Here is a 121,896-nt window from a genome sequence, read left to right as displayed (position 1 = left end):
CTGCTCATTGAGTGCTTTAAAGGTAAATCCTCCCCACAAAAATGTAATCAGCGAACAGCCTCTTTGAAATATTTAGATACCTGCCACTCTGAAGAAGATGGCGTCTGTGAACTCCACTGCACAGAATCTGCACTGAGGGGTAAGTAAAGCGTTGGGGGCATTTACTGGAGGTAACACCTAGGCTGGGGAGGGTAGGGGTTTTTATAATTAATTTGGTTCTCCTTTAACCACTTAGAAATCCTTCTCCTCCTCTAACCCATTCTGCCCCTTCCCTCAGGAATTTACTTTGGCTGTTGGCTAATGGGCATGCTCAGTTCTTCTCAGCTCAGATTACTAAACACACCTCCAGTCTAACAGCCAATAAAGAGATAGCATTGCTGGTTCCCATAGAAACTCTAGCTGTCTGATCCTACTTTTTTTCTCCTAACCACCACTCCTAAGCTCAGTTTAACCATTACAGTGCTCAACCCCAGCAGAACTTTTTATCAAAGTATGTTGTGCCTGTGTAAACCTGCATTCTGCATTGCATGAACTTTACAGCATACATGTCCTCTTTGCAGATGTCAATGTTACTGATGATGTGTCAGAAAGGAAAATGGCCGCCGGGTGAAAGCTGCTATTTGTTTTAGGAAAATGTGATGGCGCTGGCAAATGGAGGGGGTATATGCAGTACAAATTATGTGGCTTGGGTGGGGAAAATATGCCCAACTTGCTCCATATACATGGTATGAAAATATAGGCTTTACATGTCCTTTAATAAAACTTTATATAGGTGTATACTTCCCCTTTAACGGAGAGTTGGAAACAGACTTTCCTTATGTTTTCCTACTGAAAGTCAAGGTGCCCATAGATGGAACAATTATCTTTCCTGAGACGTTTGTTTTCAATATGGACATTTAGAGCTGAATCATCAGATATACAGTTAGAACCAATAGAATTCAACTTGTATTTGAGTAACAGTGATCAATGTTCATCAAACTTTTTTCAACCTGGCCAACCAAGTCTTCTGCCAAGATTGGCTTGTCTCCCGCCGTACACGAACCAGTGCATCCATAGCCAGCTTTATATAGAGATTACAGCATTCTCCAGCTGCACAGTATCACAGGAAACCAAAGAAACAGAGGCTTCTTTAACTGAATGTAGAATAATTTATTCAGTAATTGCAATATTATTCGTGTTTGTTGCAGAAAGAAGACATTATAACAATGGTGCCAATCAATCACGCTATACGTCACAGCACTTATCGGTAAAAATACTTGTATATAAAAAAAAAACAATGGCAAAATAAATCAAGTACAACATTGATAATGAATGCATGGTGAAGTCTTAACCTTCCAAGAAGGTCTGGTTTGTGTAGAAGAGACCATCATTTCTGCTTATAGAGGTAAATGGTGAAACCTGTTTTTGGTTCACTTCTGACCTATTTAAGAATTCTACTGCCGTTCTGTAAACCCCAACAATCCAATGTGATCATATGGTGAGTGACACCCGACTGCAAGGTGTATCCCTGTGATCTGTGCTAACACAATTCTAAAATAAATGCTGTACAGGGTCCAACACTCAGAATCCTGAGGATGGCACTTGTATTCCAATCACTCAAAGCTACAGCAGCCCAGATACCTAGACTCAAGGTGGCCATGCACCCGCAGATAAAAGCTGCTAACTCAGCCCTCCCAACTGTCTGAAAATCGGACAATGAGGCAGTTTAAAAAAATCCTGTTGGCTATTTAATGCAGTCCTCTTCCAACTGACTTCATAGGCCCCATTATGATCAGATAATTGCCCCAGGGCCTAAAGGACTGACTTGGCCTTGTATATTTTTGGCCAGATTGTGTAAAGATTAGCTTTCTTGGCAACCCCACCAAATAGTGTATGACCACCTTAACTTACCAAGAAGTGCTTTAGAAAACTGGCCTGCACTCCCATAGAGAAAAGCAGGCAAGTACAGTGCTCCATTGCACCTGGGGGCTTAGAATCTGAGGGTGATCTAGCCCTGAAAATAGTGGCAAGGAAATTAGGTCCTGGGAACAGCACTAATGCTAAAACAGTGTTGGTATCCCTTTAATATAAATGACCTGAATTTGCAGCTAAACAAACAACCCCCACACACTATGTTCTTTAGAGTAGAATATGCACACACGTAGCAACTGTTATATGTTTATAAAATGGTGAAAAAGCACGTCGTTAAACATGGCAACCCCAAGGGAGTTACGTTTAATCCCCAATAAGTCTTGAAATCCAGGCTGTAAATAGAAAACAGTTTCCCATAATGCAGTAAATAAAGGTGTATGTAAAAAAACAAGGGAATACAGAATCCTCGGCTGGAGATTCGGCCAAAGATCGAACTAAAACAGAACAAAAATGTGCATAAACTTTTGCTTTCATTTATCCAGTGCTGCCTTACTGCAAACTGGTACATGTAAAGGATCGATTACCCACAATACCATTCCAGATAATGGGAGCACTGTGCCTCAAGGCTACTAAAAAAATTTCAAGAAAAAAACAAAAAAAAGATTGTTTTTGCCATCAACATTGATTTTTGTCCACTTAATCAGCATCACACTAATTGCACAAATTATTAAGAGAGAAAAGGCAAAGCAAAGTTCATTAAGGGCAAGGGGTTGCTGCATCATGGAGCTTCCCCGGCTTCAAGATAATAGATCCTTTAACTGTGTGTATTATTAAATGGCAATTTTGAGCGCATCCTGATTTCCAAAGTATACACTATAGAAGTGTGCATGCATGTATGAGGGATATCCAAATTCTGATAATATATGCTGCAAATGCTTTACAAAGTGAAAGATGATGGCCCAAATTCACAGCTATGATGCTCAGTTCCTTCCATACATTACAGTTCACATGTTGGGTTATAATGCCATTCTTCTTGAATTGCCTGGAGAGGGTTCAGATTGCCATGGTGCACTGCAAAAACTGCACAACATAGAAGATTAATAGATTTTAAGCTACATGAACTTAATGATATCTGTGCATGGTAGCCTCACACAGACAGACATTACAATGCAACATTTTCGGGGTAAGAAGTATTTTGCACAGCAAGAGTTTCTCGTGGACACTTTAGGTTCAGGAATAAATAACTTCCTAAGATGGTGGCAAAGAAGAGCAGTCTCTCTGGTGGTTGTGTGATCATAGAGGGAGGGTACTGCAACTTTACATGGGGAGCTGCCTTGCTGGAAGTTAGGTTCACTGTGGGGGTAGAACAATCTTAAAATTGTAAAATCAAACTTTTTTAAAAAAAATATTTGTTCGCATACATTGAAAAAAACACAAAAAACACCATGACAAATTAAACTTTAAAATCGCAAAGTCTTCATTAAGAAATAACCAGGAGAGGAGAAATTGAGTGCTGCGCGATAGACCGTCGCATTATCGCCTTTTCTGAAGAGGAGCTAACGCGGAGTTTCGTTAAGTTATTTCTTAATTAAGGCTTTGCGTTTTTGAAGTTTAATTTGTCTTGGTGGGTTTTTTTTTTCAATGTATACTAAAAAAAATTTATAATATTTTGCTGTTACTGGTCCTTTAATGTGCCTAATCTATTAGAAGCATAATACTTAAAGGACAAGGAAAGCATGATATATACACACCACCTTCTCTGGAATGACATTTCAGTTGCGTTAATCGTGCGTCAGTGCTGCATAGTTTAAATGTGGAATACCCAAGAGGCTAATAGCAGGGAACCAAAGAATGCGCAGAAATCACAGAGTGACATTTCAGGTCTGCATCAAGGGTAATAGTATTAATAAACGCACACTAACAGTGCATCTGTCATATTGATGAAGAGGGACAAAAAAATATGGCAGTGAATAGTACAGTGTGGCGGAATTCAGAAACATCAAGTAAGTGAAGGCAGCACTATTGAGGGAAACTAGTGACGAGTTCAGCAATGGGGTATGTATCATATGTCTTTTAATGCTGTTGAACTAAGCTCATGCAAAACTGCTCCGGCTACTTCTTTTGTATGCCAGGAAGCAGATACACTAAGTGTAAATCTACCCACTCTCTACTACAGAAAGCCTAGATACAGGCAGAGCAGCGCGAGACCAGCTGGTTGCCCAAATAAATACTGCAACGGTTTACATTGAGGACAAGTGTAACAAATATCACTGTTTTTGTCTTCTTGCCCCTGTTTCTGTATACACTAAATACCTACAAAATAATGACTGAATCAAAAGATACTTACATCATCATATATAAAATTAACAAATCCTTGCTGCATGCCATCTCTCCTCCTAAACAAATCTGCAAAATGAATAACAAACATTTTAATATTCAATATAGAAAAGATGCTGCGTAAGAAAACGTGACAAAAACTCACAATGCCACCTATTAAGCAAAACAGAAGGAACGGTTTTGTTTACCATGGAGAATAAAGCTGGCCACACACACATGTGTTTTGAAGCTCACCCAATAACAAAATTCTTAATATTACCTTAAAAGCTAAAATACTGTATTTTTATTTCTTCCGACCTTCAGCCTGGAATTGTAACTGCTATTTGATTGCTAGGGTCACTCGCCTTAGCAAGCAGCCATATGTTTGAAAAGTAAATTAGGGAGGCTCTGAATAATTATGATAAAATGATAATAAAAAAAATCACTGTAGCCCAGTGTCTTCATTGACAATCACAGACCATGGAAGCCAATTTTTCATTGCATGCTGAAATATGTGGTTATACGAGGGAAAGTAATGAAATAAAAAAATGAAGAATAAAACACTGCTTAAGAGTCTGTTGATTTAAGCCATTTTAAATGTCCCAAACGACTTGATTAAAAAGTTAAATAAAATATGCTGTATTTGAATCACGTGAGATACATTTAGGGGGTTATTTATTTAGGTCGCGTTTGTGAGGCTTGTGTGTTTTTTTCTACCTCGAATGAACTCACAACTCAAATGTTTGCTTATTTATGAAAAAACCTGAATGTAAAAAACTCAACTGAATGCAATCAGGGGGATAAACTCGAATACTCTAATTGATCAAGTTATCAGCGAGAAAAACCTTGAATAGCTCAAAATTGATCGAGTTTTCAAGAGTAAACCATTGAAAAAAAAATAAAACAAAATCATGAAGGCAAAACACGTCTTCAAATGGTTCAAGACTTCAACATTACCTTGATTTGAGGTTTTACTGAAACTATCCTCAAAAAATTATATTGTTTTGGGCAAACACAACTGGACCATTAATACATAACCCATAAAAGTTAAAAATTCCTAATTTAACCAAAATGCCCCAAAATGGCATACTACATTGATGCACTAAGGAAAAAGCATACCTGTTAATGCACGAAGCTTCACACAGCAAGCAACGTAGTCATCAAAATAAATTCGGCCACTTTTGCTGTAACGTTTTACAATGGAGTTCAGTGTTTGAGGAGATAACCTGTAACCTGCAATGGAAAGGTTAAAAAGGAGATATTTGGTCTGTTTTTTTTTTTAACACTTCCAGGAAAAAAAAAATAAGCTTAAACCTAAAGATTTGTTTAGAATTTCTAGACTGCTGGGTTTATATTTTGCCAAACAAGCTTAAACTTAAAGTTTTGTTTAGCATTTCTATACTGCTAGGTTTATGTTTTGCCATTACAAAGTCTTAGCAAGCATCTCTGCAAAAAAACCAAAACAGCACCAAATCGCTTTTAAAACTAGCCATACATGAAATTTACTCCAATTCTGGTATGTGCATTGTGGCCGGATGATCCCAACCAATATCTATGATATCTATGTACCTTGGATACTGGTTGGAGTATAATCCCTTGTGCAATATCCACCCAATATATTAATTTGGAATTGGCAATAACTTTAAAAAGATACTAAAACCAGACATTATCTTTTATGCTATTTATAATTCTGCCATTACTTGCATTACCATTCTGATTCCCTATGTTTCTCTATGAGGGGGCTGTCATATGTGTGCAACAGTTGTCCGTTAGCATAAGAAACTGACAAGTTAATAAGGAGCAGTCAGGTTTAGGACCTTCAAGTAACATTTACTTACAAAAGCAGCCCTATCAGCAAAAAAATTACCTATAGGTGACATTTAAAGTATATTAATATTTTGAAGAGTAGTTTTTTTAGTGTCAGTATCACTTAAATGCAAAGAATATTACGCTGTTATAGAGGTTGCTACCTGTTTATGAACGTGTGTCCACCAACATGCTTACCCATTGCGAAGATGGCTTGGTTTAACTCATGTGGCTCCACTGTTCCACTTCTGTCCTGATCAAACGTACAAAAATTTTGCTTCCAGGCACTCAAGACCCCCCACAGTTCTTTGAACTCATTGAATCCCATCTTGCCAGTATGATCCCTCTGGTTCAGGCTGGTTAAAGAATATCTTCTATTTTTTTTTTTAAAAGCACATTGTCTAATCTTTATGTTGTAAAATCGCTTTTACAATCACATATTAAGGCAGTAAAATAACAAAAGACCATTGTCTGAGCCACTTTCCTATGGGCACGCCTAAGGAAATCTCTTTTACATCTATTACTTTAAATTTGTTTCTCTGTAGTCTGTCATTTGCCGGCTCAGTCTAGCTCAGCCTCAGCAATGCTACATTATATCAAATCACAACCCATCAGTCTATTTGTATGCTCAAGGAAATTGAGGAAAATACAAAGCGGGCAAAAAAGAGTGTATAGCATCTCTTTATCAATGTATTTTTCACTTTCGATTCCCCAGGTTGAAAAGTAAAAACAAATCACTTGGACCATTGGTTGTGCCCATTATGCTATACAGACAGTTAGGAAGACATGAAGGCAGTACAACTAAATAAAAATCCTCAGGCAATGGAACACAGAAAAAGTTTTGTTGCTGTGCTTAACTTCCAGTGCAGGCTACAAAAAATCTGAAAAAAAAAAACAAAAAAAAAAAAACCTTTCTATTGGTGTCAGTGTGAATTGTCATCAACAAAACTTACAGACTGAATAAACACTGAAACATGCACAAATCAATATCCCGCAGTTGGGCAATTCAAATGTACATCCCACAGACACCAATGAAAGGTATTATCTGAAATTTTGTCAGACACAACCTTAGGCAACAACATATTTGTGTCAGTACAGACAACAGAAAAGTAAATTAGTATCATTAGATGGGATGGCTGACTAAAGGGTAGATCTACACCAGATTCATTGGGTCAGACCATGCTGGGGATGTAAGGAGGATTATTTTGCTAATTAACCAGTATTCAAAGGAACACAAAAGCACAGTAGAACAGGCACCAAGCCTCATAAAGGATACATCTAACATGGCAATCATAATTCGGCATGTCTCCAAACTAAAAGCTAGAGTAGGGGGAAAAATATATATATATTATTATTATTCATTATTTACATACCAACATACGCTAACTTTTTAGAGATTATAGATCATTCACATCAAAACATAACTAGCAAGACATATATTGCTCTTTGTTTTAGTATCACTACCAATGATCTCTATCCATCTGCTCTTGCACTAAAATTCCCAGCACCAATGGCAGCAAGAGGTAGAGCATACTAGAAAAATGGAAGAAATAACTCACATTATCCACAATAAGAGGAATAGATACTGGGAAGTCTGGGGACCATGGGTTAGGTATTTAAACAAACCGAGCTAAAAGGGATGTTATTTAGAATAGAAATATAGGGAGATTCCTCAGTAGTAAGGAAAGGAACGCACCGGGGAGGGGGCAAGGGAGGTAGCCGAAATAATAAAGGTAATTAACCGGTCTAAGTAACCCTAAAAAGCCCGAGACATGGCCTGTGGGTGAGGCAGTGAAGGTTAGAGGTACCCAGTTGTGAGATAGCCAGGGTCCCATATACCCCTATATACTCTTATATACTTTTACTTTACTCTTTTATACTTTTTTTTCTTCTCTCTTTTTATCTGTTTATTTGTTTATGTTTGTGGTACTGTAATGCATTTGGAAAAAAAATCTGTTAAAATAAACAATTAAAAAAAAAAAAAAAAAAAATTCCCAGCACTCCCAAATTAAGGCAGTTATAGTTCAGTAACAGCTGGAGAAACACAGTTTGTAGCCACTGATCTTAGAAAGAAGTAACACTCTCAAGGGTCAACTTCCAATTATATAATAACAGATGTACACGCAGGTTTATAAGAAGAGATTTGGCTGTGTTAATTTGGCACCTCTGAAGAAAATAGCCGCTGGCGGGAACTCGCGGCTAGAATGGGAGCCGCCGACATCACCATGCTGCACACACACTCACACGACAAGCTAAAATGGGCGCCAGACGGATATTGTGGGAGTTCCTATCCCCAAACTACCGCGGGCATTAACAACCCCAGCACCGCTCCCTCCCGTCTCTATCCTTCCACTGTCTGAACCTTTATCAGCGTCGAGAGGAAAGGGAGCCCATTAGCCTGGTAAGGAGTAGAGAGAGATAAGGAGGGGGGGGGAAGGAAACTACCCACCCCAGTAGAGGAACCCCGGGACTGATGAATTACCGCATTAGGGGTTAACTATATAGGTTCAGGGTGACTCTGTCCCAAATCTAGCCCCGGGTGTCAGTGATATTCGCTGACCGGTGATTTCCTCTGTTGGGTCTCACTGGAGACTGGTAGGTCCATCCTCCTGTGGACAGGACACTTGAACAACTGAAGTAAAAGAGCAAGTGCTAGGGGTAAAGCTGGAGTCCAGGCACGCCCTCTTTTCATCTGTCAATCAAGTGTCCTGCCTCCTGAAGAATGGAGCTTTACACCATCGGTCTCCTGTGTCCCCCGGAGACGTCAGAGAAAAGAACAATTCTATGAGATGGCTGCCATGCAAGCAGCTGAAATAGAAAAACTCTGGCACTCGAGGCAAGTGAAATGCAGGGTTTCCCCATGCTTTTTACTTCTTGTGCAGACGTGCAACGTTTCGGGGTGACCCCCCCATCCCGAAATGTTGCACATCTGCACAAGGTATAAAAAGCAAGGGGAAACCCTGCATTTCACTTGCCTCGAGTGCCAGCGTTTTTCTATTTCAACTATATATTGGGGTTGCCGTACTCTCTACGCTGTGCACCAGGCATTCTCTGTGAAGATACCGGAGTGTGCTCTGCTTCACCTTGTTCCTGCCATGCAAGCAGTACAATAGAATAAGCTTTCATCTTGACTTTGAAAGATATACTGCACAGAGAAGTGTGCAATATATATAGCTAGTTCTCATTATAGAACTAGTGTGTGTCCAGGAAAGGATTAAAAATTACTGTGCGAGACTAAAATATAGAGTACTAAAGCTTTTTATCCTTGGTCCTACATCTTTGGCTTTTTTTTTTTTTTTTTTTATAAATACACAATGTTTGAAATACTATAAACATCACTAATTCATCAGACTATTGGATCCTTTCTCCACCCCCAAGCCTGGCGTGATAAAAGATCAGATGCATTGCTTCCTATAGGAAAATGTCAGTTTCACTTCAACATGTGCATTTATTTTGAAAGAATTATATGATAGAGTTGCAGGTATCTATTATTTAACTTCCCCAAAGTAAAAGTTGTATCGTTAATAAGGTTCATAGGGAACGCAGGCATTTTTTTCAAACTTACGAGTATAGTTGCCATTGATTCCAGCCTGTGTTAAGCATCTCTGTAGTTCTTCTGCATCTATTTCACCATCCTACAGAAGAACAGCTGATTAAATAAACAAACACTCAAGAGTAGATACTGAACAAGCACAGAAGGATCATTACTCATCTTATTAATTTCTATATAGTACTTTTTAACACAATCACTGCATTTCAGGGGTTCAAAAGTAATTAGACAAATTAAAAAAACTGAAAAGAAAAATGTTCATTTCCAATACTTGGTTGAAAATCCTTTGTTGGCAATGACAGCCTGAAGTCTTGAACTCATAGACATCACCAGATTTTGGGTTTCCTCCTTTTTAATGCTCTGCCACGCCTTTACTGCAGCGGCTTTCAGTTGCTGTTTGTTTGTGGGCCTTTTTGTCTGAGGTTAAGTCTTCAACAAGTGAAATGCATGATCAATTGGGTTCAGAGCAGGTGACTAACTAGGCCATTCAAGAATATTGCTCTTCTTTGCTTTAATAAACTCCTGGGTTGCTTTGGTTGTATGTTTTGGGTCATTTCCCATCTGTATTATGAAACGCCTTCCAATCAATTTGGCTGAATTTAGCTGGATTTGAGCAGACAGTGTCTCTGAACACCTCCGAATTCATTCGGCTGCTTCTGTCCTGTGTCACATCATGGATAAACACTAGTGTCCCAGTGCCACTGGCAGCCATGCATGCCCAAGCCATCACACTGCCTCTATAGATATGTGGTATGCTTTGGATCATGAGCTGTTCCACGCCTTCTCCATACTTTTTTATTGCCATCATTCTGGTAGAAGTTGATCTTGGTTTCATCTGTCCAAAGAATGTTTTTCCAGAACTGTACTGGCTTTTAAATATGTTTTTTAGCAAAGTCCAATCTAGCCTTTCTATTCTTGATGCTTATGAGTGGCTTGCACCTTGCAGTGCACCCTCTGTATTTACTTTCATGCAGTCTTCTCTTTATGGTAGACTTGGATATCAATATGCCTACCTCCTGGAGAGTGTTTTTCACTTGTTTGGCTGTTGTGAAGGGGTTTCTCTTCACCATGGAAATGATTCTGGGATCATCCACCACTATTGTCTTCTGTGGACATCCAGGTCTTTTTGTGTTGCCGAGTTCATCATGCTTTCTTTCCCCCGGATGTACCAAACTGTAGATTTTGCCACTCCGGATATTGCAGCAATTTCTCGGATTGGATTTTTTTCTGTTTTTGCAGTTTAAGGATGGCTTGTTTTACCTGCATGGAGAGCTTCTTTGACATCAAAACCTTCCACATACAAGCACCCCCCCGACTCAAATCAACTCCAGGACTTTTATCTGCTTCATTGATAGATATAACAAAGGAATTGCCCACACCTGCCCATGAAATAGACTTTGAGTCAATTGTGCAATTGAGCCCCTAAAATGAAGTGATTGTGTCAAAAAAAAAAAAGCCTTAGTTCCATGTATGTGTGTGTGTATATATATATATATATATATATATATATATATATATATATATATATATATATATATATATATATATATATATATATATATATATATATATATATATATATATATATATATAAACTGCATCAGAGTTGTTTTATTTAAAATTCATTGTGGTAATGTTAAGAACCAAAATCAGGAAAAAAAAGTTGTCTGCCCAAATATTTATGGACCTAACTGTAATTTGGTTCCCTCTGTGTTAGTCAGAGGAAGTACTAAAAAAAAAAGGGGGGGGGGGTTTAAACTTCCTGGTTCAGAAAACTGTATTTTGTGTAATAAACACAATTTCCTTTGGTTTAAGACTATCAGCAAGTTTTCAGACTGAACAGCTTGTAGATAAACAACATAAGTTTGCCACTATATACAATAATAATATGAATGTTGGCATCCTTTGTTACTAGTAGCTAGGTACAGTATTAAGAATGAGTAGTGTGTCTACCATGCTAACACTTTGGTACAAAGTTGGTGTGATTAGATTAGTCTTATCACCATTCTGCATGTCGTGTCAAACCATAAAGCTGTCCACTATGCCCCCTAGGTGTGTAGGAACTGATGAAAAACTAAATTACACATGGAAAATAATTCTATTGACTAAAAGATAATTCACCAGTGATAATGTGGATTGCCAGCACTGTGTTAGGCATCTAGCTATTACCTGCGGTCATTATTGTCTTCATTATAGGACACTGGAATCAGACACGGGGATAAAGGACAGACCTGTTCAGTGATGTGAAACTGCATAAAGATTCCAACTCCAGTTACAGGGACAAATAACATGGAGTCAGATTTAAACAGATCAGCTGGGATTCTCATTGGAGCATTATTCTGAAATTTAATGCAGCCAGGAAGAGCTGGGAAACATTTTACTGAGCAATATTACTTTAAGAATACCACTCTGAAATTGCTGGACTACAGCTCCTGCCTTAACTTTGATAATATATTAAAGTATGCTTGGTCTTGTAGTCCAGCAACAAAAAAGTAAAGTGTGGTTGAGCAGTGTAGTACAGTAGGGTTTCGTGTTTCTTTAAAAGAGAAGGAACCCCTTTTGCAAAAAACCGTGTACCCCCAACCCCAGGTAGACCCACCTCCCTCCATGCTAACTACCCCCCCCCCAGGGAAATGCCCCATATTCCATACTTACCCCTTGGCGCAGATTCTTCCAGTGGGGTTCCACGCATCCATCTTCCGCGTCCTCGGTAAGCTGACTGCGAGATTGGTATTTCTGTACATGCAAAGTTGGAGCAGTTTGCCGGTTTAAGACAACTGTGCATGCGCAATATTACACGGAAATTGCCAATCTCCCAGTCAGCTTACCGAGGACGCGGAAGGTAGATGTGTGGAACTCCGCTGGAAGAATCTGCGCAGAGGGGTAAGTATGGGGCATTTCCCTGGGGGGGGGGGGGGTATTTAGCCTGGGGGGATGAGGGAGGGGGTCTACCTGGGGTGGGGGGTACGGGGTTTTTTGCAAAAGGGTTTCCTTCTGCTTTAAAGCAAAGCTGTGCAAACATTCCTGAATGAACTTTACTCACTTTAACAAGTGCTATTAAGCTTTAACCTGACACTGCAAATTAAAGGAAGACTAACATACAGCTTAATACATGTATATGAAAGAGTGCAGGAATAAGGCCTTGACATAGCTTTACATCCAATGTGCATGGTTTAGATGCATATGTGGCATTTATACCCACTGACATTAAACAGGCAGCAACAACTATATTATGATTATTTAAAGATCTAAATAATTGCAAAAATCCCAGGTATGGGATCCATTATATGGAAACCCGTTATTCAGAAAGCTCCGAATTATGGAAAGGCTCTCTCACATAGACTACATACAATTTTTTTTCCCCTTTTTCTCTGTAATAATAAAACAGTACCTTGTAATTGAGCCAAACTAAGATGTTGGCAGAACAACCAGCCTATTGGGTTTATTTAATGTTTACATGATTTTCTAGTAGCCATAAGGTATCAAGATCCAAATTACGGAAAGATCTGGTATCCGGAAAACCCCAGGTCCTGAGCATTCTGGATAACAGGTCCCATACCTGCATATTGAGTTGTTAAACATAAAGCTTAGGGAATGCTGCATTGAGTGTTGCCAATGGAACACAGAATATAAGGTACCTGTCCAGACACAGCTCGGAAATACCCCCACATGGGATCACCTTCAGGATACTGGGGCTGCCCAAAGTATGCACCTTGCAGGTTCGGTGGCGCCATGGTCTGTCCCATCATCTGCATGTGAGGATTCATGTTGCCAAACTGAAAAATGTAAAAGAGGCTTGTAAGCAACAATATTTGTATTCCAGAGGCGTAATTCAAGAAAACCTTGACAGTGTACAGCCTCATCCAGTTCATCGTACATTCATTCTGCATCGGTTTACTGGTTGAGTGACTGCCTTTAAAGATAACTAGTAGCAGATGGCTGGTTTAGTGACAGTGGCTCAATCATGTGACTAAAAGATATTAACAGCATAGGTAGCAATAAAGGTAAAGGCCATAAAAACAGAAAGAGAGCAAAGAGGAGTAATTGTGTTTAAATGAGAATTAAAATCAAGTTTTAATCAAGGATACCCTGCATATGTCCCCAGCCATAGCAAGGAAACCCCTCTGGATGGTCCTGCTTTCCATACTAATCTTGAAAATGCAGAGTTGTGCAGAGAGTTGGAAACCACCATACCAGGCCAATTGTCCTTTGGTACCCTGGTCTATGATGGTGATGGAGTAGCCAGGTAGCAGATGACTGAAAGACAAGCAGGCAGTCATGGCACCTGCTAACCCTGCTGTGCAACTTTGCATTTTAAGGAGCAAGGCCATTCTGGGGGATATTTTTCTCTGTGGCGGATGGGAGTGAGTCCAGTGCAAGGGATCCTTTATTATTAACTTTTCACTTTAGTTCTAACTGGTGATGTGAACAATATTGAATTAAAGGGCTAGAGCAATGTCATATGTGTCCCTACCACCCAGATACCTGAAAGCAAGCTAGAACACCCCCTTGCATGAGTGCCTATCATACCAGTAGATTTCCAGTTAGGGATATTACAGAGCTAATAAGGAGAGATTAAAATGTTCTCAGCTCTTTTACAGACTTTATTCATCATTCATCAGTCCCTATGCTAGCAGATCTTACAATCTAAAATCCCTAGAACATTCACACAAACTAGGGTAAATAGAAAAAAAAAGTGTTGAAGCAACTCCATAATTTGGGGAATCACACTAAGAACATAACTGCCATAAACAGGATAGAGGTTGCAAAGTGGAAGTCTCTTCCACTATGTAACCATAACGCAGGATTAGCCTGCGTGTCTCTAAAAGAAGAACCATGCCAGGGTATCCTCTAAACATAAGCACCACTTCCTCTTAAGCTCAACTTCACCTTTCCATCGGATCTAAGAAGAAACTATCCGGCATCAAAGGCTCCCTGATGGATACTTACTGGCCAAGAGCAGGTGTAAATGGGAGAGCCAAGAGTTGGTATAGGTGGAAGTTTCAGGAACTTGCACAAATGAAAAAAGCAATTAGTGGGTAAGTATCCACAGGTAATACACAGGTGGTAGAGCAAGGAAGAGAATGCAAAATAAAGATTAAACTAGTCTGAACCTGAGCTTCGTGAATTCATACAGGCTTCTATATCACTAAGGAAAGGTTCAGTGTGTAAATAAAGGGGAAGTAATAGTGCAGCAACATTGAAGACATCATGAAAATGATTAGTTTGTCCCTGCAAGCACACGTATCTGGTCGGAGCCCAGTCCCATCACCAGGCACCTTAGCAAGATGTCACACTCATTTATGATTGGCCAACTTTAAAAATGTCTAAAAAGCACCAAAGGAACAATACATGTAAAATCCTCATGGTAGTTGAATTGCAGTTATTCTGCTTCTCCGCGTGACTTCATAAATCACAGACAAGAAGGACTTAAGGCCAATAAGGAAGCAAATCTACTGTCTTTTAATATTTGGAATTAAACACAACCCTTAGTAAGTGGGTGCCCAATCATAATGATTGTGGCAGAGACTCTGCAGCACCTTGATAAGCTTATTTCCTACCCCTAGTGCTGGGCCCCAATAGGACAGACAGATCCAGACAAAGGCTTTTGGTCAGGGTTCCCTCTCACTATATGTATGTATGTATGTATGTATGTATGTATGCATGTATGTATGCATGTAAGTAACCATTAGACCAAGTGCCTCCCTGCTAGAGAGCCCAGGATACACAGGGCAGCGAACACATAAAGTGGTCTCTTCACTACTTTCTTCGCATGAGGTACTCTAGAAACCTGCGATCAGTATAAATAGTATCTAGCCTACGGCACTCTAGTCTTTGTTCGACTACAACTCCCAGAAGCCCGCGCCAGGCCGAAGGTTTGTACGAAACCCAACAGCAGCCTATGGAAACTGCTACACATTAGAAATGTGGAATATAGTGCATAGTTTGCACAGAGTACAGGGAACTGAAGTCCTAGATTTGCAGCCTTTTGGGAGTTCTACCCCCACCCCAGGAGCCAGGTGGCCTCTTCGCCAGCTACTAGGGCAATAAGCACGCCCAACTCCGTGCCATACTCACGCCTCCATATCCAGGGTACGCCATAGTTGTAGGAAAGTGACAGCGCTTACGGTTCTTCCCCTACAAATGCCTCGTTCAGTGAAAGCGCGTTAACAAATCTCTGGAAGTGTAAGGGGCCAATCAGCGCCGCGCTGACCCTAACTACCCGCTACCTATTGGTCTTCAGACAACTGACTCCAGAAAAACCCGCCCTTTTTTAACGTCATAGAAACTCTGACATTTTTCCGCGACCGCACCCCGCCGAAAGAATGACTTTTACGTGTTTCCCCCTTTACCCCATACGCTTATCTCATTGGCCATCGTTCTAAGCGTCGACTATAGGATTCCGCCTACCCTTGAGTGACGTGTCTGCCTTGTTGCTAAGTGACGGCGGCTTAAGTTTCAACTGCTTTTAAATGGTGTTAACTGGACTTTTTGACAAGTGGAACTGCATTTTTTGCCTCTTCCTTCAATCAATGACACTTGTGAAAATGAATAGGGATTCATAGACAGTTGCATGTTTATATAAGTGGAGTGGAGTAACATGGTCTCCACAGAAAATGAATTGAAGGACCATTTGAACCTTAAGAACAATCCCAGCTGGGTTCTCTTGTACCTCAAGCAGGCTCGGACTGAGAATTAAAATAGGCCATGGCATTTCAGCTACACAGAGACCCAATAAGCCCACACAGAGGCCCAAACAGTCCCCTCCAGCCCACTAAATACTGACTTTCTATGGCACCTTATAGCAGGCCCCCCTGGCATTTGCCAGAACCAACAGATTGTCAGCCTGGGCCTGACCTCAAGTGCTGTCCACATGGGGTGTAAATGCATGGGTGCTGCGCCAATAGGGTTGCCACCTTTTCTGGAAAAAATACCGGCCTTCCTATATACTTGCCTTTTTTTCCTATGAATAACATTTGCATCAAGCTTAAATTTTACCGGCCAGGCCGGAACCAGACAGTATGGTTTTTGCATCCAGACAGAACTCTGCATCCTGTCCCTGATGTCACCTGCCCCCTGTCTGTTTTTTTCTTCTTATGAATGGTGGTAAACTAAAATTAGTTAGAATTAGAATTAGTTTGGAGTTAAAAGAACATCAAGTTCGTGAATATACTGTAGCAGTTTTGTACACTTTGGAATTAAACTGCCATTCCAGAATGCCATACATATCTGGAGTACAACTTACACTTGAGTTTTTAACATTTTAGTGATGTTAATAATGTCAGATTCAGAAGGACTGAGTTAAATATTGCTCCAACTTTTCGACAAAAGAAAAACTATGGGAAGCAGACTCAAGACTTTTCAGTGCCGGGCCTAAAGTTGTGTGTGCCCAAGCAAGCCCCTTCCTGATGGCCGAAACATGCCCCTCCAAGGGCGCTCATCTCCTTAGCACTTGCAAAAAAGTCATTCAGCCCTTTTTTGAATGTATGTAGAATATCTGCCAGTTCAACAACTTTAAACTAAAATCACTGTGGGGTGACAAGTTTTAGCTAGTCCTGTTCTGCCTCATCTTTTCCTCCAAAAATCGGTAACTTTACTGTTATCTTTGTATCCATCTTACTTTTTAATAACAATACTTTTTTTATGTACAAGAAAATACTTCAGCAGCACTCCGATTATGGTGAAAAAATTGTTGCTTTATTCGTGCCTCAAGCTAAGCGAGGTTTCAAGCTTTTCCAGCCCTTTACCTTTTACTTTTTTTATCATCTTTACTGGCTGGGCTGGTAAAGTACCAAGACAACCCAAAATGCTAGTCAGGTGGCACTTTTAGTAGCCATAGAGCACTGTATGTATCTTCTGAATTTCACGAATGCTACTAGTGACAGCAGTACAAATTAAATGTGTTATAAATTGTCAGCAAAACTACTTTCTGAAAATATATGTTTTTCTGGGATCAATAAACTGTTGGGGGCTTTTACTACACATAAAACTTAAGTTTATGCAGTAGCTTAATTGTTAGCCATAAAAATATATTTCAAGTTGAATTTAGGGGTCTCCACATGCCAAACAGTTTGGTAATCCTGTTCACATTGGGCCTTACACTGTTAAGGAGAACTCTAGTATTTATAAAGTTTTATCTTTTTCTCTAAGGACCTTTGGGGTATATTGTAAAGTGCAAGCTTTGAGGCAGAATGTCATAAAAAAATTGGCAAAGTTTTGAGGGTTTGTATTTTGGAGCAGAGAAGCATAATTACCCATTTTGAATTTGTCAGAATGTGTACTCTCAAAAAATATATAATTTTCTGGGGTAAACTTACTGTTAGTAGCATTTTTTCCACTTGAAATCTAAAGTTTGCAAATCAGTTGCATTTTTCACATTTGATAAAATACATTGCTGATATGTTTCTATATATTATGCAATATAAGTAATTGTTTTTATTTTTAGCTATTTAAAGTCATATGGCTTGCAAGCACAAATCCACGCGCTACCCCAATTACACTGGAATTTTGAAGGAAACATTGCATTAAGGGTTAAAGTAAGTGAACTGTGTGCCTGTGTCCTATTGTCTCCAGCAGTGCACCCTTTAACACCTTTGAGTTATTGTCTGCTGTAGAATATCTGCTCTAAATGAAAGGTGTCAATTATGTCAGTCATAAAAGCAGTGAGTAACTGCCCCAGCAGTTTGTTTGTCCCACAAGGATTGTATTATTGCTACCACCACCAGTCCCATAAATAGTTAGTGGCTTCAGTGGTACAGTTTGTCTGTTCCACAAGCTGTATGCCTTAGCCTATGTCACTCCAGCTATATCCGTGGCCTTTGTATTTGCCCCATACAAGGGATATACAGTTATATAAATTAGTTACATTTCATGAAATGCGCTTACTAACTGTAATGATGGGGTTTATTACTGGAGAAATAGAACAGCTAAATATTGTGATATGGAGGACGTGACGTTACATAACATCCCTTCACTTCTTCCCACTTGCTTCAACCACTACAAAAAGACCTATGGTAGTTCCTGGGCTTTTCCTACCTAAACCCTGCAAAAATATTGATGGTCAAATGCCTTTGTGTAATAGGCTATACCCCTTAGATAAGTATCCCAACACAGCACAAAGCTCCAGAGCTGCTGTTTGCATAAATCCTAATTGCCTAGAGAATGAGTGAAACAGTATGCTAGTGTTATCTAACTGAGATAAGATAAGCCTAGTATGCTAACAAAAAATTGATTTATTTTAAAGTTTAACAATCAGTGGGGTACAGCAAAAAGGGTGCCCTCTAACCTTTTATGTGCTGGCCATTTTCCCAAGCGCTGGATCATTTTCCCAAGCGCTGGAATGGTTATGTAGAATCTAAGGCACTGGTGCTGTATGACTTGAATGCTATAGAGATTGCCAAAGCTACAGATTCTGAGTTCTATGGCATGCAAAGTTCATGCCATGTCACTGCTGTGCAAATTTGAATATTAAGCAGCCTTATACATGTGGACACTGTAGCTATTCTGGGAAGTTGTTTGCTCTGGTAATTAATATCTCTTTGGGTGGGCAGCAAAACAACTTGTGGCATTCAGCACTTGTGAGAGAAAATAGCCTGACACACGTGTGCACTATGATTGCAGGTAAGTGCAATTCAAATGACTGGGGAGCATTTTCAGTTGCCCCCCAGGCTACCTCTTATTTACCCATGTCAAGCTCTGACATGGTAATTGAGGGTAAGTTGCTGAAAACGCTTATAGGGACTATTCTCCAATCCAAACCTGATATAACAGCTGCACCCTCAAGTGCACCGGTGGGTAGAGGCGCTTGCCATTAAAATGAATGGGGGAGGGGTTGTGACAGTTTAGAGTGTAATGCCTGGGTGACAAATTACTTGGCCCATGTGCCAGCACCTTTGGTAATGCCATTTGTAAATCAGTAGTGTATTAATGCATATAAGTGTAAGTGGTGGGTTGGCCTTTGATCACTTTCCTAACATTCTCAAATGTGTATCAAACATAGCCAAACAGAATTTCTTTGGGAGTTCTAAAACCAGCTTATTCTGCACTTGCACAACCTACTCTGCAGCCCCTCAAAGTGGAATTTATTTCAGTGCAGCTGCTACACGGCTGTCACCCTTATCACTTATCCACCTCATTACTCTGGCTTAATGCCAGGCATACTGCAGCTATCTCCCAGCATTCTGCCATAGTGAATTATGACCGTCAGTATCTTTAGATATTATTCTTTATGAGCTATAGGATTATAAACCCCTTGAAACTGTATTTGCGTCAAATCCTCTCTTCTTTCTATAAATTTGATGACATAGTTATTCCATTACTACAGTGCTAAGCAGAGTGACTGCTCTGGGGTCCATCAGAAAATAAGTTATATGTAGGAATAGTATGGGAAAGCTCAAAAACTCATCACACATACATTTCATTATTGTGCAGGCAGTGCAGTAACAAATGTAATAGCAGTGATGATGTCAGTATGGGGTGAAGTCAAGACAACACCCAAGGCAAGGAGCAATCAACCCCCACCCTACATGTATACATAATACATGCAGTGATGAGCAGGGCAGGGGAGTGTGACAAAATGTTCCACTGTAAAGTACCTCCATTTCCCTCACCCATAGTGTAACCCTAACTACAGATGCAATAGAATGCTCCAGTGTGTATATCCTTACTAGTGATGAGTGAAATTTTTCACCATGAAAAGTTTTGCCACAAAAATGATGCCCATAGACTCTAATGGGTGAAAAATAATTGTTACACATCAAAAATTCCTTACCAGACAGCTTGCTATTATCGTACCAAACAAATTTATGTTACGCTGTAAAAATTGTCCATTGGAGGATCTTCTTATATATAAGGCCCATGACAGCGTTGCAACCATTGCCATTTGTTGCCAGTAACCTACATTTCAACAACTAATCAGCAACCTGCAGCTTTCTGCCTGCTACAGTCAGAAATCCTATGCCTAGTGCCCAATGCCCAATGCTAGGAGATGGAACTCAGAAGCAGCTGTTGAGCCACAGGTTGCAAATTCCTGATCTGAGCTCACAAGTGCAGTTTTGTTCAATTCTGCAGCAATGTTTTGTTGCCATGAGCTCTGAGCTGAGACAGATCAATATCCATTTAATATCAAAACAGAGAAAGAATGTAAAGAACAGCTACAGCAAGTCACCTCTATTGAAGTGCAAACTAGACTGTGACCTTATTTAAAGTAGAAGGAAATCCAGTGGGTGCAAAAACCCTCCCCCCCTCCCCTGTGTTGCTTCCACTCCCTCCTCCCCCCTGGCCTACCTGTCCCGCTGGGCAAATTACTTACCCTTCTGCGCAGGTCCAGTCTACGGAGTTCACAGGCGCCATCTTCTTCCAAGCGATCTTCTTCCTGCTTTGACCGGCGCATGCACAGTAGGAGCATTTCGCCGGTACGGATCTACTGCGCATGCGCCAAAAGTCAATCGGAAAACTTTGTGACTTTTGGCGCATGCGCAGTAGATCCGTACCGGCGAAATGCTCCTACTGCGCATGCACCAAAACGCCGGTCAAAGCAGGAAGAAGATCGCGTGGAAGAAGATGGCATCTGTGAACTCCGTGGACTGGATCTGCGCAGAAGGGTAAGTAACAAGTTAGGGGCATTTGCCCAGCGGGACAAGTAGGCCAGGGGGGAGGAGGGAGGGGAAGCAACACAGGGGAGGGGGGAGGGTTTTTGCGCCCACTGGGTTTCCTTCTCCTTTAAGGTAACTACTTGCTTTGGACCCTATCAGCTGAAACTAATGAATAAGCCCAGTTGCATGTATGTAGAGCAGGCTTGTGAACAATGCTTCATAGGCTTCTGTTTAGTGCCTGGGTCAGAGCTTGTTGACTGTACCAGTGCCAGACTACCTAGGAGTAGGGAAGGTAGAAGTGCCCCAACAACACAAAAATGAATGTGTCTGTTGTAGAGAGTAGCAGCAAAAGTTTTGGGGCAATTCAGCCTTCTGTAAAAAAAAAAAGTGCAAATGTCCCTGTGTTGTTAAAAATGGCAGATTATAGATGCAAGAAGGGTCCAGCACAAAGATGTAAAAATACAGTATAGTATAATAGCATATCTATTGATTGCATAAACATAGCACAGAAATAAAAGATATGTATTTGAGTTTAGTAGTAGGACCTGTGAAAGAGCAACTATTTTGATGTAGGGGGGAGGTTGCCTTTCACTGGAAATAACAATCCATAGAGAAGCACAGCACATTGTTTATAACAAGGTGGCATTTGTGTGCCCACAGCCTGCTCAGAACCAACATTTCTATACAAGAACCAGAGAGTACAAGTTTTGGTCACTTTTTCCACATTCATGGGCATGTGTAATTCCTCACAGTCAGGTTACTGGTTCTGCTTCTTTCCTGTCCATCCCTGCCATGCTTTGTCAATGGTTTACTGTGACTATCACAGACTGAGTCACAAATCTGTCAAAATTTCCCAGTCTGCATTGCTTACACTGCTACACTCTGCACCTGTGTTTAAGAGACACTGAATGATGAATCAAATACAACACAATTGTTTTATTATGGTTAAGTAATATAAGGACAGTTTTGAGTAGGCATGCACTGAATCCCACAAAGATGGTCATTTCTAGGGACAGACATTAAAGGAGAAGGAAAGGCTAAAATAAAGTAAGCTTTATCAAAAAGGTTTATATGAATGCACCAGTAAACCCTCAAAGTAATGCTGCTCTGAGTCTTCTGTCAAAAGAAACACAGCATTTCTTTCCTTCTATTGTGTACACATGGGCTTCTGTATCAGACTTCCTGTTTTTAGCATAAACCTCAAGGGCTATGGCTTGAGCATGCTCAGTTTGCTCCTCTCTTCCCCTCCCTTTCCCCCCTCCCTCCTCCACTCCCTGCTGTAATCTGAGCCCAGAGCTAGGATTGACCAGGGAAAGACTAAGGCATGAAGTGATGTCACACCAAGCTAATATGGTAGCTGCTATCCTAAACAAACAGAGAGAGCTTCTAGAGCTGTTTACTCAGGTATGGTAAAGCATTTGACAGAATAAATATAGTCTTATAGCATTATTGTGGCTAATCTATTGCCAACAAACTGCTTCAGTAGCTTTCCTTCTCCTTTAAGGACGCTTGGCAGTTGTGGTTTATTATTAGAGTACCCTTTTGCAGCTAATAATAAACATTATATTGTAGGCTTTTTGAGAGCAAGGGAGGCACAATGGGAGAGATGTATGTAAGGCCCCTATTAAGATTCCTTGATGATATGTTGCAGCATGCTGGAAGTTGTAGACAATCCATTTCATGGGGTCCCATAGTTACATAGTTAAATCGGGTTGAAAAAAGACAAAGTCCATCAAGTTCAACCCCTCCAAATGAAAACCCAGCATCCACATACACCCCTCCATATTTTCACATAAACTATATATACCCATACCAATACTAACTATAGAGTTTAGCATCACAATAGCCTTTGATATTCTGTCCAAAAAATCATCCAAGCCATCCTTAAAGGCATTAACTGAATCAGCCATCATAACATCATCCGGCAGTGCATTCCACAACCTCACTGTCCTGACTGTGAAGAACCCCCTACATTGCTTCAAATGAAAGTTCTTTTCTTCTAGTCTGAAGGGGTGGCCTTTGGTAGGGTGATACTCTTTATGGGTAAATAGGTCCCCTGCTATTTGTCTATAATGTCCTCTAATGTACTTGTAAAGTGTAATCATGTCCCCTCGCAAGCGCCTTTTTTCCAGAGAAAACAACCCCAACCATGACAGTATACCCTCATAATTTAAGTCTTCCACACCTCTAACCAGTTTAGTTGCACATCTCTGCACTCTCTCCAGCTCATTTATATCCCTCTTAAGGACTGGAGTCCAAAACTGCACTGCATACTCCAGATAAGGCCTTACCAGGGACCTATAAAGAGGCATAATTATGTTTTCATCCCTTGAGTTAATGCCCTTTTTTATGCAAGACAGAACTTTATTTGCTTTAGTAGCCACAGAATGACACTGCTCAGAATTAGACAACTTGTTATCTACAAAAACCCCTAGATCCTTCTCATTTAAGGAAACTCCCAACACACTGCCATTTAGTGTATAACTTGCATTTATATTATTTTTGTGCATAACCTTGCATTTATCAACATTGAACCTCATTTTCCAGTTTGCTGCCCAGTTTCCCAACTTAGACAAATCACTCTACAAAGTTGCAGCATCCTGCATGGAACCTATAGTTCTGCACAATTTAGTATCATCTGCAAAAATAGAAAACGTACTTTCAACGCCCACCTCCAGGTCATTAATAAACAAGTTGAAAAGCAAGGGACCTAGTACAGAGCCCTGTGGTACTCCACTAACAACACTTATTATATTTAATAAATTATTAATTTGTACCTTATCTAACTCTGCTAAAGTTTACTTCAATACATCAGTCTTATTTTTTCAACAATATGTTGCACATATCTCACTGTATTGTTCAAATGGCTCCAGTGACAGGAAAACACTGCTGCGTCAGCCAGTAAGCAATGTGCAGCATTCAGTTGTCAGAAAAATTGTATATGACAGGGAGGAGAAGGATGAAGTGCAGAGTTGGTTGAAAGATAGGCCAGTGACCTGCCACTGGGCAATTGGTAAGACTGAACCTAATAGTAAACCCGTTGGCCCTGTGGGTTTGGGGTCGCATCACTATTCTTTGTGTTAAAAGAAAATATAAACCTCTAATAGCAGTGTTTGTTCCCCAAATATTGCTGGACTACAATTTCCTGCATCCTCCAGCATGAATGAAGTTAGTATATTACTCTTGTATCTGTAATTATGCTTACTCTAAAAAAGCTAGGTGGGCTTCATTTCTGCTGGGCCTTGACCCCTCCAGGGTACTCCCACAGCCTATTCCTGCCACCAGTCCCAGAGCACCAATGGAGGGGATGGCCTAAGCGTGTGTGGTGGGAGAGTTGGGACAATATTTGGCAGCAGGGGCCCTGGGTTGGGTCCCACAGAACTCCAGTCTGACACTGCCATCTGGAATTCTTTTGATTGGGAGCAAAAATAATTGGCTTGGGTCATAATATTGCTCTAAACTTTCATGATTCATAAATCTGCATGTTCTGTTAAAGGAGCAAAATAATGGGCCTTTGGAATCTACATACCAGAGATAACACTGCTGAGCAAACTTCCTGTTTTATTGCACATAATCACATGATCTGCTTTTAGCCTTTTTTGGTTCACAAGGAAATTGTAATGGAACATTTCCTTTACTTGTAAAGTGTTGAATGGCAAAAAACTTGAAAAACCTGTCATAACTACAAGCATATAAATTCAAAACTTGCACAATGTAAGTGGAACACACACACAATATGATCAGAGGCAAGCATGCCTAACATCATTCACTATAAGTAATGCCAAGTGTTGGCTGAAGTGGTGTAAAGGTCATCACCACTGGATTCTTGAGAAGTGGAAATTTTCCGCTGGAGTGATAAATGGTGCATCATCGTGTGCAGTCTGACAGAGATGACAGACATTAAAGGAGAAGGTTTGGCAAATGCCAGGAGAACACTACATGCCAGAATGACTAATGTTGATGGTAAAGTTTTGTGGAAGAGGAATAATACTTAGGTTTTTTTTCCATGGTTTGGGCTAGGGCTTCTGGTGCCATTGAAAGCAAATATTAAGACTACAGCATTTGTTACTATTTGTTTCTAAACTTTGTGACATCAAATTGTTGCCCAATAATGCCCTTATACATAATCATACAAAACTGGCAGGGGAGTTTCTGCCATGAGAGAGGTGAAAACCTTAGGCAGCAGTGACCCACAAGTTACTGGTAGCTCCTGGTAACTTTAAGATCAGAATTTCTGGTTATTAAACCGGAAACTCGGCTCTTCTAGTGCAGAGAGTGCAATTGCACTCTCTATGTTAGCTATGCACCCCTCCGGCAATGCAGAGGTAAGCATGTGGTCGAGGAGGGGTGGCATCACAAAAGCTGACCCAGGCTTCTTTGGGGCAAGAATCTCCCCTCAGTTTTGGTTCACCAAGATGGAAGCGAAAGCACTTGGCTGGTGTGTACAAGCTTTAGGCCTAAGAAACTATGGTTGTCACCTTTCCAATGGACTCCTACTGGCCTACAGAGTAGCTGATTGACGGCATTGTGGTGGGACAGGGAATGGGTGCATTGGTAATTCATGGGGCTGGAAATGGGCAGGTCTGTTATGACATTGGGTTGGGGAATGGGAGGGTCAGTGGGAGAGGAGGTGGAGGGCTTTAAAGGCAGGGTCTGGTGGCAAAACAGTTTAGGGAAATGGAGGAGCCTGCAAACAATTGTAAATTTACTGACAACTATCTTACCAGTAAATTTGTTATACCTGCCATGGCTCTAGCTTGTAGTTTAGCAGCCAGATGGCAACCCTAGTTTGCACAGTGACTGTGACCTAGGCCTGATCCCCAACATCAGTACCCAAACATACTAACACTCTTGTCTTAATGGAAGCAAATCACACCAACAGTGTTCCAGCATCTAGTGGAAAGCCAGAAGAGTATTGGCTGTTATAGCAACAAAGGGGGGGGGACAGCTTATATATATATATATTAATGCTCTTTTTTTTGGAATGACATGCATTTTTTTTTATAGTTAAGTGCCACCTAGTGAGAGTAAATAAGTATAACAGCAAAACAACTTCTCATTTTCATTTGGACTTACAGCTCCGATGGACACAGAATGGCTATGGATGTTATGTTGAGTCATGAACAAAATCGGGATACAGCTGCCATCAAGGGATTTCTCCATATGAAAGAAAAAACATTTTACATTTCAAAATATTTAAAAAGTTAGCTGGCTATTAAAGGAAAATTAAAGAAGTGCTAAAGCTAAAGATGTAGAATACTATAGCAAAACATTCTGCAAACCTCACACAAGTTGAAGTGAAAAGAAGGGAAGTTACTTCATTTTATCATAAATGCCCCAAGTTGTCAGAAAGTGACAGGAGCTGGTGGCCACTAACCTAACACGGCTGGCATCTGGATTGCAATATGTTGATGTATAATGTTTAATAACCACATTAAGTGGCAGGAAATTATATATATCAAGGACATTATGGTATCCTAGCCAGTGTGGCATGCTTCATAAACAGTGAACCTCAACCAGTGATTCCATGTTGCTCACCAGCCCCTTTGCAGGACCAGATTTGCCCTGAGGGCGCCCGGAGGCCGGCGTCCTCCAACGCCCTCTCCCTCTCGAAAGATCCTGTCGGCTTCATGCTGGAGCACTAGCTATTCGGTGCTAGTGCTCCGGCTAGAGAATTGCTTATGTGGCTGGACAGCATGCCGCCCCTTAATTGACGCTGCCCTAGGCCCGGGCCTATGCAAATCCGGGCCTGCCCCTTTAATGTTGCCTCAATTTCTCTGTTTGTCCTGTTTAGCTAACCAGGGCCACCATTAGGGGGGAACAGGGGGTACTGTAGTACAAGACCCAGGCCTAAAGGGGGGCCCCGCTTTGTTGCACTTTTCGCAATAGACAGGCCCCCTGAACTTCTGAAGTCTCGAATAGCTGAAGTCCTGAAGAGCCCAAGCTGCAAAAAAACCTTGAAGTTGAAGTCTTGAAGACACTTAAAGACCCAAAGCCACGTAAGGAGCCAAAGTTGAAGTCGTGAAGCCGCAAAAAAGACCTGAAGCCACGAAAGGATTCAAAGTTGAAGTCCTAAAGCCATGAAAGGAACCAAAGCTAAAGACCTGAAGCCATGAGTTTAGTTCCAATGTGTTTTTTTAAATTTTATTAAACCCCTGGCCACCAATGTATTATTTTTATTAGGGATGCACTGAATCCACTATTTTGAATTCGGCCGAACCCCCGAATCCTTCGCGAAAGATTTGGCCGAATACCGAACTGAATCCGAATTCTAATTTGCATATGCAAATTAGGTGTGGGAAGGGGAAAACATTTTTTACTTCCTTGTTTTTGTTCCTTGTTTGGAAAAAGTCACGCGATTTTCCTCCCTGCCCCTAATTTGCATATTCAGATTCTGTTCGAATCTGAATCCTGCTGTTCGAATCCGAATCCTGCCGAATCCCGAACCGAATCCTTGATTCGTGCATCCATAATTTTAATACTCTATAGGCCCCTGCCACCAATGTTTTTTTAAAAACTTTTAAGGGGGGGCCCTGCCGCCATTGTTTTTTTTAGAAATTTTATGAGGGGCTCTGGGACCAATGTTTTTTTTAACTTATAGGGGTGCCCTGGTCACCAATTATTTTTTTTAACTTGTAGGGGGGGCCCTAGCACCAATATTTTTCTTTAAATATCTTAATAATAACAATAATAACAATTTAAACTTTCAGCTCAGATGATAAACAGAAATATGTCCCTATATAGGGTTCTGTGGGTAGGAGGCTAGTAACCTGTTAATTAGGTGGCTCCTGGGTGGCGCATGACTTGATTTGTCGTTGGTCTTGTAGATGATCTCTGAGGTACTGGGACGATTCCACAACCATCGGTTGTTCCGTCGGTAGTGCTGTATCATACCATGTTGTGCATCTAAATGTGTGTATTGTGAGGTGTGTGATTTGTTGTGGTAGGGATTCTATGTATGTCGTCCATGTCTTAAAAAAGTTTTCGGTATCCTTTCTAATTGTGCCTTCCAGCCAGTCCATATGAAAGAGGTAATGTAATTTTTGTTTTACTACCACCATGGTGGGAGGATCTTTGTTTAGCCATTGTTGTAGTATTGTTTTCCAAGCAGCTGCTGCCAATCTTCCAATCAGATTCTTGTCTGTCTTTGGTAATTGTGCTAAGGTTGTGTCATCGCTAAACATTGCCCACTCTAATTGTGCCTGAACAGGTTTTCCGGTCATCTGAGCACCATAGACTTCCTTCCAGAAGTTTTGTAAGGAGGGGCATGACCATAGGTTATGTATTAAATCTGCTTTTCGAGAGTGACATCTAAGGCAACTATCAGAGGGCAGATTTTCCATTTTGTATCTCCTAATTGGAGTTAAGTAAGAATTATGCAGTATTTGCAGAGCCATTTCCTGATACCTACTGACTGGAAGTAGCCTCATAACTTTTGAGTGTTGCTTTAAGATTTCAGACGTCTTAGAGTTTGGGATGTCTATGGTCCATGCAAAGCCTGGTCTTTGTCCATTATCTATGTCAATTGATGTTCTAATTGTTTGATATAATTGTGAGGTTGTTTGTTTTTCATGTTTTTTTCCAGATTTGGTTAAATGGGTTTATCATTATCAGGTTTTTTTTTTATAGCACTTGTTACAAAGCGGAGAAGTTGTAGAGATGTAGAAATATATGTTGTGTCGTGAATTTGTCCGTCAGTTTTTCCCGGGAATAAACGGTGTAGTTGGTATCCATAATGTCATGTAAATTTTGTAATCCATTTTCTCCCCAATGTGAGAGAATAGGATTACGTATGTCTATTGGAAAGTTTCCGTTATCTATCTATGACAAGTATGGGGAAATGGTTGGCGATACTTTTTGTTTCTTTCTGACTACGTGCCATGCTTTATATGTGTCTAGAAATATGGGGTTGTTACGTAATGATTTTGTGGATTTTGTGGATTGGTGAGTGTAGTATATATAGTTAAGGGAGTGATTTTGTGTTGTGTAGTGATCTAGAGATATTGTTGTATAAAGATTTCTATTAAGGATCCAGTCTCCAGCATATCGAAGAAGCACTGCCTCATTATATTCTTTGATGTTAGGGAGGTTGGTTCCGCCTAAATGTTTGGGTTGTTGTAATTCAAAGAGACTGATCCTTGGGCGTTTTTTATTCCAAATGAACATTCAAAATGCTTGGTTTAATTTCTTTAGATCTGTTGCCTTTATGTAATATGGATAATAATAATTTGGGGAAAAAGATCATCTTAATAAAATGTATTTTACCGAGAAATGTTAGGTTAGTGTGTTTCCATTGATGTACCTCCTGTTGGATATTATCTATTATTTTCTGTATATTTAATGTATATGTATCTTTATGGTGTGATGGTAATCTAATTCATAGGTATTTAATGCTGTGTGTTGTTTTTTTAAAAGGGAAGCCAGTCTGTAGGGTCTGAATGATGTAATTGCAGTGCCTCGGTTTTGTCCAAATTAATCTGGAATCCTGCAATTTTACCAAATCTTAATATTAGCTGTAAGATTATAGGTATTTCTGTTTTAGGTTGGCTAAGGAACAATGCTTTTCTTTTAACTTATAAGTAGGGTTGCCACCTTTATTAAAAAAATTTACAGGCCAGTGGGGGGTGGGTACCAAAAGGGGGCGGTCCGTGATGCTAAAAGGGGTGGGGCTACGTGACTTGCCGCAAAAGGGGCTGAGCAACACCGCACAGCGCTGGAAAAAAGGTTAGTGCTTTGCAATCTTTGCGAATTGGGGGCAGGCCAGGGGCTTTTTTTTAAAGGGTATTACAAATTACCAGCAAATGCATTGCCGGTAAATTTGTAATACCGGCCCCGGCCTTGGCAGGTGTTTTACCGGCTAGGCCGGTAAAATACCGGCCGGGTGGCAACTCTACTTATAAGGGGGCCCTGAACATGAATGGCTTTTTATAACTTGTGTGCAGGGGGTTTACCATTTTTAGAGCTGATGTCTGTTTGGCTTTTTTACTGTGGTGTGGGGAAGCATGTGTAGCAAAAGTCCTATTCATTGCACTCCGAACATTTTGGAAATAGAAAGAGGGACAAAAAGAGTTGCCATGCATTTTTGTGGCAACACCCCCTAATTACCATGTTCATTTTACAAAATTTGGCAGGTTATGAAAGTTTGAACATATTACTGGTTTTTTTTTCAGTTATTACAGTTTTGCTAATGAAGGTGAATGGCCCTTTAAGCTGTGAGTCTCCCAAGAGACATTTTTATCTTAATTGTTACAATTACTTATTTGCTCATCTCAAAATTGTTGCAAAAGTAGCTTTGTACACCTGGTGGCTGTTGTGGGCTTTCTGGCCAAAATCCAATTAAGTTAGAAACTTTGTATCTTTTTCTGGCTGTTCAGTGCAGGAGATGAAAGAGAAAGTAGGGACATTTCAGTAACAAGCAGGGACATTTCAGTAACAAGCAGGGACGGGTTGAGATAGCAAAAGCAGGACTATCCCTCACAAAAAACGGGACAGTTGGGAGTTTGAACAAGGGGGCATAAATATTCTGTAGCCCTGCAGATTCGATTCCTGATTATGAAAGGAAAGTGAGAAAAGAAACAATGCTGAAGTTGGCTCCCATTGCATGGGGCGTGCCCTGTTAGTAACCTGTTATTACTGTGTATCACTCCCTACCCTCCAGTCAATTGCAGCTTTCCTTGTGCGACTGCAGGAACCAGCTGGATAAACAGGGGTTGGACTTCCCCTACAGAGCTAATATTCCCTTTCTAGATGTCAGAGAAACGAAACCGAAAGCGCAAAGCAGGGGAAATATAAATAGCAGGAGGCGGACACAGTCGCACAGACAGAATATCCTGCACTGTCGCTGTAGCAAACACTGGAATAATATCAGGCACTGAACATTTAGCGACTGTGGTTAATCCGGAGTGAAAATGCCCCAGAACAACAATGAAGACGCACGGAACATTGAGCTGATTGAGTGTGTGAGGGCTCGGCTGGTCAGGTACATCCAGGTGGTGCCGGTGTTGGACCATATCACCTCGCTGGGCAGGGACATTAGGGATCAGATCGTGACCAAAGCGCGACATTTCGGGGACCAGGAAGCGACCAGGCTGCTGTTAGATTTCATAGTAAAGGGCCCAAGGGAATCTGGCTGGTTTGAGGAATTTGTCCGGGCTCTGAAAGACTCGCATTGTACCCAGGCTGCAGCGTACCTCTCCGAGGAACGTCCGACCCCCTCTCTGGAAGCTGCATGCGACTACTACGAACAGCTGCTTATCGTCCTCTTCCCAGAGCTGGTCACTAAAATCAGTCCTAAAGAAACGGCCGATGTTTGTCGTGAAAAAGGCATCTGCAACGATGAAGATGTGACTGTGGTGAGTTTGCTTCTACTGATGCTTAGGGCTGTCAGTCTGTCTATCTGTAGCCAGTGTCGGACACCAGGGGCCCAGCCAAAAACCGTAGACCAGGGGCCCACTCTCACTGCTATTATTCTTCCTCTCCTCACTCAACCTCTATTCTCCTAGTCTCTTTTCTTTACATACTATAATCTATTATTCCATCTATTTAGCCTTTGTTTTCATTGAAATAGGGAATGACCATGAAATAGGCCAAAAGTTTAGCAGCATGAGGGTCCACTGACACCTGGGCCCACCGGGACTTTTCCTGGTATCCCTGTGGGCCAGTCCGACACTGTCTGTAGCTATAATCTGCCAGTCCACATCTGTCTAGGATCTCATCTGATTGATCTGACCTTTACTATCCCTCTCTCTCTCTCTCTCTCTCTCTTCTGTCTGTCTGTCTGTCTATATGTATGTCTGTCTATCTGTTTGTCTGCTGCAGCTCAGTTGTGCTGAAAGAATAGGGTGCACACTTAACTTGCATGCTACAGTTGCTCTAATTTTAGATAATTTTAATGCACTGGCCACAATTGCATAAGGTGCATCTTCCCATTGGTGACTGGAACTAGGGGTAGGCACAACAATAGGGGGCAGTGTGTAGGTACCTCTTCTGCCTTCTTCTAGTTCGTAATTACTTCCTTCTGCTGGTCTAACCTCCCCTCTGCTGCTTCCCTCACTATCACTGCCTCCCCAATGCTAGGGTGCACACACGGGGATTTGCCTAGGGCACCCGGACGGCTTGGGCCGATCCTGGCAACAATGCAGGAATTCTAGGAACAAAATGCTGCATTATGGGAACAAACTTTGCTCACTGCATTATGCTCGTAAAGGACCCCTACCTACCTATTTCCATGTTTCCTCTGCAGTTGTCAGTAGAACAACTGAGCTCAATTTGGAACAGGAAGGACTGAACAGTGCAGAACCCAACTGCACAGAAATACAAGGGACACTTTTTGACATACCTTGAGTACCTGAATTCTCACCACTGAACGTGGGGAAATTGGTATGATCGCAACTGCACTAACAGTTGCAAATAACCCCTTTAGCCATTGCTATGTAAGCTGCCATATTGGTTGGGTTGCAAAGGAAAATGAAGTAGCTCACACTTTCAAAATAGTTCCCCATGAACAACAACCATTATATGAGCCATGGGTGCAGGGCCGCCATAAGAAATCACGGTGCCCCGTACAACGGAATTTTCAGGCATGCAAAAAGTTCCTTGGGGTGCAAAATATGGACTGTGATTGGCTATTGGCAGCCCCTATGTGGACTAGCAGCCTGCAGGTGGCTCTGTTTGGCAGAATATATGTTTCTTATGCAACTAAACTTACCTTGAAGGCCACTGGGAGCAACATCCAAGGGGTTTGTGAGCAATATGTTGCTCGGGATCACTGTGCTAGAGCAATAAGGAGCCCAAGAGCAAACCCCTCATCTAACAAGCATTTGCTCCCTGGAGAACGCTGCACTCTGATTCATGTGATGGATTAATAATGTGGCGTGTGGAGCAGAGCGCAGCATCAGGAGGCTCAGACAAGCCCTGTCCTAACCCCCTACCAAATGTCTGAAAGATGCACAAGTTTGTTGGGTGGGAGGGAGGATGTCTGGGTGCCAACACCTGCCTTACCCTAATGGATAGAGTGCTCCCTAATACAGACAGCACTATATTCAAGGAGCTTACTGCAGGTCCCAGTGCTCCAGAATGATACAACCCTGATGTTGCTGGACTACAACTCCCAGCATGCCTTAACCTTGAAAATATGTTAAAGTATGCTGGAATTTTTTTTTTAGTCTAGAAACAGAAAGTGTAGTTGAGCAGTGCAGTGCAGCAGTGGTTTGTGTCCCTTTAAGTTGTTTGCATTCCTTCTCAAGCTGTTTTTGAATGAGAGATATATATAAGACCTAGCAGTTTGGAATTACAACTCAGCAAAAGCCAGACAGAGCACAGCAAAGTATGATGGGTGCTGTTATCAGAGTCCATGTGCAGAACTATATTATATAAATGTGATGGCCAAACTTTGTGCCTGCAGTTGTTGCAAGACTGCAACTCACAGCATCCTTCACCACTCTTCAGGTACCAAAGAATTGTAGATTCCACCACAGCTGGAGGGACCGTGGTAGCATTTACCCAATATTAAATGAGACGTATAAGATAAATGAAAAAACCCTAATTTTGTAGGCAATTATAAGTAATATATGGTGTTGCTTTTAAAAATTAATATTATCTAAAGATTGCCACTTTAGTGGAGCTCCCCATAGATGTTCTCTAGTCCCTGTGTTTCAAATGAAAGGTGGGTGTGTCCTAACGGTCCCTGCCAGAAGCACAGTAGGAGGGGGACAGCCAATCAAAGCCCTGCAGTCACACAAGCACAGACAGGTTTCAGTTCCCTATCAGGTCCTGCTAGCTGCTGATTGGTTCCTGTCCTACAGTGCAGTGAGCTGAGAGCCGCCGGCTCCCCTGCACAGCCTGGGAATTCAGGGAGCAGGAAGTAGATGGGAAGGGAGGGATTATTAGGGTTTTTGCAGAAATATTTAATAATACATAATTTGATAATCACTACTTTTTTTAAGCTATCTACCGTATATCTAAATGGGTATAATGCACTGGTACATTCTTATTTTTTTACACAAAATGTCTCCTTTAAATGGATACTGTCATGGGAAAACATTTTTTTTTTTCAAAACGCATCAGTTAATAGTGCTGCTCCAGCAGAATTCTGTATTGAATTCCATTTCTCAAAAGAACTGATTTTTTAATATTTAATTTTAAAATCTGACATTGGCCTAGATATATTGTCAGTTTTCCAGGAGCCCCTCGTCATGTGACCTGTGCTCTGATAAATATTTACTGCTGTACTGCAAATTTGAGTGATATCACCCCCCCCCCCAAGCAGCGTAGCATTAGAAAAATGGGAAGGTAACCAGATATCAACTCCCTAACACAAGTAGGGATGCACCGAATTTGGGATTCAGCCAGGATTTGGTCTTTTTCAACAGGATTTGGATTCGGCTGAATCCTTGTGCATGGCTGAACTGGATCCGAATTCTAATTTCCATATGCAAATATGTGGATTCGGTGCATCCCTAAGAACAAGATAACAACTCCCTGGTAGATCTAAGGGTAAGGTCACACTGGGCGTTTTGGGGAGATTTGGTCGCCTGGCGACTAATCGCCTCGTCTTTGCGGCGACCAGTCTCCCCAAACGCCTTCCCTCACTCTGCGCCGGCTAAAATTAAAAATTGCTGGCGCTAATCACACGCGCCGATTATTTTTCTGAAGTGGCCTGAAGTTTCGGGCGACTTCGTAAAATGAATGCGTTTGGAACGATTGGTCGCCGCAAAGACGAGGTGATTAGTCGCCAGGCGACCAAATCTCCCCAAAATGCCCAAGAACAGCACTCATTAGTAAGGCTAGTGACACACGCTAAGATTCGAGGAGAGTTGCCTCCTGAGAAAACTTCAGGCGACTTAGGAAAACGAAGAGCTCTGAGTGCCATCCTGCCAGCGATTTCGATTCTAGCCAGCAGGAAGGCTTTTTGGGGAAATAAGTCGCCCGAAGAAGAGGCGATTTGTTGCCAGGCAACTAAATTTCCCCGATACTTATCGTGTCACTAGCCTAAATCTCCCCGAATCTTAGCCAGTGTCACTAGCCTAAATCTCCCCTAATCTTAGCGTGTGTCACTAGCCTAAATCTCCCCAAATCTTAGCGTGTGTCACTAGCCTTAAAAATCCAGGTCCCACTGCGACATCTTCAGTTACATTGAGTAGGAAAATCAACCTGTCAGAAAGCAGTTCCATAGTGCAGCACTAGCTCTTTCTGAAAGCACATGACCAGGCAAAATGACCTGAGATGGCTGCCTAAACTAAAAAAAAATACACTTTTTGGTTTAGGAATGAAATTTTACATGGTAGAGTGAATTATTTGCAGTGTAAACAGTGTAATTTAGAAATAAAAACTACACTATAAAAAATATGACAGAATCTCTTTAAAAAAAAATAATAAATAGAAAAATGTGTAAAAATGTTGTTAACATTTTGAAATTTCTGCAGATCAATCTTGTGACTGATCAGCAGGGAGATCGACAAGGAAGCAGAGAACTCCTAAACAGAATCATCAGAAAACAGGGCTGGTTTTCGAAGTTTTTGGATGTATTGCATAACATGGGTCAGAATGGGCTTGCTAATTACTTAACAGGAGCCAACACTGACGAAAATGCAGGTGAGTGATAAATGGGGGGACAAATTAGTTTGTTCTAACTTAGCAGTTTACCAACAATTGATCAGGGGACCTGCATTGCACTGCCAGTTCAATTCTTGGCCTGGTTGATGTTACACCTTGTCCAGTCAATATCTGAATGATACTGGTCTGATCTGGTCTGGTACTATCCCTTATGAACTGTAAATACAAGACAGTGCCCTAGTGACAATTCTGCTGATTTCCACCATGTCAATCATCTCATTACAATCTAACGCAGGGAGATTACTGTGCAGTGTTGGTTATCACTTTTACACTGTAATCAAACATCAAAAGGGCTGCTGTAGTGCTGTTTAAATGGTCCATTCTTGAAACATTGTTTTTAATCCCTGTAACTAGTATTACTGTGATAATGAACAATGAGCAGGGTATACACATTGCAAGATTTAAGGGGACCAGTCATGCCCAATTCATTGAATGATAATTTAGCATTCATTCTGCAACTGGCCTTTGGAGAAGGGAAAATATTTATTTTGCAGTGCTTTGTAGTTTGTAAAAAATGTTCTAATCATTCGGCTTTCCTAACTATGCCCTGTAAAACTAACATATATATTTGGGCATGACTGGTCCCCTTAAACCATTTAACTGCTATCATCAGCTCCAAAAATAGATCTTCTGCTTATACAGTAATTTGAATCTAAATGTTGATATTTTCTAGTGCTTTAGTTTCATAATTACTGTTTCTTCTGTATTAGCTTTTTTAAATAAGATAATGAGCTCTGTATAAATTACCCACTCTCTTTACTCCTTGACTGTTCTCTTACATATAAGAAGTCCCTTATGCAGGGTGATTATTTGCATACTCTAATCTAGTAATCTAATAATCTATTTAACTCGTTAAAGCAAAACATGGAGGAGTTTTCCCTGTTTAGATCAAGAAATAAAAGAAACTAATCAATTTTTGTGATTAACAAAATAAAAAAAATGTTCAACACAAGCCCTATTCTTTGAGGTATAGACCCAGTTAAAAATATAATAATACAGCTTCTGTACTTAAGAATATTTCTATTTGTTTTATTACAGAGAGCAGTGGTAACAGGATGACAGCAGACGGAGCTGATGATTCCTCCGTTGCTTTTGAAGTTGTTGTGAGAAACCACGAGCCTGGAAACCATGATGTGAAATGTGAAAACAATTTAGCCGAGACCTCATTTGGTGGAAGCTCTGCTGTGTCAGGTAAGGGCAGCAGATCTTGTTCATTCAGATATCAAATGGTTATCTGTAATTCATTTAATAATCATACAAATCACTCCTACCTTGCTTCACCTTCTGATAAATATGCCTCAGTGTATATAAATTCTTGCAGCCAAACTCAAATTGAAGATCACAATGTGCTCCAGTAGATGGCGACATCTGCACAATTGGACTCCCGAACAGTGCAGAAATTTGTCTTGAGTCTCATCTTGTAGGGTGCACAAATTATTCTGTATCTTAGTCATCATTAATGAGAATGTAAATTCGGAGGCACAAGATAGCTTATTGTCTCACTGACTCATGCTTTGACAGCACCACGGTGAACAAAATAATTGTCTTGAAAAAAAAAAAAAATACAGTATACAAGGAATTATGTATCCCCCTATTGTAAAATATAACAAAATTGAAGTCAAAGGGAAGTGAACTTATATATAAATCTTAATACAAATTAATACAAGACACATAAGTCTGTAGCAACTTTACATTGGTAGTACTTTGGGTGCCCTTGTGGAAATATCTAAAATTTGTTGATATAATATCACGCTTTGACTATATACTAGTATGGTGCTGGTGTACAGTCAGTCATCTACAGCATTTAGGAAAACCCCCACCACTTACCTCCTCTCTAGTTCCTGCAGAAGCCATTTGTACAACGGCTGCCTATAGAGGGACCAACATTTTCAATATGCTGCCAATCCTGACAGTAGAAGTAGTAGGGGAAAGTAAACTGGAGCAGAAAAAATTGAAACTGTAAAAGTGCCACCCTGGTACAAATTTTTATGAAACAAACGTTTATGAAATTGGAGTACACATTTATTAATCAGACACATCTGCTTAGATGTTCCCATTGGTTTATTCAAATCCAGGGCTGAAGCAGTAAGTACTAGATGGGCCAGCATGGTGTTGCAGTGGTTAGCATTGAAGTGTTTGGGGCCCTAGGTTTCAGGCAGGGCATTTTTTGCATGTTCTTATAGAATATGACCTTAGACCTTATACTGTAAGCTCCAAGGGGGCAGGGACTGATGTCTCTGTAAAGTGCTGCAGAATATTACATTACATAAATAAAGGATAATAACACTGGATGATTTGTAAAAAATGAATCCAGGCCAATCACTCTTGCCAAAGCCAAATGCCAAATGGCTTGATAGTTACAACATTTCACTTGTTCCATTGCGAACATTGCGGTTAGGATTGTGTTCCTGCACATGTTACTGCTTGGCTAAGCACAGACATGATTTATACTTTCATGTACAAATTCTTCATGCTCATGGAGCTCTACTCTTCACTTACAGATTTGGACACAAGCGCTTCCGAGTTAAATTTCAGCACAGAAATTGAAAGCAACGAATCAGGTACGAAATCATTTTCCATGTCTGGCAGTTGGAATTTTGCCTTCTGTACATCATTAAATGTTTTATTAATGCTTCACTGGAAAATCTCCGCATGCACTAGTTGTATTAACATTGTATGCTTATAATATTCAGTTTGTTTAGTAAAGGGGAACTAAACCTCTTCTGAACACGCCTGCAATTTATAACTTTTTTTTTCAGCAGCAGTTTCATAATTGTAGCTACTACTACTTTCACACTGATAATATCATACTTTCTTCCCAGCAGTATTGAGCAGCTATGTTGGCTGGCCAGCCAGGGGGTTAAGTTACTGACCCAATCACAGTGTTAAATGTAAAACTAGCAGTCATGCCAATCCAAGGCTGCTCCCCTTTTAAATGGACACTGAACCTTACTGTATTGCACTGCTCATCCACACTTGTTGCTGGACTACAAATTCCAACACGCATATAATCAAGGTTAAGGCATGCTGGGAGCTGTAATCCAACAACATCAGGGTTGTAGTCTTTTCCCCAGCTCTCTAAAGCCTGCATCTGTAAAATAATCCTCTAATGAGAATCAGTGTAAGTGTAAATCTAGTTCCATGTTATTTGTTCCTGCAACTGGAGTTTAGATTCTAGCTGGCGGGAGGCAGTACGGGGAGATTAGTCGACCCAGAAGAAGAGGAGATTTGTCGCTGGGCGATCTCCCCGAATCTGAGCATGTGTCTCTGTCCTAATGGTTGGGTTTAGTGTCCCTCCAAAGAAATGTTCATTAGGTATATGCAGGTAAATAGCAAGACAGACCTTCAGTATTCTGCCTACCTGTGCTGATAGCAATTAACTTTAACCCACACTAAGCAGCTGAACATGCTGATCTTTGTATATGATATTATAATATGGCTGCTTATTCAGCTTTGAGGTTGAGCCTAAAAATAAAAGCCCATTTCCTCTGATTCATGGGTTTGTGCCTAGCTTTCTGCTTGTGCAATCTGTCTGGAAGTTTGTTGCTTTTGGAGAAAGATTTTGATGACATTTTCAAAACTTCTAGGAGCTGAGAGTTTGTCTTCAGAATAAATGTACATTCAAATGAATGCATCAACAGTGAAATATATATAACGTTTCCAAAATGAGCAAAGCCTCATAAAGTGTTGAAATAGCCACAAGTTATTTTCATTTTCAGTGCACTGTTAAATAGTCGTTATTCCCTTCGATTTTCCGGTTAAATCTTGCTTAGGGAATACTTATATTGGAGTTTTATGTCTATACAGGCAGCATTTAAGGTGTTTTCCTTCCAGTGCTAGGTTTGGAACATTCCACAGTTTTCTTCCTTTGCTTCCAATGATGTTAAAGTCAAGTCCAAAGTGACATGTCCCAACAAATGGGGTTTAGGCTGGGCCAAAAACAGGCATGGATTCTTAAAGGGAACCTGTTGGGTAAAAATGTTATCCCCAACAAAAGGTGCGGGCTAATAGACCCCGCATTCCGGATGGGGATAACAGTAGTTTTGTTTTTTAAAAAAATGCCCGCCAGCGCTACGCTACCCACACCGGGAGGGAGCTCCTGGTGCAAGCAGCCATGTTATGTTACTCGCATGCGCATAACGTGCATGTGACGTCACGCACATGTGCATCATTTTCAATTTGTGGCAAATTTTCATTATTCGCATGCGAGTGACCAGACATGGCTGCTCGCACCTGGAGCTCCCTCCCGGTGCGGGTAGCGTAGCACTGGTGGGGGGCATTTTTTTTTTAAAAAGCAACACTGCCCCCCCGCTCTCTAGGACCAATGGCTCCAGGACCAGTGGTAATGCAGTAGGGCCGTGTCTGCTCTGTCTACCTTGCTCTTTCTTCTTTATACATGAGATTGTCAGGGAAGGCAAAAAACACATTTTTATGTTTTCCCCTTCTGCACAGCTGGAATAACTGTCTCCCAAGATTTGTGCAGCCAATGCTAGAGTTATATGTCCACTGCCAGAGCTGTAATTCTGCCTGTTTTAAGTGTTGCTAGGCAACAACTGTGCCTCAGTAGCTTGAATATCATTTAAAGGAGATTTAAACCCTCCATAAAAATCTTACTCTCCCCTCTTCGGCTTGCCTAACTTGCTAGTTCAAACTTAAAAGCAGTTCCATATGTCAGTCATCTTTCTGTATGGAGAATACTACTGCATATTACTATAATCAGAAGGGCAGATTTTAGGACTGCTTCAGTGTTCAGTCCCTCCAGCAACAGTTTGGTGCAGCAAACAGGATTTTGGTGGCACTGTGTTAGCATTGCTGTTCTGGAGTCTTTGGTTCAATTCCAGCCAGGGAACTTTCTGCAAGGAGTTTGTATGTTTTCCAGGTGCTCAATTCCAAAAACATGCACACATGTAAACTGACATCTGAAAAAAGTGTCCATAGTGTGCGTGAATGTGATAGTGACCCTAGATTGTAAGCTCCACTGGGTCAGGGAGCGAGGGGAATGATGTAAAATCTCTTGAAAGGACTATGGAATTTGTTGGCGTTATATAAATAAAGCATGATAATAAATGGCATAAAATGTTCTAGATGAAAATATACACTTGTACAATTCAAGGTGCAGGGAGGCAATGCTGCCTTGTATGATAGTAATGAATCACTAAGGCCAAAGAAGCCATGTGTGCTCAGTGCTGGATAATGTCAGTGCACAGTGGAGGCTGACAGCTTTTGTGTAGGTACAAGGCATTTGTCATTCAATGAGCTCTGATCCTTCTGACCCTGTCAGTATTAGGCAAGGTCATATCTCCTCACTGAAGATCGATCATCAGGATCACCAGACATTGCAAGGGCACACAAGCTTCCTGAGCATAGGGCAAAACAATATATTTTAATATTTTTTGGTGCTGTTTGTATTAACAATTTTTGTTGATAAAAACTTTTTCTTTTTAATTTGGTAGAAATACAGTATGTATTTGTGTATTCTTACGATTAAAGCAGAAGAGCCATTGTCAATTATTTACAAATGCTTTTTATGTTATTGGGGGACATACAACTTCCTCAGCAATATTGTTGAACACAGATGTAGCTGGAATAAAATTCCCTGCATTTGCCCCCATTTTATCAAGGTTAAATAAGAATGGCAGTGATAGTTCAGAAATAGTTGTAAACCCCACTATAATGGTGGCCCACAGTGCTCCTTAGTTTTCTATAGAAGTTGACGAAAAACATAATTCGACTGATCAAAAACTTCACTTCATAAATGCAAATGAATTGACCAATAAGAATGTTGATTCCCAGCACTGTCTGGCTTCTTGCTCTTATCTTACATATAGAGATTCTTATTTTGTTTTTGGCTTCATTATATTACACTGGAATCAGGCATAGGGGTCAAGGACAGCCTTGTTCAGTGCTGGGAAACTGTGCTTAAAGCTTCCATTATACACTAACTCCAAATGCAGGAACAAAGAACATGAAGCCAGATTTACACTGATCAGCTGTAATTCTCCTTGGAGGTTTTTTTGCATTTTAATGCAGTCGCTGGCTGTGGAGATTTGTGGAAACGTTTCGGAAAAGTTTTATTGTGCAATATTGCTTTAATAATACAACCCTGATGTTGCTGGACTACAGCTCCCAGCATACCTTAACCTTCATTATATGTTACATTATTCTGGGATTTGTAGTCCAGCGGCAACTAAGTAAAGTTTGGTTGAGCAGTGAAGCAGGGTTTGCTACCCATTTAAGGCAACAAAGCTTGAAAAATACCTTTTCTAACTCGTATTCTCCAAGTAGAAGTCTGACGAATGTGGCACAAGTATGGATGATTCTCACTTGAGATGCCTACTTTGAAAAGCTTTAAACAAAACTCAGCTATAAACAAACTCAGATTTGGGGAAGGTTTATAGTAACTTAAAATTGGACGATAACCTTTGAGAGCTTGGAAATTAACAACAATAACCCGTATCGCAGTTTGTTCCTAATATGGAGCTGTTCAAACTAACAATATAATAATCACTTATATAGCAGATGAACAAGAAGATACATCTACCAGCAGAGCATCCCCAGTACCTGAAATAACATTGAGAAATTACCAAATGGAAGTAGCAAAGCCAGCCTTGTTGGGAAAGAATATTATCATATGCCTTCCTACTGGCAGTGGGAAAACTCGAGTGGCGGTATACATTACCCGGGAACATCTACGTAAGCGAAGGGAAAACGGCCAGCTCTCAAAGGCAATCGTACTCGTCAACAAGGTAACTGTAAAAACTATAACACCTGATAACAGACTCAACTAAAAGTGTTTCTAATGCTTCAAGTGCCAATCATTTTATATAAGTAGCACTAGGTTCCATATGGCATAGAAAAAAGCAAGAAAATAGAGTTTACTGTGGACAGAAACTGTCAGATGGGAACTACTTTGCTCTTCATTCCCGTGTAAAAGATTTTGAGAGGAATATTTATCAAAGGGTATAAATACAGGTATGGGGTCCATTATCTGGAAACCCATTATCCAGAAAGCCCCGAATTATGGTAAGGCCATCTCCCATAGACTCCATTATAATAAAATAATCCAAATTTTTAAAAATTATTTCTTTTTCTCTGTAATAATAAAACAGTACCTTGTACTTGATCCATACTAAGATATAATTAATCCTTATTAAGCTTTCCATGGCAGTGTTGCTTTCACCTCTTATTGCTGGACTACAGTTCCTAATGTTCTCCAGCAGCAGGATGGACGCAGTAGCTGTACAGCAACCACAGGGATGAAGGCTTAAAGGGGAAGTACACTACCATTAGTTTACAGTAAAGTATAAAACATATGAAAGCCACTCTATCTTATACCAGGAAACTAGTTTGTGGCGTGCCTTTATAGTTACAGCTCAACCTGCTTTATATTTACAGCTCAACCTGTGGTTAGATATGCTTTGCTTTTATTGCCATAAAACCCAATATGGGTAATATATGTTTCTTATCTTATAGGTGCCTTTAGTGGAGCAGCATTACCGCAGAGAGTTTTATCCTTTCCTAAAGGATCGTTATCAAGTCACTAAAATAAGTGGGGATTCCCAGCTGAAGATCTCATTCAGTAAAGTAGTTCAACAAAATGATGTTGTTATATGTACAGCTCAGATACTGGAGAATTCTCTCATCCAAGCATCTGAGGATGAAGAGGAGGGGGTCCAACTATCTGGTACGACAAACTATTTTAAATTCATTGTGTGATAACTGCTTTTTATACTGATACTATGCTGGCAGTTCTAATTTATAAAGCTTTTTTGTTGTTTTCCATGCAGATTTCTCCCTCATTATAATTGATGAATGTCATCACACCCAGAAGGATGCTGTGTACAATAATATCATGATCCGTTACATCAAACAAAAAAGGCTAAATAACAGGAACAAAAAGACACAAAAGGCAGAGGTTCCACTGCCTCAAATACTTGGACTTACAGCTTCGCCAGGTGTAGGAGGGGCCAAAAACAGAAAAAAGGCAGAAGAACATATTCTGAGGGTACTAGGTTTTGTGTAATATGACTTTCCATAAAGCTTTTCTATTGCACTGAACAGCTTTCCAAAGTAGGCGACTAAAAATGAATTACAAATCTAATCTCCTGAAAGTCCTACTTACCAGTCAATCATTTTGATTTTATCAACTAATCCAACTTCCAAAAACAGCATAAGGCTGTTTAGGTGAACAAAAACCTTTCACCAGTTAGTAAATTATGTAACAATGGGTACTACCTTCAATTGCATGTAGTTTAATTGGTGCAATATAAAGCACGTAAGAGTACAATACCCAAATGTTGTTTTGTTCTTACTGCATGATTGAAGAAGGTGTTTGGTAGAAGTGCCTACAATCCTGGAGGTGGGCACCTGAACATTTAAAAGCTTTGGTGGGTCCAACCTTCAAACAGTAACCAGACCAACTGTAGAGAATTAACCAGATAAATGATAAACAAGGAGCAGAGCACCAACTGTACCATAAACTCTTCTTTCCCTGATGTACTTTAAGTTAATGTGAATATCATTGACATTACCTGATGTAAAATGAAAGTCTCTATGTCTATAAAGGTTTTCATTAATCCAGGTCATGGTATATCTAGTAGAAGTAAATCTAGAGCAACTGACTTACTGAGTAATCATTTCACTACTCATCCGAGCAGCTTATTCTATAACAGCTTGCTATGTTTGCACCAGTTCTAATAAACTCAGGCATCCAATTAGCATGTAGTGTTTTATGGATGCCTGTTTGAAAGCAAACATATGATTGGTTGATGTAGGGTTACTAGAAAGAAGCAGACTTTACAACCTTTATTATTACCTATTAATAAAGACTACAGGGAAGCAGGTTCATCCTACAACTATCAACATGGCACTTTTTATGACAGGGTGCGCATTAATTCTCATTGGAGAATCTTATATGTATAGATATTCGCTTTGGAGAGCAGTGGGTGCAGTGGGATTGTTTTTTTTTTTTTTGGAGGTTTATATCCCATTTACTGATTACACCCAAAAGACAGCTGGTGTCCAATAACACAATTATTTTTGCTACATCAGATATGTGCAAACTTGGATGCATACAATATCATGACTGTGCAAGAAAATGCAGATCAGCTGAGAAAGCAAGTGAAAGATCCATACAAGGAGGTCAAGATTTCAGATGAAAAGAAGAAGGTACAACTTTGGCTACATTTAAAAGACTGTCAAATTAATATGCTTTAAGAAGTGTTTGAGTTACCCTGCCATTCAAAAATACTGCGTAAATAGGACCATAGCACAGAAAAAGTGACATAAATTGATTTGAACTGACATCCACATTATTGGTATCCTCTCCTTGTTTCCTTTATTGTATTTACCTATCATGATGTAGGTGTAAATTGTGATGAGATAGAATAGGAAGTATTTAGGTCATTGTGTCATTCAGAGATGCTGCTTAAAAAGGACCCTCAGCAGAAAAAAATTAAATAATTTGAAATGACATGATAGTTATTGGTATCCTTCACTAGTAGTTTCCTATCTGTTATAATGTATCCAGAGATCTTTTATCACCATAAAAATGCGCCCAAACTTAGGTGGGTGTTTTATTAACATATTTTATTGTTTTATTAACATATTTACTGAATTACACCATTGCAGTTACCCATAGTAACCAATGAAATCTTGACTATCGTTTTCTAGCTTTTAGTAGACTGTTTAAAACATATTATTGTTGGTTATATTTATAAATAAATGACCACCCAAATTCAGTGGTGTCTAATAACAGTTATACATTTTCTCCAGACATTTCCTAACCACACTGCATAGGGTATCATGCTGAGAGGCACCAATAAAGAGTATCTATCAAATTTATAGGAAAACATATTTACCATTGTGGTCCAGGTAATGCCAATGCTTGAGTTTTCTTCTTATTGTCCCTAAGAATACGTGATTTTTTTTTTTTAGAATCCATTTGGAGACAAAATAAAGGAGATCATGGGAAAGATCGAGGAGTATAGCATGCTGTATGCTACATCTGAACATGGAAGTCAGTCATATGAGCAATGGGTTATTCAGACAGATAAGACAGGTACAGTATATCCCTAAACTCAAAAGAAAGGAGTAGGAATAAATTTTCTGTAAAAGAGGACTTGACCTATTTTTTTTTCTGCATTGAATTCAGCTGCCAAAGAAGAAAAACGAAAGGAACACGTGTGTGCAGAACATCTAAGGAAGTACAATGACGCTCTACAGATTAATGACACCATTCGCATGACTGACTCCTTATTACACCTCAGCAAATTTTATGAAGAGGAGACAAAACGGAAAACTCTGTTAAACGAAGGTTCAGCTAAAGTAGCTCCATTAAACATTGACGAAACAGACAGATTCCTAATTGACTTATTTTACGGTATGTTAATATTTATCTATATCTAGTATAGGTCAATCTAAAAACAACTGGACTTGCTGAGTAATCAATGAAGAAGTTTCACTACTCATCCGAGCAGCTTCTTCAGTTCAACTGACTGGTGTGGGAAGTGCTCGGCATATAAACTCTTCCACTAATCCAATCACAATGGCACATTGTAACTCTTCAAAGAGGTGACATCTGAAGAAATTCACAGAGGTGTTGATTCTGTGTAGTTACTGTGATAGAATTTTCCAATGTGTCATGCAACTCCTAGATACAGGTGTTACTTGTGAGAGTTGCATGAATGGATGTGTGAAGTGTTCTGAATCCGCTGGGGTACAGATGTTAGAACAGCATTGTATGTAGCTACATACAATGCTGTTCTAACATCTGTACCCCGGCGGATTCTGAACACTTCACACATCCATTCGTGCAACTCTCACAAGTAACACCTGTATCTAGGAGTTGCATGACACATTGGATAATCCTATCACAACTACACAGAATCAACACCTCTGTGAATTTCTTCAGATGTCACCTCTTTGAAGAGTTACAATGTGTCATTGTGATTGGATTAGTGGAAGAGTTTATATGACGAAAATTTCCCACACCAGTCAGTTGAACTGAAGAAGCTGCTCGGATGAGTAGTGAAACGTCTTCATTGATTACTCAGCAAATCCAGTTGTTTTTAGATTGACCTATACTAGATATACCATGACCTGGATGAATGAAAATCTTCATAGTCATGTTAATATTTATCATTTAATCAAATTAGCTCCTGAAATTCCAATGAATAGGACATGATGTACAGCTGTGTAGTTATCTGGATATATTGGGATCTGAGGTTTTCCATAATTTTGATCACCATTCCTTAAAGGAGAATGCAACCCTAAACTTTAAAAAACCCTACCCCCCCTACCCTACATAGACCCCCCTCCCTCCTCCCACCAGCCTATGTTTTACCCCGGGCAAAAGCCCCTAACGGTATACTTACCCTTGGTGCAGATGCAGGCATCGGAGTTCACGGGCGCCATCTTATTCACGTTGGAAATCTTCGGAATAAGTTTGATTTCCCTTACACCCTTAAACAAATCTACTTGTGTGCCTTTGCCCTTTGAGTTCTGAAGGTTAAGGTCAGTGGCCGATAGGGAGATTTGCGATAAATCTCCTGAAAATGCGTCTCTCTTGGAAATAACTGAAATCGCTGGCGGTAAAACCAACATATCACCCGAAGTTGTCTCAGGAGGTAACTTCAGGCGATTTTGTGATATGTTGACTTTGGAAGAACAAAGCAATGCGTTGGTTTTACCACCAGCAATTTCAATTACTTCCAATGGAGACACATTTTCTGGAGATTTGTCGAGCATTTTTATGGCAGATGACAAATCTCCACATTGGCCACTGGAGATACTGTACAATCAAGATCTGGGCTGCTGACATTTTAAGCAAAAAAAGGACTTTGACATTTTTTTGTTTGCTGTCAAGTTAACATGTATTATCTTTATGAATTGCCCACACAGACAATATAAAGGAACTTACTGCAATTGCTGAAAATCCCAATTATGAAAATGAGAATCTAAATACACTCAGGTCATCGTTGCTGGAAGAGTTCACCAGGAATCGCCAAGCAAGAGGCATTATCTTCACCAAGACCCGTCAGAGTGCTGTTGCCTTAAATCAATGGATCAGCGATAATGATAAATTTACAGAAGTGGGTATTCGATCCAGTTACCTTATTGGAGCAGGACACAACAGTGACTTTAAACCAATGACTCAGGTATGAATTGCAGCAAGGACAAATTCCTTGGCAGATGCAATATGCGATGAACATGTGCAGGGTGTAGCAGAGCTAGAACCATACAGAAATGGAAGCACACGTGCTACATTTAGGGGCTTATTTATTAAACCTTAATTTTTTCTAGTTGAGTTTTTAAAGGGGAAAACTCAGATTTTTAAAAGGAAAAAAAACCCCTCAAATTCTTTCAGATTTATTATACCCCAAGGTGGCTAAAAATATCCCCGAAGATGTTTCTTGACATTGTGATCTGCGCTGGTTTTCATACGATAACCTGAAAAAGTCATGATTTTCAGATGACAAATCTGAAAAATCGAGAGACAAACTTTTGTTTCACAAAATTTGTATGATTTGAGTTTTCGCACGATTTTGTTGGAACTTTTCCCGCACCAACTTTTTCAATCTGTTTTCTTGATAAATGAGTTAAATTTGTGGATGGGAGTTAGGTCATCTTTGTTTTAATAAAATGAGATAAATTAGAGTTTTAGTAAATGCCCCCCTTGATGTGTAGGTCTCCAATAGGAGGTTCTTCTTGGGGGATGCCCTATCAGCACTTATTGAGGTCTTGTGTTTGTAGTTCAGAAATTAATTATTTGCCTGTCTGTACTGTACACAAAAACTTTGCATGTTTGCATTGTATGTGTAACAGAAGAAGCACTGAGTCACTTATCTTTCTTTATGGTTCTACTGGGGCAGTGTTGAGCTCTAATATAGATCCATATAGTGAATCTCTTCTGCTAATCGCAAAGGAAGAATAACAATTTGAGTAACTATTCTCCACTATGGACCATCTGTATACCAGTTTGGCAATCCTCGAGGCTAAAATCACATTTCCTTTTTTTTTGGAATGTAGGGTTGTCTTCCAACTAGAGTAGTATTTTTGTACAGAATCTGTGGCTAACATGTTGGTGAAGGTTTATGTTTAGTAAGCAGCATGCTGTGAATAAAGCAGTTGAATTATTTTATGCTGTGTTACATGTTCCTCACCCTGAATATATGAACCTCTACCTTAAAATGAAGTACTAATGCAGCATGTAACTAAGACAATATTAGAAATAGCATAATCTAAGGTTCTCAACATTTTCTACCCACTCAAATTGAAAAGGACATATATTAGGATCATCAAAACTGATATTCGAAATGTTGAATTGCTAACGTTTAAATTTCTAACAATGTCATTATCAAATTTTAGAATGAGCAAAAGCAAGTCATTCATAAATTCAGCACTGGAGAACTTAATCTACTGATTGCGACAAGCGTTGCAGAAGAAGGTTTAGATATAAAGGAGTGCAATATTGTTATTCGATATGGGCTGGTCACAAATGAAATAGCTATGGTACAGGTATGTTAAACCTCTTCTAATTTCAGCCCTACCCGATGGATAGTGGACAGAATCTTGTGTGTGCCCCAGTAGTGTTAAAGAAAACCTAAACCTTTAGAAAGTCACTGTTTTTTAAAATACATAAGGTCCTCCAGTTTTTGACCTTCATATATTCAGAAACTTTGAGACATGAAAATGGGGTCACATTTAAACCTGTTATTTTATTTATCTCGGTCTTAAAATATCACTCTCTACATCATACTAAAAGTTAACTCAAAGGTGAACAAACTCTAAGGGACCAATTCACTAACTTCGAGTGAAGGATTCGAAGTAAAAAGACTTCGAATTTCAAAGTGTTTTTTGGGCTACTTCGACCCCATAGGCTTTCCTAAGTTTTTTTGGTCGAAGTATAATCCTTTGATCGTTGGATTAAAATCCTTCGAATCGTTAGATTCAAAGGATTTAATCGTTCGATCGAAGGATTATTCCTTCAATCGTTCGATCAAACTATTTGCGTTAAAATCCTTCGACTTCGATATTCGAAGTCGAAGGATTTTAATTCCCAGTCGAATATCGAGGGTTAATTAACCCTCGATATTCGACCCTTGGTGAATCGGCCCCTAACTGTCTTCCCCGGCAATAGCATTCTCTCACAAAATTTACTAATGTTAGTTTGTTTATAAAGCTTGGCAAGGTTTAAACACATGTTCACTATCTAAGCCAGTGATATAGGGAAAACTCAAAAACAGTGCCACATTGTCATTGTGTTCAGAAATAATGGGCCTGTCCTGCAGTTCTTTTGGGACAATACTTTAACTAACACAAGCAATAAAAACACAGTCTATCATGTATAAATGAAACGTTCTGTTCTTATTTGTCACTGACACAATTGAGCTGCAGCTGTCACTATGACATTAAAACCAGGTGTCTAACCGCGTTAGACTCTATGCAAATGATTATGCACGCTGGTTTGTTTACAAATCAGTATCATGTTATTTCCTCAAGGGAATGCTCTTGGCCATCCACCCAAGCTTACACAAATGGTTTATGTATCATGCAATCACTACTGTACAATTGTAACAACTTTGATTCTTTTCAATATTAGGCACGTGGCCGAGCCAGAGCCGACGATAGTTCCTATGTGTTAGTGGCACCCAGTTCATCAGGAGCTATTGAGCGTGACAGTGTTAATGAGTATAAAGAAGAGATGATGCATAAAGCTATTGCCAAAGTACAAAAGATGGAGCGAGCAGATTATTTTGAAAAGGTAATACTCACACTTCTGTTGTACCAGTATTAGCTTTGCATAACTTATATTTTATTTTTGAGAGTTACTGTATTTGAAAGAGATATAAATCTTCCATAACAGGGTTGCTCAATGGTTCCCTTTTTAGTCTGGCAAAAAGGATAGTTGTGCCCAGCAATAAAAATGATTTAATATTAAATTCTGAAGTGAGGTGCAGTGAATGCAATCCCTCATTCATTATATATTAAGGTTAATGAACGTATGGTTTATATTTTGTCATATTTTCACCAACTGTTGATGGACTAAATATCTGAACATATTGTTCATGCTGGTGTTATCCAGCAACATCAGGGTTGGAGGGCCACATCCAAATCAGGACTTCTAGTTGCATCCAACCCAGGTTCTCCTGTTGGACAGACCTGTTCTAAATGATTCTGTCTTTGCTATGCACCACGGTTAGAGTTTTTTGCAGCTTTGTAGTCTTTATTCCCTATAGATAACATACCATACCAGCTGGGCCAATGAAATACCAGCCAGGTAGCAGTTGTTAATCATTTGCTTCTGGTAGGGACTGCACTAAAAATGTACGATCTTCTAGAGGTGAAAGTGGGAATACAGTAGACCCAGACATACCTGCTGATGACTTAGGACTCATTACAGAATGTAAAGTGTTTTTGTATTAAGGATAGTTGAAAAGTTAAAAATAATGTCACATTTATCTGTTAGACTGAGGAATTTCAAATTCAAAGCATCATGGAGAAAAAAGTGAAGATAAAGAAGGCAACAATCAAAGTATATCAGAGTCAGCCTTCCCTGGTAACCTTCCACTGCAAGAAATGCTCCAAGCAAGTGTGTTGTGGGACCGACATTCAGGTCATAGCAACCGCTCATCATGTTAATATATCTCAGAAATTCAAGTAAGTGCTTTGTTGTAGGAGATGCTGTTTTTGGAATGGAGCATCTAACACTGAACCTTTTAGTCTTCTTGATTTTGTATGCACCTCTTAGACTGGTTGGCCATTGCCCGCAGCTAGTCGGTTGCAAATAGCTTACAAAAAAGCAGCTGGGCAATATGGTCTGAAATACATCGTTAGCAGGGAAAAAATATGTTTTTTGAAGTCGAAGAAAAATCGTTCGATCGATGGATGAAATACTTAGAATCGTTCTATTAAAAAGGATTTCATCGTTCGATCGACCGATTTACTTTGACCGCAAATGGCCAAATTCGATGTAAAAAACTTCGACTTCGATATTCGAAGTCGAAGTATTCCAATTCGATGGTCGAATTTCAAAGCTTTTTCTACCCTTGATAAATCTGCCCCTTGGATACAGTTGCCAATAAATAAATGGTTCCCATATTCAAGTGTAATTTACACTAGTTTCCCACTAATTTTAATTTTAAGTACTTGAATTCTTGGAAATGAACCATCAGAAATTCTTCAGCAGCAAACCACCAGTCTAGTAAAAACTAAATGCTGATTGTGTTTCGTGAGTTGCTAAACCAAGGCAAATTTAGCATAATTATACTTTATATGGTGAAACATTCTGCCTGTTGCTGAGTACAGGAGAATATTTGTTTTGGTGGTTATCTAATGACAGAGGCATTATTCCATTGCTATCATTGCCACCTCTCCATTCCCATTTAAGCACCACTACTCTTTTCATTTCATCCTCTTTTCTTTTTATCACATAGTGGGTCTCATTTATCAACACTGGGCGAATTTGCCCACGGGCAGTTACCTATAGCAACCAATCAGTGCTTAGCTTTTTAAAGCCAGTTGCAAGCAGTACAATGAATGCAGCAATCTGATTGGTTGCCATGGGTTACTGCCCATCGGCAAATTTGCCCAATGTTGATAAATGAGCCCCATTCTCTTTTCTGATCCTTCTATACCACCTCTTCATTTATCATTCCATCTTCCTTTTTATCATTTTATACCCCAGTATTCCATCTTCTTTTTTATATTCATACTCTTTTCTTGTGGATTTTCATTATCCTTCATACCCTTTCTAGTCTTATGCCCTTCCTACGCAGTACCAAATGAAAAAGATCTTGTAATATACTATAGAGATAATAATTAATTCTCTCCATCAAATTTCTTAATTTCTAGAACCCTCTATAGTAAAGGAGCAAATAAAACATTGCAAGAAAAGTTTGCAGATTACCAAATAAACGGTGACATAATTTGCAAGGCATGTGGAAAAGTAAGTACAACATTGGTAATGTAATCGTGGTTTACTAAGGTGCACAACACTGAATACAGCTTACTAAATACATTTTTCATCACAATAGGACATTCCTATTTATCCCTTGTTGCCGCTTGACGTACCATATTCTTTATTGCACTTATTTGAGTATGTGGATGTGTGTAGTATTTTTAGCTGTGGAAATACATTTTGTACAGAACTCGTGCTAAAGTATGGAGCATTCATTAAGACTGAGAATCACATAGATGTTGTAGAGCTTGTTTACTTACAATGTCTATGTGGTTAAATACACCATACTTTACTACTTCTGCTTCTATTTCTATAGAGTGAGCATCTGTTAGATACACCATTCTTTACTACTGCTGCTTGCCTTTCTATAGAGTGGGCATCTTCTAGATACACCGTTCTTGATTACTAATACTTGTTTTTCTATAGATGGCAATATCTAGTTAGATACACCATTCTTTACTACTACTGTTTGTCTTTCTATAGAGTGAGTATCTTTTAGATACACCATTCTTTACTACTACTGCTTGTCTTTCCATAAAGTGAGTATCTGTTAGATACACCTTTCTTTACTACTTCTGCTTGGCTTTCTATAAAGTGAGTATCTGTTAGAATCTAACAGATACTCACTCTATAGAAAGACAAGCAGTAGTAGTTAAGGATGGTGTATTTAAGTTATCTAACAATTAGATAACTTAGATACACCATTCTTTACTACTACTGCTTGTCTTTCTATAAAGTGGGCATCAGTTAAATACACCATTCTTAATTACTACTGCTTGTTTTTCTAATAATTTAGGGATTGTGGGAAAGGTTGAACTTTGCATTACTAATCTCTTTTTGCCATTGCCATTGTATATATTGAAATTCACTCATTACTTCCTCTCTTTTATTTTACAGACATGGGGGACAATGATGGTACACAAAGGAATCGAAGTACCATGCCTTCAAATCAGTAACTTTGTAGTTAAATATGATGATAAGAAAATGACTAAGGACACCTACAACAAGTGGAGTGAACTGCCAATCAAGTTCCCAGTCTTTAAATATGCTCTCAGTGATAGCGATGAGGATTATGTTTGAAATGTTACTTTTTATTTCCAATAGTTTTTATGATCTTACATTGCAAATTACATTACAGCCTTATGCCACCATACAGTTCTTTGTACCTCTAATTGAGAATATCTTTAACATCTAAAATATAAAACCATGCCATGCATGTTAAAATTTTAAACATATATTTAAAGGATCACTATACCCTCTTTGCACTTATGACTTGTGCTTAGTTCAAAGGAATCTCTATACTTACTAAAGGAAACCAAGGCAGTGGTCCTCCAAAAAGCAATGAAAGACAATCAGGGTGAAGTTTGTGGATGAATAATTATTTACTCTTTTGAATGTCCCTGGAACTATAAGATAGTGCCAAAAAGAAGGACTAAACTCAAAAAGTCTGAAGTTCTCTGACCTATGGGATTGTCCATATTAATAAGCATTCCTATTATGGAGATGTCTGGCTGTGGATATCCTTGGAAGTTTTCCTTTTATATGATTATAATACAATAGGGAGGCAATGGGTGGTGATAAATACACTTCTGTGCCAGCCATATTGAAACAACAGCTAAAGCAAGAATATATTTGCAAGATCAAGTAGCACTTAGGCAGGTTATATATATATATGTATGTATGTATGTATGTATGTATGTATGTATGTATGTATGTATGTATGTATGTATGTATGTATGTATGTATGTATGTATGTATGTATGTATGTATGTATATATATATATGTGAGGTACTTAGAGCTGTTTCTATTTCCATCAGACAAGTACAAATGGAAAAATTAAGGTGTGGTTGTCCTCTTAGTTCTGTCTTTAACACTTGGAAATCAAAAGCAAATCAATTATGTATATTGAATTAAATTTTATTGTGGAATTGAATGGTTCTTAAGCGTTTCCATGTTTACAGATTTCTTGATTTCATTCCATGAGCATGAAATTGCTAATTGCACTTCCCAGGTATGGATAGATATATTTTGAAAATTAATTTTCCGGATAATTAATTAAGCTCTTATAGTTATCAGTTTAAGGTCAAAAAGATTTTTTCTTTAAAGGGACAGTTCACCTTTTAGTTATTTTTTTAAAATATTTTATAGAATAGCCAACTTTTAAATTAGTTATTATTTATTCTTTATAGTTTTTAAATTATTTGCCTTCTTCTTCTGACTCTTTCCAGCTTTCAAATGGGGGTCACTGACCCCATCTAAAAACAAATGTTCTGTAAGGCTACACATTTATTGCTATTGTAGTTTTTATTACTCGTCTTTCTATTCAGGTCCTCTCCTATTCATATTACTGTCTCTTAGTCAAAATGCACGGTTGCTAGGGTAATTTATACTCTAGCAACCAGTTTGCTGATACTGCAAACAGGAGAACTGCTGAATAAAATGCTAAATAACTCAAAAACCACAAATAAAAAGGAAAGCCAAGTCTCAGAATATCACTCTCTTTATCATGCTAAAATTTAATTCAAAGGTGAACAACCCCTTTAACAGTTCATTCTGCAGAGATGTGTATATCATGTAATGACACTAGCTACTGGTTCTGTAGACCTACCACTAGTAATGAAGCAGAGATAGTCACCCCCCGCTGTTTGAGAAGCACAGTTCGGGCAGGTGAAAGGAGGACCAGGTAGGGGCTGCTGTGCACGCCGGGCCCCTCCAACACTGCTCGCGTCATCCACTGCCCCAAGGGGTAAATAAGAGAGCGGCAGGGGAGGGGGGGCGATTTCTACTCAACCACATAGGAAGCAGACCACACGATCCGGCCCCTTTGTTCCCCCCGGAGGCACGCAGGGGGGCCCGAGCCGCAGGATATTCTTCCTTTGTATTTATGAGTTGTAACAACATGCCATCTCTTTATTAAACTTAAACTTGTAGACGTAGCATAGACTTGTACAATACTTAAGTATAATTCATGCTAATGCAAGGTTTACTGTAAATTTATTGTATTTAAAGATTTAATTTATGTTTTTTTCATATATTTCTGTTCGCTAAGAAATAAAAGTGGAAAATGAAAGAAAGATTCGCAAGTTTCATATATAAAGTGTGAGTTTTCTCCTTGTACAACAAAGTTTGCATCAATACGTCAGACATATTCTTCTGGTGACATTGCAAATTTACTTAAAAAACGCACTTGCGCTACTGTCACAAAATGTTGCTGCCATAAATTCTCTGTAAATTCACCAGTGTATTTTCCCCCTTACAATGGTAGCGGGAAAAAAGTGCTAGAGAATTTACAGTATAAATCATTGACACAAGTGTGATATTAGCATGGAGGAGGTGACATATATATGCTCTTGTTATTATGGTAATTTGCCAACCTGAACATGAGAAAATTTCTCTTGGCAAAAATATACATCAGAGATTTGAATTATTCGCCGAATTTATGTACTGAAGTCATTTCTCCTGGCAAAAAGATGCAAATGTGAAGTTAATTCACCAAAATATGACATTGTCACCTTTTAGTAATTTGCTGATGTTGAGGCAAATGTAAATTTTTGTTGAAGATACTCCAAGTTTTAACTTTCACCCTCTAGTAAACATGCCCCCAAGAGCAATTTCTGTGTCTAGAGATTCAGCAGCACACGAACCATGCCCAAATGCGCTTATAGACAATGGGGTACCCTGGAGCAACTGCCACCCAGAATGTGGCAGTAATTCCAGGATTGCCACTTCCACCAAAAGACTCAACATTTACCAAATACTGAATTAACACCGTTCAACTAAAGTGACTCAGTCCCCACTCTGAAAATGTTAGTCATATCTAATTTGTGAACATGCACAATTGTGTTTTTGAAAGAATGGGCACTTGTGGCTACAATTAAACTGCAATTCTTGGGACAAAAAAGCTGCATTCTGGGTAAAAACATGGGATTTACATCCAAATAGGGCACTTTGCACACTGCACTGTGTTAATAAATGAATATGTGAGTCAATTTTATTATCAACATGTAAGGGGGACATTAACCTTTACTAAAATATTGATTTACCCCAGTAACCCTCCAAAGTAAGCATCAATTAGAAATGCATAAGGATTCTCCCGTAAGTATGATCGCTTACAGAACATCAGTCATCTCACTGTGCTTTAGTATTTGTTTGCCAATATTGCACTGTACACTTTTATATCAGAAAGGAAAATATTATGATGTTTACACATTTGGAACTAAAAGAATGGTTATAATAGCACCAGGTGGTGATCACATGAGCAAAGAACGGGGAGCTGAATTCATCTCTGGTTTCTCAACTACAGCTCCCGTCATGATTTAAAGGGCATATATGTCTTTAAAACTGTCAATGTTGTGATCCCTCTCACAAGTAGGTATTTCAACCTTAATAACAGATGATCAATACCTTCATCAGAGTTCAAGAAAATTTAACTTTAAGCTTTATGTAAATCTCTCTTGACTGAAGTTCTGCTTATAAAGTTTCATTATTGCGTTGTGCAATATCCTCCTAATGTCTCCAGTTGGTTGTGACCCACGCCATAAGGACACAACTCTGAGATTCATTACTAAATGACTGTTGTGTTGTCAGTATATTCTATCCAGGAAATGAATCACAATGAAAGAACATTGCCACAAGCCAGCATGGAATTCTTTCACTATAGCTTAAATCTGCTAAATCTAAAAAGTAAGGTAAGTTTCCAGTTAATCATAAATAAAAAAAAATATGGCAAGGCTTCAAATAACTTCTAGTAAATTGTTATATATCTGCACATTTCTGCCCTGATACTGTCTCATCATGAAAAGAAAATATTGCTGTGAGGAACATTTAGAAAGAATTTGTCAGAGGTTACGAAAAGCTCCGGAGACACCCACAGCTGACCTCAGAGTACGCCCAGAGAATCTGTTTCCAATTTCACTTAAAATCTGAACACAATTTCAAGGTTTGGGAATGTGTGTATAATGTGGAGGGCATTCACTGAGGACTGCTAAAACGGCTGCCTGTCCCTTTGCTTTGTTACACCACAGATGAAGTGCTGCCTTTCCTGCACTACAGCATGAAGGTTAGTAGGATTTCTTCTGCTTGTAAAGTTCATTTACTAATTCCCCAAGTCATTAACTCATAGAACCAGCAATTAACTGATCAGTAAAAAACGAATCTGTGATTGGTTGCTTTAGAGCTTGAGCTGTGGCAAATTAGGCCAGTGTAAATAATCATACCCTGTAACAGTTGCAATTCTATCACAACTGCAAGCGATGTCAGCTGTGTGACAGCAACTGGCAAAAGTTTTTTTGTTTTTTTTATGAAAAAGTGCTTACGCTCACTTTCTTTTTTTATTTCGCAGACTCCAGTAAAAATCCTGTTTGGCGTTTTAGCAGCCACTGTTGTAACTCTGCTAATAGTTACTGTTGTCCTAGTTACTTCCGGTAAGTGAAAGCATCACTAACAGCCTATAATTTTGTAAGGGCATTTGTTTTACTTGTTTGTACCCACTAGCTTCTAGAAAAGGTGCGCTCAACTTGCATTTGTCAGGGGTCATATACTTTTCCCCCAGGCAGAAATGAGACAGGTCTAAAAGGCACATGAGCTGCCCCTTAGTGCTTGTGCATGAGAACCTCTGCGCGAGGAAATGGCTGTACTGTGCATCTTGCACTGTATAAAAAAGCATCCTGAGGTGCAGGCCAGGGCCCTGTTGTGGCTGGGAACCTCTGACACTCCCTAACTTGCATATCTGAATGATACACAAGTTAGATCGGGGGGGCCTAATATTTTTTAGCCGTGAGCCACAATCGGATGTAAAAAAAGATGAGGAGCAAACCATGCATGAGAAATGGGTGGTGCAAAATAAGTGCTGTGATTGCCCATTTGGTAGTCCCTATGTGGACTGTGAGCCTACTGGAGACTCTGTTTGGCAGTACACATGTTTTTTATGCATCTGAAGCTTACCGTTGGTACCTCTGACCCAGGCCTGAACTGAAATTCAAATAGGCCCTGGCATTTCAAGTACAAAGAGGCCCACACAGCCCTCCACCAGTCCAATAAATATAACTGTCTATGGCATTTTAGAGCAGCCCCTCTGGCATTTGCCAGAACCCACTGTTAACATGGTAAATGTTGGCAAAATGGTAATGGGTTATTGGAAGAAAGGATTGTTGATTGAATATTGGTGATTTAAATCTACAGTTACGTCCTGCTCTGTTTAACAGTAAATTTGTCATTAGGTTGTTTTCTGTTCAGCCAATAATAAAGGGAGGGGTTTACTAGTGGAACTTGCTTCTATTTGCCAAAGAACATCATTATTACATCACAGTTTACTAACACCACCTGCATATGGCTGGGAGACGTATGACTGAGCCAATAAAAAAAGTTGGACAGTGCTGCAGTATATTGTAGGCATAAGGCCATGCTGCTTTAGAATGGGATCAACTTATTTTGCACCATTACATCATCTTGTTTTACCTTCCCCATTAAAGCTTATGCCAACTTAGTTTGGCAAATTATTTTTATAATGTAAATACACTTAAAAATATTCACCATCATAACCATCTGGTTTAAGGACAATGAAATCCAAATTTATTGGAGGGTGCCAATTTATTACTCCTCCCCCCCACACAGCTAACCTGGCACCCTGAACAGGCACTCCTCATTGTGTCTCTTTTGTTGATTTTTGTGCTGTGCTTGTGCATAACATAAATCAACACAGAGACTTTGCCTCTATGGGGGTGGGGGAGGTACAACTCTACCACCCCTTACCCATCCACTAAATTGCACTTCATTCAGGTACGCAAAATTAAAGAGAGAGCAGGCTCTGTACCTCACTTATTCAAAAAATACTATGGGGCATGCTTTTGAGCATTTGGACCACCAGATTATTCAGCTGAAGTAGATGGTTCCAGTGATTCCCCATCTTTCACAACAGCTGCTTACCAGTAGAGCAATGTAACTAAGCAACTCTGGACCCTCACGATGGTGTTGGAGGTAAGCTATAGTGTATGGCAGGCATACTGAGGGGTTGGTTTCCTTTATTATTGGTGCCTTATTTTTCAGGCTCCTCAGCACAACCACCACAACCACCAGGAGTCCAAAGAGGAAGAGCCATGAGCTCCCTCCTATTGTATTAACTATATAGTCAAACTACCCCTGAGCCAATAAGTGACACATCCCTGCCAAGGGTATAGGTAACAGAAAATGGGACAATTCCTACCCTTTCATATCAGCTGCAAAGGGTGGCAAAAAAAATCAACCATACCAAATTAAAAGGGGTTGTTCACCTTCCAGTGAACTTTGAGTCCCATAGACTCCATTTTATCCAAATAATCCACATTTTTAAAAATGATTTCCTTTTTCTCTGTAATAAAACAGTACCTTGTACTTGATCCCAAATAAGATATATTGTAATTAATCTTTATGGGAAGCAAAACCAGCCTATTGGCTTTATTTAATGTGTACATGATTTTCTAGTAGACTAGGTGTGAAGACCCAAATTACGGAAAGTTCCTTTATCTGTTACTAATGTCCAATAGGAGAGAATATAATTTTAAAACGTATAGTATCTGAATATGGAGTAATAGAGGAATGTAACAGTCATGCTTAAGGTATTTGCGGAGAAGGTGATTTCCAAGGAAAGACAGGACAAATATGGGAGGAAAAATGTAATCGTTGCTGTATATTTAGAATAATGAGAAAGGTTAGAATCACATGGAGCAGGGACATGAGATATCAGTGGGAATTGTGCAAAGCTTACTGCCAAATACAGCAGGGACAACAAGGGAATGAACATGGAGAAGTGATTTGTTGACTATACCAATAGAAAATCAATATTTGTTTGAAGAATTACAGTCTGATCTGAAAAAGAAAGTTAAAACAAAGTTTAAGCATTTTACAAAGGGTGGCAAAAAAAATCAACCATTACAAATGTAAAGAGGTTGTTCAACTTCCAGTGAACTTTGAGTCCCATAGACTCCATTTTATCCAAATAATCCAATTTTTTTCCTTTTTCTCTGTAATAAAACAGTACTTTGTACTTGATCCCAACTAAGATATACTGTAATTAATCCTTATGGGGAGCAAAACCAGCCTATTGGGTTTTTTTAATGTGTACATGATTTTCTAGTAGACAAGGTATGAAGACCCAAATTATGGAAAGTTTCTTTATCTGTAAAACCCCAGGCCTGAGCATTCTGGATAACAGGTCCCATCTCTGTCTATGAAAATGATATATAAAATTACATATTATTACTTATTTCAACAAACCTGTTTTGGCCAAACTGCAAGATAAACATTATTTAAGGATTAGTAATCCTACAATCTATTTTATATTGGAAAATGATTTGGAAAAGGAATGTGTTACAGCCAATTAGGCTCCCTAACTTCATTGTGAGCTGGAGTATACTTAGTGCAGTGATAAGGAGACAACGGCCTGCCTTTATGTATCAAACCGCACATGCGGAAATTTGGAAATGTTTTTTAACCCCCCCTTCCTGGAGTGAATGTAAGTGATGCAACTCAATTCTCCGGAGCATTTATCAGTTACAGAACAGTACACACGTCAGGTCCGCTATTGACATTGGTCGCTGTTCACAGTTATGTAGACGGGAACTGTCAGACAGATTAAGTGTGAATAAGCAACGGGTAAATAAATGTCCATTAGAACACAAGGATTTAGTTAAGTGAAAAATTTAGGGTACAGTCAGCTAAAGATCTCAGACAGGTTTATTATTTTTTAAATAGATGAGATTTTCAATCCAGCAAAATCTGGGTAAAGTATGTTTTGGCAACAGTGTTTACATCCCCTTTAAATATCAGTTTTTAATAATAGGCATAATAGGCATATTAACACTGTCAAAGTAAGAGTTCACCCTTTGATTTATCTGGAAATTGCCGAATGTGACGTCACCTGTGGCACGTAATTCAAATATTTAAAGGGCTCTCTGTGTAGTTTTCATTGCCCATCGTAACGGTCTATTCATTTGTTCCTGGATGTGATTATCTGTGTTTCTACCTGTGTTTGACCCTGCCTGTGTTTTGACCAATCTCTTGGATCCTGAAACTTTCTGGTAATTTTTCTGATCAGCTCATTTGGTGTATTTAACCGACCTGTGACCCCAATAAAACTTTCAAACTTACTGTAATTTCCAACTGGAATGTGGATATTTGTAACTGGGAGTCAGTAATTAACTTGTTTTAGCTGTTGCTAAAAATGTGGATGCACCCACATTTCTTAGCCAGTTTGGTGAACAATATAGGATCAGTTAAATCTTTTTCTTTTGTGGCCTTTGTAGAAACAGCTAATAACCTTTATAATATGTTTGTTTCCTTTGAAGGTTTCAGCAATGGTGAACTTAAAGCATTTTCCTTTGATGATGCTTTTAGCCATAACTTTTCTTACCAGCTATATCACCATCTCTGGATTTCAGGTAATGAACGCCTATTTGGAGGTGGAGGGTAGTGAACGCAATGGGGGCACTGTAAATGTGAATATATAAACACCCCTGAGCATTATCTAACAGTACATTTTGTAAATTAGTGCCTAGGATAGATACCACATGTGCACAAATATTTTAGAAACAAAGTTCCCTGTACATCAGTTCTTTAGCTAAAGGATACAATAAAACAGGGCCATATAACTTTTATTGATATTGCAACTTGTAAGTCTTTTTGGACATCCAGCACAAAACCTTTCTCTCTGCAGGGAACTGATACTTATATCCTCCTATGTAACATTTGTTTTCTTTTCATAACAAGCAAAAGAATAGCACTTTAACCAATTTATGACCAAATGAACCAAACAGGCCTTAAATATAATCCATTGGAGGCAATATGTATCTGCAGGACAGTTAATATCATGTCACAATGATACAAGCGGTGTTGGTAAAAATATAAATATAACAAATCATTAAAAAAAACAAGGGAAGCCTATACCACAATGTTAGTAACCCCCAGTGAAGTTTTTTTTTCTAGGGGATTGCCTTACATGTTGGCAGTGAATTAGGCTTTCCTTGTGCAGGGTAGGGCACAAGAAGGAAAAATGAATTCAAACCACCATGATTTTTGCACACTTGCAGCTATATATTCAGGAGGGGTGGGCAGAGTAGGCACATAAGCATCCTGTCACATTAGCTGTCCCCTAACTTTCCTGTCATTCCCCGGGGGAGCAGGCCAGATTGTATAGCTGTACTTATCACCTGCCCTGGGGTAGTGAGTAAAAACTACTAATGCTGGATTTCCAGTTAGGTGATAGGAGCTAGAACTTGGACACAAGGGTTAAACAATGGTGAAATTCTACTCAGCAGGGCCAACGATAAAAAATTGAAAAAATGGATTGATCTTCTTCCGTCTTCCTCCTTCTTCGTGAGGCCGGAATACAATCACTTGGGGATGCCTAACATTTGACACCCCAAGTGCACCAAGCCTTTCCTTCTCCTTTAAGTTTTCCCTCATTTTACTGGGCCCCTGAAAAAAATTTGAAGTCCCCCGGGGCCAGCTGGCCAACTGATAAAGACTGTCCTCAATAGAAATTCTGTCTATTTACACTTGATTCTCTACTCTCTGTTTCATATAAGCTTCACCAAGCCATTAAACAATTATACATAAAACAGACTAAAGGTGGAATTCATCAAATTAGAATATTGCAGTAGTAACCCATAGCAACCAACCAGCAATAAACAATAGAATTAGCTGCAGTTAACAGAATTCTGGTTGGCTGCTGTGGTTTAGTTCTCTAGGGTAGGATATTCACCTGTTTCCTTCCCAGAAAGAGATATACCTGTATATATATATATATATATATATATATATATATATATATATATACCATTAATATAAATGTATCTTCCCTGTTTTGTTGACACAGAGAACGAATATATCCGCAAAACCTCCGAAAATAACCTTATTGTCTATAATGTTGAGACAGGAGAAACATCTGTCATCTTGGGAAATGCATCTTTTGTAAGTAGCTGAGATGAGAAAAGGGAAACATACATTAAAAAAAGGTTGAAATAGTGCATCAATTTAATATAATTATCACTTCTGTCTTATTGTAGAATTCTGTGAATGCCACAAACTACATTATTTCTTCTGATCGAAAATTTTTGCTTCTCGAGAGCAATTACAAAAAGGTATTTACATTGCATAGCCCTCAGAATTTACATTTACACATCCCTCAGAATTATCCATTTCTACATAGGCAGTAAACACGACATACGTCTTATACCTGTAATTTAAGTGCCATGTAGCAAATAAAACATCTAAGGCTTCTGTGACATGTAGCTTAAATAAAAATATATGTTTTACTTTATTTGGCTCGTTAAGTTGGAATTTTGGATAGAAGCTTTATTACATTGACTGCGCATTTAGCGCAAACTATAAAATTCGCAAACGGTCTTCCACTGTCGGAAGTGGTCGCTAAACAGTTTCCGGGTTTGCAAAAGCTATATTAAATTCGCGCAAAGCAATGTAGAGCTGTAGAAGGAGGTCCCTGCCCCTGTAGAGCTTACAGTCTAAGTGGGTGGAAACATAATCACTGATGCAAGGGGTTTTCACCATTCAGAATGTCTTGGGCAATGCATTCCTTCAGGCCACATTACCCTACTGGCCAGATTTTTTGGCATACTGTTGTGTTATGACAAGTTCTGCTGACACCCATATATCTGGCTTAACTACAGAGGGAGGGACTGGAGTGCACTTAGGGTTACCAGCAATAGGGCCCACCAAAAAGCCTGTGCCAAAGTGGTGGTGTGAAATTCTCTGAGTGGAATGAATTGTAGAATCCCTTATAAAAGATTTTCAGATAACATTTCAAATAGAATTACAAATAATATGCGCAGCAATTTAGAGTTCTGTATTTATATCATGTATGTTGAAGTCCAAATTACTGGAACTCACATCACTTAAAATATAGAAAATTTTTGGAGATCCAGAATTATCATCTATACTGGGAATTTTGTAGCCATGACGTTTATTTTCAATTAGATGTTTTTTTTAAGGATTTCATGATTTATTCTTTTTCTTTCTTTAAATGTCCTACAGCAATGGAGATACTCTTATACAGCATCATACCATATTTATGATATAGAGAATGGGTCAGTATTTTCAAGTATATTCAAGTTCCATGTAATGAAAGTTCCTTTTATTACGTTCAACTTCTTTGCAACTGGTCGGTTGCCATTTACACATGTAACTGCATTTTTTCATTGTTGTGGTTATAGGAGATTCGTAACAGAAAACGAGCTTCCACCAAATATTCAGTACATCTACTGGGCACCGAAGGGCCATAAGCTTGTGAGTAATTTTATGAAAGGCTATCATGTTCTTTACCATTAAAATATTGCTCTTAACCTAACGACCTCTTGCTTTGATTTTCCAAGAAGCATTTATGAATGTGTCACAGGTCTATGTTTTATTATGTCTACATTTTCCAATGGCTGGCCGCGACCTTCCTTACCCCCGACATAGCCCTTCTGTGATGTTATTATGAATATAAGTGTTGCTCTTCAGGGTGAAACTCACAGGGCAATAAACATAGGGACAGATTTATCATAAGGTTGAGTTTTAGAGGTTTGTGAGGTTTTTTATACCTCGAATGAACTCACAACTCAAATATGTTCCAATTTAAGCAAAAACTTAAATGGAAAAACCTCGAATCAGGGAATTCGGGGTGAACAACCCAAAAACTCGATTGAATCAAGTTTCAACGGAAAAAAACTTGAACTGTTCGAATTGATCGAGTTTTCAAGTGAAACCCGAACATTATAAAGGCTATTAACATCTTCAAATAGTTATTTTCAGCTTTGGGGTATAATAAATCTCGAAAAATTTTAGATTTTTTTTACAAAACTCCGAAAAATTAGATTTTTTTTTTAACCCGAAAATGGGAGTTCTTGACTGAAAACTACCCTCAATAAACTCAAATTTTTTGGCAAAACACAACTGGACCTTTGATAAATCTGCCCCATAATGTTAAAAAAAAGTGTGCTTTTCACCTATTTTTCTGACATTGCCACATCATTTGACAAAACACAGATACAGAAGCATTTATATATTAATGACTTCTTTTTGTTGTTAGTTTCATTGTTATCCAGTAAGTTATCCTTATAATTATATTAAATGCAACAGATTTATTGTTATGCTTTATTTGTGTCATTTATTTTAGGTTTATGTTTTGGACAATAATATTTATTTAGTGTATGAACCTGGACAAACAGCGGTTGCATTGACCAATGATGGTAAAGAAAATGAGATATACAATGGAATTCCTGACTGGGTGTATGAAGGTAGGTCAGTATCCATGCACTGTACTGTATATTTTATCTATGGATACAATGACTCCAGGATTTGGCTAAATATTACAGGATTTATGTGACGTGAAAGTTATGTGACGTATTTGTCTGAATCTTTGTTGTATGATTTGGTATTTTTCTGATTCCGAAAAATAATGTAAAACCCAAGGTGAAGTTCTGTTTTTTTAATGCCTGTCTACTGACTGCATTTCTATTGCCAGTAACTTGCAGCCTCTCTTCTAATGTACTTGCTTTCTGAAAGTAGCCATTGCACAATGTACAAATTGGGACACAAGGTACTTAAAGGGGTGGTTAACCTTTAAGTTAACTTTTAGTATGTTTTAGAATGACCAGTTCTAAGCAACTTTTTAATTGGTCTTCATAATTTATTTTATATAGTTGTTTAATTATTTGTCTTCTTCTTCTGATTCTTTCCAGCTTTCAAATGGGAGTCACTGTCCCCATCTAAAAAACAAATGCTCTTTAAGACTACAAACTTAAAGTTATTGCTATTTTTATTACTTGTCTTTCTATGTAGGCCCTCTCCTATTCACATTCCAGCCTTATTCAAATCAATGCATGATTGCTAGGATAATTTGGACCCTAGCAACAAGATTGCTGAGATTGCAAACTGCAGAGCAGCTGAATAAAAGTCTAAATAACTCAAAAACCACATATAATAAAACATGAAAACCAATTGCAAATTGTCTATCAGTCAAATATCAATCTGTACATCATACTAAAGGTTAACTCCAATTTGAACACCCCCTTTAAAGGAGAAGTAAACCCCTTATTAAAAAAAACCCTACCCCCCTGCCCTACATAGACCCCCCCCTCCCTCCTCCCCCCCAGCCTAGCTGCTACCCCGGGCAAATGCCCCTAACTTTTTTCTTACCCCTTGGTGCAGATTCACGGCATCGGAGTTCACGGCAGCCATCTTCTTCTCTTCTGTCTTCATCGGGAAGTAAGCTCCGTATCGGCGCATGAGCAATTGGAGCAGACTTCGGGTTTTTGTCAACTGCGCATGTGCCAAAAGTCACGAAAATTGCTGAAGCGCCAGAAGAAGACCCGATGAAGACCGAAGAAAAAGAAGGCGCCTGTGAATTCCGATACCGTGAATTTGCATGAGGGGTAAGTAAAAAGTTAGGTGCATTTGCCCGGGGTAACAGCTAGGCTGGGGGGGAGGACTATGTAGGGTAGGGTTTTTTTTAATAAGGGGTTTACTTCTCCTTTAAGCACAATCATACCTGTAACATAAAACCCACAACTGCATCTCTTATGCAGGAAAAGGAGGGTACCGTTAGCAGAAATTGTATTAGGACAAGAGGGTTGTAATATAACAGGCATACTGTATACAGTAGTTTTTTTCCACAGATCAAGCAGTGACACAAATTCAAAATAAGGAATTTTACCCTGCACTTCAGTTTCCCTTTAATTGCTGTTATGTCTTGGTGTTTTCATTCCCTTTGATTTCTACTTAAGCTATAAAAATCTGGTACCAAGTCTTATTATATAAAGTAGTTGGTGGTCCAAAATCTTCACTTCTATCTAAGCTGTGTCAGACTGTTAATAAGGTGTTATGGTAATTTGGCTTTTTTAAAGGATCTTTTACATATACCATGTATTTATACAGTGTGGCATCATTTAACTAACTGCAACTTTTTTCTTTAGAGTTAATGCTTGGAGGCAAATATGCTACCTGGTGGTCTCCAAATGGTAAATTTATTGCATATGTCCAGTTTAATGATACAGAGGTGCCAACCATTGAATATTCTTTTTATGGTGAAGATCAGTATCCAAGAACCATGGCTATTCCTTATCCAAAGGTAATGGACGTAACATCACAGGTTTCGGTTTTCATCAGCTACATCAATATCACTTTAGTTATTTTAGAGGGATACATGATCATTTTGGGGGGATATTTTGTTTAAACCTCATTTCAAAAGTCAATGTTTTCCCTGTGGCACAGATTGGAATTCAGCATTGTTCTATGGAGGGCAATGGGAAGACGATGTACTGTAGGATCCTGTAACAAGTAGCTCTGTCATTTAGGACAATATTATAAATAATTTTTATTAATGCATCTTAAAGAAATTCCATTTTTGAAATACAGTATAAAGTTTCAAAAAAAGTGATACAATACCCTTAAAACAAATATAAGAAATACTTGAGTCAGATCAGGGAACTCAAACCTTAAATACAGTACTTCTGACGTAACCCATAAGTGACACTATACACTACTGCACTGTAGCACTCAACCACACGTTACTCAGTTGTTGCTGGACTACAAATCCCAGCATACTTTAACATATTATCTATATTAAGGCATGCTGGAAACTGTAGTCCAGCAACAGAAGGATAGCATCCTTAAAGAAATATTGCTCAAATTTACCCCAGCTCTCTAGGGCCTCACACTAGATCTTTGTTTATTTGCAGCCAGGAATCTCTTTTGGACCTCTAGGTACTTTTGAAATTCTGTTGAGAATCTACTGAACTCACTCTCCTCTGTTGTTTGGTTTGGGAAAACCACAGTTCCTGAGCTCTTACTCCTAGAGCAAATACTAGGAGCACCAGTATTCCTTTGGAGCACCTTGAATGCCAGGAAATGCCCACAACCCTGGCATCATGTGCCGTTCTTTGGCATGCAACATCATCAGGCACTGCCTGGGCAAAATGTTGTGCTCTAGAAAGAGATTTCAAACAATTCCTGTGGCTGTGTCAGGTGCATTTTGGCGGTGACATGGTGCATAGTGGGTAAAACATGTTAGCTGTTAGCTGATAGCAATTTGGAAATGTTCATGGTGGCAAGCCACAAACATTCTGGTTAACTTTGCAGATCCTATCTTGTGGGATGGTGTTTTCCTTGACTAAGTTTAGGGTATATCCACTATGTACACTAACCACAGAAAAAAATCACCAGCTCTTGGTCTAACCCACGCTGTGGCCATGACCAGCTGGTAGAAGCACCCTTGTGCCAGCGCTCAGTCTTACCAACATTCCTGTAGATTAACTAGCTGCTAGAAATGATAAAATGACATCATTATTTGTAAACAAAAAGTAGAATAAAGATTTCCTACAGACAGGTTGCCATTAAAAGTAATTGTTACAAAAAAATAAGGGGGTTAGTACCACACTTTGGCCAAAATATGTAAGCTCACGTGCCATGTCAAGGCCCCTCATTTAACGTAAGTCTTATACTACCTATTAGTGTTCTAAGTCTGAAGTGCATTTAAAATCATGTCCCCCAGCAAATAGAGTGACTGTGTAGTAAGACCATGTTGCACTTACCCTTAACCCCAGCTAATTAACCTACATCTGTAAGTAGTTCCTTGTCTTTAAAGGCTGAATGGCAGCTAGAAGCAATATTTGGCTACAATTTGTACCCAAAACATATAAACAAATAAATCGCCTGTGCAAGGTTAAACCCAAACTTTAGCATTGACCAGCTGTTGGAGGACCTTTGTGCCAGCGCTCAGCCTATGTAGGATGCTATGAGTTGGGGTTAAACCCTTATGTTATCCATACAAGAATAACCAATTCATAGGCAGTGTAAAATGCAAAAGAACAGTTTATGTTCAATCTATTCAGGGCAATGTAACAAATGTCATACATTTTGCACCTGCTCTGTTATCCCATATCAATCAATCAGCAGGGAGCATTTACAGGTTGCATAGTTTAAGGTTTCTAAGGTTGACTAGACCATGTGCAAACTAACACATTAGATTGCCCTCAATGATGAGAGTGGAGGCATATTCAGAGCTAGGGGGGGAGACATATCCAGAGCCAGGGGAGTAGACCTCCAAAGAAGAATTCAGGTCAGGTTTAGCAAGTGAGGTTTTAGCTTAAGCAGTACTAATACTTTTACTGAGACGCTGTCAAAGTACAAGCAGGAGAGGGCTAATAAGGTGAGCAGACCAAAGCTCCACCAAGGATTGACAATATTATATGTTTTCTGGGGGAACATCACTAATACATGGATAGTGGTGTTTTCTCTGGCCAAGAGAGCCATGGTACTTTGAGTTTGTAAATATAGATGTACTGAATTTTGAGCACAAATGTAACCAATAGCATTGATCATGTTAACATTTTCCTTCATTTGATCCATATTTTTAAAGGCTGGAATGAAAAATCCAACAGTGAAACTGTTTATCGTCAAGGTGGATGATCCTGACTCTATAAGCACAGAACTCATCCAGGTTCCCTCACTGTTAGCATCAAGGTATTTACAAAGATGGAAGTGATGTTTGTATTTGTGTTTCTGATTCCTTAATAATAGAATAATATTAATTTACATGTATAATACCCGAGATTACATGTTAGAAAACTTAGCTTCCCCAAGCCTTAGTTAAAATCTTCCTGTGGGTAAATATTGATGACCTATTTGTTAGTTTAAAGGTGACATTAAACTTCCATAAAACTCTTTCATTGCACTTCATAATAAGGGGATTCTCTAAAGAGAAGAGCAAATATAGTGCTTCATGTATATGTGTTTTAATTTTCTCTTTTTTCTTACCCACAGCGATTATTATTTTAGTTGGGTGACCTGGGTTCTCGATGAACGATTGTCTGTGCAGTGGCTGCCAAGGTCGCAGAACATATCTGTCATTTCAATATGTGATTTCAAAAAAAGCTCAAACACATGGGTTTGCCCAAAGGTACTAATCAATAGTATATCCTATAGAAATTGTTTATTGGGGAGGTGCTTGTGTCCAAATAGGCTCCTGCATTTCCACATAATTTCCAGTGCTTCCATACTGCCTCTTCTGTTGATTAGTGAGCATCTGCCCCTATTGTGGTTAAGGAACCCTGGAGCTACAGTCACCTCAGAGCATCCACAGAATTGATGCACCAGGCTCATGCCCAGTAAATTAAAGTGAATGCTGTTTTGAATGCTCACTCCAGAAGTGATACAACCCACACTCTGACAGTGGACTTTTTTTTAATTTAGTGAAGAGCAGCAGGGAGGGAGTAGCAGGTGGCCAAAGGAGAGCCAGAGGTGGGGCAAACAACTGGCAGTGGGAGCTATGTGCCTTGTAGGGAGTGAGCAGGTGGAGGGTGGTCATGCAGGGGCACCAAGCCAACTAGTATTGTGTTGGGTGCCAATGCTACTTTAACTGGCTCTAGATATTACCACTGCTTTAACAATGACGCAACACAGTTACTCAGTCAAAATGACCACCAGCCAGTAATTTTTTTTTTTTAAATTGCATCTTTTATTTAAACAGGTGATAGCTACTAATTTTTAGTGGCCATGGGCTCATCTACCACATCTAGGTGCCCATTTATTAAACTTCGATTTTTTTTTCTGGTTGAGGTTTTTAGAGGGAAAACTTACATTTTTTGTTGAAGAATAAAAACTTTAATTTTTCATGATTTATCATACCCCAAAGCTTCTAAAATCCAAATCTAAATAACGCTATCTCAAATCTGTTGAGGTCATGTAGTAGTCAATGGCAGATGTCCCTGAAGTTGTTTCTTGATATCGTGATATGAGCTGGATAATCCGAAAAGTTGGGGTTTTCACCCAATAATCCAATAAAAGTCAAGTCACAGTGAAAATTTCAATAAAATAACGTTTTCTGATCACAAATCGTACAATAAGAATTAAAGCATGATTTTGTCGCTCCAATTTTTTTGAGAAAAATTAGTTCAATTTGTGGAAGTTCGTGATAAATGAGTTCAATTCGTGGAAGGGAGTTTGGTCGACTTTGTTTTCATAAAAAAACTGAGATTAATTAGAGTTTTAGTAAATCATCCCCTTAAAGTCACAAGTGCTCAAGTGCTAAGGGGTACAAAATTACCCTCTGGGTGCCCATTTCCTGAGCTCTAGCAGTTGGAGGTGCAAGCTGCACTCTACTTTTAGTGCCAGATTAATAATTAGGCTAACCGTAGCCTTTTCAGGTGCAAATGAACACTATACTGAATACCTCCCAAGCTGTGGGCATTTGAGGGAACACCTGCCTCCTGCCTACTCTGTATGCAACACTGCACACAGAGTGAGGTACAACTCTTAGCTCTCCATTCTAGAATGACAAAATGTTTAATAATTTTAAATGAGCCCTATTACCTCCTATACACTTGGGACCTGTGAAATACCTCATGCTAAAGTTATATTCCCTGCCAATGATGCCTAACAAATAGATGAGAAACATTTATACTGCAGTCAGAGAACTAGACTGGACAATATGTTCATCATTTCAATTCCACATAATTTATTACCCATTCAAATATGATTAAGAGCAAAGTTAAATAAGGTCACATAATATACTCAAAACAAATGTCCAACTTACAGAATTAAATACATGTGAATCATGCTATAATTATCCAAGTATCTGGATTCACTTTATTCTGTTCATCAATTAATTTAACTGCAGTGACTACAATATTGTTACTGGAATCCAAAGCACCTCATACCACACTGCTTCGCTTCTTTCTTTCTTGTTTCACCCCAAATCTCCTCATCATTTTTTTATTCTATTTCAGAATCGGGAACATTTTGACATCAGTGAAACAGGATGGATTGGTGTTGTAAGTTTTAAAGTTTCCTTCTTATCTTTATTATGATATATTGTCCATGGCATGAAGACAAAAATTGCACACAATCCAAACGATCCGTTTTGGTGCTGAAATTTTGATGGACATGAAGATATTGGAGACAATTGTACATAACAGATGTTTTCTTCATTGTTTAATAAATAGTGAGCTACACTTTATGGTCCACATAATGTAGAGTTCTATCTCAAACAAAAAACAATTTGAAGTCGTTCCTCTTTGTTGCTAAAATAGCATTTATTTCTCAGGGAAGGCTTACCACTGGATGTTGGGCCATTGTTGATGGGTGGCATTTGCTTCCATTTATTTGTAAGAGTTTGGCAGTGATATTGGATGATCAAGTCTGGCTTATGTGGGTGTTCCAGTTCATCACATGGGTTCAGTAGGGTTGAGGTCAGGACTTTGTGCAGGGCAATCAAGCCTTTTCACTACCTCTTCTTAAACTGTACTGTATGAACCTCACATTGTGCATAGGGTTATTATATGGATGAAACAGGGAAGAATCTTCCCCAAAATGTTGCCACAAAATAGGAACACTGGAATTCTCAAGAATGTCATTGCATTGTACCTGTGTTTATAATAATGGCAGTGGTTTAAATAGCCAGTTCCAGTAATTAGAACGCTGTTAGACATACTTTAGGCCATGTAGTGTATATGTTCAAAATTTATAACGTTTAATTTAGTTTTGAAACTAAAATTTGTCTTCAAAATCAGTTCCAAATATCTCCAAAAACAACAAGGTGGAGAATGTTTAGACTTTTTAAGTTTAATGTTTAGATTAGGACCCCTAGATGCATAATATAACATAATGGTCACCCTATAACAGTTCTTTATAATTATCCAGCAGCTGAGCCTTACATTTTACTTGTAAGGTATAGTTTAACCTAGGCTAATGCACGCTGTTAGAACTACAAATTGGGGACCTTTTCATTAGGTTTTATGCCTTTTCTTGTCTGTACAGAATTCTTTTTTTTGTGTTCCATCATTATCATTTACTTATCATTTTACAGTTCATGTTCAGCCTTAATAAGTTGAAAATGTATTAATTGGTCATATGCTAAGCAAGCGTTTGACAATAATTAGCCCAATAAGCAAATAAACATCAAATTACTTACTGTAACATCCACACAAGCACAATGCTAATTACAGGCCTATTAGGACTGATTGTATAGGAGCATATTGATCATTTTCTTCTAGAGCGGCTGTCTGATTTTCTTTTTATTGCTCGCAAGCGAACATCTGCTATTTATTTCCTTGAATTGGTTTGAGGAAGGGAATGACATTTTAATATAGTGTGTGGCAAAAGCAAATATATATAAATAGATTTTGTTACTTGCATCATTTGCCTTTAATTAAGAAATACTGATGGCAATTATTAGAACTCTTTCCTTAAAGAGGACGTGCACATTCCATAGGGGTGTTGCACCACCCAGATGTTACTGGACTGCTCCATCAGATACTGCCTAATATTAAGGTCACTGGGGGAGTATTATAAAAGTCAAGCTGATGAGGGATGCTGGGAGCTGCAGTCCTGCAAGACCCCAAGCATCGCAACTGTTTGTATGCAGTTGATGGCATTTTTTAATGTTGCTTTTTTTCTAGTTCTTTCCTCCATTGCCGGTATTCACATCTGACAATGTGTCGTATTATCAAATAATAAGTGACCGGACTGGATACAAACATATTCATCATATCAGTGATTCCAAGGTACGTTACTTAACATTATTTACTTGGAATAATTAATTACTTTACATGCTGTGGTGGTCATTTTGGTCATTTTATTAGATGTCATTATTAGAAATATAATTACAGAAGATGTTTGCTCCCAGGTCTAGTAACCCATAGCAACCCATAACGGATGGCAGGAATCACTTACAGCTGTCACTAGATGAAGGGAAATGTAGTTCATAAATAACAAGGGAGTCACTGTTCCAATATCACCATAGGCTATTAACCTCTGCTCCTACATCAGAGGTATAGTCTCGCCTTGCCTCTAATGCCCAGTCACAATCCAGAACATGTGACTCTGTCTATCTGTCAGTTTTTGTCTTTCCCTGTGTTAGGTGCTGCCATGAAGCCATAGACAAGACATGTCACCTGCAATCACTGCTTCAGTTGGGTTGTGGGGCATAAGTGGGACATTCATTCACTTTTTATGTGTGTGGGTGGTTAATGAATGGGCAGCATTTACTATGATAAAAGTAGTATAAAGAGGATATATATTCTTGCATCTTTCCATATCTTTATTCTGTGCTTGCAGAATATTCATTTGATAATACATTGGCAGAAAGTAGCTCTGTTCCCAGCAGAGTGCAGCACTGAGCTACATATAAAACATAGATTATTGGTCATCTGACTTTGTCAACCAGCAAAGTAGCAACCGCCCCGTGTGCTAGCAAACACGCAACGAAGAAGAGCCTAGTTCTGAAACAATGTCTGTGCACTTAAATTCTTCATTGAAAAATATTGCTCTGAGATAGAGGGTGATGGCATAATTGAATATGAGGTCAGTCATACTGATATAATTTTGCCCTCTTCCTCATTAGGAAAAGGCTATACCAATAACACATGGAAACTGGGAAGCAATTTATATCTACTTAGTTACAGATGAAGCAATGTAAGTGCTTTTATTATCACCATACTGTCCATACGGTGGGAGGGAACTTGTATGTATTCTTTTATATGAGTCGGAGATGAAGATCTCAGTTATGAAGATGCTTGGGGTTGCAGTTAGGATTACTTTGTACTGTAGGAACATATTAGTTTACAACAATTACTCATTCATTAATAAATGAAATGGAAACAATAAGGGGTTATCAATACAAATGTCAATAGAGTTTCTGGTACAAGGTGGGATTTTATCCCCTCCCTTTAGATCAAATAGGAGGAATAGATATGTGTATTTTACCCTTAACTACTAAGAAACATTATAAATAATATAAATGTGTTTATATTGTATTTATAGATATTATACAAGTAATGAATATGAAGGGGCCCCAGGAAGAAGACATATTTACAGGTATGTATGCTGATGCAGAAAACCAGCATAGCATTGCAAAGGCAAGGGGTCTACATTCGGAAAGCAAGTTTAGACATTAGAAATTTAAGGTAATTGGATTGTAAAAAAACAGTAAGTGCAGTGTGCAGTGTGCAATTATGGATGCAAATTGTCATGTTTTTTAGCCATTATGCTTTGTTTTTTCCATAATCCCAATTTAATTGCTGTCGCCACAGTTATGGCCAGTGTGTCAAAATTGCCAGAAATACATTTTGATTTACAAAAGCCAGAAACAGAAATCAGAGAGTGACTGAAATAAGGCTGGAATTAGAGAATACAGCATTAAGAATAAGGATGGAAAGATGATGATTTGTGTCCAAATTGCATTTTGCACATTGCATTTGTGTTCATAAATGACCCCTATTGGCAACCATGTGGAGGTGCAGGAGGGCATATTGTCCAAATTAACAATGTGAGCTGTATATTGCATCCATTTCAGAGCACCTGCACTTATGGCTTTAATTATCAAAGTATCCACATGCAGAACCAGTTCCTATTGTCCATTTATATTCAATTTTATTTTCAGAATTGGACTCCAAGGACACCTTAGAGAGAAACAATGTATTACGTGCAACATTAGAAAGGAGAGGTGCCAGTACTACACAGCAAGGTTCAGCCATAAAGCAAAGTATTACACCCTTTACTGTTATGGTAAGAACCATATGGGGATGCAGAATGAATGGACAATACAGTACGTATCAAGCTTTTCTGCCACTAAAAAGACAGAAAAGAACCAATTGTAATACGCCCAGTAACTAAATATAATAGGTATCATTAAACAATACTTATGCAGCTGATATATTTAATCCATTAGGTCCAGGATTACCTATTGTCACACTTCATGAGGGATCCAACGACAGAGGTATTTATTTGCATTCTTAAGTAGAATACACTTGCCTGCCATTTGTTTGCAACTTTTTTATTTTATTAACCCATAGGAAAGGTTTGCCGCACTAGTCCTATCACTGGTTCACAAAACTGGTCACGTAGACCAGTGCTGTCAGGGTGCTCTGGTGCACAATACTGGTACTTTTCAGGCTTATGTCTCCTTCACATTGTTTCCTTGTTATCCATCCAATCATATCCATTATCCAGAAAGCCCTGAATTACAGGATGGCCATCTTCCATCGACTCCATTTTAATGAAATAATTCCTATTTAAAAAAATATATTTCCTTTTCCCCTGTAATAATAAAACAGTACCTTGTACTTGATCCCAGCTAAATATACTGTAGATGATCCTTGTTGAAGGCAAAACCATCTTACTGGGTTTAATAATTTTTTTAATTATTTATAGTAGACTTAAAGTTGGGGCAGATTTATCATGGGTCGACTTGAAAATACTAAATTCGAATTTTCTAAATTTTTTCTGGTCAAAACTGTCAAATTCAACTAGGGAGTTATTCAAATTCGATATGAGTTTTTTTAGAAAAAAAATTCAAATTCTATTTACGAGATTTATCATACCCTGGCCCTTTAAGAACTCAACTTCAGACTATTCGCCACCTAAAACTTGCCGAATTGCTGTTTAAGTCAATGGGAGAGGTCCAGGGATCAATTTTGAGTTGTTTGCAGCCTTCCAGACTCGAATCGAGTTTTTAAAATTCGAATTGAATTTGATTCAAGTTTTCGGGTCGATTCCATTCATACAAGTTTTAAAACTATATTTTTTTAATAAATTTCAATTGGTCGAATTTTGCATTTATGGGAGTTTAGGGGAGTTTTTAAAAATTCGACCTTTGATAAATGTACCTCCCTATGTGTGGCAACCAAATTACTGAAAGACCACTTATCAGGAAAAGCCCAGATCCCAAGCATTCTGGATAACATACCCCATACCTGTACCCTTGCTTTCTTTACTCCAGCTGAACAATCAAAGCTAATTGCTGATTGATTGCTATTTATTGTAGCATTCCTGCAAAGTTGCATATATATATTTATATATATATATATATATATATATATATATATATATATATATATATATATATATATATATATATATATATATATATATGAGTAAATATGTATGAACAGCCCCTGAGGGTCCATTGTTAGGCATTAATACATTGACCTGTATGCCAGCACATTGCTGAAAACTGAGGTTTTCATTAAGAGATAGCAGTATTATAGAAGGTGTCACTGAACATTACATGGTTATGTTTCTCCATATTAAGAACAGTTTATGGCAATGATTATTTTTTAATCATGAAACCCTCTATAGAAATGGTCAGTATTTTTAGGATTTTGCACACACTAAAAAGAATAACAAAATCACCAGCAGGGTCAAGTCAGTTACCATGTAAATCAGTGAAGGAATGACTCTGGGTGTTCTGCCAAGCTGGTAACCATGTGGGCATTGTGTGGGTTCTTAGAATCAACCACCCAACCAACACTATGTCCTCCCTCCTCTGTTTGGTTAAAGTGTCAGCTAGCCAAAACCAGTGGTGTAACAACTGGAGGTGCAGAGGGGTGCGATTTCCACAAATTTCACACCCAACCCCATGTGGCTCTGGTTACACCAATGACTAAAACTGCATATACGTCTCCCTAGATGACTGATACAGAACTATAAATGGGATGCCTACAGCACTAGGGACTCAAAGATGTCAGTTTTGGCAAAAGGTTTATGCCTTCTACACACTCACACACAAACACATACAAAGAAGGAATATGCTGTGCCCACAGATGTGACGTAAATCTTTATAATATACAGGCATGTAAATAATAAACCAGGTAAATATAATACCATACTTTTTATAATAATAAAGTTCACCCTCACAAATCCAACTTTCTGTTTGTTTGCTTGATTGTTTGCATAGAGATCCGCATACTAGAAGACAATGCCGACTTGGAAGCCACTCTGCATAACTTCGAAATGCCATCAGAAAAAATTGGAAAGATTGTGCAAGATGATAAAAGTAAGATTATTTTTTAGACCCTGCTACAAGGGGGATATTGGTTGCAAGCACACTTTCTTTTGTCTTGTGTCCCACCATGTAGATTTGAAGAAACTAACTGCCATAAACACTGCTCAGGTTACTTTTGTTAAAGAAAGCATTTTTGACATAGCTAAGTTCATATCTCCACTATCAATTTCTATTTAGTACCAGTAGGTTGAACCAATACAAAATAAGAATAAGGGAAAATAAAAAAATAATGACCCTTCAATTGACCCCTTTAAGGGCAAAGGCTACTTGTACTAGAGGGCGGGTGTTGCTCAGGAAGGCAACAGTTGACCTCCCAGTGTGACACTTGCCTTCCCATTTAAGGAAGGGGATTTGCCTGCTGCCATAGAAAGGCAATTTATAACTGCAATCTACAGTAAAGAGAAACTTATGAGCCACATGCAATAGAATGTATTGTCAAAGCAAGTTCGAATAATAAATTTACAGAATTACTATGCATACTTATGGGTATTTTTAACAGTCAGGACATCAAAATACATGTTTATTATGCTGTTAATACCTGTTGAATTTACTTTATGTTAGGAACCTTTTCTGACTCATTATATTCTTTTTTCAATAGCATTTTGGTACAAGATGACTTTGCCTCCACATTTTAACGCAAGGAAGAAGTACCCCCTACTAATTTATGTGTATGTAACAACTTTTATTTTGAGATTTACAGGCATTCAAATATTCAATAGTGTCCCACAATTCCTCAATTTCTAATATGGAGAGAAAGAATCTCTTTTTGTATACTTGAAAGAGAGACCAGTGCTAATGTGTTCCCATCTAAAATATTCTTCTAACTCTGGATGAAGTAAACTTATGATGCTAGAAATGGATACAGTATACAAACACACATGTCAACTTCCCATGTATTTATCAGAAGTCTCCCTGATTTAAGCTTCACTTTCCCTAGTTTCCCACAGGAACATATATTTTTGCACCCTAATCCTAATTTACACATTCCATTGAAATGGATAGAATCATTGTCCTTCAACATTGTTCAAAACAGTGTAGCAGTAGCAGGGAGCACGGCAGGACGGGAAGGTAGGGGTAGAATGGGGGTGGGCTGACTTGGAAGTGTCGTATAAGGTTTTATGGGCTAGGTTTAGGCTTTAATGAAAGCTGTATGCTTTGGCTTTCTAACTTACAGATTAGTAATTGCATTAAAAGGGAAGAAGAAAACTGACTGTTGATTGTGCTAAACTACTGTCAAAGGGACATAATGCCCTCAAATACTGTAGCAGAACTGAATGAAGTAATAGGGTAATACCTATGCTGGTATAGACTTATGGTATCTATCTGAGAATACTTGAGAAAATCCAGGAAGCTTTCCTATTTTTCAGCTAGCTAAGCCAAGGATCCTATATCATTAGTTACACTTCTTTGAAATCCAGCCACAATAAGGAGATTTCCTACAGGCGACAACAAGCCCCATGGTATTTCAGTTAGTCAAGTAAAGAGGGAGAAAAAAATTATGGTATATTGTCCCTTTATACTATCTATAATTAATGTGTCTGTTAAAGGAGAACTAAAGCTTAACTAAAGAAGTAGGCTTGAAATGTTGTACGTTATGTTTTGGGCTTCTGTACCAGCCCAAGGCAACCACAAGCCTTTAGCAGGAAAGATATGTGCCTCTAAAGATGTCTCAGTAGCTAGCCATCTTTTTTTCTGCTGATTCACTGCACAAGTTCTTTACTGCAGTCAGTTAGTGAGGTTAGGGAACAACTCAAAATATACAGTACACATAGAATATAAATGTCACAATATAAGGCTGATTAGTAATTAATACATTGGCATCAGCATTTAATAATCAACCTAGTAGCATCCACTAATATTTTAGTTTTCTGCTTGATAATCTGGGACAACCCCTAAGCTTAGCTTCTCAATAGCTGCTCAGAGCCCACTGAGCATGTGAGTGACACAGACACTTTCCAAAATGGTGACCCCCTGTGACAAGTTTTGAAGTCCTGGATCATTGCTGCTATTGAGAAGCTGATACAATAAGTTCAGTATATAAAATATGGCATTCATAGCCATATTAATTTTTAGTGTTTAGTTCTCCTTTAAGCAGTTTTATTACAGTAAATCCAATTATTTAAAGAGTACAAGTGTAAACTAAAGTATCAACTTTGTGTTAGGTATGGTGGGCCATCAAGCCAGGAAGTAAAACCGTCATTTTCTGTTGGCTACTCAACATACTTGGCGAGTACTGAGGGAATTATCGTAGCATCTTTGGATGGAAGAGGAACTGCTTACCAGGGAGACAAATTTATGCATGCAATCTACAAAAGACTTGGAACAGTTGAGGTTGAAGATCAGATATTTGCAGCTAGGTGAGTTTCTGCTATTTGATGTTAATGTGGACAATGATGTTTGGCATTGTGCCCTACATCTTAAGGGGTTAAATGCTGTTGAATTCACTCACTCATTCAACTCATGCCCCATAATAAAACATCAGTGGTATATCACCATTGCACTGCTTTTTTTTCATATGAGACATAATGAGTGCATTTCTACAGTATCTAAGTTGCCATCCAAACTTTAATACAGAGGTAAAAACACATTTGTTGATAGGGATGCAGTGGTATCTGAGGCATGATTTGCAATATAATGCTTGCACACATTGTAACAAGTACCATAAAGCAATGGTGCTAACCACACTCAAAAGCTTCTCAACAGATGCACGCTGATTCTTCTTGGTGGACCAAAACCCTGCATATGTGAGCTGAGCAAGGAAAACTGAGAGGACTCTGGTGTCTCTACCTATTTTTGTACTGTATTGTGATGCACAACACATTCAACAATTCAAGGATTCAGCCCCTAATAGAAAAATGTTTCTTTTAAGGAAAATATCAATTAGCAATGCAGAAGTCAGAATTCCAAAGCAAAGAGGCAAAACTGTCATGTGTAGGTGCAATACAACCTTTTCAGGGACCATGTGTAGCCCCAGAGATTTAGAGGTTTAGAACATATTTTACAATAACTTGTGAACAAACACTTCCAAGTATTTGGACACATCTCATTATAAATGACCAAGCAAAAAAAAATTAAGCAGAAAAAGGGCAGATTTATCAAAATCTGAAAATTCTTCTCAAATTTTTTTTGCTAAATTTTGCATGTCAGAAAGGTAACAGAGCATTCTTCCCATCTTTTTTTATTCTCGGATATTTGATATTTGTCACCCAAATGTTTTTAAATGTAAATACATCTGAAAAAAATTGTTGAGTATTAATGCTAGGTTTGCATTGACTTTAATGACAAAGAAAATTTGTGAAAACTATTGTGAAATCTCTTTGATTTTAATGCATTGCAGCAGGTTTCAGCTTCTGGATGCAGGAAAATGCAGAAGGAAATATGCAAGAAAATATATAAATAAGAAAATAAATTGATTTGCGTGAGAAAAACAATTATTTAATTGAGAACAAATAAAATCTTTTAAATCTTCTAACTTTGTGCCAAAGATTAATCTTACTGTAGATAGAAAGAGAAGGGCATCAACAAGGACCCACTAGTGGCAACACTGGTTCCACTTGTAGATCCACATGTAGAATCCCTTCTACTTTGTTTAATGAAAATGTAAAGGTTTCGTTTTTCTGATTGAATAAATGGGTCTTTTTTCCTTGTTACCAACAGTTCTAAATAAAGCATAGGAAAAATATGTAAATCTTTGCATCCAACCATGAATCATCCCACTATGAATCTAAAGAGACACCCTTAACTCTATTATGTGACCTTGACTTTCTGAGTCCAAGCTTAGTGGGACTGTAAGTCATTCGACCTGTTATCTTCTTTTAACATTCAAGGCCAACCATTGAGGAAAACATTAAGGTTGTTAAATATTCTGTTCTAGAGCATGGGATAGAGAACAATTCAACAATAAATTAAACTATAATGCAGGCAATATAGTAAATTAAGAAAACAATACAAAATAATTTACACACTTACCCATGCAATCACTTGAAACTACCCACCTGAGTATAGTGAATTTTTACAAAGAATAGACAGCTAAATGAAAACAAGGCTTAAAGCAGTACTTGAATAAAATGTAACAATGTGATGGGTTTCATGGCAATTCTGGCTCTTCATCAGAGGTTAACAAACTCAGATGGAGAAAGTAAATGTTCAGATTATACAGTACATCTGCCCCTGCATGAAAAATATTTAGCCATCTGTGTATTTTAGTAAAATAGAGTTTAGAATATACGTAAACAATATATAAATCTCATGGTCTAAACTCTACATGAAAAATTAGTTCTAATTTTTGATATTCAGACCATTTATTTTAAAATAATGCCCCTTTAGGAAGTCTGGTACTTGCTACGTGTAACAAACCTACCTCATTGTCTGTCTGGCATACATCTTTCTGCTTCCAAGAGCAAATGAATTGTCTGTAGGGTATCTACCCATAACTTATTCTCAAGTGTGGTAACAGGTCTGTGTTCCTGCAGAGTAAGATCCATACCTTTAGGCATTTAATCATTTAAAAGAGATTCGGTAAACTTCGTCAGATGTTATTGCTGGGGAATATGCGTATTTATCAAAATGTGAAACTTCCTCGTGGCCAATGAATGCTGATGTACTTTTCCTACATTTCTGGGTCATTTTCCCACCATCATTTAATATACATGCAATCTTTCATGTATGACTTTCAGATCTGCACTACCATCTTGTTTTTCTGAGAGTGGGAACCTTCTGCATTTACTGTACATCTGCTTTGCATGCCAAGTTTCTGCAATGACATGTATGCAGACAAGTAATTTTAAAAATGGTTGATAAATCACACAAGAACATGATTTAGCACCCTGCCATTTAAAGTATGTTGGCTTACATCTGTATTTATCCACATGATGGCCCCAGTGGTACCTATTTGCCTGCAGCCATACTGACTCACAGTAAATATGGAAGTTGCAGGAAGTGGTTGTATTTGCTTTGAGGGGGAACATTTATCAGTATGTACCATTTAAATGTGAGGCAGAATAATTCTAGTATTTCAGTTTTAAGTCAGATGCTTTCGCTCTCTTTTCTGCAAGAAAATCTCTTTCGTACACTTTTAAGCATGGTATGTATTGGCACCTCAGGGGTTTGAGGTCCTAGGAAACTAAACTAAATTGTAAAATTGTAAAATTGTAATTGTAAAGTGTAAAAACTATATTGGGAAAGGGACTAAAGGGACTAGGAGGAGCCCTGAAAAGCAATGGAAATGTAAAATATAGCTGTGATAATTGTGGCTTGGGTCTAGTCACTAGTCACAACAGGCATTACAACCAAATAAAGTAGCGTGCTAGTTAATAATAACTATTTAAGCATACTTTTGCACTATTCTCATGCTATAATCATGCACCTAATGTATCAAGCTTTCCCCGGAATCCTGCCAATGTCACTTACCTAAGATAACAGAGAGGTAGTTTCCAAGAATCCTAAGTAATAATGACTTGAAAATAAAAATAACTCTTCCTATCAAGAGAACAAGATAACAGATATCACCCTCTTATTTTATGGCTCTAGCGCTACCTCTGCTTGGTAAGCCTAAGTGCTGGGGCTATATGTAGCAGTGATCCAAAAGCAGCAGAGACCACTTCCCATTCATAATTTTTTTCATGACACTTTTGGACCCAGATGGCCTCCTTTTATTCAGTGCATGTATTGTTAAATGCATTGTTCTCTGTTCTAATTACATTGAATCTAGCCCAGAAGTCAGGAGCAGCAGTTCTGAGATTATGAACAGATTCTGATTTCAATAGCTATTCTATTTACAAATAACTTTAAAACTGCTATTTTTATTATAATGAAATAAAGGTTGCTCAGAACTATATGTTTGGAGGAAATTGTGTCAGAGTTTTAAAACTAGAAATTGAGACCACTATGGAGACTCTGGGCAGCACTTGGTCTCTTTAAAAGTGATGTCAAGTAAGAAAAGGCACATTGTATAAAGACAACATTATAAAAAAACGTTTAAAACATTTTTATAGGGGTGAGATTCCAATTAAGGAATGGTGCCTTTATCATGAAAACATTAATTTGATTTCCTTGTACATCATGACATCATGTTTTTAGTTATTATAAAATATAAATACAGACCTCATGTTTACAGAACAATCTGATTATATTAGTTTCTTTTATAATTGCAATGAAAATGTTCCTTGAGGCCATTGTAAAATATTGTGTTTCTTGGTGTCAATCATGTCCTCTCTGGATAGCCTACTGTAGCGTACATACTATAGCCACATAGCTGAGGTTGAAAAATGATAAGTCATATGTTAACTAGAGATGTCGCGAACTGTTCGCCGGCGAACTTGTTCGCGCGAACATCGGGTGTTCGCGCTCGCCGGAAGTTCGCGAACGTCGCGCGACGTTCGCCATTTTGGGTTCGCCATTGTTGGCGCTTTTTTTTGCCCTCTCACCCCAGACCAGCAGGTACATGGCAGCCAATCAGGAAGCTCTCCCCTGGACCACTCCCCTTCCCTATAAAAACCGAAGCCCTGCAGCGTTTTTTCACTCTGCCTGTGTGTGCTGAAGAGATAGTGTAGGGAGAGAGCTGCTGCCTGTTAGTGATTTCAGGGACAGTTGAAAGTTTGCTGGCTAGTAATCGTTTTGATACTGCTCTGTTATTGGAGGGACAGAAGTCTGCAGGGGTTTGAGGGACATTTTAGCTTAGGTAGCTTTGCTGGCTAGTAATCTACCTTCTACTGCAGTGCTCTGTATGTAGCTGCAGTGGGCAGCTGTCCTGCTTCTGATCTCATCTGCTGACTGCTGCAATAACAGTAGTCCTTGTAAGGACTGCTTTTATTTATTTTTTTGTTGTTTTACTACTACTACTACTACTACTACTATAAGAGCCCAGTGCTATTAGTCTAGCAGTGTTGGGGAGTGGGACTGGTGTGCTAATCTGCTGCTCCTAGTAGTTCAGCAGCACCAACTTTAATTTTTTTTTTTAATATTCATTTTTTTTTTATTTTACTTTTTTTATTTTACTACCGCTGTAGTAGTGTATAAGTTGACCTTTTAGGCATTATTTGCCCTGTAGGCATTATTTGCACACTGTTTTCTTCAACCCGCCATCGAGCTGTGTGACCTTGTTCACATAAACAAAATAAATATCCATAATATTACCGTCTCCAGAAAAAACACCGGAGTCACTTTTTTCAAGCAGCCATAATATATTTTACGTAATCCGTATCCACCGCTGTAGTAGTGTATACGTTGGCCTTGTAGGCATTATTTGCACACTGTTTTCTTCAACCCGCCATCGAGCTGTGTGACCTTGTTCCCATTCTGTCTAAATATCCATAATATTACCGTCTCCAGAAAAAACACCGGAGTCACTTTTTTCAAGCAGCCATAATATATTTTACGTAATCCGTATCCACCGCTGTAGTAGTGTATACGTTGGCCTTGTAGGCATTATTTGCACACTGTTTTCTTCAACCCGCCATCGAGCTGTGTGACCTTGTTCCCATTCTGTCTAAATATCCATAATATTACCGTCTCCAGAAAAAACACCGGAGTCACTTTTTTCAAGCAGCCATAATATATTTTACGTAATCCGTATCCACCGCTGTAGTAGTGTATACGTTGGCCTTGTAGGCATTATTTGCACACTGTTTTCTTCAACCCGCCATCGAGCTGTGTGACCTTGTTCACATTTTGTCTAAATATTGATAATATTATCGTCTCTAGAAAAACCACTTGAGTTACTTTTTTTCAAGCAGCATTCATATATTTTACGTAATCCGTATCCACCGCTGTAGTAGTGTATACGTTGACCTTGTAGGCATTGTTTGCCCAGTTTTTTTGGCCACAGCCACTGAAGCACAGAGGCCAGAAAAAATATGCCATATAAATGCTGAAAATAGTCATTTTTTGCCATACGTTGACTCAACGTATATGGCAAAAAATGACTATTTTCAGCATTTATGTGGCATATTTTTTCTGGCAACTGTGCTTCAGTGGCTGCAACCAAAAAAACTGGGCAAACAATGTCTACAAGGTCAACGTATGGCGAAAAATGACTATTTTCAGCATTTATATGGCATATTTTTTCTGGCAACTGTGCTTCAGTGGCTGCGTCCAAAAAAACTGGGCAAACAATGTCTACAAGGTCAACGTATGGCGAAAAATGACTATTTTCAGCATTTATATGGCATATTTTTTCTGGCAACTGTGCTTCAGTGGCTGCGTCCAAAAAAACTGGGCAAACAATGCCTACAAGGTCAACGTATGGCAGTTGTTTAAAGAGAACAGTAGATTACTAGCCAGCAAAGCTACCTAAGCTAAAATGTCCCTCAAATCCCTGCAGACTTCTGTCCCTCCAATACAGAGCAGTATCAAGCAGATTACTAGCCAGCAAACTTACTATCATCTGTCCCTGAAATCACTAACAGCTCTCCCCCTACACTATCTCTTCCAAGCACACACAGGCAGATTTTTCAGATACATTTTTGCCCTTGATCCCCCTCTGGCATGCCACTGTCCAGGTCGTTGCACCCTTTAAACAACTTTAAAATCATTTTTCTGGCCAGAAATGTCTTTTCTAGATGTTAAAGTTCGCCTTCCCATTGAAGTCTATGGGGTTCGCGAACCGTTCGCGAACCGCTCGCATTTTTGCGCAAGTTCGCGAATATGTTCGCGAACTTTTTTTCCGACGTTCGCTACATCCCTAATGTTAACATCTTTTGATAAGAAATCCTACTTAGCTCCTAGCTGATCCAAAGAAAGGAGAAACCTCCCTGCCTGAAGCTGTACATAATATGTCCCACATATTTTCCATCATTCATTATTTTTATTTCAAATGTTTTCTGATATCTATGTATTCCATCTTATTTTCCTTCCCTGATCCAAAAAACTATTCAATTTATTATACATTAACCAAGTTCTATACGCCTATATATTTTAGGCGCGTTTATTCCCTTTCCTTTATTAAATTTGCATTTCAATATGCTCTTAGTATATTATATTATAGGTTATACCCATAACTTTCAATAATGCACAAGCATCTCCTCTTTCTGTGTAATGTAGTACTAGCCCTAATCAGTCTCTTCAATCTAGCCTAAATTTCTATTCCAACCCATGTTATCAGTGGATTTATACCTTCATCCCAATTATCTGATTCATTCTTTGTTCTTTATATGTCTAGACCAGGGCTGAAACTAGGGGTAGGCAGAAGAGGCACTTCCCTAGGTGGTAACAATGGGGGGAGGGGTGCTTTGTAGGTACCAATTGAAGAGTCTTTTGTGGACAACAATTATCTATTTGACTTTGTTATTTTGTTATAATATAGCAAAACCCCCACAATTTACAGATTGCATAATCTACAGTTCTTAGCAGTAGGTAGTTCCTGCTGTGCTTACTTTGGGTTTAAAAAGGTTAAAATCCACCAAATGAAAAGTATATTCTGTTAATGATTATAATAAAATGAAATTATAATAATGAAATGAAAACGTAATCGAACATAACATGCTTTTTTACCACTATAATACTGTACCTATTCTGTGTAAATAATATGTTCCAAAGCTGATATGAAAACCTTTGGATTTTCAGAAAATTTATTGCAATGGGATTCATCGATGAGAAGCGAATAGCAATATGGGGTTGGGTGAGTATGTTAATATTTCTCACATTATTTTGTTTAGCTATGCTATATTTTCCTCCTTTCTGCTATATTTTGTTTAGTATTTTGCAGTGTTAAAGGGATGTAATATACAGGTTTTAAGAGAAAAAAATGGGAAAACCCTCTTCCTTAGACTCAATCTTAGGCAAATAATTTTAAGAATGAAACAGTACCTTGTACTTGTTTGGATTTATTTACTGTTTACAAGATTTTTTAGCACACTTAGGGGCAGATTTTCATAGGTTTGAATATCGAGGGTTAATTAACCCTTGATACTCGACTGCTGAAAGTAAATCCTGCGACTTTGAATATCAAAGTCGTAGGATTTACCGCGAATAGTTCGGCCGAACGATTGAATGAAAAATCATTCGATCGAATGATTAAATCCTTTGAATCGTTCGATTCGAAGGATTTTAATCCATCGATCAGACAATTTTTCTTCGACCTAAAAATTGTTAGAAAGCCTATGGGGACCTAGTTTTTTTTAAAGAGACAGTACTTCGACTATCGAATGGTTGAATAGTCAAACGATTTTTAGTTCGAATCATTCGATTCGAAGACGTAGTCGAAGGTCGAAGTAGCCAATTCGATGGTCAAAGTAGCCTAAAAAAAAATTCGAAAAGTTTTTTTTCTTCTATTCCTTCACTCGAGCAAATGGGCCCCCTACAGTATGGTGATCCAAACTATGGAAAGATCCTTTATTCAGGAACCCACAAGCATTCCGGATAATTGATCCCATACCTGTACCAGATAAGCAATTATTTTACTTAAATTGTTATTTAATCATGATGCAAAAATAGGGGAATTGGGTGATGCCATGTTTCGAGTTGGGGAAGGACTTGGCAGGTCAAAGACCTGAAATCTCTTGGGTCAGGCTACAATTGGGTAAAGCCACTTTTTGAATTATAAAAATGTTAGGGCTAAATAACATGAGCATTGTAGACCATGCTCATGAGTCAGACCATGTAAACTGAGTATGTATGAGCTCTATGCGGTCCATGGAGTTCCTAAGCATAGCGGCCCTCTTTGTCTGTGGGATCAAGTGGCAAAATGCGCTATAGTTCATCCTAATGCTCACCCCCAGGTCTCCCACTTATAACCAGGTTAAAAGTTCATACAGATGGAGCAAACTTTGGTTTGAAATGACATGGAGCACCACAGCACAAAATGACAAGGCATTTCTTTTAGTGAAAAGGTGTTACTGGTTAAAACTGTAGCAAAGGCATAAACAACACAGTTAACCTCAACCACATTGATAATTACTCACTATGAAATTGGAATGTGCAGACATCAGGGATATGCTGTCCTGTCATTAAAGTGAATTAGTAAAACAAAATACTGTATCATTTGTAAACAATTTATAGTGTAAATAGAGCAGCATTCCAACCCAGAAATTTGCCCTATATAAACTTATAATGGTGGTTGTTATTATGAATGTTCTATAGCATTTAATGACAGTTCTTCCCATGCAGATACTCTAGTGTCAGTGGGGCATTTCCTGTCACTGTGGGTGGTTACATTGTCTTATCCATGTTGCTTGTCAAAGCTCAATCTATCTTTCATACAGATATAAATCATTTCTAAATATTTACTTCATGCTGAAGATAAATAATAAGCTGTTGGTAGACAGAAATGTATACACGTTATAGCCATACAGAATGAGAGAGCAAAGACAGAAACCAGTTATCTGGGAAGGTGGCAAAGCCGATAAATGACATGATATAATATTTCCTTGCTGGGAAAGAAAAATGTGAAATAAATTGCTTATGCCTCACATAAAACGTGGTCAGTGTCTAAGTTAATAATGGCTGATGATCTTATATTGATAACATAATGTACAGAGAACCTGCCACCCCCACACATAAGAATGTGCTTTTTCTAACCAGCTATTTATACATTCATTGCTTCTGTCCAGTAACAGTGTTTACCTTACACATTTTTGAATTTGCTCTATCCAAAAAAATGTATGGCTCTGCATTCTCTGCATTCTTAGCACACTGTCTAAAATCACACAATTTCAACTTTTCCTTAGTACACCATTATTTGTGCATGCTGGTTTAGGTTCCTCCATGTTCTGCATTCAATGTTTTACTACTCCTTTGAAAGGATTTGTGAAGGGAATCCCAAGGACTTGGGAGAAATGCTTGATAATAAGCATGGGAAAGGGGAACAGAGAGTCTCTCAGGTAAGAGACAGAAGGGTCCCAAAGTAGAGACTAGGGACATATTGAGGATGGGGTCAGCATATAATGCAACAGACTGAAGCAGGATAATGCAAGCATAGAACGCAGGGACTGAACTGGGGCACAAAAAGGAGGGGTCCAAAGCTGGGGGGGGGAGGGAGAAATTGCAGTGTTCCCATGTGCTCCCGATTTGCAGGCATGGAGTTGTATGGTGTGTTTTCACATAAAGCAAGGCAAGTTGTAAGAACTAGAGGTAGGCCAAGGCATTCAGACAATGGTGAGCAGAAAGGACTCTGACTGGCTGATATTAAATATAATATGATGATGCACACTCACATCGTGAAAGACTACAAAACCCAAATCCCCTGAAACCTATTAACTGCCTTCTTGGCTCAGTGGCTAGAGAAATCTTGTATCTATCTCACTTTGTCTTTGATTTCCAGTTTTCTGCTCGGGCATAAACTTCCACCTCCAGCCAGAAGAATATGTAGGCAGTCACTTGATAAATTTTGCTTTTTAACAGGAGTTCTGCATCCTTCTGAAAGGCAGAAGGTTCTGATAGTGTAACAGCAGCAGGGTGCATCAGTGCATAACTAGGATACAGGTCAGATTAGACAAAACAATAGGCGCAAGAGGTAAGGGCAGGCTACAGTAAAGGGAAGTTAAAACAGGGAGGATGCAGATAGGCTGGATCTAAATACCCAGTTAAGTTCCTGGTACAAATCCTAGTAGAGCCTTATTCTCCTTTGCTATTTATGATTTTGGCAAGTGGCAAATTTTTGTTACTGCATTTGAATGCGAATGGCTCAACTTTGAATGTGAGGTATCAAATATTACCATTGAATTCACTTGTTGCAATTCAAATCCCACTATGGACTCAAGCAGCTAAAAGGTATCCTGATATTACTGATAGGACGAGAGTGGTGTTTATTACATCTGTGTGCACAATTGTGTGCAGTTTATCAGATCTGAATGGTAGCATGTCACAAGCTGTATGGAGCATGTATGGACAAAAATGCCTAGTGCATGTGCTTCTGATTACATAGAGGTGGAGGAAAGGGTAAAGCATACAGCTAAGGGGAAGGTGGGCAGAAAGCATTTAGAACTGAGTCAATGAGAAAGAAAGGCATAAAACTGTACAGAACACCATCTATAAAAATCACATTGTTTCCATTTACCTCATATGGCTCTACTTTTATAGACCATAAAGACATTTTAGCAATTTATGTAACAATATTTCTAGGCAACGTTTCAAGTGTTTTTTTATTCTTTAAAGTTGACATCATCCTTCCATTACTGTGTTGTTTAGCAATGGGATACCCCCTCAATGATTCTGTATAACAATTTTCAGAACTTCATCATATTTTCAAGGGTTAAAGCATGCTTTAGTCCAGCAACATCAAGGGGTTGATTCTTGAAGCAACATTACTCAATAAAACTTTTGCTTTTCTCTGCAGGGTCAGTGCCCCACTTAATGTATAGGATCCTCCAATAAGATTCCTTTCAGATCTGTAAACACCTGGTGCCTTGTCCTAGTACAGCTAAACATTACCTAGACTTGATTGCAGGGTAATGTCAGCAAGTCAGATTTGTACAACAATAACTTTGGTAATAGGAAAGTTACTGACGCAGAACCTGTTACCAGTATTATTACGTATTTAATTGCTTGTTTTGCCTACTCTGGAGATCTTGGCCATTGAATGGGAGAGTTTTATGGAGGATTACTTTCCTTCAAACACGGGCCAGTTATATTTTTGATTTAAACCTATTCCAATGAAATCTCTCTTATTAGAGGGCAGATTGCAAGCTATAAGCTTGAATATATGGAATATAAAGTCCTTATACGGGTACCCATTAAAATATACAAGAACCTTTACTTTAACCTTTTTTAAATACAAATTAATCATTACCTTGTCAGTTCAATATCTTGAGGAATATTCTAATTTATGGCCAAATACCTTACTCTTAATTATAAACTTTCTGTTGCCTTGAACAAAGTCCAGTGTTTTTCAACCTTTTGGCCTCTATACAAGCAATAAAACAAGTAAAACATTGTTCATCTTTTAACTTGGCATAACCTTAAAGGATACTGCTCTCCTGGCACAGACCCCAATGAATGTCCTGCACTTGACAGATGATGTAGTTGACCCCACAGTTTTCCAATTGTACAGTTTTACTCCTGATAATGTATGCTAGCTAGATAATACTCAACATATTTTCCATCCTGGAATATAAATAACAATGTAATATTAATACCTGTTCTATCTCCTGTATCTGGTTGGCTCCCAGGATAAGGGCACATGGTGTGCTTTGATAATTTTTTATTATCTTCATGGAAAACACCAGCAACTAAAAGTCCTGCTCATGTGGCCAATCACTTCTTATTGTTGTCAGTAGGAGTGACAAGGTTTTTATTGCACGTGGGATTAAAGCTCTTTCAAAATGTGTCTGTTTATCAAGCCACATGGCAACAACATTGCAGGGGATTATCATCCAGCACACATGTATATTTAGAAAGATCTTCTCTCGTGCACTCTTGTGCGCCACAAGCCATGTCATCTCCAACCACATCAACGAGGAGTGATTGGCCACATGACCAAGACTTTGTTTGTTTATATTTACCCCTAGAGTATTCAAATTGCTCCATGTGCCCTTGTTCTGAGCTTCATTCAGATGCAGGAGGGAGGAGAGGACCTTGTACCATGCTGTGCTACATCTGTACTGACTGACATGATACTCTTGCAGTAAAAAGCCAACACTATGTTCATAGCCTTTTATATCTGGCTGGGGGTGCATCACTCCATCTGATCACACCAATTCCAACTGACAGTAATGGGAAGAGAATAGGTGCAGCTTAGAAATTAATTGTGACCCGGGCCCTCAATGCACACTCCAAATAGCTCTGAAACCTTATTACAGAGAATTCTTCAATGCCAGCCTCATATATAAATCCAGGAAGAGCGACACATTTTTTAAATGTGGGAAGTGCACAACCATCAAATGGATGTCTCTCTGCTTGTTAATGTTTTTGGTTTTGTAGCTATATTTTGTAAGACTAGTGGAGCAAGTGTACTGTATGTGGTCGCTGCATGTAATGTGCTTAATGAAACTGGCAAAATGAATGAGTAGAAGTGTATTATGTAAAGTTGGATTCCAGTGCTGATTGGCTTGGAGTTTTAGAAAGTTAGACCTACAGTAGGAAATAATTCAGAATTGATTAATATTTGTAAGAAATATTATCTTATAAATATTATCTTTCTATCTAACATTCTGTCTGTCTGTCTATAGACAGGAAAAAAATCTTTGGGCCCCCCTCCATATAGAATTTTCATGATGACCATGCCCCCCGCATTGGTGCAGGCAGCATGGGTGCACACTGGAGGTCGGGTGCAAAATGGGTGGAAGACAGGCCTTTACTGAGTCAGGTTTTTCTCTCTCCCAGCCAAACCTCCATCACACCCCCAGGTAACCTGTAAATGTTACATGCTGATTGGTTGCTATAGGCAATTACACCAGGAGCAATATTTGTGCCTTTTATTACATTTCCTTGTTAATTTTAGCCACTGGGATCTCTCCATTAGTGATGTGCAAGTTGACCCAAAATCTATGGTGACCCGCAGGTTGAGCACCAGTTGGGCGGATTTGAGTTGAATTTTGCCAACCACTGCAGGTTAGGGTTGGGTGCGGGTCAGACAGGGGAAGTTGATGCTTCCACTCACTCCCTCCTGAAGATTCCCTGTCTTGGCACCAGATGCACACCCAGAAGTAGCGTTCAGAGTAGGAACATGCTGGTATGGTCAAAATGGCAATATTTTGCGGGTTACGGTTGGGTGTGGGTTATGGTTATTAGGGTTGGGTGCAGGTTGAGTTTTTCCTGACTTGTACCTCACTACTGTCCATCTAGCTATCATTTTTAGGGCTGATTTACTGTTGAAGAGTGCAAAAAACAGGTGCACTCTGCCAGGTTTTTCAAACTATTTACCCATGTCCTGCTGTCAGCATCTTTGGTTGTAGGTCTGTGTCCAACCCCCCCCCCATGAATATAGTGCTGCCTGCACTCAGCATGTATGGCTCCTATGCATCTCTCTTCCCACTGATACCCATCCACTAACTTGAGTGTCATTCCATTAGGGAGTTATGGTGGGCTCAGGGTGCAAACAGCTTGTACTTACCGCCTATGACAGACATTAAGGACAGAGCTGCCTTGCGTCTGTTGCTGCTGCTGCACTCTGCACCTTTTAACAATTGTTTAATCTGGTGTAGGTGCAGAGTGCAGCAAAATACTGGAAGCAAATGCTTTTAGAATGAGCACTACAAGGTCTGATTTTGTTCCCCTAATGTCCAGGGTCTTTTTAAATGATGAAAGACGTTTGTCTTTCTGTCTCTGTATCTAGTTATCAATCTATCTCTCCAGCATCTCTATTGATCTATCTTTATAACATCTGTCTATAGTCTATCTTTCAATCAATATTTATCAACAATATTATATTGGTCTGATCTGGTCTATTATTTACATATTTCCAATCCAGTGTCATTTTTTTTCATTATCTATCTCTTTCTTTCTGATTATATCTGCCCCTCTGTATTTATCTGTATCTTATCTGTATCTCTCTCTATCTTGCTAGCTAGCATCTATCTGTCTGGCAAGCTATCTAATTGTCTACCTGCATACAGATGTAGAAGTATGTTTTGGTCAGGATGTGTCCATTAGATTAAATAAAGATCAAATGTCACTTTTGGTGATGTATGTAGAAAGCAATGCATTACATTTAGAACCTATGTTTCCTGATGTCAAATTAAATCTTCTATTTACACTTCTTTATGTTTCTATCTTTACTTATGTCTCCCTAGTCATATGGAGGATATGTGACATCAATGGTCCTAGGGCAAGGAACTGGACTTTTCAAATGTGGAATGGCCGTGGCTCCAGTCTCAAACTGGGAGTATTATGGTATGGAGGCTGAGAGGCAAGAATGAAATGGAAACATTGTGACACACTCAGTGTGTATATTATGTTACTAGAGGGGCTTTTAACATTCTTGACATTATGGTGTTTACTCTGCTAAGACCATACAGATGTTTCCCTGAATACAGGCACCAATATCCTGTTTCATTCCAGCTGCTGCTGTACTACATCTCCCATCATCCTCAAGCAGCTTGTCGATAACTGAATGATGGAATTTCACATTCAAACAAATAGACATTAGTTTCATTAGCCTCACACATGGTAGTATTTAAAGCAATATACAACTAAAAGAAAATGAATAACAAAAAGTTGTTCTGGGGGACTATAGATATCCCACTCTTTTACAGGAAGTTGTGGGACACACCCACCCCCTCATGAATACAGCACAGCTAAATCCAGATGGTACAGTATTCATGGGCTGAACTAAGCTTAGTGCCATCTCTGCCCACCTTTCATGAATAAAGCACTGCAAATGCAGGCAGTGCTGTATTCACTAGGCTAACTAAGCAGTGGGAGGAAGGAGGTCTACATCCATCCCCCCCCCCCCGTATAACCCTCATAAATATAGCGCTGAGAATGCAGGCAGCTCTGTATTTATGGGGCAAACACAGGTCTCTGTGTTTTGTTTTGCAGGGCACAAAGTACAATTACATATTACTCTTCATACTTACACTTCATACTGATACCAGATTAAATCTTTTTTTTTTTGTTTTCAGCATCAATCTATACCGAACGATATATGGGCCTCCCAACTAAATCTGATAATCTTGAAAATTACAAGGTAAAAATCTGTGTATGAATACATGCAGATATACGCATTATGCATATGCAACCTCTGGGACACTAGGGGCTTTATAGAGACATGTACAGCACCAATTACAGAAATGATAAGATTTTGTTGTGGCTCTACCAGGCCCGGACTGGCAATCTGTGGGTTCTGGAAAATGCCAGAGGGGCTGCTAGAAGGTCCCATAGAAAGTCAGTATTTAGTGGGCTGTTGGGGGCTGTTTGGGCCTCTGTGTGGGCTGATTGGGCCTCTGTGTACCTGAAATGCCAGGGCCTATTTTAATTCTCAATCCGGACCTGAGCCTGAGCCACTCTACCCTTGGTATCTGAAACAAGGGTGCCCCTATTGCATCAATTTGGTGCAAGTGCTAAGGGTGTAGATAGGTATAATACATAAAACAGGCCAGGACAGGTCCTGTGTTCTGGCCCTGGTATCAGTTGTAATTTGTATCACACATAGGCACAAAGACGTTCTTTAAAAATGTTCTTTTGACATAAAACAAACATGGCTCCCTGTGCAATACTACATATATATATATATATATATATATTTATCCAGAAGATATAACAATATAATCCATAAACTCATAATCAGGGTATGTTTTGTCCTTAAACTAAGGGTCCCCTAGATTTACTCATTTACTCACCATTGCCTGATTCTATGGTATCTACATGGATGCACACATCTATCTTACTATCAGCAGAACTGGGTCACTCTGTACTACTGAGCTATTAGAAAAAAAATAAGAGGAAGTAAAATCGTTTCACAGATTTCAGAGAAAAAAAAAACTTGTGCAAGAGATAATGGGTTTCACCAAACAGAAGCCTTTTAATATTAGATGTGCATCACAAATCACGTCTAATGAATTCCTGTTTCTTCCTTTTTAGAATTCAACTGTGATGACCAGGGCAGAGCAGTTCAGGAAGGTAGATTACCTCCTTGTACACGGAACAGCAGATGGTAGGTGTTATCACGGCCCAATCTGTAAAGTAAATAATGAGGCAGAGAAAGAGAATAGAATATCTGTGTTTGAGGAGCATTTATCCCGTTCCTTTCCTTCTGATAGAGCACGGCACATTAAAGTGTTTGTGCTCTATTGATGCATCAAGCATAATGGTGGTATCTGTTTTATCAATAGGAAATTGGTGGTGATCATTTAGACTAATGCACTGTATCTAAGCTGTCAAATATTAAACAAAAATTACACCATGTATAGATTTGTTATTTGTGTCTTTTATAGATAATGTGCATTTCCAACAAGCTGCTCAGATTTCCAAGGCTTTGGTGGAGGCGCAGGTTGATTTCCAAGCAATGGTACCTTTCCTTTTGAACAAGCATCATTTGTATTTTATCATAATGTGGCGTTTAAATCCATGAATAATACATTCATTAATATATAAATATATACTAAGGGCTATATCACTGGGAATGATTTGTCTGCTACTGCCATCCAGCACATTGAGTAGTGTTAAGCAGACCTCAGCACTACAATACCTGTGTCTCTGTCTGTGTGTTTGTGTGTGTATCCAGTAGGGCACTTTTTATTGACTAGTGTTAGAAGCAATGACAGGTGGACATAGGCCCCCAGTGACATAGCTCTAATGGCATGTGAACCGGGTTTCTACTTTTGCACTGTTCACCACAGCCTATCATGGCCTCCCAGTGAAATCAATGGAAACCACTTGCAAACACCAGCACAGACAATTCTTACAGGATTCTCAAACCAAATACAGCTTGAGATGCATTCTTCTGAGCTTCCACCATCTGAACCAATGGCTTAAGGAAGAGCTTTGGTTTCAGGCCGGCCATAGTTCAAAAGAAGGTTGTAAATGCAGGAAAGATTGGTGTATCAATTCAAAAAGCAACCCTTAATGCATAGTTCAAAGAATATATAGAACAGAAAGTAAGTGCTCACCCCAAGTCACACTGTTATTGACCTCCTTAATGGGAATCTACAGTATAAGAGCAACCCCTCCTGACTACTCCAGGACTCCATGGGGAGGGGGGGGATTGTCCCACAGTTTGAGAACAGTTTATTTAGCCATTTCCGTATGATCACATAAAAGACCAATGTATACTTATACATAGCCTAAAATAGAATATATAATGATTGTGTTACAATCATCAAACATTACAAAGAGTACTATAAACCCACTAAAGTCCATGTTTCATGTAGAATAAATGACCATTACATGTAGCAAAACTATTCTGTATACTTTGATTGTTGTGGGGACTACACATTTGTGTGCAAAGTGTAAAAACATTTTTTATGGATAACTATATAGCATAACCCTGACCTAGGGGTTTAACCCTTAGGCTCAGGGTCCATTGTAAAATGTCCTCTCTGTCCTTACTTTAAAGGAGAACTAATCCCTAAAAATGAATATGGCTAGAAATACCATTGTTTATATGCTGAACTTACAACCTCAGCCTAAATGTTCAGCATCTCTATAAGAGTAATGATCCAGGCCTTCAAAATTGTCACAGGAGCTCAGCAATCTTGTTGTAGCAAATCATGAAGCTAAAAAGGAGGTTTGCCTGTCATATAAGCTGATGCTACAGGGCTAATTATTATATTCTGATGTAAATTGCACTGGTTTTGATCTTTCATGTAATGAGAATCTGAATTAATTACTAACCATACTTATATTGTGACATTTATATTCTATGTAAACATTATATTGGGAGTGGGTCCCTAAGTTCAGTAACTGACAACCAGCGCCGATTCGTACATAAGGGCCGCCTGAAGCGGCACCTGCAATGCCGCCCCCCCTCACCAATTTACCTGTCGGGAGGGGAGGCAGGAACACTAATGCGGAGAGTGCAATTGCGCTCTCTCGCATTAGTAAAGCTAAATTTCCAGTTTAAAAAACTGAAAATTCGGCTCTTAAAGGTGCAGGAGTGGCTTTTTGCGCGCCCCTGCTGACAGCAGCACAGATCTTTACTGCTAAAGGGATGTGGTTGCCTTGGGCTGGTACAGAATCTCAAAACATAATGTACAACATTTCTACCCTACTTCTCTTTCTTATTTCTCCTTTAAAGTGACTGTAAATTATACTAAAATCACACTTTCTTTTTTATTCTTTTCACTGCCAGTGGTACACCGACAAGGATCATTCTATCTCTGGATCAGCGAAGAAGCACTTATTTACCCACATGACTCACTTTCTTAAGAATTGTTTTAACCTTTAATAAATGTGTTTCTAAGTTATTATCAGCGTATTTATTTTATTACAGTTTTACAAGTAACTCCCATTGTTCAGTATATCATTTTGCCGCTGTACTGAGTGGATGAGTCATTACTGTGTCTCACTCATTGACATAAAGTTTTTCTTATGGACTGGCAATTAAATGAGGAGCTGCGTCAACAAAGTAGAGTAATGCACATTGGGCTGGTTCAGGCATATTAAGCGGCGTGTTTTTTTAAATAACACAATTCCATGGTGTTAAAGGGCTTTATAGGCCCCCGAAGTAGGCTTGATTTAGGGATGTGGAGTAAAACTTCACTTGTGCGGTTCACATGATACATTTCCTTCCAAATGCAAACAGTACTGAAGATCAGTACACATCCCTACTGATAAAGAGTAGCATATATAGGGACAGGTGTTTGTACTGCATGTTTGGACATATTCTTGCAAGAAGCAGTCAATATCAGTCATTGTTTTACTTTATCTGAGTATCATTCATATTTCCAGTAGTGTGATTGACTCCCTCGCAGTTTCAGATGTGCCATTTCCATTGTGCGTCATCTAAACAGCTGAGTTCACTGGAGATATGCTCAGACATGCTTCATTCATGCTCATCATAACCTGATAGTTCCAAAGGTTACTTACGCTCACATTACCTAATGGCAACAGCAAATTTTATTCAGTAGTATAACTGAGCCTGAAATCATTCTAAATCATTTTAGTGCTTGGGCAATGAGAACACGTGAGAGGCAGAAGATTTATTAAAAGGGATGATTGCTATTTCTGTTTAAATGCTTTTAGTTTTATCCTTTAGTTAATATATTGAAAATTGATTCTCAATAAAAACTGTATTTTATCGATTGATAGGTGGGGAGCTTGCCTAGATTAATTTAAAGCAGGTAGGGCTCTATTGTCTGCAATCTCCTGCCATAGACTTCATCTAGACTGTGAAGCCAATGTAGTCCTCACTCAAGCTGATTTTCAAACCAGCCCAATAGATAAAGTAAGAAAACAAATTGAAGTTTCTAATAAAGCACATTCTATTTAAGGTATCTTAAAGAACCAGCAACACCATTAAATGAAAGGACTTTATATGAATTAAAACTGAACAATACAGCATACTATCTGCATTTGTTTCCAAATCCCTAATATTATTTTCACATTGTAGACAACCAACAGTTTTTATTTGTATTTAGTTATAACAAACAGCGAGCATCATTTGTAATCATTAGATACAGAAATATTCAAGCAAATGAAAAAAAGAAGTCAGCGAAAACATATGCTGCTGAAATATCAAGATTAGTAGACTGCATGGATAATGTGCTGAGTTGTAGGGGCACTAATTAGAGGGGTCGGTTTGTAAAATGGCTTTAAAATATGAATTTAGAATCTGAATATTGCTGAACCTAGCTACACTCTCTCTCTCTCTCTCTCTCTCTCTCTCTCTCTCTCTCTCTCTCTCTCTCTCTCTCTCTCTCTCTCTCTCTCTCTCTCTCTCTCTCTCTCTCTCTCTCTCTCTCTCTCTATATATATATATATATATAAATTAATTAATAAATACATCTATCAATCTATCTTTGTCTCAAGTTTTGTTTTTGTCAATATTGTTACAGCAGTGTTGTTCAACTGTGAGACCACTAGCTATTGTACAGCTCCCAGCATCCCCTGAAAGGCAAGCTTGGTTAAACTGCTGATCTAAGGCATTGCAGGATGTGTTTCAGATATGATCAGATTTTGAAAGCATATGTCTATAATTACTGTATATGTCCTCTTTCTCTATACAGTTTATATTCCTGTAATTAAATGCATCCGGCATACTTTGGATAGCTGAGGGGTACAGCAGTAACATTATATGGAAGCATCCCTTTTACTCTAATTCCTGCCATTATTTCAACGTTGTTCCATAGACGACACAATGTAATACAATCCAAGTGAAGAGTCAAAATTCTCATGTATGTATAAGTAGTTACTGGCAGTCATGAATTATCTGGGGCTTCTTCCCATAGTTCACTGTTCCCATAGTTCCCATAGAACATAGTTCAATTGTTCAACCCATTGACCTACTAATAACTATATATGGGCTCATTTTTGACTATCTTAACAGGTATGATCACAATCATGTACTACTTTATCATTTGTATTGACATTGGACATTATAAAGTAAAAAAAATATAAACTTCTAATATAGATTAGTTATATGGTCTCATCATGGGGAATTTGTTCACTTCGCCCATGCCATGGTTCTCAGTACTGGCATTGCCATTGTTCTTTCAAGGCTAATAAGAAAACCTTAAGGAAGCCATTGGAATTCAATCAACATGTTCATCCCATAATTTGTACTTTCACCTCACTTTCTGTGATGTGCATGAAAATATGGTCAGATATGAGATCACCTAATTATCTTCCTTATGTACAAAATCTAGTCTTTTATGATTTCATGATAAATCAAATAATTAATTTTAGGCATGTTAGATACTCCAAATGAAGGTGATGTCTAATCACTCTGAAGGAAATTCAAAGATGGGTTACACAAGCATCTCATTGTTATTAGAAATGTGGGATCTTTAGAACCCTTATGGTTAAGATAGAAACTGTCATTCAATATCCTTCATTTTAGCTTTCCAACTGAAGACTGAAGTTGTCAACTAAATACTTTTCCAGTGAATTACCAATAAACCCTAGGGGAGGCTTATGACCATTGCTAGCCTATTGCCAGTAATGGTCATCAGTCAAACTATTTCCCTGCAAAGCTCCTTCTGATTTATAACTTGAAATGCTGGCAGCAATGAGTTCTCCAAATTTTAAGTCAGGTATGATTGTGGGCATAGCAGTGATGTCACATTTGGTATCCTAAACCCAAAACAAACACCAAGGTTCTGGTCACAGCTCACGCTTCTGCCTATAACAGCGGCCTTTCATGTCTTGAGGAGCCATAGTGCTACTCGGATGCCACCAGGTCTTATAGTGAGAGAACCAAAGCAAGGGTTCTGGGAACCAGAACATGTGTCAGGAAGGATGGGGAAAGAGCAAGCATAGTTGTGTAGGCAGGGTTCAATACTAATCAGACAGTGTATTAAATAAAGTCATTTTATTGAAATAAGGTGCTGTATGCCGATTATCTACAGGACAGTAAAGGAAATAATTCCAAAAAACAGCTTGTATTCAAACAAATTGCTCATTGCAGATATACTGTGGAGAGTATATGGCTTTCTCTTGGTTCTAAAAACACTGCATCCAAAAGATGTGAGGGTCTCCAAAAATAAAGAAACAAATGTAAAAAGTAGAGAATTTATTAGGACATGAAGACCTAACGCGCTTAAGCCTATGAGTAAGTGCCCCTATAGGCACGAAGCGCGTTAGGTCTTCATGTCCTAATAAATTCTCTACTTTTTACATTTGTTTCTTTATTTTTGGAGACCTTCACATCTTTTGGATGCAGTGTTTTTGGTTTCTGCACCTTGGGACTGAGGTGAACTGTGAGTGTTTTCCTTCTTATCATTTTTTCCATCATACATTTTTGTATCTTTATTTATTTGGTGTTTATGTTGAGTGGTGCCATAGATACTTTTTTGTGGCAGTGGCACAAACCAAAGTATTTTCAGTTTCTCTTGGTTCTCCCAACTTCTATATGTGTCAATTACAGCAGCCATACATTAACTGATGTTTTATTTAAACCTAGCTGCACGTGCGAGGGGGGATAGTCCTGATCCCAAGGCATTTTATTCCTAATTTAGCTTCTTACTGCTGGCTAAATAAACCTGTCTCAATTTAGAGTCCCCTTTCTTATTTGCTCATATCACTTTCATTCATTCATTTTTACCAGCTAAGAAATGAATCAATTCTGCCTAAACATATCAGAATCAATATAAATAATCTGCTACACATTTATCTCATCTGTCATATTGTTGTACTGTAGATTCTGATATCTGTCTCTCTACAACAGTGTAAATTCCTCAGTAATGCCATACTGCAGCTTTGATAAAATAGGTTCAGCACACTACACATGGACCAAGATCATGGCAAAGGTCTGGAATGTGTATAATTGACCTCTGAACTAACCTTTGCTCCACAATCCATAAAGGGTTCTAGCCCAACTCTTTCAAATTTCCATAGTGGCAACAATTGAACTTGCTTACTGCACTCAAGGCTACATATATATATTTGCTGTATTTTTCAGTAGGAGGCTCTCTGGAACAGAAGAGAATGAAATGTCTGTAAAAACATTATCAACCAATATCTATACGTTTCCTTGTTTGGGACAGTGGCTTATGCTTTGGTAAAATATATAATGCTTTGGTTGTATTATATAGTTTGTTACGTGCTGCAGAATCCACTTTATTAGTCAGATATTATTAGTTATATCAGTCTGATATGACCTCCTTTTGGAATATTCCTACCGCCTAAGATCTTGTCATTTAAAGAACCTCTAATTCTAACAAATATGCATGAAGGTGCTCAGAAGCTTACCTAATCACATAAAATTTTGTGCATTAAGCAACACATACAGTACCTTTAAGTCAATACATAGATGAAATTGCCATTACAGACTTAGGAAAAACGGACCAAAAAACCATCTAAAAACAATGAATTTATATGTATTTATATGTTAGCAAGGTATGGTCATTGATTTAAACATGTAGTAGATGAATTACTTCATCCTTTACAATATTGTTAAGACTTTTTCTGTTCTTCTGTTAGGATTGTTATTTCACATTCACAGGGAAGTACCTACTCCCAAATACAGGTAGCCTTTATACAATAAGTTACAGATATGGGTCGTAATCAATCGTATTTCTTTAAGTGTGTCTCTACCTAAGTCAGTACACAGATGGAGTACAACTCAGTGCTCAGAGCTTACCTTCTGATTTCATAAATACACTTTATATAGAGACACACTGTCAGTGGTGGTTGAATCAGAAAAGATCGGAAAGATGCTAGTCACATGTGGACCAAGTTGTGTCACACAAGACAGTATAGTCAGATATAGTGTAATTGGGCATAATTGAGGGTGACAATAATGCTGTTCCAACAGACTGGCCAGATTGGTCAGATCACCAATATGAAAGCACAGGTAGATTAGGACAACCTATATACTGATTTAAGTCATCAGTCCATCGTTTTGTCCATTTTGACTGACCAATCTTGTTGCAATAACACCAAATATGTTGTCAAACTTTATATATATATATATATATAGAGAGAGAGAGACAACCATAGAATTTACACCTACACAACTGTGACAAGTCGTTTGAGTTGGGTTACATAAGACATGGCTAATGTAGTACATCAGCCCTATAAAATTGTACACTTTTAATAGTTAATGGTTCTGCTTGGTCTTCGACAAATTTATATAATCTCAATCTTAGTTTTATAAGTTTTAATAAAAAACAGGTCTACAATTGAAGTGTGCGACACTGTTGAGACTTCTGATATAATTATAATGGTTAATATACCAAAATGTGTGTTTACTAAGGAAGACTATTATTTTGAAATATGTGGAGGACTAAAAAAATAGTATATATATATTATATATATATATATATATATATATATATATATATATATATATATATATACACATACATACACAGATATGCGTGGGTGGTACACCCCTTCAAAACATGACACAGTGTGGGCTTTAGCCTGGAGGAAAGTGTGCATGAAGCCCGAGTTAAGTTCAGATAACAGGAATGACATGCTTGTCCATCTGATATTCCGGTGTACCTCCAGTGCATTTGCACGTGTAAAGTGATTTCAAAATGATTTTTCATCCATCCATAATGTGTAAGTTAAACAAAAGCAGTCAATCACATGTGAAGCATTTGAAACAGAGCCGACCACATGATCGTCTGTGTCACAATTAATGCAGCGAATGCATCTTCACTGTGCTCAATGGAGCTGCAAACTCTATAAAATGCTTCGCCGAGAAGCACTTGCCTTCATCACCAACAAGGACCAAGAGGGATCCCAAATTGGCTGAAGAAAGGGAGGCATTATTGTATTCATCTGCAGGGAAACATTTGAGAGTAAGTCACTGTTTTTGGCTTCTAATAGTAATTGTATTTTTTTTATTTTCAGTTGTTTATCAATTATTGTATTATGACTTTTTGTTGCTCTACATTTGGATTACTGTGCATGTATTCCTTTTATGTATGTAAAACATGTCTTTTTTCACTTTCACTATTTGTTTTTAATTTTTATCAAAGCTAGCTGTTGATTTGCTAAGTCATAATTATTTGCATAGATACCCCCAAAACAAACCCTTTCTTACTGCTCAGTAGAAACTGCAATTATTTATGATTAAAATAGGAAGTTGTTGAAGGATTTGCATAACATCATTTGGGCAACATTAGATAAGTCTTGGGTATCATTAGCTCCCCTCCAGTGGTTTCATTTTTATGCCACCTAATTTCTGGTGTTTGATAACAAGGTATCCCAAATTCTCTGTATCTTATGACAAGGCTGGATCTGCGTCCAAGAACAATCTGCAAAGTTCTAATAGCTGATACTATTATTTCAGTTAATTGACTGGTACATAATCAACTAATCTAAGTTACTAAAGGAGTATATATACAGCAACATATTGTTGCAGTTTGACACTTTTTATTTGCAACATTTTTCTCAGATTTTCAGAAACTGATTTTCAGAAACTGCATGCAGAAGGGCACAACTTGCACATGTGACATATTGGTTGGCACATAGGTGTAGACTTAAATGCCATTGTATTTGCTTCAGCTATTGCAGCAAGCAATGGGATGCCTGAATTTAGTGTCTGTACAAGACTAAGTACATGGGTTCCTTGCCCTGGAGCGTATAGTTGCACTACAGTACTCACCAAGCTACTTGTTCAATTCAAGTACTGTAGGTGCAAGCGTATTGATTATGGCTTTTTAATAACCATACTGCACCCATTTTAGCACCTAATATAAAAGGACCATAAATAGTATTTTTGCACGAGTATAAGTGTTGCCAGCTCTTCCAAAAGTCATAATGTTTTCTTTATAACTTTAGGATTTAGCAATGAGAATGAATTGGCATAAACAATTGCAGCATCGAGGAATGAATGTATTCGACTTTACCTCTGCCTTTAACAGCTGTGTCTTATTTATTAAAACAGCATATGTGTTCCTTGTGTATTTTCAAAGCAGTGCGAATCAGTTTGTTGAATATAAGTATATATTAACGTTCAACATATACATTTATGTTAAACAACATGATTTAACTCTGTGCTCTCCTTAATGACGTATTATCTTCTTGCTGATAAGTTTTAGTGTTTTAGAGAAAGCTCTTGCCACAAATAGCAGTAAGGATACAAGAGCATTGTACAAGAGCAGGAACATTGATTAATTGGTTATGGCAGAACACTGATGGAATTTCTCTGTGACACATGATCTGGCCAAAGTTTCTTAACACTTTTAAATAGAAAATCTCAATCCTAGTGTTAGGTTCATCCAACTGTACAGCTTTTGGGTGTATACTGACATTAGCTGTTCTTTCATTTGGGTTGGAAGAACTTCAAAAATAGTTAAAATCCAGAAAGCCTGAACATTTTAGAATGTATATAATCAAACATTTGATCTCCATTGTTTTGGACTATATTGTTCATTGGTACTTTACAAATAGCTTGGTTACAATTAAGCTAAACATATTCCTGCTAATAATATTATCTACCTCTTATTACAGAAACAACAATGAAGAGCACTTGTTATATGATTGGGATACTCTTAATGATCTTACAAAACACCTATCAAAGTCCTGTGCCAGAAACAGATGCCAACTCCAGGTATGGTATATAAAAGCTATCTCAGTCTTAGCTTACACCCAGTTAATAAGATGTGATATAGAGGAGTCACTAAATTAAGAAACCTTGAAAGATAGATAGATTGAATAGAATCAACCCTGAAAGCCATTTTCTTTCAGAGATTAACAGTTCTATAAAAGTCAAGAAACAGAATTAAAATGATTAGAGAATCAAGTAAGCATGATAGGGCTATGAAAATATTAGGGGAAAAAATTAACTTCCATATAGTGAATAGCTCTGTAATGTAGTATGTAAATATTTAGAAGAAGTGTCCAAGATATATAATGAATAAAGATAGTATAATCCAGATATAAACCAACTTTAGAGAAAGCACTGCCCTGAGAAAAGATACATTTAGCAGAGATTCTGATGATGGAAGTTTAACTGAGGCATCTGGTACACCCATCCACATGCACTTTCTGATAGCAAGCAGTGGCCATCTCTGTGTATTGTGTTCATCACTAATGACTGCTCCATCTGTAAATATGTGCCAATTTAAAAATATCGTTGGTATCATTTTGACCAGATATAGGCTGTAATCAGGGTAAACAGAGGCATCCAAGGTTTTAGAGTAAACAACAACTAGGGTTAATTTAATATGGTATATACCTTATTTTAGTGGAGCATGATTATACCCAGGTAGCTGCTCCTCAGACAGCAGTGCCCCACAAGTTACCAGGGGTGGCAAAAAAAGCTGCTCCTGTTAATTAAAAAGCAATTGGGCTCTCTGCACTAGTGAAGTGGAACCTCCCCCCCCCCCAAAAAAAGGCAAGTGCTGTGGGGAGGGGGCGGCAGAATGAAAGCTGCCTCAGGGTGCAATATGGCCAAGATTGCCTCTGATTGTACACTAAACACCCAATGGTTCATACCAGATCAGACATCTCTACTGATATCTGTAGCAATCGATCTCTGACAATGGATAGTTAAGAGAAGTGTCATTGGGCACTTTGCACACTAGTGTTAACAAAAAAATTTTCTTGGGGGTAGCAATTTGCCCATATTTTATCTCCCAATTCCTTGCAACAGAAAGGCTTCTAATAGTAGTATCGTCACATAGGTAGAACTATTTTATATTGCTTTATTTAGCTGCCTCTTCCCATAAACTGTAAACCGTACATTAAGCTGTACACATCAAAGCATATTAAGGGTCAGGTGCATATGGTTCTTTTGATTGGGTGTCTGGAGAGAGAAGCCTCATTGGCTGCATACTATACTCCCACGCCTTATAAATAATTGTTTTTTTTTACTGTAGAAATATAGCAACATAAAGATATCCATGAAAGAAATCTATGATTGCTTAGACTTCCTATGTGCAGTAACAGAAAATACTGTTCTATGTAGCGCTTAAATGCAAACTATAGTGAAAATACAAACTGTTCCTTCATAAAATAGAATTTTGTGACATTCACAGATATTTTCAACTCAATATTTTTATGTAGGATTTTTAACTTGATTATAGACAATTTCCTTTCAGCTTTCCATTTTCTGCCTTAAGGAGCAGGTAGTAGGTCAATGTATTTTTGAAGTTATAGTTTTTTTAGTCTTGCTTCCTAGCCCATTTATGAAAATCTTTAGTTGTAGAAACTTAATTAAGTTAAGTTGTGAGAAAACCCCTCAATGGTAATGAAAACCACATTCGTCCATTAATTTTAAAATGTGGCTGTTAAAAATAAATTTAAAATAAACCTTTAAGGGTAAATTATAAACACTTGCCAAATTTGCACCAGGGCAGTATCCCATTGTAACCAATCACATATTTGCTTTCATTGTTGGCTAATCACTGGTTGGTTGCTATGGGTTTCTTCCTAGATGCAAATGTCTGGTGTTTATAAAGGAACCCTACTAACTTCTATAGAAGATTTCCAGGTTTTAGGTGCTGAAAAGTTTCACTCAAATATTTAAGATTTTTTCTATGAATACATGAACATGTAAGCTCTTGTATTTTTTTAATACATGTGGCATATGGTATTATAAAGAAAATTGCAGTATGTCTTCTTTTTTTTAGTTTTTGGATTATTCTTTTTCTTTTTTTTATTATTTTTGTTCTGAGGCTCTCCATTGGGGACCCCAACAACCAATTAACACTTTAAATTGTAACCTGGAAAGAGGCGAACTTCTGAAAGTTCTTCTAAAACATTTTAAAATTTTTGCAAAGGCATATTAACTTATAAATAAACATTGATGAAATACAAACTTTCCCCTTTGGAGCAACATTTAGAGACCTTTGTAATATAAACTGCAAGCAGTCAAAAAGTATAGAGGAACATTTCCTCTTTTGAATTATGTTTTTTTTTTATATCACAAATAAAAAAATTGTGCACACAGATCAGTCAAAGCTGCAAGGAATGAAGCAGTAGATGATTCAGAACAGCTCAAGGAAGTTAAACGTCACTCACAAGGGACATTTACTAGTGATTACAGCAAGTACCTAGACTCCAGACGGGCTCAAGACTTTGTCCAGTGGTTAATGAACACAAAACGAAGCGGGTAAGAATACCAGAGGCATAAAATGATTTCACCTTTGTTTCAGATGATGAAACATAGGTCCCTCCAGTTCCACTTCCCTTTATTCCTTTTGTGTTTTGCAACCCTTCTGAAAAACTGTTTTGTCCATATTTGTTAGATCCCATCAGTACATAGCTATTAATAGCTTTCTGTTTGTCTGTTTGAAAGCATGAGAATGTACTGTATACTGTATATTGATGCACACTTCAATATGTAAAGGGCCAATCATAGGACAGCATGATGTGACTTAGATGTCTATGTAAGCTGTGCAAGGACAGCAATGCTTATAGACATATATACTTAATTTATAATCAAGACATTTGTTTATTATGCACACAGAATTTTTATTTTCTTTTTATTTGAGAACAGTATAAATGTGTTACACAGCTACACATTCTTCATAGACAGCTGCTAAAGCACCATCTATTTATTTTCACAAATCTTTTTTTTTCCATGCAGAATTTTTAGCATTGTGGGAAAATATAGAAGTTTTGTTGTATATGTGTGGATACATATATTTCGAGAAGTTATAGGGGCAAATTCATCAAGGGTTGAATATCGAGGGTTAATTAACCCTCGATATTCGACTGGGGAATGAAAATCCTTTGACTTCGAATATCGAAGTCGAAGGATTTTGCGCAAATACGATCGAAGGAATAATCGTTTGATCAAACGATTAAATCCTTCGAATCGAACGATTCAAAGGATTTTAATCCAACGATCGAAGGAATATCCTTCGACCAAAAAAAGTTAGGCAAGCCAATGGGGACCTTCCCCATAGGCTAACATTGGGTTCGGTAGCTTTTAGGTGGCGAACTAGGGGCTCGAAGTTTTTTCTTAAAGAGACAGTACTTCGACTATCGAATGATCGAATAGTCGAACGATTTTTAGTTTGAATCCTTCGATTCGAAGTCGAAGGTCGAAGTAGCCCATTCGATGGTCAAAGTAGCCAAAAAAACACTTTGAAATTTTTTTTCTTCTATTCCTTTACTCGAAGTCAATGAATTGGCCCCATAGTGTGTGTGCAAAGAATGAGTTTTGGTCTTATACTGTCTTCTCCAGTGGATCGTAACAACTACTTCTAGATATAGCAAATAGTTTTTGATTGTTTTGCCGTGGCAGGCAATTTACCAAGTTTATTTTTAAAGGAGAACTAAACCTATCCTAAACCCAAGCATCCCTCAACTGGCCTCCACTGATCCCCCTCCCTACTATCTCTCCACACAGTTTAATCTATTCAAAAGTATTCCTACCTGTTCAGCTTAAGCAGCTTCAACCATGCATGCTTCTGCAGGCTCAGTGAAAGCAGAGTAAATTAAGAGGATCTGAACAGTTAGAACATAGTGCCCGAGAACTCCACTGAGCACCTCTGCATGTTTTTGACAGATTCACAAATAGCAACACTTTTGAATTGAATATCCTGTGCAGAGAACTAGCTGGGAGTGGGTCCAGTGGAAAGGGGCTGGGGTTTAGGGGGATTTAGGAGACAGAGAGGGGTGGCAAACACCTAAACAATACTATGTCTCCCAATTAGATGTTTAATTACAATATATAATAAGGAAACAATTATGTTCACAGAAATGATAAATTAATTAGTGATGTGGCATTTACATTAGAGAATGTTGCTGCGTCTATAACTATGTTTGGGCTCCGTAATCTGTAGCTCTGGTCAAGGTAACAAGTTTTCTGGTCAGTTGAATTCCTTTACTTAGGCCAATTGGACATGTATAGCTAAACTTTGATATTTTATATGAAAGCTTGACAGTTTGACATCAGTTTGACATCATCTTTTGCGATGGCCTTGTATATGTAGATCATTCATTTAGCAATGCAGTAAAAAGTTATGTTCTGAGCAGAACATTATTAATTAAAATCACCTTCCTAACCAGCAAAGTCTTTTTCCAATAAAAGGTAATCACTCTTCAAGCAAAATCTTCTAGTGGGGAATGGAGAGAGTTGTGCTATCTACCTTCTGGTGGGGAATGGAGAGAATTGTGATATCTAACATCAGATATTCATTTATCCTTATCACCACAATAGTCTCTTTCCTCCCTGTCTTACCTACTTCTGTGTTTGTCCATTTTCTCTATCTTTGCTAGTTTTCTACAAACGTTTTAGCTAGAAGACCACAGTTGTCAAGATTGTTAATCAAATAATTGTTTACTGTGATCAAGTTGGTGATTTTTTTGGCACACCTACTATGTATTATTTTCTTTTTGCAGAGAACTATCAAGACGCAATGCTGACTATGAGAGGCATGCAGAAGGTACATTTACCAGTGATGTGACTCAGCAATTGGATGAAAAAGCAGCCAAAGAATTTATTGACTGGCTAATAAATGGAGGACCATCAAAAGAGTAAGAGTTTGATGTTTTGTGTGTGTTTTTTTAAGTTACTGTATGTGTAACACAAGCAACTAACCTGAATTGATGGTTATCTTCTACTGTACAGTAGCATGCTCTGAGTTGGTTCAGTTTCTTTGGCATAACCCATAAAGTCTGTTATCCATTCTAAAGTTGCTCCTGGCTGGCAGGCTGTATGTATCACAGTTATTTAAAGGCACAGGTTCCCGCAAATAAACCCATCAACCTTTCCTATGTGTGTGATTGATCAGAGAAGTTCCCAGGGAGGGGTATCACAGCCCAGTCTGTTCTGTTCTGGGTGGAGGCATGACAAATTATATTGTAAATTCTTTCCCTTGTAGCAGAGACACAGGTCTCCTGTAGCACCACAAAGCAGAAAATCAGTGCTAGATGTCCCACAGTAGCAGAAAAGGCGAAATAAAGTATAAAGATATCCACTGTCTAAGGGGACTGTGGTTACAGACGTGTTCAAAATGCAACTAAAAATACTTGACTGAAAGCATTGTTCCACATAATCCTCACAGGGGCAGATATAGTGCTGTTGAGGTGTTCAACAGGGTTCTTATTGGGGGATATTTGTGCATCAATTGGACCACTAGCCCTGGAGAATTACGATAAAAATTGTTAGTGTAGTGTTGCTGCAAAAATCCATTACTGCGGTGCTGTACTACAGTTCCTATTATGAATTAACACTTGATAATATGTTGTAAAATGTGATGATGTGTAGTCTAGCAACACTTGGGTGTTGCTTCATCCACATTTATGTATCCTAAAGATGAGAAATGTATAGAATACAAAATTCAAAAAGATCAAGACAAATCTCCATCAGCTACTACTTTATTTTCAGATTCAAGTGGGTAGGCATTAGTTTATAGAATATTCCAATAAATACAGAATTTTTAAGAAAATGTATTTTCCAAGAATGCATATTTTGCATACAGAAGAAACCATCTTGGTCATTGGTTTTGCTTTTCTGAATATAAATGAGTTATGAGAGGAACTCCATTGACTTGACAGAGCCTTGAGTTATACTGATGCTTTCTAAAAAACACAAGTGTGTAGTCAGTGTAATGGATTCTAACTCACCTTCCAAAGATGGCGTCCAAGATGGCGACCCCCTGCCTCACCGCATGGTTCCTGATGGGCGCAGCTCCATGGTGTCATCGTCTTCCTGCTCCCGGATTGGCCGCCGGCGACGGAATGGACGCCGGCGTCAGAATGGGCGCCGGCGTCAGGACGTCAGCGTGGGGACGCTGGCGTCTGCGTCTGACGCAAGCGCGTCAGCGTCTGACGCCAGTGCGTCAACTTTGGCGCCAAACTCAGAGACTACTTAAACCTCTCTCCCCTTCCAGTCCTTGCCCAACTATAGGTTCCTGTTCGTCTGTTCCTGGGTGTGATATACTGCTTTTGATTCTTGTGTACCGACTCTTGCCTGTTATTACGATTCCTGTTGTCTGCTGCCTGGTCTGATCTATTTGCCTGTACCTTGACGATTCTTTTGATAAACCCTCTTGTACCTCGAACTTGGTTTGGTCTCCTCTTTGGTCTACACTATTACTGCGCCTTCGGGCCCGTTACAGTATAGTTGGGCCATGGACCCTTTGGAGGAGACTCATGCTTCGCCTGATGTTGGTGAAACCATTCGAGCTTTGGCCTCCCGAATTGACTCTTATGAAGTACTCCAGTCTCACTTTGGTCAGGCCATTGGCGCAGTCCTGGAGAAAGTGTCTACCTTGACTCCCGTGGCACCAGTCGCTGTACCTGCAACCCCGCTCCAAGTCTCCGAGCCTCGCATCCCCGCACCTCCTCTCTACAGTGGTGATCCTGACACTTGCAGAGGGTTCATTATCCAATGTGAGATCCAGTTTGCCCTGCTGCCAGGTCAGTTTGTCTCGGAGCGAGCCAAAGTGGGTTATGTTATCTCTCGTCTGCAGGGAAAGGCCCTAGAATGGGCATCACCCTTTTGGGAAAAGAAGGATCCTCTGATCGATAATGCCTGTACCTTTCTCCATGAGTTCCGGACAGTGTTTGATGCTCCTGGACGAGCCATAGCTTCTTCGGCTCGGTTGTTCCAGCTCCAGCAAGGCTCCCGCTCGGTTCCGGAGTATGCCATTGAGTTTCGCACCCTGGTAGCGGAGACGTCGTGGAACAATGATGGTTATCATGCTGCCTTCTACAACGGCCTGGCTATAAGAATAAAGAACGACCTCGTATCCCGGGAAATTCCTCCCCGTTGGGAAGAGTTGGTCGCCTTGGCCGTGAAGGTCGATACTCGCCAGAGGGAGTTCCAGATCGAGCTAGACCGTGAGCATTCCAAGAGGAACCCTCGTTTCCAGCCTATCCTGGCCCCCCGCTTCCAGAGACCCCTGCTCAACAATCCTGCTTACTTCTCGCCCTCTCCACCTCCTGCGGCTTCTGCTTCTTCCTCTCCTACATCTGCTGAGGAATCGATGCAGATTGGACGGGCCCGTCTTTCCGAACAGGAGAAGTACCGGAGAAAGGCGGCGGGATTATGTCTCTACTGCGGGGGCAAAGCTCACTCCATCCTCGAGTGTCCTGTAAAGCCTGGAAAACGCCAATACCTCGGTAAGTTTGGGGAGACTTACCTGGGTGGAGTTTGTCCTTCTCCCCGACCGTCTGGTCATCGTTTCCTACTTCCGGCACAGATCCAGTTTGGCTCCCGGAGGATCCCGGTTCAAGCCTTCGTAGATTCTGGTGCTGCCGGGAATTTCATGGACAAGACTTTTGCCAGCCGACATGCTGTTCCTCTTCTTCCTCTGGCTATTCCTCTGCGAGCGCTGGCAATTGATGATCGTCCTCTGTCTTCTGCCATCATTTCACAGACCACCTCGGAACTTTCACTCAAAGTGGGCACCCTACATTTGGAGAGACTGTCCTTTCTTCTTATTGATTGCCCTTCTACTCCTATTGTTCTGGGTCTTCCATGGTTATGCACCCATAACCCAGTCATTGATTGGTCTTCTTCACAAGTTGCCCGTTGGAGTCCACATTGCCAACAGAACTGTTTACCTGCTGTGCCCATTGTCAAAGTTTCCTCTGTGTCTTCTATGCCCTCTCTTCCAGTTGTATATCAATCCTTTTCGGATGTCTTCAATAAGGGCTCCGCTGAGACTCTTCCTCCCCATCGACCCTACGACTGCCCAGTTGAACTCCTGCCTGGATCCATGCCTCCTCGTGGCCGCACCTATCCTCTGTCTCCTTCTGAAACAGCAGCCATGAAAACCTACATTCAGGAGAATCTTCAGAGAGGGTTCATTCGTCCCTCTTCGTCTCCTGCTGGAGCAGGTTTTTTCTTTGTCGAAAAAAAGGATGGCAGTCTGCGGCCCTGCATCGACTATAGAGGGCTGAATAAAATCACTATCAAAAACCGTTACCCTCTCCCCTTAATCTCTGAACTTTTTGATCAGTTGAGAGGCGCTAATCTCTTCACCAAACTTGATCTTCGGGGCGCCTACAACCTCATTCGGATCCGAGAGGGCGATGAATGGAAGACCGCTTTCAATACTCGTGACGGGCATTATGAGTACCTTGTAATGCCATTTGGTCTATGTAATGCCCCTGCGGTCTTCCAGGAGTTTGTAAATGACGTTTTCAGAGATTTGTTGGGGCAATGTGTAGTCGTTTACCTGGATGATATCCTCATTTTCTCCAAAGATCTTCAGGAACACCGTTGTCAGGTGAAGGAAGTTCTTCTTCGTCTTAGAAAGAATAATCTCTTCGCCAAATTGGAGAAGTGTTCTTTCGAGGTGCCTTCCATCCCTTTCCTTGGGTATATAATCTCACAACAGGGGTTCAAGATGGATCCAGCCAAGGTTACTGCAATTCTTGATTGGCCTCTACCCACCAGCGTCAAGGCTATTCAAAGGTTTATTGGCTTTGCCAATTATTATAGGCAGTTCATTAAAGGCTTTTCCTCCAAGATTTCTCCTATTCTTGCTCTTATCCGCAAAGGGGGCAAACCTCAGCATTGGCCCCCTCTAGCCGTGGAAGCCTTTGAAACATTGAAAGAGGCCTTTTCTTCTGCACCAATTCTGAGACACCCCGAACCTCTTCTGCCCTTTTTCCTTGAAGTGGACGCCTCTGATGTGGGAGCTGGAGCCGTTTTATCTCAAAGGTCTTCTTCGGATGGGAAGTTACATCCGTGTGCATTCTTCTCCAAAAAATTCTCTTCTCCCGAGCAGAATTATGACGTTGGGAATCGTGAACTGCTCGCGGTCAAATTGGCCCTGGAGGAGTGGAGGCATCTACTTGAGGGATCTTCTATTCCTGTGACCATCTTTACAGACCACAAGAACCTTGAATTTATCCAGTCCCTGAAACGTTTAAATCCTCGTCAAGCCAGATGGTCTTTATTTTTCTCCCGTTTTAATTTTATCATCACCTTTCGTCCTGGCTCAAGAAATAGAAAGGCTGATGCGCTGTCCAGGAGTTTTGTTCCCGAGATTTCTTATTCTGAAGATCCCGAACCTATAGTGCCTCCTTCCAAGATTGTTGCTGCCTTGTTTCCCTCCTTGGCTTCTGAACTTCTTTCTGCCCAGGCCTCTGCTCCTGATAACATTCCCTTGGGGGTTGCTTTTGTTCCACCTGAGTGTCGCCAGGCCATCCTATCTCAAACTCACAATTCCAAACAAGCTGGTCACCCGGGGATTGAGAAGACCACTGAACTCCTGTCACGCTTGGTGTGGTGGCCATCGATGAGAAAGGACGTGAAAGATTTTATTTCTTCCTGTGCTACCTGTGCTGTCTCTAAAGCTAGTCATTCTTCTCCCAAGGGTCTTCTCCTGCCGTTGCCCATCCCTTCTCGCCCTTGGACTCATGTGGCAATGGATTTCATTGTCGATCTGCCCTTATCCTCCGGCCACACTGTGATCTGGGTGGTGATCGACAGATTTAGTAAGATGGCCCATTTTACTCCACTTCGGAAATTGCCTTCTGCCTCTGAACTTTCTGAACTTTTATTAAACATATTTTTCGCCTCCATGGTTTTCCTGCTGAGATTGTTTCTGATCGGGGTTCTCAATTTATATCCAAGTTCTGGAGGTCGCTATGCAAGGCCCTTAATATTTCTCTCCAATTTTCCTCTGCTTACCACCCACAATCCAATGGTGCTGCTGAACGGGTCAATCAGGCTTTGGAGCAGTTTCTGCGCTGTCATGTGTCTCTGTGCCAGGACGATTGGTCGGATCTTCTTCCTTGGGCTGAGTTCGCTCACAATAATGCGCTGCATTCCTCTTCCCTAAAGTCTCCCTTCTTCTGTGTTTATGGTCGGAATCCGTTGGCCTTTCCTCAAGATCTTCTTCTTACCAACGTTCCTGCGGCCAACGACCAAGCTGCTCACATGTTGGCTATCTGGGAGGCCACTGCCACTAACTTGGAGAAGAGTTCCCTGGCTCAGAAGAGGTTTGCCGATAAGAGAAGAGTTCCTGCCCCTCCATATTCTCCTGGTGACAAAGTTTTTCTTTCTACTCGTAATATTCGTCTGAAAATTCCCACTCCCAAACTTGGTCCTAAGTTCATCGGCCCTTATCCTGTCGTCGAAGTCATCAACCCTGTGGCGGTCCGCCTTCAACTTCCTCCGGAGATGCGGATTCCAAATGTCTTTCATGTCTCGTTACTTAAGCCTGCTGTGTCTTGTCCTTCTTCTTCTTCCCCAGCTCCTGTCCTGGTTGATGGTCACCAGGAATTCGAAGTCAAGAGGATTTTGGACTCCCGTTTTTCCAGGGGTACTCTTCAGTATCTCATTGAGTGGAAAGGGTTCGGTCCGGAGGAGTGCTCCTGGGTGAGGAACTCGGACGTCCATGCGCCTGCCTTGGTCCGTAAGTTCCATAGACTTTTCCCTTCTTCTCCTAGTCTCGGTGGTCCTGAGGCCCCCCCTAAGGAGGGGGGTACTGTAATGGATTCTAACTCACCTTCCAAAGATGGCGTCCAAGATGGCGACCCCCTGCCTCACCGCATGGTTCCTGATGGGCGCAGCTCCATGGTGTCATCGTCTTCCTGCTCCCGGATTGGCCGCCGGCGACGGAATGGACGCCGGCGTCAGAATGGGCGCCGGCGTCAGGACGTCAGCGTGGGGACGCTGGCGTCTGCGTCTGACGCAAGCGCGTCAGCGTCTGACGCCAGTGCGTCAACTTTGGCGCCAAACTCAGAGACTACTTAAACCTCTCTCCCCTTCCAGTCCTTGCCCAACTATAGGTTCCTGTTCGTCTGTTCCTGGGTGTGATATACTGCTTTTGATTCTTGTGTACCGACTCTTGCCTGTTATTACGATTCCTGTTGTCTGCTGCCTGGTCTGATCTATTTGCCTGTACCTTGACGATTCTTTTGATAAACCCTCTTGTACCTCGAACTTGGTTTGGTCTCCTCTTTGGTCTACACTATTACTGCGCCTTCGGGCCCGTTACAGTCAGGAACTGATGAGCATCCAGCAGGGGCGTAACTATAGAGGAAGCAGACCCTGCAGCTGCAGGGGGGCCCAGGAGGTATAGGGGCCCCATGGGCCCTAATTCATATAAAATTTCAATAAATATTGGAGAAGCGAGTCAACCCAAAAACATTTTGGGGGCCTGAAAAATAATTTGCTGTGGGGCCCAGTAATATCTAGTTACGCCACTGGCATCCAGCCTACCCTAGTTGTGCTTACAAAACTAATGAGCTTGCATGGTATTATGTGGAAATTTAAAACATTGCAGCAAAACACCCCTTCTTTTGCCTGGACTACTAATATGGTATAAATACATGTCAGAACCAATTATACAGTGGCCACTGGTACTGTCAGGGTGGACAGATAATGACCCCTAAAGGGAATCTTCATTTTAAATAATGGCAATGAGTTTTTTATATCCATTGCCTGAACCCATGGTTCAAGCTATACTGATTTAACTTTATTTCTTTTAACAGAATCATTTCAAGACGCAATGCAGAATTTGAGAGACACGCCGAAGGCACATACACTAACGATGTAACTGAGTATTTGGAAGAAAAAGCAGCCAAAGAATTTATTGAGTGGTTGATAAAAGGGAAACCAAAGAAAATGTAAGTTTGTTTTCCTCAGTATATCTTACCACAAATAAAATGTGCTGCTCCAACACTTAATTTTTCATATTTTCTTTATTAACCTTAGTATCAAATGATACTGTTAACTATCATTAACAGTTAAGGATCTGTTAATGATAAAATGATATAATGATAAAAATATGTTTGCCTGTTTGTGCAAGGGTTGGACTTTCAACTTAGAGATAAGTATGTCATAAAGCATCTTCGTAATGAAGTACCAAAGTGGTATATAATATGTTGTCAACTAAATGAACTGCATATAATCCCGCAGATGGAACTTGAGCTGTTTGTTGTATTTCCCGAAAAGTTAGCTTTGTATCAGTGTTGCCCTATAGTATTCAGTCTGCACAGAATAAAGCCATAATATCACACTGTGTGTTATTCACTGGGCAGCATTTTGCGTAGCACTAGGTTACTATAACAATTAAGCCCTTTTAAGGCGTAATCACACTTCCCAATATAATCAAAACGTGCTAGAGCTTTCATTGCCCTATACTACATCTATAGAAACACAAAATAAACTGTCATTCACAAAAGGAGAGGCTGAAAGCAACCCATAATGGTTGGGACATGTAGCCACTCCTTGACTTCTAGTAAGACCATAAACTATTGTTGCAACACATTTAAGTTCAGCTAAAAACAAGGAAATAAAGTGGAATACTGAGTTTACTTTCTTAATGGAAGAATTTGCACCTTGTAGTCTCTGGTGGTGCTTCATTGGGGGGGGGAGTTAGGAACAGCTGGCAGCTAGATTTTAGCAAAGTGTTTTAGAATTTTTTAGAAAGAATTTGAACTTTGTGACATTTGAAACAATTCAAATATTAGTTTTAAATGATTTTCATTGCACTGTGCAATGACTAAGCAAATGTTTTACAATCTTACTCAAATTGACCGGATTCACTGATTAATGGCTGATTGGTCATACAAGCTGTGCATCTGCACTTGTTAATGAAGACTTAAACATGTGCATGTAAAAAATACAGATATTTCTGGAGAAAATGCTAAGGTGCCCCTTTGTGTCCTATGTTTTCTATCTGCACAACAAAGAGATATTGCACCTGAATGATTGTAAAACCTAATATCTTTAGGATTCTATGGCTCAAATTCATGTATTACGACCTGCATTGCATAGGGTAAGGTGCTTACTGCCTAGTCCTAGTCTAGGTGGTAAGAATGGGGCTGCCTTGCACCCATTAGTGTTGCCCTCTGTCAGTGCTAGGTGTAGAGAACCATAACACAAGTGCTTTTAGAATTAGCACTGTAGCATGCTTTTTCACCACCGACTGCTCCTGCACTTGCATCTAGGGCTTCTGCTAATGAAGAGCCCTGGGCTCAGCCATATGCTTTGATTGTAATAATATGTATGTACAAGTACATTGTGCACAGCCATCTTGCTATAGATCCAGGAGTATTGAGAGCAACATTCTGTCAGCCTTCAGACTGACCGACTGTCTCCATTCCTTCTAGAGGGGGCAGTCCCAGTGATTGCAAACCTGTGTGTTATGGCCTCAACAATCTAAAATATCACTCAACTACGTAGGAAACTCCCCATAGATCCCACATAGAAAATGCTTCATTTTCAGTGTATTTCTATTTTGACAATTTTGAATCATAACAGCTTACTGTATTGTGCCATTTAATATTTTGCACCTATTAGAATATACTTGTAAATCATTTTGACTCTTGCATGCCTCTACTCCCCATTTAAATCTTGTGTTTATTTTAACCAAACAGAAGATATTCCAGACATGCAGAGGGAACATTCACTAATGACATGACCAACTACCTGGAAGAGAAGGCAGCCAAAGAATTTGTTGGCTGGCTAATAAAAGGAAGACCAAAGAGAAAGTAAGGGCTTTAAATACTTCCTCTACACCCACCATAGTTGCCTATGACCACTGAAACAAAACAAAAAGGTGCCATGATTAGTACTGGCAAGGGAAATATTTTGCTCATTACCAGAAAAGAGACCAGAATTGTTCATAGTTACAAAACATCATCAGCTATTTTAAAGACAAGTTTTGCCTAAGGGCAAATATCCATAACATAAACCATATGTTCTGATAGAATACATGAAATGAATAGCTTCAGACTAATAGTTTTGTTTATTAAATTGTCTTCATTCTTTCCACATGCAGCTTTCCCCAAATATGTAAGGCAACATTATGTAAATCAGTTGGGGGTTTAAAAAACTAAACACATTTTTGTGTATTGTCTTCCTGAGCAAAACAAGGTTAACCCACAGTGGTACTGCTGGGTTGAACCAAAGAGCAGTTCTGCACTGTTTCCTGATCATTTGGAAACGGAGGACACTCTTTATTATGCTACATGACACATGGTGGGGTAGATGTTCCCAGGAAAATGTCAATGACCAATGTATAGCATTGCCTGTAAAAGAAAAGTCTATGAAAACTTTAGAAATTCAGGAAACTATCATTGGAGAAACAACCAAATCAGGTCATTTACACCTTATTTACATTATACTTTCATAGTAAGGGAACTCTACATTACCTGAGGTCTGTTTTGCCCAGCAGTACCACCCACAGTGGTACTGCTGGGTTGAACCAAAGAGCAGTTCTGCACTGTTTCCTGATCATTTGGAAACGGAGGATACTCTTTATTATGCTACATGACACATGGTGGGGTAGATGGTCCCAGGAAAATGATGTCAATGACCAATGTATAGCATTGCCTGTAAAAAAAAGTCTATGAAAACTTTAGAAATTTGGGGAAACTATCATTGGAGAAACAAACAAATCAGGTCATTTACACCTTATTTACACTATACTTTCATAGTAAGGGAACTCTATATTACTTGAGGTCTGTTTTGCCCAGAAAAACAATGATATGGTCTGTTGATTGATAAAAGCTGGTTTGCATGAATGATTTTACACA

General features: G+C 39.0%; 4 protein-coding genes across 7 annotated transcripts in view; 3 read left to right on the top strand and 1 right to left on the bottom strand.

The window, feature by feature from the left end:
* Positions 1-1,134: 1,134 nt before the first annotated feature.
* On the bottom strand, positions 1,135-15,759 carry gca.L (grancalcin L homeolog). Its single transcript, NM_001092185.1, is given in 8 exon segments — positions 1,135-2,931; positions 4,199-4,257; positions 5,287-5,400; positions 6,172-6,319; positions 7,250-7,293; positions 9,539-9,608; positions 13,162-13,299; positions 15,602-15,759. Coding segments are annotated over 8 exon segments (624 nt in total). The 5' UTR covers positions 15,626-15,759; the 3' UTR covers positions 1,135-2,904.
* Positions 15,760-30,716: 14,957 nt separating this feature from the next.
* ifih1.L (interferon induced, with helicase C domain 1 L homeolog) lies at positions 30,717-54,624 on the top strand. Of its 2 annotated transcripts, none has more exons than XM_018235847.2 (16): positions 30,717-31,469; positions 35,541-35,709; positions 36,769-36,921; positions 38,232-38,291; positions 42,250-42,476; positions 43,204-43,414; positions 43,518-43,735; positions 44,782-44,898; positions 45,667-45,790; positions 45,884-46,111; positions 47,632-47,888; positions 49,099-49,248; positions 50,333-50,494; positions 51,200-51,390; positions 52,585-52,678; positions 53,588-54,624. In XM_018235847.2, exons 1-16 carry the CDS (start codon positions 31,026-31,028, stop codon positions 53,768-53,770), a joined length of 2,988 nt encoding a protein of 995 aa, XP_018091336.1. In that variant the 5' UTR covers positions 30,717-31,025; the 3' UTR covers positions 53,771-54,624. The 2 variants fall into 2 exon arrangements, with proteins under 2 accessions (XP_018091336.1, XP_018091335.1); XM_018235846.2 differs by having other exon boundaries at positions 30,718-31,469; positions 42,247-42,476.
* A 2,655-nt stretch (positions 54,625-57,279) lies between these two features.
* fap.L (fibroblast activation protein alpha L homeolog) lies at positions 57,280-99,281 on the top strand. Of its 2 annotated transcripts, XM_041575463.1 has the most exons (27): positions 57,280-57,379; positions 57,494-57,750; positions 58,033-58,114; positions 62,012-62,104; positions 63,541-63,635; positions 63,731-63,805; positions 64,716-64,768; positions 64,895-64,967; positions 65,839-65,959; positions 67,637-67,791; positions 70,081-70,184; positions 70,485-70,620; positions 72,449-72,493; positions 74,120-74,224; positions 75,064-75,134; positions 75,483-75,536; positions 76,102-76,226; positions 76,390-76,437; positions 78,397-78,495; positions 79,103-79,172; positions 80,667-80,861; positions 88,066-88,120; positions 95,169-95,268; positions 96,000-96,064; positions 96,958-97,030; positions 97,311-97,384; positions 99,167-99,281. In XM_041575463.1, exons 2-27 carry the CDS (start codon positions 57,745-57,747, stop codon positions 99,260-99,262), a joined length of 2,268 nt encoding a protein of 755 aa, XP_041431397.1. In that variant the 5' UTR covers positions 57,280-57,379; positions 57,494-57,744; the 3' UTR covers positions 99,263-99,281.
* Positions 99,282-105,201: 5,920 nt separating this feature from the next.
* The window catches only part of gcg.L (glucagon L homeolog), a 20,182-nt gene continuing 3,487 nt past the window's right edge, over positions 105,202-121,896 (top strand). The window contains exons 1-6 of one of the 2 annotated variants that reach the window (XM_018233971.2): positions 105,202-105,284; positions 106,942-107,041; positions 109,385-109,546; positions 111,787-111,921; positions 118,846-118,980; positions 120,736-120,849. In XM_018233971.2, coding sequence (XP_018089460.1) covers positions 106,950-107,041; positions 109,385-109,546; positions 111,787-111,921; positions 118,846-118,980; positions 120,736-120,849 — 638 coding nt within the window. In that variant the 5' untranslated portion in view covers positions 105,202-105,284; positions 106,942-106,949. 2 annotated transcript variants of the gene reach the window in all.

Source organism: Xenopus laevis, chromosome 9_10L (assembly GCF_017654675.1).
Source record: "Xenopus laevis strain J_2021 chromosome 9_10L, Xenopus_laevis_v10.1, whole genome shotgun sequence".
Classification (NCBI taxonomy): Eukaryota; Metazoa; Chordata; class Amphibia; order Anura; family Pipidae; genus Xenopus; species Xenopus laevis.
The sequence above is the reverse complement of the archived record's forward strand: the minus strand, read 5'-3'. Positions and strand labels throughout refer to the sequence as shown.

Bases quoted from the DNA above. Each gene is read 5' to 3' on its own strand.
- ifih1.L (XM_018235846.2), top strand. From the start codon at position 31,026: ATGCCCCAGAACAACAATGAAGACGCACGGAACATTGAGCTGATTGAG. The intron at 38,292-42,246 runs GTACGAAATCAT...TCACTTATATAG, and splicing joins AATTGAAAGCAACGAATCAG to CAGATGAACAAGAAGATACA. The intron at 42,477-43,203 runs GTAACTGTAAAA...CTTATCTTATAG, and splicing joins CAATCGTACTCGTCAACAAG to GTGCCTTTAGTGGAGCAGCA.
- fap.L (XM_041575463.1), top strand. The intron at 64,968-65,838 runs GTGAGTAATTTT...CATTTATTTTAG, and splicing joins CACCGAAGGGCCATAAGCTT to GTTTATGTTTTGGACAATAA. The intron at 72,494-74,119 runs GTAAGTTTTAAA...CTTTTTTTCTAG, and splicing joins AAACAGGATGGATTGGTGTT to TTCTTTCCTCCATTGCCGGT.